Source organism: Bactrocera neohumeralis, chromosome 2 (genome assembly GCF_024586455.1).
Source record: "Bactrocera neohumeralis isolate Rockhampton chromosome 2, APGP_CSIRO_Bneo_wtdbg2-racon-allhic-juicebox.fasta_v2, whole genome shotgun sequence".
Taxonomy (NCBI): domain Eukaryota; kingdom Metazoa; phylum Arthropoda; class Insecta; order Diptera; family Tephritidae; genus Bactrocera; species Bactrocera neohumeralis.
The window spans coordinates 19,842,048-19,947,228 of NC_065919.1; the positions used below are offsets into that span (position 1 = coordinate 19,842,048).

General features: G+C 37.4%; 2 protein-coding genes and 1 long non-coding RNA gene across 3 annotated transcripts; 2 read left to right on the plus strand and 1 right to left on the minus strand.

The window, feature by feature from the left end:
• Window positions 1-16,621: 16,621 nt before the first annotated feature.
• Window positions 16,622-20,244, minus strand: LOC126751737 (thiamine transporter 1-like). Its single transcript, XM_050462244.1, has 5 exons — window positions 19,309-20,244; window positions 19,162-19,244; window positions 17,780-18,081; window positions 17,140-17,716; window positions 16,622-17,023 (listed from the first exon to the last, which is right to left on the minus strand). Exons 1-5 carry the CDS (start codon window positions 19,432-19,434, stop codon window positions 16,768-16,770), a joined length of 1,344 nt encoding a protein of 447 aa, XP_050318201.1. The 5' UTR covers window positions 19,435-20,244; the 3' UTR covers window positions 16,622-16,767.
• Window positions 20,245-21,199: 955 nt separating this feature from the next.
• Window positions 21,200-22,960, plus strand: LOC126751742 (protein HGH1 homolog). Its single transcript, XM_050462250.1, has 6 exons — window positions 21,200-21,505; window positions 21,570-21,757; window positions 21,826-22,045; window positions 22,106-22,389; window positions 22,459-22,676; window positions 22,745-22,960. Exons 1-6 carry the CDS (start codon window positions 21,394-21,396, stop codon window positions 22,851-22,853), a joined length of 1,131 nt encoding a protein of 376 aa, XP_050318207.1. The 5' UTR covers window positions 21,200-21,393; the 3' UTR covers window positions 22,854-22,960.
• Window positions 22,961-26,018: 3,058 nt separating this feature from the next.
• On the plus strand, window positions 26,019-73,994 carry LOC126751755 (uncharacterized). The gene is made up of 3 exons (XR_007665919.1): window positions 26,019-26,292; window positions 50,132-50,167; window positions 73,561-73,994. It is a non-coding gene; the product is annotated as an uncharacterized LOC126751755 (long non-coding RNA).
• Window positions 73,995-105,181: the final 31,187 nt, after the last annotated feature.

Consider the following 105,181-nt stretch of genomic DNA (forward strand, 5'->3'; position numbering starts at 1 on the left):
TTTATAGTTATCGTTCCTACCAGAATTGTTTATTTTCGAAAATATTTTCATATTTTTTTAAACGATTTTTAACGAAAAAAACAAGATAAATTGCCATTTTTTTTTAATGAAATTGAATGGGGACGATAGCTTACAATAATAATCCATTCGGTCTGGAAGACACTGAACAGCCGCTAGTCAGCGAAATCTTTTTTTTGACTACTTTGAGTTAAAAAAAAATATATATAAAACATCCATTTCCAAAAAAAAATATATTAAAAATTAAATGCTTTCTTGTTGTCCATCCCTAAAGAAGCTCACTGCCCCTCTACTCCAATGACTTCTTCGCATCCACAACTCCTTCGCCGGTACATGGGTAGAGAAGGAGTGGCCAGAGTTCGACTTGGCGACTCCATGATCCAAGCAAGTGATCCGGTTTGAAATCAAAGTGAGTGAGGATTTCTGAGAGTTTACACAAGTGTTCTTTTAGGAACCCAAACTCTTTGAGTCTGGTAGCAACTTTCGCAGCCATACACCTTCCGACGATGTCTACGGGTAATATGTACAAGACGACGTTAAGCGCCATGGTTGAGGTGGATCTTAGTGTACCACATATGCTGGTGAGTGCCGCCCGTTGAATTGAATAATACGACTGAAGCACAAGAGCGTCGTATCTGTCGAGCGATTTCAACTCGAGTTCAAATAGTTTCAGTCTGTCTACTTCTGAAGACGTTAAATAAAGATAAGAATTTTGAATGTACGGTGGAAAGTTTCGCATTCGTGTTAAGATTGGCTTTATTTGTAATGAAATTGGAAAGTAGCTACTTCAATGTTGGCAAATAAAGAGATAAAAAGACTGTCCTTAGGTTGGCAATCCCACGCCGGATAAAACACTGGCGAAGCTCTAGTTGACTGTCCGGAAAACCGGCTTCTAGCTTTGTTATCTTTTATGATAACTTTTTTGGTTCTTTGCTTTACCAGATGAATTTCAGATCCTGGGTCCAAGAGAAGTAGTCATCCTTTAGGGTGCCTGCGCTTGACGCGAATTTTAACAGACTCTGCGGCCTCAATATCGATACTTCCTCCAGTGTATCATACCATGGGGACTCCAGATGCTTACAGCGTAGTCTTGCCAATGCGCCACTGTCCGTGTGCCGCCACCAGACAGTGACCAGTTAGTATTCCGGTCATGTTCCTACAGTCTCTTATATCGAGTGCCAATAAATAGTTTAAATGGGAGTCGAATATTTATTTAGACTTCTGGTGCCCGTTTTTCTGAAGTCTCGAAGAGATATTGGAAAAATTAAAAACTGCCAAATTCAACCCAGATTCCCCTATTTTGTGCAATTTACATTACAGGGTTAAAACTGTTGCTCAATTTCTCAATATTAAACAGAATGATGTGATAGGGCTCCCGTAGAGTCGATAGACAACATGACGCATTTATTTAATTAAACTTTTCGTGTTTTTTTCTCAACAACAATGACGTCGAAGTTTTGTGATGACAGCGAGCTAATGTTTTTTACGACGAAATCGATGATGTAAGCCATTTCAGTGGATACATATATAGTGATATGTAACTATAGCTGTAGACTACCACCTGTGAGTCCGCTAATGTCAACTAACTTCGTACAAATAAGAAAGGAAGTAGGGAAATAAGACATCATCAAACCAAGTGTAGCCGAAAGTAATGGAGCCGCAGCCACACAACGCATCCAGCTTGAGAAGGCGCATATCGAATGACAGCTTCACTGAGCAGTAAACTCTTAGTTAAGCATTAAAGAACCAGTGCGGTCCGTTGAACGAAACAAAAAATGCCGCCCAGTATTCTAATAACATGAAGCGAAACTTCTAAAGCAAAAAAAAAAAACGCTGAAAGCATATCTGCAGATCTGCATCAGCAGCAGATGTTCGATATCCTCCGTCGGCAGATAAAATTACGCTTAGAGTAATGCTTTTGCAACTGAAGAGCGAAATTTTTTCTTATTTGAATTTGGATGAAAGTAAGCTTGCTTATTTTAGGAAATAAATAAGAGATAAGTACAAAAAATATATTCGATGCAACACCTGTAGAGGAAGTAAATTAGATATCTAAGCAGTTCGCAAGTGAACATCTAATGGAAAAAAGTGTGAAATATTGAAATACATCCGCTGTTTCGGCCAATGTAGGCTATTCTTTCCCACGGTGCAGCTTTCTTCGACGATACTTGTGAAGCTGTAGGCAGAAACAGAAGCTACTTATATAATCGATACACGAGTCGACACAAGAAGAAAATATCGAAGAAAAAAAACCGACGTCTTCTTCCTAAAGATAATACAGCAATTAAGGAGCTCAAGATGCCGGGGGTTGATGCCAGTACTTTGCGCTAGCTATACTCTCTTTACTTTTTGGAGCAACTCCTTTATGGTATGGAGACTAACCGCAATGCAGAGCAAGAACGTCCGGGAAGGTTGCAGACGCGTCTTCCGTTTACTGAAGCTTTTACGACGCATGTATCTCGACATTTAGTCTTTTTTGCTCTCACCGTTTTGTGTCAAAACTTTCACAAAAGCCCAATTTGCCCTTTTTGCTGATAAATTCCAGAGATCCTGTCTCTGGGTGCTATTTGTTGCTGTGATCCTTCTCGGATACATAGATCCAATGGCCTTGATCCTTTAGTCTGCAAATTGATGTGATTACTAGAATCAGAGCTCGGGAGTTTCCGAGTTCATGTCGCAAAACCGGCAGTTTGTACAAGAGGCTATACCCAAATATAAAATGACGCAAGTAGCCGCAATTTGTCTCGTGGGAAGTTGGTTATGCTTTTAAATCTGGTGAGATTGTAACCATCTTTTAACAACTTTGCAGACCCAAGCGATGCCAGAGGGGGTTGATTATGGTCAGTACTTTGCGTTAGATTTACATTCTTCTTTTTTCCGAAGAGTTGAATCCAAGGTGCATTATCCAATATCATAACCAATCATCTCTAACTTAAATCTGCCGCCAAGGGTTAAGATCATTAGGCCTGGCAGGGAGGTTCTTGGCCGTTTCCTACGCGTTGATGTTTAGTCCAGCCGTAATGGCAAATCTTGACGACATTATTGGTTAGTAGCACAAGAACTTCAATCGCGCCTAGGCTTTATAATAACGAGGAAAATACACCACCCTGGGGGGTGGTTGTCTCTTGTCGTACCTAGACGGATCTTAGTTTACCTTACAGTGGTCTCGTATTGATGCTACCACATTCCTCTTCTCCAGTACTTTTGTTATACTTTCGTGAGAAGGCGCATATCGTCTAGAATAGCGCACACCTCTCCATTGTCCAGCGAAGTTTGGATTTCCGCAGTTAGTTGGTGAGGGATGGATGGTGAGGGTGCGAATTTGTGCGCCTTCGACCTTACTTCGTAATATGTAATCTTTTTCATGATTTTTGGCAGAAAGAAATTTTAATTGTAATTAAGGAGTTTACCAGTGAATAGTTGTTCCTTCCTACTTCAGGTATAAATATTACCTCTGTAATTCGTTTTGGTTCAGAGATATACGCCATTGCGAGAATATCTTTCAGCAGCCAAACAAGGTGGCCCAGTAAGACTTGTCCTGCTTATTGCAGAAAAGCTGGAAAATGCCATGCACCCCAAATAACTTATGATTCGAGAATAAAGCCAGATCTCACTTGAATGAGTAAATAAATTTCTCGCAACTAACCAATTCGAGTGTTCTGGCTTATGTGCGCCCACATCTTGAATTTGATCGTTCCGAACTGTCTTCGGGTAATGCAGAAGCGGAAACTTAAGAACCATGAACTTTTGAAAACTGTGAGCCAGCTTTGATGGTAACGGTCTGTACTAACTTATTTGACTGAACTGGATGGTCAACGATTATTGATTTCGGCGCTTTAAAAGGTATATTTCGATTTTCCACTGAACTGACTGCAGTACTCAAAATTATTTCTTAACTTTATTTTAAGAGTTTCATTACTCATCTGCTGAAAAGTAGTTGAAATGTAAACTCTTTCAAGGTAAAACTTTGTGGCCAACAACGTACAACGTGGGAATACCACATACGCAATGAATGATTATTATCAGCGCCCGTAAACATTTTAGCAATTGAGATCACGTAAAAAATCGGCGACTAGCTAAATGCTAATATTTTCACTGTCGCCCGGGAGCAAACGGCACAGCCGAACGGCCGATCTTTTAGTTCGGAGAAAAACCGCAATTGGACGCCAAGCTTTGAATGCAATACGCTTATGGGTTTTTCCATACGCAACTAGCGTAACCGGCTAAGCCAAAACCATCCATATTCGGTTTGTAGAACAAATTGAACGGCGTGCGCGCATGCGCAATTAATATGCCGTTGGCGCAGCAGTTTTTATAGATTTTCTCATTTAATGAGTGTTGAATGCAAATTTCATGAAATATTAAATTGTTGTTGTTGTTGTGTTTTAAAGCGTTGATTTTGTATACTGTGTTTTTTATTTAATTTATTTTTTGTGACTTTTTTTATTTTTTTTTTTTTTTTTTTTTAATTTCAGTATTTTTTGTTATTACTCGTAAAACATTTGCGACTGCGCACCGACGCTGCATAACAATTAACACCGCCGAAATGATTTAGAACGTGCGGTAGTCACTGACTTTCAACCAAAATCGACGCTTAGTTCACTAGAGTACTGGGTTTTGGGAGGGGAGTCACCCCGGCTCACTTTTTTCCGAGAATTACTACGCATTTGCTCAATGAATTTGAATGATTACTGGTTGGGTGGAGCAAAAAGTTCTAACTTGTCGACTGGATCACTGGCTGACGTGACGTAGATCAGCGCAAATTACAATTTTTTACATTTTTTTTACATTGACTTCACATTTGGCAATAATAGAATTAGAATTTTTTATTGTATTTTATTATCTATTTTTCTAAGAGCATTGTACACGCGCGATACGCCGCCGGCCGGAAATATTGCCGGTGGAGGGCTTGAAGGCTGGCAAACGCCCTCGTTAAACCTTCGCCGATGGGTGTGGAAAATAACCGACTCCTCATTCCAGTGATTAAAAATAGTCGCTTGTAATTAGAGTTGTTGCGCAATTAGTTTAGAGGTTGAATCCCAACACATTAAACAGCCGGCGGGATGACATCATACAATGGACGTTGCGTCGCATTTGCGTTATCGTGGGAAGTTGGCTTATGCTGGCGCTCAACAGGTGGCATTTTATTAAAGAAAACACCAACCACATTTCGGCTTAACAATTTAAAATACGATACAAGGGTTCTTTTTATTGTGTATGACTCTGAGAGCACAAATTTTCACTAAGGGTTAAGATTAAGGCGCGGAGATGAGTGTATACGCAATAAAACCTAAAGTAAAGTTAAGGTAATATCTTAGCCGCAAATATTCATATAAAAATCATCGTAGGGAACTTGTGCTACCGATGCCGAATGTAGAATGCCCTAGCGTGAGAACATTTTATTATCAGCGATACTCAGCATCCAAACTAAGATAATATGTATATATATCTTCTCGAAAGTTTCTGTCTAATCGTTTTAAGCTGTGTATCTTGATGCAGAAACTTCAAGCGACAGCTCTTATACAAACATTGTTAATCATCTCTTCTGCTACCAAAGCGGAATGGAAAAAAATTCTACTGGTCTTCGAAACATCACGACATAATAACACAGCAAGAATAACCGACGAGTCGAAGTCATTACTGCTGTTTATCAATATTATATTAGTTTTATTATAAAACCGCTTTTATTCCAAGCCATAGTGGAATCCGACTCTTCTTTATTGGCGTGCCAGTCGTTCTTCCTTTTCGCTATTTGACGCCATTTAGAGATTCCAAGTGTAGCCAGGTCCTTCGCCACCTGATCTATCCAATGCAGTGGAGGACTTCCTCTGCTTCGCCCGGTGAGTACTGCGTGTGAGTAGTCTTACAGCTGGAGCGTTTTCATCCACTCGGACGATATGACTTAGGCAGCGTAGCTCGTAGCCGCTGTCTCTTAATTCGCTGAACTATGTCAATGTCGTCGTATATCTCGTACAGTTCATCGTTTCATCGAATGCGATGTGCAAAGAACCACAAATCCGCAGAACCTTTCTCTCAAAAACCCCTAACGTCGACTGATCCGATGTTGGCATCATCCAAGCCTATGCACCATATAGAAGGACGGGAATGATGACTGACTTGTTGAATTTGGTCTTTGTTCGTCGAGAGAGAACTTAACTTTTCCTACTGTCTACCCAGTCCGAAGCAGCACCTGTTGCGAAGAGTTATTTTACGTTGAATTTCGAGTCTGACGTTGTTGTTGGTGTTAATACTGGTTCCAAGATAGACGAAATTATCTACTACTTCGATGTTATGACTGTCAACAATGACGTGGGAGCCAAGTCGCGAGTGCGACAACTGTTTATTTGATGGCAGCAGGTATTTCGTTTTGGCCTTATTTCGGTCAGATTCGGTTATGTTATTCAGCGCAGTCTCGCCAATGCGGAACAAGTGCACAAAAGATGCTCCATTATTTCCCAGGTGCTTTGCTCTAGGCACTTCCTGCAGTCTTCTCGATCTGCAAGCGCCATCTCGCGGACGTGTATTGCCACCAGACGGTGGCCGGTTAGTATTCCCATCATTAGGAATTTTGTGTAGTTCTGATCTAGCATTTTGCACATGACTTTTGCAGTTTTGCCCCCTGGTAGCTCGTTCTATTAGGCTTTAATTTTCTTCACCATGTTTCTGTCGAGACCGTCGTATAGACAATGCATGGGTTTTCCAGTGTTGATCACGTTTTCGGATGTTAGCCGTAGAGCATTCTCGGCAATCTCGTCCACTATTTTATTGCCGTCAATGCCTTTGTGGCCTAGCACCCAGTAGAAGTGAAATTGCATACTTCTGGCAACACTTTCCACTGCCACCCAGCTTCCCAAGACACTTGTGGCCCATATGCGGTACGAGGTTACTGCCTGCTTGGCTGTCTACGTAGATGTTGACTCTGGATTTGCCTGTAGGTGCATTAGAGGCCAGCTCCGTGGCTTTCGCTATAGCAAGGACCTCAGTTGTAGATTGTTGGTGGCCTTACCTCTGGATTTGCCCATTTTCTAACTATCTGATTTCATATTTAGTGGAGATTCCCTCACCGAAGCTTTGCACATTAAATGTCGACCAAATGAACGCTTTCATACAGATAACAAAGTTGAGATTCTCAGTTAATACTTCCTTCGCCCTAATATCGGTGAACAGACTTTTCATCATCGATGACATTGCCTTTCTTTGGCAGTCGCAGTACTTCCAGAGCTCACCAGTGGCGAAAAATATTTTTGGTCTGAGCATTACTGCCAAACTGTATACTATAAAGACTTCGAGCGCGGTGAGACCTTCATTTGTTTTGAGATCTGATAGAATTTTTCTCTAGAACTTTTATTGTAGAGCAAAATATTATCCAAAGATTAAAGCCACTATATAAACTTATCTATTTAACCTAGTATTTTAATAGTTATGACATAATTTCTATTTTATGGATAAAAGTAAATTATCCGAATACGAGAGCACGAAGAGTTTCTCATTCCATAACATGAGAGGACGAACTATCTGCTCTTTTAAGACTTCTTCTTTCGACTGATTTCATAGTTCTACAATTCACAATTACAAATTATCATTTCTCGAACTTTTTCCTACTGGGAAACTACTTCTTCCGTACAATTTGCGGTAAAAGAATACCGCTATTCCTTTCAAACGCTTACTAACCGGATTATACTTATTTAGATATGAATTTAATGCGATGTCGACGACTCACTACCACGTTTCTTAAGTGAAATTAGTAACACACAAAAGAGATTTAAAAATAACGTGAGCGACGAGGTTACGGCAAGAATGTGCTGATGATGACATCACGTTACGCTCGGTCGCAGAACTCACAGCTGATGCAAAAGTCACGATCAATTTGTAATATCATAAAGTGGGCGGCTGGAGTATGTGTGCAAATGTCACCACTCTGTAAACTGACGTTTTATAACTGTACGGACGACCTACGAACGAGTTGAACTGGTAATGTTGTCTGAACGGAGCTTTTTTTTTACTTTCATTTTCTTTATGCGGTGAATGAGAGCCGCTTGTGCGTAAAATGTCATATTTTAGATCAAACTTTTGACTCCGTTCCAGCCACATTTACTAACTTTGAGTGTGGGTATTAATTAATTTTAGAAAACAAGTCGATGAGCAAGGAAGTTGAGGACTTTTAAGGCAAATCAAGAATTTATTTCTTAAAGAGGCGGCTTCTTTTTTGAAGTGCCGGATACTATTGATAGGATTCATAACTTTAAAATTGTTGGTCGAGAGTGTCACCTGGTGTTTTATTGTCAAGTTTTTATTGGAGTCTTATTTTTTACCTCATGTATCCACGTTGAGTCACACCTCAAAGTTCAGTGAACTTTTTTAACCAATATGTCATATATATAGTATATATATATTTACATTAAAACTACTGGTATTTCAGATCTTCGTGAAGGTTACTCGCAGGTTTGTCAGGTCTCAACCTCAGTTGAGGTCTCTGCATCATATCTCTAAGGGAAAGTAAGCCTAAGGTGTTTAAGCCTTCCCATTTTCGTTCGAGGGGCTTGTCTGTTTGGGTGTGACATTAATTATACATTTATTTTTATTTCATCTTCGATTTGTAACATTAAAACCGCGAGTCTTCTAAAATAATATATTATTATACTCACTTAACATGTTACTACAGAGTATAATAATTTTGTTCACTTAAAGATGGTTTGTAACGCCTGAAACTAATAGAGATAGATATCAAGATTAAGATGACGAGACGAATTAAAATCTTGATGATTTTCTGTCTGATCGTCCGTTCATAATCCATCTGTCCATTTCTCCGTGCAAGAGCTAACTTTAGTAAAAATTAAAATAACTCGCTGAAACTTGGCTCTGAATTAACTTGCTGAGATCCTGATACCGGATGCATATGAAACAATTAAATTGAAGTTCTTTTGGAAAAAAACTTTTTATGTGACAGCAAAATTTCCAAGTCTACTCTGATAGTAGTAAGTTCAAGATGACTAGGTTCCTTATCTCTAGCATCGAGCTATATTATGTTTAGGCTGGTTTGTATGCCTGGCCACAGCGGTATTGCAGGAAACAGTAAGGTTGATGAGCTTGCTACTAGGACAAGTACAACTTCAGTCTCAATATCTGCGGAATGAGAACGGACGAGAGCTCCATTGGCCTCTAGCGGTTCACTACTGGACTGTTGGGTCTCAGCTATTCCAACAATGATCGCTAGTCAGCTACCAGCAGTTGTAGGTCCTTCTGGCTCAGGGTAAATAGTTAGAGGTTTAGGGAACTCTTCGCTCGCAGCTAGGCCACCTTTCAATGGTTGTAAGAGTTTTAACTGGTCACTATCTTATCAGTTGCCAGCTGTATGCAAAAAATATAAAAAAGAATTGTCTCTACACTATCTCCTCGAATGTTCCGCCTTTACCAGTTCAAGACAAAAACATCTCGGATCTTTCTTTCGAGACATCCAGGTGATATAGCAAATAAAGACATAAACACTTAAGCTGATTTGTGTTAGGTGCAGAGCATTTTTACGGGTAGCTGAGATCCAATTACACGACTTACCGATCTAAATGAGGTTAGATCTTCGAAATAACAGCCCTTTAAGCGGGTGTTGTAAGAATTGGACAGGAACCCCGACATATCTAAAATATGTCTAGCGTGCAATGAGTCCCCGCATGACTCTGGTCACCTTTTTGCATGCCCTGCTAACCCTAATCATCTGTCCGATCCCGTCTAAACAGCCTACCGTTGGATAACGTCGACAACAACTTATGTAATCGGGGATTATGTACCCATTCCAACAACAACATCCAACTACAGGCGTTTTTTTTCGTTTGGCTTCTTAGAGGACGTAAGGGTCTAAATGAGATCCCTCGCCATGCTGAGGAATCAGTCAACTTACCGAACCTATTGTTCAGGTCAACTATCTACTATCTCCAATCAAATTGTTAGGATCGAACTACTTCGGTGAAACTGAAGTTAACCTTTTTCTGGTTACATACTATGTCCTAGGTCATAACAGCTTTGCGCCATCTGAACTTAGCCTTTACTTACATCAATTTTGAAGCATTCTACTTCGTGTGATTTACCTCAGAAACCATAAAAGAATGTATTTTATATTTAAAATATGTTAATTGCGCTTAATTGTTTTACGGTAAATATGCCGTTATTCTCATTATCCACTAAACTAAACAATTTGCAACAACGCAAATTAATGAATCACTTGTTGTTCTTAAAAATAATTATATTTATAAGCGTATGTATGTATGTATGTTCAGCATTTCACACCGATTTCGATCAGCTTATGTAATGCAGGAATGTACAACAACAAAACCGCAAAAATTTTAAATTTAATGCATTCAAACAAAATATTGTGCTTTTTCAGCCTTTTTAAGTTACTATTCTTGCGCCGGGAAGCACCCACCGAACAACTGCTGTCAATATTCCAGGCATTGTTGCTCTTTGTGACATTTGTTGTAGTTGTTTGCACACTTCTGCATTCAGCGCTATTGGAGCGCCCTGTTTTACTCCGTTTAAGGTGAAGGCTGCAGCGCTCGGTTTTTACAGATGCCCGGGCAGTAAGGTACGTATGAGTGTATGTATACCCTGAACACGGTATATTAAGTTTGCCTCAAAGTTTGTAACAGCCATAAGGAAACGTCGAAGACCCTTAAAAGTGTATTTCAGAATTAGCAGCGTGATGAGCTGAGTCGACTTAGTCATGTCCGCCTATTTGTATAGACGCATAGATAGATAGATAGATAAATTAATGAGGATTGCACCGCAACCTAGGGTCTATTGTGCCCTCTCCTGACTCACAGCGTCTCAGCTAGCCCCAGCAAATTGATGAATTCCAATATACTGCTAGATGCTATTGAGGCGATGTGATCCCTATTTAGAAACATGGATCCAAGGGCCTTGGTCCTGCGTCTACAGATTGCTGTGCAGTCCATTAGCAGGTGTTCTGGAGTTTCGGGTTCCAAATCGCAGAACCGGCAATTTGCACAAGAAGCTAGGCCCATGTTGAATAAGTGCTTCTTGAGTTTGCAATGGCCGGTGTAGAAGGCGATCAGTAGCCTGTCTTTATCTCTTGGGAGATTGATTATGATTTTAAACCTTTTGAGGTTATAACCATTCATCAGCAACTTTGCGTGCCGCAAGCCTGGAAGGTGTTGCCAATGTATCTCCCTACCCACTGCTTTATCACTGCGGAACTGTTCCTTTAAGGTGTGGGGACCCACCGCTATGAAAGGTTCCGGTCCTACCATGCTGGTGGATGCTGCAGAGCGGGCAAGCTCATTACCGGTATAGACGCATACTGAGGGGCTAGTAATTTTTGAGATATCGATCTGAAACTTTACACGTATCTTTCATTTTCTTTTCTCCAAGAAGCTGCTGCTCAGGAACCTGCCCAGTCGGAATCACTGATACGGAACAGAGTGGACTTCCCACGACAGTCGGGTCTAAGTAACCGGAGCGGAGCTGGATTTTTATCCAGCCAAGGACTGTCAACTGGGCACCATTCCTCGAAATTACTTCAATTACAAAAACTTATATATAGTTTTATATATATATAAATGAACAGGATGACGAGACGAGTTGAAATCCGGATGTCTGTCTGTCTGTTCGTCCGTCTGTCCGTCTATCTGTGCATTGAGTAAAAATCGATATATCTTATTGATACACGTGTTCCTTTAAGAGATCGTGCTTTTTTTGTAACAGTATACATAAAATGGATAAAATCGATCTAAAACTTGATTTAGCCGCCATAGCCCCGTCCATTGTCTTTCGGAAGTACATAAAGTGTTTTCGGCCAGTTTTACGATGACTGAAAATATTGGAAAAGGGCCTCGGTGATAATTCCATGTCGCGCGCAGGTGATTTTTATTGGAGTAAATAATTCCAAAGAGTTGAGAACGCAACGACGACGGACCACGTAGAAGACGGCCATCAACATCAGCTGATGATCGACATAGCAATAAAGTAAATAAATTGGTGCTTGAGAATGAACGATTAACAGTCAGAGATCTTTCTGGCATCGCTGAAATATCAGCAGGATCTGTGAAAGCCATTTTGGAAGACCATTTGGGCCTAAGACGAGTGACGGCTTCCAAAATTACTAAATTTTTTAAAAAACCAGCGTCGCGTTAACGTCTGTGAAACAATGTTTTCCGCCTACCAGGATGTCATGAAACGTATTATTACCGGCGATGAGTCTTGCTTCTATGCTTACGACCCGGAAATAGAAGATCAATCGGCCGAATACCTTAGCAAAGGTGCGCCGAAGCCGAAAAAAAAACACGTTAAAGCAGGTCAAAAATAAAGATTATGTTGACAGTTTTCTTCGATCATCAAGGTATGGTGCACTCCGAAATCCTTCCGACTGGCCAAACTGTCAACAAGGAATACTATTTGAGTGTTCTGGCTCATTTGCACGAAGCTGTTAGTAAAGAGAGACCGAAATTATGGCCCGACAACTCTTGGCTTTTGCACCACGATAATGCGCCGTCGCATACTGTATTGATTCTTCGTGAGTTTTTCGCCAAATTTTCAACAAATATCATGCCGCAACCACCGTATTCGTCAAATTTAGCTCCGTGTGACTCCAGACTTTTCAGCAAACTCAAACGACCGCTCCGGGAAAATTCTTTTGAGTCAATTGAGGACATTAAAAATGAATCGCTACGCGCATTGAAGGCTTTCCGGCAATTGATTTTAACAACTGTTTCGAGGATTGGAAGACACCTTGACATAGTATGTACATATGTGTATGGGGGATGGGGGTATAACTTTGAGGGGACGACATAGATTTTGAAAATAATCAAGAATTTTCAAATTATGAACAAAGTCTTACTATTTCTTGCTCATAGTGGACAAGATTTCTTAAAAATTATGCTGCAAGTGGCAAAGTATAAAATATTCGGTTACACCCGAACTTTCTCCTTCCTTACATGTGTCTTGATTTTACTTTTATCTCGTCGCGCTTTAATTAATTTATTGACTCGCCACAGTTGAATGAAAGCAACCACACACTGTTTGCCTCATTGATTTGTTGTCGAATTAATTTCGGATTGCTGCTCCCACTCTGAGATTACGCACATAGCTCTCCCAGCCTTCGGCAGCATCTTCTGCAGCGTCTGCTTGCACAATTGACTGCTTTGCACATTGTTGTTGTGTTCATTGGAATCAACACGATTAAGTATCGGCAATTAAATTTCATGGATTTTAAACACAATTACGCATTTGCTCAAAAAAGTACGCGCTTTTGACGAAAATAAGTAGAATTTCAAGAAAGTTCAACGCAACTTAAAGTCATTAGTTGGTGACTGTCACTTGGGCGTTGTTGTCTTCACGGTGTGCGCAACGTTGGCGCTGGTCCGCCGGCCGGCAAGTTGTTTGGCCTTTTTATTTGCACTAAAATCTTTTAAGTCTTCGGAAAGTTTTGCTCTTTATTGTTGGCAAAATATAACGGACCATAAATAACTTCAAGCAATAAAGCTGTCATTTGTCATATTTGACAATTGAATGGAAAATTATAGGTGATTCAATGATTTGGGCATTGAGGTGCGCCGAATGTTGCATTTGTATAAATAAGACATATATGTATGTATGTATGTATATACAAATTAATATACGTACATACAAACATAGTATATTTATGAGCTACTCCCTGGCAGGTCTCATATGGCGATTAGCGTAACCTCCTTAGGGCTCGACAAATAACCAAATAGTCACGCAGTTTTTGTTGCTTTTGAGTTAATAGTTGAGAGGTAGGGCTTTTTGGCCTCCTTGGCGCTTTTTATAGGCTTTAGTATTGCCTTACAATTTCCATCACTATAGAAAAAAGAGCAGAGGCAGATTAGCTTAGTTTAAGAGGTCGTGCCTAACAGAGATCTCTCTTGGACAGCTAAGAACGCCGATCCGTTTTGGTACTTAAAAGCTCCTATATATTGGACCTAAGACCATTGCAAATCGAGAAAATGTTTTAGGCCTCCCACAAATTTATTGAGTCGGCTAATGTTTTGGGTTTGCCGAAGGTAAGCCTTCCGAGATTTTTCAGCCTCTGTCGTGCAAAGGCTGGACAATGGAGGAGAAACTGCGTAGATCTTCTAAGCGTTTCGTGAAGTCTACTTTGTCCCGAACACAACTTTTGAGTGGCACAAATCATGCATGTAGCTCCTGAAGTCATCGAAAACTTGTCTCAGGCGAGTCGTCTATCTATCAGAGGTGAAAGACGATATCATCAAAAAGTTACGGAAACAGTGCTTGAAATTCGACGTTTGGCATCAAAGAGACATCAGAGTATCTCAACAACTCTTGTGAATCGATTTAACATATTTCAGTTAATTGCTTTGTTTAATTTTAAAACCGTTAAAACTCGCTTAATACACTGAGGAGATTACCGAGACTTCTAAGTTAACAATCGTTCCGAAGGACAAAGAAGTAAAAAGAGAAAAGTACGAGATTTGTTCAAAAAGTCATGAATATACATATATTTTGTTCCCTTGAAAGTAATCACCCCAGATATATCGCGCTTCTGCCAGCGTTTTTTCCAATCCTCAAAGCACTTAAAATATCATTTTTTTCTGATCTTCTTTAGCTCCTCCTTCAATGCAGTTTTTATCTCCTCAATCGTCGTTTCTTTCAGTTTTGGAAATATCAATGCGATGCTTTTTGGTGGAAGTCAGCAATTGTGACACAAAAATCGAAGACGAACCGAAACGAGTCCAAGCAAAACAGCCAACCTTGTCATCATTAGTATGGGATATGTATGAGTTTGGGTAGAATACAATCAGGAAAGGTTCAGACAGGTTATATTCTCCACAGAGACGAGCTAAAATGGTTGCAACAATCGGTCACTGCAGACGGTGCTATAATATACCAAAAATGGAAATTTGGTGGACGAAAAACGATCTATTCTATGACCCCGACAGCTAAGCGTTTACTTTTTGAGTGCCAAGCAATTGCAATGGGAAGAAGCAAAGTTATAGAAACGTCTATTAGTCCAAGCGCGTTGTTAGGTTGCTTTAATGCTCTTGGATTAAAGGAGACGATGAGAGTGATAGAATCGTACAGACTTACTGATCTTAACAATCTTCGAAATGACAGTCCTTGACCGAAATAAATTCCGGGAACGTAGAACCGGCCGTTGTGGGAATTAGACTTTGTCCTGAATACTATAGCATGCTAAACTCCTACTTATCTGGAATAGACCCTGACATATCAAATATATGCACAGTGTGCAATAAATCCCCGCATGACACTAGCCACCTCTTTGCATGCCCTGTTAACCCTACTCATCTGTCACCCTTCTTCCTTTGGCCCGACCACGTCGAAACGCCGTTTCCTGGGCCTCCCGTTAGATGACGTGGAGTACAACTTATCTAATCCTTGTCGTCTTAACGGGGATTAGGTGCCCGTTACACCAACAACAACAGCATAAAATCGTACAATAAAGCGAAACATAGCAGGCTTTGTATCGAAGACAGGAATATTGAAGCATAAGCCGGAAACAGAGCTTCCCCCAGAACGTCTTGAGAAAAAAACAATTTTTCCCCCACCGTTCTCTGATAAGATTTTTTTTTTGCGGCAATTTAAAGTGTAAACTGTTATTTTCTACTAAAAATTCCGCCATTTTGTTATTGGAAAACAATCTTAATGCAAAAAACATTGACTAAACGATAGGAGCGGTATTTTATATGTCAAAAATGTCTACAAAGTTTGAAATGAATCGGTCAAGTAGTTTTGAAATCGCAGTGAACTCGGACTTTGAAAAAGTTGGTTTGATAAAAAAAAAGAATCCTATATTGTCAAAAGGGTGCTCAATAATGTGCAAAAGGTCCGAATAAAACTACTCAATCCATATTTAAGAAATAAATTCGCAAAAAAAGTATTTTTTTTTACCTTGAAACACTAACCCCTCGCTTAATTTCCACGACAGTCGACTATATGATAAATAAAATTTGAATTGAGGGAAGTCATACTCATGACAGTCGGTTCTACGTAAGCGGGACACAAGGGTAAGTATTTTTATTTGGTCAAGAATTTCCACTTAGCAACATTCTACAACAACAACAAACATTAGCATATGGCGTTACAACCTACCGCTGCCTCTCTTTCTCCACTCTAATTCAATCAATGGATCGTTCTGTCTATAGAAAATCAATGAATTATTAAAAACAATTTAATTTATTTTGCACGCTTTGTTAATTAATTACATCATGCCCACAGATTCGTGCTGTTGTTGGGGGAAGATAAATTTTTTTCTAAATATGCATATGTATGAGTACTTATGTCGTTCACACACGAAGACTTTTGTTGCGGCAAGTCGTAAATTAACATAATAGACATTTGAGTACGAGAGCATGTTAGGGTTTTCAGTTTATGTTTTGAATTTCTAATTTTTTTGTTTTAAGTAGTCTTCTTTACTGGTGTAGACGTTTTTTCTTTTCGCTATTTAACGTCAATTCGAAATAGCATGTGCAGCCAGGTCCTTCTTCTTCTGATCTCTTTAATGGAGTGGAGGATTTCCTCTTCCTCTGATTCCATCCGGACAACATGACCTAGCCGGCGCATCCGCTGTCTCTTTAAGTCTAAAGCAGAAAAACGGTGCTTCGTTTTGCAAACAATATACATACATATATTTTAAATACTTAAAAAAATCGAAACAAAGTTTTAAAATGTTTAAACTATCACTTTAGATCTACGATTCACTAACTATATTAGTTAACATTTTTTTTAATAAATATCACAAAAAAATTATTCAGCTAAATTTGTGCGATTTTTTGTACGTCTATTGATAAAATACTCCACAGCCACAGAGATAAAGTAAATACCGCTAGCCACGATATAGTAAAATGCGTACACAGTATACTGGCCACGCGTGTCCAAAGATATGCCAGAGTTTGAAACAACAATTATTGTTAATAGCGTTTGAAATGCAAGCGCAATAAAAGTGTTTACACCGAACACCAAGCCAAAACTTTCCTCTTCGAGATAACGTGCCACTTCAGCGCTGTATATGAAAAAAAGTCAACAAATGAATAATCATGCATATTCTTACATTATTAAAAAGCATGTGTAATATATTCATTATATACATAAGTATGCTTATGGATATTAGTAACTTACCTCGCTACAGTTATGCTAAAGGCATAAAGCGCTCCATACAGTATATAGGCAGCGTAAGAGACGTAAATGTTCGACGTCCAGCAGCAAAGTAAAACTGCGCCACCCTCCATAGCGGCAAAAGTGGACAAAACCAATAAACTTTGTAGTGGCTTCAATCGTCCAGCATGTATGTAACCAGCTGCCAAAGCCATTAGCGCCGCTAATAATGTTAATATGGCATCCACTGCACCATTCCAAGCAATCTCTTTATTCGGCTCAATTTCAATCCATAATACTTGTATATATGTAAGGATTTGCAAATAACCACACAAACTGACCGCATACCAAATACTCCATTGTACCACCTTCAAATTGCTGTAGGCATTATAGAAATGTGACCAGAGCAACTTAAAAGGTGCCAACGGTATTATATTTTCTCTATTCTGACTGCTAATTGATTTAGCATCTTGCAATTCCGTAGATGATGAGTTAACACCTGCCGTTGGTTCTATACTATCAAAATAATTCTTCCGATGGAAATATAAACTTCTATCCACATTTGGTAAAACGAAGGCCCACAAGGTCCCAAAGATTTGTGCTATAAAAAGGCACACATTTAAGGTATAAGCTTCGTTTTATCGTGTTATAATTGCATACTCACTGCTTAATGTTATGTAATTTAACGATTTGTAATCCATAAGCTTCAAATTGACGAACAGCTGTGCCGAAAAGCCTGCCACTAGTTTACCCAGAAACATGGCCGCACGTGTATGAGCACTGACCTTAGGATAGTATTCCTTATCCACTTTAGCGTAGATGTATGTGTAATATGCCACTTCGGAGGCCATGTAAAGACCGTACAAAAATTCAATTATTTGCAAAGCAGTTAGTGAAGTGGTCCAGATCAACATAGCTGACACTATTGTACCGCAAGCACCCATCATAATAATCAAGGGTTTGTACCTAAGTATATGAAAAAGTAAAAAACAAAAAAAATTACAATATGTTTTTAATATTGCATGTATCATGTGTAAGTGACGTGAATGAAATGTAATTAACATACATATAATAAAAAGCAACTACATGTACATATGTACTAGTATATAGAAGTAGATGTATGCAGCTATGTAAGTACAATACAAAATATATGAATAAAAATTTGTAGCTATAAATCTATATACATATGTATATATGTATATAGTTTAGCAATTTATTGAGTAAATAGTCATAAAATTTAGTTTTTTTTTCCTAAAGAGATAAAGAGATTTGTCGTTTTGTTTTTATTCACCTCACAAGTTAAATTACTGCCAATGAAACATTTTATGAGTCTTGTTAGGCAGTAGATAACTTTGTTCGTTGCTATTTACATACAAGCACATACATACATACATATGCACATGGTCTCTAATCAAACATTAAATATTGAACAAATTGCATAAATTTTAAACGAAATTAAATTGCGAGAAAATTATTTTGTGTGCGTTTATCATCAAAATAATGAAAAATAAGGTTACTCCTTCCATATAAGAACTGAATTTTGATCGGTCAGTTTGTAAGGTGGATATATGCTATAGTGCTTCTCCTTTGAGGGAAAGCAGCTGCTTTGTTGGAAAGGCCGTGTGTAAAATTTCAGTTCAAAATCAAAAACTGAGGGATTAGTTAACATAACTCCCACAGACGGGCATGGCAAAATCGACTCAGCTCGTAATGCTGAGTGATGCATATATTTCATAGTCGCACACGGTTTTTTCTGAGTGTCACAAACTTCGTATATTAATAAGGTTCAAATTATAAAAAGAAAAAACGCGGCAAAATAGAATAAAAAAAACGAAATGTCATACAAAACCGAATGTATGCGGCGTTACATTGTTAACGTTGCATAATTTTTGTTATTTTACTATGAAGTATATACATAGCACTCTTATTAAAAACTCAATTACCAAATGATTAAACAGCAATTCATACCGACAAGTGCATTTCTTTCGAAATTTTAATTAAACACTTTTCAGTTTTCCCACATACATATGTACATTTTTAACTTACCTCAGAAAATCAGTGACTATAAACATTAGCACAAGTGTAGCCAGATAAGAATACGTCGCCACCGGGTACACTTTACGGCTGAGCTAGATATAGGATTGAGAAAAAAGATATATGAACGATAATTTACACGTTACGTTGTGTAAATACCTCATCCTGTGTTATATTTGGTCTGCTGCTCAGCAAATATTCCGTTACGTATGATTCTGAAGGACGAATTTCGTGTACGAAGCCGCAAATGCATAATAAGCATGATATTCTGAACCATTCTTTCATAATTACTTGTGGTGGATATGTGACAATCAGAAGATTGTCGGCATTCACTTCTTAAAATACGCGTAAAAATTGTGTGACGAGCGACAGCGTGCACCGGTTGATTCTTTGAGCCAAAGTGAATGCAGCCGTTTGACGACCATTTACGTCAAGAGTTGAATGTGAAATGTCACATTGCCCGTTTTGTAATTTATCAACTAAAGGCGACAATCATTTTAACCATACATTTGAAGAGATTCACATACATATATTAAGTACTTGTCACTTGATAACTTCTCAAGCTGGCTTGGTTATAGTTGGCCAACTGTCTGATACACTAAAATATAGTCCCCAGCCTCGTTCAGTTTTTGCAATAAATTTTGTAGGTGAAATTGTTTATAGAATGAATAAGGTAATATTTTAACTTAATCTATACGCTGTTAGATTATAGTGAACTTTTCTTCGATGAAATGAATTAGATAACCGGTGCGACGGTCGCGGTGTTTCTCCATTGTGCCTCTACAATGGCAACTAGCTTTAGGTAAAGTAAAGAGTCATATTCTCTTAATGCGTGGTTATAGTGGATATGGGCAGATAGAGATTCTCCGGTTCCGCAAAATATACTGCAGCAAAGTTATAATTTTTTAGGCATTTATATTTAAGGTTCATAAACTTAAGTACATTATTTTTCTCTTTAGTTGTTACACTTTAAACTTTTCTAAAATTAAAACTTTTTTCTATATTTAAAATATTTATATCTATTTAACATACGATTTTATATAACTATATGCAGTTATTTAACTATTTGTTCAATACAATTTATTCACACAATAACAAAACGTCTGCAACGTAAGAAATCCTTAGTGTTACCATATCTTCATATTTTACAAACGAACCAATGGAAATAAAGAAGCAATAATGCATCCAAATACCGGAAACAAATACCCAAATTATTACTTTTCCACTAAGGACTTCTTTCCAAGGATGTCATGTGGCGAGACTCCAGCATTTTCCTTCATTTTTCTCTTAAACTGGAAGTAACTGACAAATTCAGTGCGGAATTTTTCAGAAGGACTCAGATATTATTGAATTCCGTTCAACTAAAGTTTTTTATGTATTCTAAAAATTCCAACTAATTGTATTTAAACAGCTTCTCAAAACAAACGAGTTAAAAAAGGGAACTTTACCAAACGAAGAAGTCTTGGTTAAGTTAACCAGAACTAATTGACATATGGCTACTAACCATACCTTTAGGAAAACGTATTCATACGCAATATTGATGAATGGTTTATAGTATCTGTTGTTTATAGACCTTCCTTAAATTTTGTTTTCTTCAAGAACATTAATTTCTTCGGTCTCCTTGCGATGTTTTGTTGCAATAAAGAAAGAAAATTAAGCAAAAGCATATTTTAAAATCCTTCTTTAAAAAGATAGTAAAAACTCACGCGGATAAATACTGGAGAACAGTCATTCGTAAAATATCAAATTTCAAAAAACTAAATATATATCTGAACTCAGATATTTTTGAATATTTGTCTGAGTCTACGGATATTTTTACTGCTTAGAAAAAGCAACCCTGAGTTTTGTATTCAGCACATATTCAGCAAGATCACAGCTGAGAAAAGTAAACCGCAGTGCTGCTTCTTTATAAAAAAAGGAACGGCCAATTAGGTATTTCCCTATGTAAACGTTTTTCGAGGCCATATTCGATTTTTTTATAACAGCGTTCCAAAAGCAAAAAATAAAATTAAAAAAAAATAATAATAATAAGATAAGATTTAAAAGCAGACAATTAAGTTAAACAAATTATCCACTTAATAATTTACTTAATTTTGAAGAAGGGATTTGGGGAAGAACTCGAAACTTGCAACACTGTTTTGTTATTGTTTATGTTTTTAGATTAATTGCTGCACGTCGCACGTTGTTTTTTATATCTTGCATTAAGGTTTAATTAAAATCATTGTAAAAAATACATAAAATAAAATGGAGAATCAAGAAACAGTATCATATGCAGCCATGCTCAAAGACATAGTAAATTTTATGAATCCTATGGAGAGAGAGGACCTGATATCAATATCGCTTACACATGTGCTCTGTATGTTTACGGAACAGTAAAAATATTTTTATTACTTTTAAATTTAAACTCATTTTCTCTATAGCATTGAGTGGTTCTGTTGAAGGTAAAAAGGCAATCTTGCAACATGATGAAGTACTGGTGGCGGTCTTTAATCTCGTTGACCACAAATTTAATGAAATAGCCAAATATGCTGCATTAACGCTCATTAACCTAACTGCAGAAGAAGAAGACGCCATAAAGGTGTTTGAAATTGCAAAATCACTAAATCCGGTATGAAAGTAAAGAAATTTAATTATTTAAAAAATATATGCTAGTCTAATTTAAAACATTCTGAACAGGCTTTCCCTTTGATAGCAACTGCAATTAAGGAAGTAGTCGATGAGAATTCAAAGACAGCTGATCCCTGGACAATGGTGCTAAGCAATTTAACACGTAGTGAGAAACTAGTTGAAGACATCATTGTTGAATTGGAAAAGGACAGCACAACGGTACCTAAATTACTTGAAGCTTTTACAAAACTGGATTATAACAAACAAAATATGAAACTGCATTATTTGGGTAAGCGTGGACAAAATGTCAATACATAAATGCAAATTACGAAATAAATTATATTTATAGCTGCTATATTTTGTAATTTGACACAAACTGCTAGAGGTCGTGAAATTGCTTGTGAAGACAAATATAATTTCCTCGAGAAGATATTACCGTTTGCTTCGTATGAAGAAAATATTGTTCGTCGTGGTGGCACAATAGGTATTTTAAAAAATATTTGCTTCGATCCGGTCTACCATAATATTATTTTAAACGAAAAGGACGACATACTGCATGCGATATTATATCCACTGTGCGGACCTGAAGAGTTCACCGATGAAGAAAATGATAAACTACCTCTGGAACTACAAGTGGGTGAAATCCATATTGCTCATTTAATAAGAATAATAAATAAAAATATTTCTATTTTACACTTGTAGTATTTACCTGAAACGAAATCACGTGAGGAAGATCCTGATTTGCGCAAAATGCTTTTAGAGTCACTGCTACAGCTATGTGCAACGAAGCGTTATCGAGAAGTTTTGCGTTCTAAAGGCGTCTACGAAATATTGCGCGAATACCACAAATGGGAAGCGAAGTTCGGCAAAGATGCCGAGTGTCTATTGGCATGTGAAAACGTCGTTGATATTCTAATCAAGTAATTTTTGTACAGCATAATTTTGTAAAATTTGTAATAAAAATATCTCTTTTTTTTTACGTATGCAGGAAAGAGGAGGAAATCGGTTTAGATAACTATAAAGAAGTGCAAGTGCCCACTGATGTTGCGGAAAAATTTGTAAAAGAAGATAATGAATATATGGAGAATCTTTTATAATTTACATTAAATCAGAGTGAATATAAAATAATATTACATAACACTAAGGAATTTAAGCGTTATACATATAATTTTTCGTCGATAATAAAGAATAAGTACAAATAATAGGTTTTGGTGTTTACATGTCTCAAGTAAAGGCCTTGAACGAAAAGCAATTCTTGTATCGCTTTTATAAGCTTCGCCAGTGCATTTGTATGTTCGTAACTATTTTCAGTGGTATTAAAACACCAATAGATATATTTGAACTACTATGCAACCTGTACTACAAGGTTGGGTTAAGAAGTCGATCCTAACAGGGATCTCACCAGCGCTTTGAGCCTCACAAATTTGTTTTAATTAATTACAGTTTCGGCTATGTCTTCAGGTTTGCCGAAGGCAAGACAACGGAAATGTTTAGATTTAGTAGTGCCAAGGCTGGACAAAAGAGGACAAAGTCACCCTACTCTACTCCACCCAACTTTGAAAACTAGTGTCCGACAAGATTTAAAGCGTAACCGCCAGTATTAACTCCTACAATTGCGGCAAGATGAACTTTGCTCAGAACAAGTAGTTCAGTAGATCTCTTTCGTTTCTCGTAGTCGCACATAAATTGGTGATCGACCTGTGCGGGGTCCATTGGCTTAGTGCTAGATCGCAAGACGCCAATGGAATTCCAACCCAGCTAGATAATCGACTTCGCAGTTGCCAACGGTTCCGCTCTGACCAGACTAATGTAATGATGAAGAGCTATTTTTAGTGAGGACAGACACTCTTTGACTGGCATTGAGCGCACAGTTAGCGAGCTTCCCGAAAAAGGCAAGGAATTCGTGATAGTACGTCTAGCAGGCTCTTCTGTCGGAAAAACACTACAGCGGACCGGTAGCCTAAAGCTACGGATTTACGGAGAAAAAACCAATCAACTTCCAACCTTTTCTACTAACTTCGACCCATACGTGAAAATGCTCATAGCGCCTCTTCTCCAGCGATTTCTCTCCATCTACATAACCCTGGTCGTGAGCAGAGAAAAAGCCGCCACGAGTGGCCACTGTGCCAGAGTGATCCAAATATCCCGGGATGCAGTTGAAGAAGGAGAGAATATTAGCGCATCCTTGTTCGGACTCCTTTACGTACCCAGCTTCACTGAGCCAAAGTTCACACTTCGCAGCCACACACCTACAGGCAATGTCCACGAGTGCTGTATTTCAAATGGCACTAAGTGCTATTGTTGGTGTAGTCCTTTTCAAGCGCCTTCCACCAAACGAATATAGCGTGGCTTGAACAATCACTTCATCTCACATTTCCCCTATAGCTCCTCCAAAGCCATATTTTTAAGCAACCGATGCCTTCCTAGCTCCTCCATTAAAGCTTTCTATCACGAATAAGCTCAAAGTATTTCACCTAGTCAGCAAATTGAAGACGTGAACGCCCGAATCAGAAGAGAGGCACGTTTGGGATCTTACACCTTCTAGTAAATAAAACCATTTCAGTTTTACTTGAGTTGACGGCTAAACCGCTTCTATTCGCTCAGTTGGTTACCACATTGAAGTACCCTTCTGTTAGCTCTTACACGTTATATAGGAATTTTCATTTTACCATAAGAACAACGTCGTCAGCGTAGGCTATCACCCGACATATCATTTCTCGAGTTCGTTAACTACTAAGATCCAAATCAGTGAGGAAAGTACCTCACCTTTCGAGGTTACCTTATGGACCTTCCGGGATATCTTTGCAATGCCGGACTCCGCCGCGACCGTTCTGTCGCAAAGAAGAACTCAAGAACTCATATATAAGTATGAGATGCTTGAGGTCCGATACCACCTTAAACTTGTCGAGGGTTTTAACTACCACCTCCGGTCGCACATTGTTGAAAGCCCTCTCTATGTCGAGAAGGGTGTCTACAGCGAATTATTTATCCATAAGTGCTCTCTCCAGCCATGCACTACATCGGGTAAAGCAGTGTTGACCGACCTGCCTTCGATATAGGCATGTTGGGTCTTTAACAGCTTACTCTTCAGTATTCTGTTTCTAATATACAGATCCATGAATCTCTCTAACGTTGAAAAAGGAAACGAGGCTTGAAATCCGTAGCACTGACGAGAAAGCTCTTTCGGACTTCGGTATAAACCCAACCTTATCCAGTCTCTAGGTCCTCGGCATATGGCCTAACTTAACGCAGTTCCCGTGAATGGGGGCCAGCTGCTTGACACCTTAATTGTGCGCGAATACGCGTAAGGTGACATTCATCCAAAAGGTCAAAGAAAAATATACAGCCTTCTTGAAGCTCCCCCAGTTGCATCTCATCAACGAAATGGTTCAACGGAAAGTGAGCACCCAGAAGTGGTTACAACGACTCCTTGCTGATCGCGGTCCAACCAAAATCTGTTTTCTCAGATACCCCAGTGAAGTGCGATTTTCGCTAGAATGCGTCTAAGGCGTCAGGACTCGTGGCAGCCTTACACGCTTCCGCAGAGGGCTCTCCGACAGGCTCTCTTACAGCGCCCAATCGTCCTAGAGCCACTTCTACGAGTCCTTTTCTCGTGTATTATAAACTAAAAAGTAAAAAAATGAGTCGGTGTTACGAGTTTTCGAGAGAAAAGTTCTCCGAAAGATTTATGGACCTTGGCTCCAAAGAATGAAAAGGAAGGACGACTAGCGCGCTGTTTTAAGGTCAGCTATAACCGCGTAAGCAGTGTCGACGCTAATAAAGAAGAAGATGAGAACAGAAACCAACTTGATTCGGAAACTCAGTGAAAAAGTCGAAAATGTGTATAAGAATCAGAATTTAGGTTTTTATATTATATTATATTGGAACTCAACAGTATCAGTAAATTTTCTGTGGAACTATGCACCAGAGCTATTTGTTGATATTCTAATCATCTAAAAAAAAACTTAAAAATATTCTCTATCCAGCATACCCTGTGTCTATTAAGGTATGTGTCTCTGCTAAAGCTCTCCGGGTTAAAAGCTTCGCCCCAACCGGATGCACGGTGTTTGCGTATGAAAAACAACGGAAATTACAAAGGCGGTGGCAATGCGCAGGTATTGTTTACAACAATCAAACGCACACATATACGCACGCATAATGAAATATAATTGAAAAAGGGGAAAAAACAAATGAAAGGTAAATACTAAAAGGGTGTTACTTTTTTACTTTTCACTAAAAGAAATTAGTCCATTTGCGGTATTCGCAGCGAACGAAAGCTGAACCGTCGTTCTTGTGTGTCTCGCGGCCGGTGACGGGAGTGAGTGACAAGCCAAGAAAAGTTAAGCAGAAAATTTTTAAAGCACCTTATGTGTCATGTTATATGACAATTGAAGAAAATATGTGAAAAAATATAAAGAAATTCAATGGAAATTTAATTTGAGTGGAGAAAAGTTGAAGCAAAGCAACTAAAAATACAGTGGCAATGTGCGTAAATTGGCGTGAATAATTGTCTGCAGCAAAAAATTGTTGTGGTAGGTAGGTAGGTACGCTTAATATAAATAGCTGCTTAAACAGCGTCTGTTTTGTACCGTAAGTAAGTCGGCGGGTTGGCGAGGAGCATAGCTTTCACACGTGTGTGTCTGCGCTTTGACACATTGTGCTTGCTTTTATATACTTTTTTCCCTCTTTCTGTACATTTTTATACCTTGAACAGGGTATATTAAGTTTGTCACGAAGTTTATAACACCCAGAAAGAAGCGTCGGCGACCCTATAAAGTATATATATAAATGATCAGTATGTTGAGCTGAGTCGATTTAGCCATGTCCGTCTGTCTGCCTGTCCGTCTATATATATATACGAACTAGTCCCTCAGTTCTTAAGATATCGTTTTGAAATTTTGCAAACGTCATTTTCTCTTGAAGAAGCTGCTCATTTGTCGGAACTGCCGATATCGGACCACTATAACATATAGCTGCCATATAAACTGAACGATCGGAATCTAGTGCTGGTATGGAAAACTTTCGCATTCGACGTGGTATCTTCACGAAACTTGGTGTGAGTTATTGTTCATAGAAATAATGTAATATCGGAAGAAATTGTTCAGATTGGCTCACTATAGCATATAGCTGCCATACAAACTGAACGATGGGAATCAAGTTCTTGTATGGAAAATTTTCACATTTTACAATGTATCTTCACAAAAGTTGGCACAGGTTATTTTCTAAGATAATAATGTAATCTCAGAAAAAATTGTTCAGATCGGTTAACCAAAGCATGTAGCTGCCATATAAACTGAACGATCGGAATCTAGTGCTGGTATGGAAAACTTTCGCATTCGACGTGGTATCTTCACGAAACTTGGTGTGAGTTATTGTTCATAGAAATAATGTAATATCGGAAGAAATTGTTCAGATCGGCTCACTATAGCATATAGCTGCCATACAAACTGAACGATGGGAATCAAGTTCTTGTATGGAAAATTTTCACATTTTACAATGTATCTTCACGAAACTTGGCACAGGTTATTTTCTAAGATAATAATGTAATCTCCGAAAAAATTGTTCAGATCGGATTACTATAGCGTATAGCTTCCATACAAACTGAACACATATTTACTAAAAGAAATGCATCTGTGAAGGGTACATTAGCTTCGGTGCAGCCGAAGTTAACGTTTTTCTTGTTTTGCTTTACTTTCACTTTCTGTATTATATTATTTGTTGTTGTTGCACAGCATTGCTTCCACTTTGCGCTGCTGCTTTTAATGCTTCCACTGTGTGTATTTGCTATTGTGACATTTTTGGTGCCAAGCTACGCTGAGCCAAGCCATCTGTACGACCGCAAGACTACATTGCGCCAATGGTAAGCACAGCGGGAGCTTGGCTAATTTGTATAATTCTTAGTCGGAATGTTGCGCTGTCATCAGCTTCTTGTTAGCATGTAAATGTATACATACAAATATATATATAGTATATACGTGAGTATAGGTGTATATGTATAAATATATTTAAATATTAGAGCGGGTTGACTTACAGGAAGCCAAAAAAAAAAAACGGAAAAATCACCCTTGTGGGTTTAGGGCTGATTATGAACAAGTTTGTTTAAGAGACTAACCGGTTTCGAGCCAGCAATTTTTAAGGTGAAGTTTTTTAGGGATTATAAAAATTTGTTTCAGTTTTTCAAATATCCGTTTGAAATATAATATGCAGGTGTTCTTTGATATTCTATTGATCATTGGTAAGGATCGGTCAGATCGTACGACTATAACTGTGCCCAAAAAATAAGGTGACATTGTATTTATTTTGAAAATTCTTTATTTATTCTTCCAAATCAATTTCATCTCCTTCAAAGTAGTCCCCTCCCGATGAAATGCACTTATGCCAACGGATTTTCCAATCTTCGAAACACTGGTTGTAGTCACTTTCCGGGATGGCCTTCAGTTCCGTCTTCGCTGCGGCTTGAATCTCCTCTATCGTATAAAAACGGTGTCCCCGGAGCGGTCTTTTGAGCTTGGTGAACAGCCAGAAGTCGCACGGCGCCAGATCAGGTGAATACGGTGGTTGCGGAACGATATGGTTTGAGTTTTTGGCGAAATGATCACGAATTACGAGGGCAGTATGGGATGGTGCATTATCGTGGTGTAAAAACCAAGAATTGTCTTTCCACAATTCCGGCCTTTTTAGGCGGATAGTGTTACGCAAACGACGCATAACGTTCAAATAATATTCCTTGTTGACTGTTTGACCGGTTGGAAGGAATTCATAATGCACAACACCACGATAATCGAAGAAAACAGTCAACATGACCTTGATTTTTGAGCGACTTTGGCGCGATTTTTTGGTCTCGGCTCTCTCTTTTGGCACGATATTCGCTCGATTGATCGGTTGTTTCGGGGTCGCAAGCATAGATCCAAGTCTCATCGCCAGTTATAATGCGTTTCATGACACCCTGGTAGTCGGAAAGCATCGTTTCACACACTTCAACGCGACGCCTTTTTTCCAAAAAATTCAATGTTTTCGGTACCAGTCGAGATTTGACGCGCTTGAGGCCCAAAAGATCCTTCAAAATGGTATTGGCTGAGCCTTTCGATATGCCAACTTCATCAGCAAGGTCTCTAATTGTTAATCGACGGTTTTTCAACACCAAATCTTTGATTTGTTGAACGTGAGCTTCGCCGGTTGAGGTTGATGGTCGCCCTGGACGCTCTTCGTCTTCGACACGTTCACGGCCGGCTTGGAACTCACTATACCACTTGTAAACATTTTTTTTAGACATAGCCTCATCACCAAAGGATTTCTGCACCATCCTCAACGTAACTGAAGCAGAAAATTGATTCCGTAAACAAAATTTAATGCAAATTCTTTGCTCAACAAATTTCGACATCGCAAAAAACGAAAAACTCACTTTTAGCAGCTCACAAAACGACACGTATCTCAAACACTAATGAATATTTTGACATTAAATTTGACATAAATGTGACTGACAGTACTACCAACCTAAAAAAAAATAATTCTCCAAATCCTTCGACGCGCGCAGTTTAAATTCAAATGTCCCCATATTTTTTGAGCACAGTATCACTTTCCATTTGCTCTAATGATTAAAATTCTTCAACTGATTGCTATTTTATCAATGCACACAACCGAATTTAAAGCTTGGACAACAACCAGCAGAGTTTAACAGAGCCAAAAACCCACAGAATTGCATTCCAGTTTCAACGCAATCAGAATTCGATTCAGAATAATTGTAATAAAATACATTTTTATATTGTTTGGTGAATCTATTGGCGCATTAGTCGAACAAATACCCGTTAATTGATCCATTAACTCCTGTGCGAAAAGACTATTAGGCAAATTTGTTCAAAAGAACATTTGCTGCATACACGATTTTATATAATTAAGTAAGGAAGGGCTAAGTGTAACCGAGCATATTATACTCTTGCAAATTCTAAAAATCGACATCCGAGAAATTCCTTTAGAAAAAAATGGCAGTTGGGGGTAGTATAACCCGATTTTATATAATTTTACCAGTAAGACATACTATTAACATGCCACATACCAAAAAATTTTCCTTGTTTTTCATTAAGGCTCCTCACATATCATCAATCATATGGATTAAAGTCAGTCAGATGTTCGAAAATTCTGATATTAGTGATATAGGGGCTAGGTTAAGTTTTATCCCGATTTTATCCATTTTCGGCATAAAGACACTGTTATGAGTAAAATATGTATGTTCTCATCTCGCTCTTAATTTACATAACTCACTTATTGGCCGATATATGTGGTCTATAGTTACACCGTAGTTCAAAAATCTTTATATTAGGTATATGGGGGCTCTAGAAAGTATTGACCGGATTCAACCCATTTTTGACATACAGGCATACCATTGTCAGACAATGATTATCCCTTAATTTCAATTATATATCTCATACAATGACCGATATTTTCGATCAACAGTCAACCATAGGTACTCGGATCCACATTTTCGGAATTTGAGGGCTTGAGCAGGTTTTGTTTTGGTTGGATTTCAATCCGTCTCTTTATTTCGAGCATTTATATATATATACATATATATAATCCTATCTACCATTACGTGAATAAAACTATTTTACTTTGTAGGGACAACATGCAACATGCAAGAGCATAAAAATCAATCCGCTCTAATATATATATATATAGTATATTGTATATATAAGCTATAATAATAGCGGAGCTTTAGTAAGTACCAACATATTCATGACGAAACCTAATAGTGAGCTCTAAGTGTGCCTCAGGGAGGGATTTGATGCTTTGAAATCAAGTCAAATGGAAAAAGGTGCTGATTGCTCCACTGTAAATGGCGGTCAGTGCGTGTCTGAAGTTTATTGCGTTCGAAGTACGATCAGTGTACTGTTCGATTTAGACGACGTAATCAGGGAAAGTCCTGCGATTTCTAAGATGCAGCTCCGCTTCAACCGACTGATTGCAGGTGTGGTTTATGTGAAAAAATCTCAATAAAAACTGTTTGAAAATGAGTTCATTATGTTCCTTGGCTGGAAGCATGTGGGCCTCACTATGCAAATGTTCAACCGCAGACACCATGAGGCATTCTGTAATCGTTCGGAGTGCAGTATTTTGACACGTCTGAAGCTTCTACGTCTGCGTGTCACTACATTCAGGTGACCATATCGGTGCAGTTATGACCAGCCAGCCGATTGCGCTGTATATTAACAACAATGTGTTTTTGTCCTTTCCCCATGCGCTGCCAGCTAGCGCCTTGAAGATTTTGTTCCGGCTCTGTATCTTGACAGTTATCGCGGTCGTATGCAGAGTGAAGGAGCACAGACAGAATTTTAACGCTATCAACCATGATTTTTAGAATTAGTTTATACTCCTTCGTCCAGTTAATAAATATGGTCGTGGATTTATTGGGAAATAGTTTCAAGCTCCTTGTTGAGAATAAGCGATATAGGTGGAAGAGATAGATACTTTTGAATATATGGCATCGATTTCATCGCCGGTCGTCAATGTCGTAAAATCATATGCGTATGAGCTGTCGGAAATTCCCTAAATATATAATTTAAACAGGCACCACGCTATGGACCCCCTGTTTAATTTTTCTTCCCATTGAGTTTTATTTTCGAAATAGTATGGATGACATACGTCAGTGATACTAATCGATCTCGGTGAGTTAGTTGCTCAGTTTGGAGTTATTGTATAAGCAGAGCACGCAAAAATATATCTTTCTTTGAGAAAAGTTGTGTGAATGGTGGTGTGGAATCCGGCTGCGATTTTCTCTACAGTAAGCCGTTCGCACACTAGATTTAATAAGTTCCAAATATGTTTTTCAATTTTTCCTAGAACTTTTGAGGAAATGAGGAAAAATTTCTAAGGTCTTAATCGACTTGTGGATAGTTCCCTGGAATAGTTATTCCATTCCCTGAATAGAAAAAAGTTTCCGGTATACAAACCTGATAAATATACTGGTTCAGCGGCGACTACTAAACCTAATTGGCGTTATTTTTGAAAAACATCGTTAAAAATGTAAGATAGTGAAAAGAAAATAGTTAACATAATCTGAAATCAATTTTCGAAAACCATTTCCATATAGTTTTTGATGTTTCTGATAACTTGAAAAAAAAAAAAAATAAATTTCCTCAAGGTTGTTGTTGTTGTTGTAGCGGAAGAGTTCTACCGAGTAGACAGTCTTCGGCCGGATAATCTCCTAATTTCTATTCAAAAGGTAACTGACAAGTAGGTTATATCCCCGGTACATACATATTTGAATATTACTCATTATAGCACTTGTAATTAATATTATTTATTTATATTTGTTATATTCAGCAAGCAATTTGAATTATATTTTCTATCAACGTGACTCTTAGATTTCTGCAAACACAAATGTCACTCATACGCACCGGTAAACAGTTTCACCACAAACACTGAAAGTTCATCTATAATTTCAATGCGAGGTTGTAGGCAAGTGAGAATGAGTTTGTTTCAGAAGTTATTGAACGAGCTATGCGAACAAAAGCAATAATCAAGATATCGAGGACAGTGACAGTGCCAGCGAACCAAAGCCAACGATGCCTTGCACACATATGTATGTATGTTTGCACTCGTATAAGTGCGAATATTGCACAGGAATAGCTAACGAACGTCATGCTAACTCGGTAACTGTGTACATATGTGCACGCCGAGTACAATCAAAAACAATATGCGCCAAACAACAATGCAAACTCATAAAAAATAATAACAACAAAATGTGTTTCAGTGAATGAAAATGGAAATGGAAAAAATTTAATATGAGTACTTTTGAATGGGAACGTGTGCACCCATTATGACACAAACGTACATATATATACTTAAATGCATACATATATATGTTATATAGGATTGGTAACCTTAGCATGATTCGTGCCATAACAGTAATAATGGTCGAGTATTGTTGTAAAAATGTATTAAAGCACGCGCCCTCACAAATTAATGCACTTAGCGTGAGAACAAATTATTGTGTGCATATAAAATACACATATATATGTACATATATATTTATATAATAGCTTATATAGTAGCTGACAGTGGAAAGTGTAGACTTCAGGCTTATATTTGCAATGTGTTTCGAAAGAGCAGAAAGCGCTATGTGAGTTTGTAGTGAGGGTGAAAGGATCGCGAGTTATTATTCTAACTGCGTTAGCAACAAATCGAAGAAAAATATTCTCGAACTCAATCTTGTTAATATTTTATAGGTAATAAGTTTATTCAATATTTACTAAGCATCACTTTAAACAACTTTAGTTGAGGTTTTACTATAAAGCGCCTTATCACGAGCCTACTGAAGCTGAAAGTAGCTTTTTCCGAAAGTAATATTCCGTAGTAGAGATCACGTCATTACTGTTGACCAGAATTCATTCATTAAGAATACTATTTGGTAGCTTTGAGGCTACTACATGAAACAATTTGCCGTAAGAATCTGGAACTATTGACTGACAATTAGTAGTTTTTGACAGCGTAGACAATACAAAGTATACTTCAACCAGGTTGGCACTGGATTAGAGGCCAAGGCTTAAACAAAAAATGTCCAACCAATCTTAGTTCTCAAGTTTAATTCATTTCAAAGTTCTCTTCCCTTTTTACTTAAGAAAAACATAGAAACTTCAAATTGAATGGGGAATGTTTATTATCATTCTAAAGAACATTTTGTCGCATATATTTTTTGAAGATTATCACTTACAACTGTTGGCCACGTTTCAGATGGTTCAACCAGAATTTCGATTGGTAACTGCTGTACTGGTAACTGGCGAATGACACGCATGACGTTTTGCTCCAAGACCTGAATGGAACCGCAATTGTCTGCACAGACTTTAGATTTTATATATCCGCACAGGAAAAAGTTTAACGGTGTGATATCACACGATCTTTGCGGCCAATCAACTGGCCAGAAACGTGAAATTATCTTCTCACCGAAGTGTTTTCTCAATAATTCCATTGAAATATGAGAAGTGTGAGAAGTGATGCCGTCTTTATGAAAGCAAATGTCGCCGAGATCACGAGATTCAATTTCAAGCATTAAATAGTCGGTTATCATGGCGCTATAGCGGTCGTCATTAACGGTTACGTTCTCGACGGCATCATTTTTGAAGAAACATGGACCGATGCTTTCACCAACAAACCACACCAAACCATTGTTTTTTCTGGATGAAATGGCAGCTCTTGAATCTCTTCAGGTTGCTATTCGTCTCAAATAGAAGAAAAGGAATTATTTTTCCAAACGACTCATTCTTCTGAGTCTAAGACTCTGTATAGCTTAACAGAATTTGCTTGCTGTTTCTAATTCATCCTTGGACGTCTCGCTGTACGGCTTAATTTCGTACTATCGGTGGTTTTGCATCTATCTCTGAGGCAGCTGTCACCAGAAGCGTTTCTTACTTTGCGCTAAATTGTTAAGCGTTAAAAACTGGTCAAAACGACCTTTTTTTATTCCATTTTATGAGAATTATATTTAATTATTATTGTTGGTTTTTAGAAGACCTCCGTTAATGCTATGGCATGTGAATCTCTTTTATATGTGTGATCATTTCTAGTTATGTAGCCCCTGACCTTTGTCACCTTGTTAGATACTTTTCATTAAGTTAACATTCGAAAAAATACTAAGAATTTAAAGGTCAGAACTTATGTTGACTGAAATTTATTTCCCTTTCAAATTAAGATTGCATTGCTTTGAAATCTGCTTGGGCGAGAACTTTAGTCGAATCAACCTTAAATCACATAATTTCAGAACGACAAGTGACAAAATCACAGCGGTTCCATTCCAACTGTGTTTCATACACTGCGCTTCTACTAAAATATCCTATCTCTTTCATAAGTTTTAGCTTAAAATCTAGTTATCATTGTATTGTACTGGCGGCTTTGTGCTCAACCTTACAGCACTTAATAATTTTTTAATTAAAGTATGTAAATTTATTCATGATTATTCTGTTTTAAGCAATTCTAAAACCAAAACAATAAAATAAGTTCGCACAGTGTCTAAGTGCGCGAGAATTCGAAACATTTGATGACTTCAGAGTCACCCGCCGACAGTCACGTACTAAATAAACAGTATAGGCATGCAAATACGCATACACACGCTTTCCCACACTCATAAAAGTTCATAGCCGCTGCCACATTCGCATGTGCTGAGCGCAAAGTGTCTGAGCGTGCACGCAGCAGCGGCAGCGTATTTTGCGCATTTGCGTAATAATCATAATAATTGTATTGCCAGCTGTTGTCGCGGAAAGTTCACGGTCTCCACAGAGTGGGGCAAATGCTTATGCTGTCTACATTTGTATGATTTGTATGTATGTATGTGAATGCTCATGCTTATTTGCATGTTTGTGGGGGTGTTCGGCAAATAACTTATCCCATTCTTTAAAGCACATTTTCAACTGTGTTCCTTTGTTGTTGCTAAAGCAATGAAACTAGCAGAAGAAAAGTCATTAAACTGTTTTGTTTATTTTCTTTTCATTTTGGCCAACATTTTGCGCCACTAATAATCGTGCACTCAAATTCTTACATTTTTCTTCGTTATTTAGTTGAGTGCCTCGCTTATATTTTATGGGTCTTATTAATAAATGGCATAGCCATCAGCGACAGTTGTGACAAGGTTTAGCAGTATTTGCCATTATTATGTAGGCTTTTCCTGCCGCACTCGATATCCAAATCGATAACCACAAATGAGCCTAACACCTTTGCCATATAAAATGCGGCAGATACTTTACTAATATTCTTTGCACAAGAAATCGATTTGAGAGCATCCACCAGCTTCTTCAACTAAGTTTTATGGTACTTATTGCTGATGTAACTTTGATTTTGCGGTATTTGCACCATGATGATATAAAAGTGATGTGCATTAACATTAACATTAAGATGAGAGTAATATGTGAGTGCATGTTAACCAAATATTTCGCCAATAACTAGAGATATATCAACAATAAAATTATCTAGGAGTGAAAGTTAAAGTTGTCGGATGTTATTATTACATTAACATTAACATTAACATTAACATTAACATTAACATTAACATTAACATTAACATTAACAATAACATTAACATTAACATTAACATTAACATTAACATTAACATTAACATTAACATTAACATTAACATTAACATTAACATTAACATTAACATTAACATTAACATTAACATTAACATTAACATTAACATTAACATTAACATTAACATTAACATTAACATTAACATTAACATTAACATTAACATTAACATTAACATTAACATTAACATTAACATTAACATTAACATTAACATTAACATTAACATTAACATTAACATTAACATTAACATTTACATTAACATTAACATTAACATTAACATTAACATTAACATTAACATTAACATTAACATTAACATTAACATTAACATTAACATTAACATTAACATTAACATTAACATTAACATTAACATTAACATTAACATTAACATTAACATTAACATTAACATTAACGTGCGGCAATCTAATCTTTATGTAATTTTTTGTTGATATATACATACATATGTACATACATAGTATCTATTTATTGGCAAACTATATCGTTAACAAGCTAACACATATGACCCTCTTTCTAATGGCACTCATATGTTCATCATACGCCACCGCTCAACCTGCCATATGCGTATATTAGACAATAGTCGTGTGTGTGTATTCTTGCATATTGACATGCCTGCTTTGAGATCTCGTTAAGTTCACTTTAGCCCACTTCTCAACAACAATTGATGTTGACTAATTTGTTTGTGCATTAGCGCTGGCTTTTAGAGTGCGCTCTTGTTTGACACTTACGCTGTGATTGCTACTTTCGAAGGTGATAGATTGGATTATTTGCACATATAACGCTAAGACCTTTTGATGGTGATTTTGGAATACTATTTCGTTAGCAGCTTTACTTGCAGAAAAAAATGGTCTCTGGTGTGCTTAAATCTCAAAAATTTATTCCACTAAAACTCTTAAAATCGAAAATAAAATTTTGTTTAATAAAAAGTTAAACTTCTACATATGGAAAAAATATATATGCCAGCTTATTTTCTTTACTTACTAAATGCATGTTGCATGAATTCATTCAAAATTGATTTTAAATGCCATAAAATTCAACTGTATTTGCATATTTAAGTTTAATTCACAATTTTGTATTTGACGTACTCTTAAAAATTCCTGTTGACTAAGTTTAAGCCAGACGAAGTCAGCAAATGCAATGCAACAATGGCTGAGAACAGCACTCATGCATACATATTTATTCAGTTTTTGCAATTTTCTTGAAATTTCCACTCGTCGGCATGAAAACTTAAATTAAATATTCGAAACGTGTCGACTCTTTATAGACTAAACGAAGTTTCTTTGGCTTCAGCATGTTGATTGTGCACACAAAGTGGATAAATTGTAAATGCTTTTATGGAAATTGAGTTTGAAATGAAGTTAGCGTAACGGTATAATATACATTTTGAGGACTGCGGTAAACTTTGTAAATAAAATAGGTAACGGGGTACTTTAATGGCGAAGCTTTTCTTGTTGTCGGCCAATATCAAATCTTTATTGCACACAGCGAAGAGGAAGAATTTAAACATAATACAAGCGTTGATTATTAAGAAATTAAATATTTATTTTTATAGAGTATACGCTTCAGTTGTGGGCTCAGTGGACCCTTACTTAACTTGTATGACTTTCTATTATATAAATATATAGGGTGTTTATTGTTTTGAAGTATTAATTTTTTCAATCTTCTCATGAAATTTCCTTGGAAATACCATAAAAAAATTTCCTGAAAATTTGAGCCCTTAATATTAACATTAAGAACTGGAGCAAGGCATGTACAAATTTTCCATAGAAAATACACTACAATCGTGATTTTTTATCTTTAAATTCCTACATATCAGAGGCATTTTATGGCATCGCTTTGACTTTAGACGCATATTTCTCAGAATTGTTCACTCTACAAAAGTGCCCAGTGCAACAAAGTCGTAACTCACACCGGCGAGGTAGCTCGGGGCTCTAAACCTGATTTTCCATGAAATTCACATTTCTTTGTATTTATCTCGTAAATGACAAGAGCTACAGAAAAACTGTTCATGACAAATTTGTAGGAAATTTTATTTGCTACAATAAAGGTCCGAGGTCAAAATCGCTATCATTAATACTTCTCGAAATATTCAGCTTTTTAAATAAGGCTGTATGGATTTTTTTTTTTACATACCCTCTATGAAAAGATGCTAGTGCTTTAAGGGGCTATACCAGTCTGCGATTCTAGTGAATTTTTAAAAAAAAAAGTACTAGATTGAATGTTTCGACGTTCTATGGACGTAATAAAGTATATTTTTAGCTATATTAAATTTTTTTTTTACGAAAATATTGAAAAATAACGGAGTGTGCTGTCTGCGGAAGTGCCGAAAAAAAAGTGCCTCAACTGCTGGCATGATTCCGGTCGAATGAGTAGCTGAAACAAAAAAATTCAAAATTTTTTTTAACTTGAATAAAAATTGAATAAAATTCGTTTTTTTACGAAAAAAATGGTCGTTTTTTTAATGCCAAATTGACAATTTTGAACCAATCAAAACGATCGTAGTCCATTGTATAGCAAATGTATTCAACTATACCCAGTTTTAATTTGAAGCCGATCGGTCAATTTCTCGTTTTTGTGTGTTTTGTTTGATAAGAAAAAAAAAGATTTTTGTTTTATATTTAATCCTACGGGACCAACCAAACTTATATTTTTGCCTCCAATATTCTATATGTTCGATATTTATTTATATTAATAAAAAAGACTGTTATAAATTTATTTTATTGAATTATTTATATTAATTTTTACGAGATCCTCAATCGTCATCAATGCCCAGCAAACGAAAAAAAGACAGTAAGAAGTTCAGACTTGCTTGTCTATCAACCAAAAAACTCATCGCACCCTTACGTGCATATATATATGTATATATATAGCTACATATATATTTGTATATATACACATAAATGTATTTATATAAATCCATGTAATACATTACTCTAGTATAGCTAGTCGTCTGAATGCCTCATCAACACCCAATAGAATTAGGCTGCCAGAATAGATGTATTCAAATGCCTACATTAACGCAGCAATGCTCAATTCAATCAAGCAATCAATTCAATACGCATTGCCATGCTGACGCACATGAGTGCTTACAACCATATATATAGAGCATGTTTGTCGATTATCACATGCATTCGGGGCCGCAAATAACTTCTTGCGAAGGCACAGAAAATGTGAGTGCTTTCAACTCAAACGACTGTCACAATGAATCATTTCAAGCCAAATCAATATCCTTCGCCCACCTGTGGAATCCACAAGCAGCTAAGCCAAACATACATGTAATGTGTGCCTAATACATGTATATACATGTACATATAGATATATACATATGTGGCGGCTGAAATTCAACTGTATAAGCGTGTGTGTGCGGACACTTCCTGCCTCGAATATTAGGCAAAGCGACTTAGCGTCAACACTTGCGTATTAAGTACCACTACCCAGTGCATATGTGTGCTTGAGTATGTGTGTGTGTGTGGGTGTAAGTTTGAGTACATTCTCTTCATTATTTATGGACTGCACAAAGTGCTGCCTCTTGTCAGCTGCCACTTGCCCCGAGGGGACGCTATGATTGGTTTTGTGTGCCAATTCAATTTGCCATTAATTTCAAAACCTTTTTGTCCTTACTTCGCACGGCAACACATACACATATGTATGTATATACACGATTATATACACATGCATGAGAATGCTACAAATTTATATGCGCGCTGTGGTTTTATTGTTGTTGGCGCAAATATTTCGATGGCTTTTGATTTCCCAGCGGATTGCTGGTTGGATTTTTACGTGTAATTGCACAAATATACATATGTGTGTGTATGAATGATATACGTATGTGTGTGTAGTGAAGAAGTTCAATTGCGGTTTTCCGATATGCGGGAAATTAACTACCTGTGAGCTGCTCATTTGCTTACAAATCTACATAGTTTGGAAAATTTTGCATCTACATATTTACATTAGAGCGGCTCGATTTTTTTGCTATAAAGGTGAAGCTTAAAATCTGAATTATCATTTGTATGGAAGATATATGATCTGATCGATTCGTTCGGATATCTTAAAAATGAATGTTCTTTTGAATGATGATACACATTCCCCATTGATCTGAAGTTTCTGAGTTTTTTCTTTGATTTAAAATAGGGAACCTCGAAGTGGATCACCCTTTACATTATACAGGGTTTCAATGAGTATTCGCAGTTTCTCAATTTAGTGTTTTTTTTATATTTCAAGGGTTCTGCTTAAAACTTATCGAGAACAATTTTAATTTCAGATTGCGATGTAGATCAATTAGTCTACAGCTAAAAGACCGACCAAAAGATCATTCAAGCAGTTTCTCGTTCAAAAACAACAACACAGGCACAGAGAGGTACTGGAAGATAAACAAAAAGAGAGAGAGAGAGAGAAAGAGAGAGAGAGAGAGAGAGAGAGAGAGAGAGAGAGATAGGGATAAGGAGAGATAAACAAAGAGAGAGAGAGAGAGAGAGTGAGAGAGATAGGGATAAGGAGAGAGAATCTGCTTGTGATTGGGATTTTATGTTTTTTTTTTGTATCCTACTGTGACTCTTTAAGTTTCTTGCTTAAAACAGGCATGCGCTTCTTTTATACCTTGAACAGAGTATATTAAGTTTGCCACAAAGTTTGCAAGCTTTCATGGATGCTAAATATAGGAGAGATAGTAAGAAAGTCAACGGTTGCCTTATATAGCTGTAAGGAAAAGGAGGGGTCTCTGACCAAATGTGGTGTTTTGACTCCACGAAACCATAGTCAAGCCAATAATATTCCATGCTGTATACATCTGATTGAAGCTGCTCTAATAAACTACACTTGCCAAGAAGTTTACTGTGTCCAAAGAACGACTCTTATCAGCATCTCCTGTTCACTACGGACTACTCTAAAAATTGCGCTTAGTTTTAAACATAATCTTGAATATTGTCGGCTGTTATATGGCTGCGATTGTATTTTTAGTTTCAGGGAAGCTAAGTACATATATGAAGGCGTACGAACATAGACACCGTGATGTTCTCTCCTCCTTTAACTGCATTCCTGAAAACTTGGTTCACTGCATCGCAGAGGCTACTCATTGCAGTTTTTTTCAGATCAGATACCGACGAGTGTTATGTGGACGGCCAGAAGTCACTGGAGAAGAGTGAGCAGTGAGCTTTTATCATGGAAAAAGGAGATTTCTCTAAGGAACACTCCGTAAATCTTAGTTTTAGGCTGCCGGATCACTGAAAAGTTTTTCCGACAGTAGTGGCTGTTATAAAGTTCGCGGTAGACGCATTGCTACGAACTGTGGCCTGACTCAGGAAACTCGCAACTGTGTGCTTAAAGCAGGTTAAGGCGTGGTTGTCCCTGGCAGAAATAGCATCAGGATACTTCATCATAAAATTCGTTTGGATGCCTGGTCACAGCGGAATCGCAACTTCAAAGCCGATGAGCTAGGCAGGGAGGGCACACTTGCCCTGCTGACATCGGAATGGAACCGAATTGGATCTCCATTGGCATCTTGCGTTCCAGCACTAGATCAATGGACCTCGAGCCAGATTTTTTCCTTCTAGTTTAGAGTAGAACGGAAGAGAACGGTGGCGCCATCTACATGTCGACTGTTGCGTTAGAATCTGCTATCTTTATCGATTGTCCGGTGAGAATTTCATGACATTTCATGGATTGGAAGTGAAGTTATTGCGTTTTAAGTGTCAGTATGTTTGTGTTATCGGTGAGAAAATGAGCTTCGAACAAAGAGCCAACATTAAATTTTGTTTAAAAATTGGTAAAACTTTTACTGAAACGTTTCAATTGATGAAACAAGTTTATGGCGATGATTGCCTATCCCGTAGCAGGGTGCACGAGTGGTTTCAAAGTTTGGTCGTGAGGACATAAATGACGATTAACATGTGGGCCAATCAAAATCCGTGATCACCGGAAATTTCATCGAAACTGTGCGTGAATTCATAAAAAATCAGCCGAAATCATCATTGAAATTCATGGAAATGAAATTGAACATCTCCAAAACATCGATTTATCGCATTTTGACCGAACATTTGGGCTTACGAAAGGTGTGTGCACGGTTTGTTCCGCACAAATTGACTAAGGACCAAAAATTGCTCAGAATCCAATATTCGAAGGGCGATTATTTGACCAAAAATCACATTTTAACCATTAAACACTCCCCGTATTCACCTGATATGGCACCGTGCGACTTCTTCCTTTTCGGAAAAATACATTTGCCCATGAAAGGAAAGCGTTATGCAGACGTAGAGGCCTTTCAAAATGCTTGCACTGACATACTGGCGGACATACTGGCGGACATACCGGTCAACGAGCTAAAACACTTGTTCGAGATGCTTTTGGACCGGCATACTGGCGGCCATACCGGCCAAAGAGCTAAAACACTCGTTCGACATGCTTTTGGACCGTGGAAAAAGCTGTATTGAAGCAGAAGAAGACTATTTTGAATAAAATAAATCGATTTTGCACCAATTGTTCTGGTTTTTTATAAGTCCTGTTTACTTTGGAAAGCACCTTTTATAGCTGCCATACAAACTGACCGGTCAAAATCAAGTTCTTTAAGGAATTTTTGGTATTTGTAAATTGTATTACAGTTTCGGTGCAACCGAAGTTAACATCTTATTTTTATTTTAATATGTTTTTCAAAATACATACTACATAAGAAACACTACTCACCTGCTGAAGTTGTATTGTTTTTATAGAGGGTAATCCATCGAGTTTATTTTTTAATCAATGCCTGGATTGATTTATTTTTACAAAAGTTAAGAATAACTTTATAGTTTCCAACAAAAACAAGTATTTCAGCTCCTAGTTTAAAAAATGATATTCAAGCATTTAAACCCACTGAGAAGCCAAAAGCATTATTCAGACAGTTTACAAAGCTTGCTTCAGAGTTAACATACCAAGCCTCAATAAATAAAAGGGAGATAGTTTCCGCTGCAAACCAAATACAAATCTGCACATTAGACGTAACAATCTTGCGCTTTCAATAAACAGTAGAGAAAGGCAAAAATCGTGCTCATTTTATACCCTATACAGAGACACAGGCATGCAGCTCTTAAGTGACCGCGTGGCCTAAATGGTGAAAACGAAGCAAAAGCGAAATCAAAACAATTACCTACAACCGAAAGTAGCCCATTATTTGCTTTTAAATGAAGCCAGATAGCAGAGCACATAGCAAAATTAAAAATGAAAACGAAGAAAAAAAGAGAAAGAAAAACAGAAAATGGAACTTAATAAGTAAAAATTTGTTTAGCTTGCGACTTGCAGCGATTTAATTAACTTTTCTGTTTGTATAAAACACCTGTGGACACGCAAGCAATTTGTGGGCCGCTAGGAGAGAACAACAAGCTTTGCGTATTTGTAGTGAGAAGCTCATTTCAGCTGCTTGAACGCTTAAGAGCGTGGTACCTGAGAAAAAGGTATTCCCACGTTGTCCGTTGCGGCGCTGCATATATAATAAACTTGACTGACCTTGTTTATGAACAAAGAAGAAAATTTGCTTTATTTTATGCCTTTTCCCATTTCTTTTTCGTTTTCGTTTTTTTCTTCGCCCCTGTTTGTAGGCTGCTTTATACAATTTGTATTCATTTTTAATTTACCTGGTGTTTACTCGCTAAATTGAATATCACTTCAGCTCACTGCGCCCCCAATGGACGCCAGCATACTGTGTAAACTGTTGACTGAACAGTTTTCTTGAAAAAAGGTGAAACTTTATGGAAGCAGAAAAATGGTTTCTTTTTGGAATTTGCATTTTGCATTTTGCGTGTTTGGTTTGTTTGACTAGCCGACGCTTTTTTTGCTTTGCGCTGTTAAATTGCTTTGATTGAATTTTATTTTGGCTTTTTATTATTGAAAATGCATATTCTTGGTTGTCCCAAACTTTTTTATAGACACTCTGCATATGGCACACTTTCACACACAGCCGCCACTGCGTATGAGTAACATTATTTGCAATATGAATTGAAAATTTAGTTGTTTCACTATGTACATAAATGCATCAGCGGCTACAAAGTTAAAGCATTTATTGTTGGCTCCAATTATGCAAATTTTCTTGCAACGCCAACACATGCATGGCCTGCTGCGTACTGCGAAGTATTTCTTTTTTTTAATTTATGCGCATAGTATTAGCGATTTTCTAGTGTTCGCCGTTCAGCTGCAGCCTGCAGGGCATATTAGCATTTCTTTTATGCCTGACAGCTTTAAGGAAAATATTTTATGCAAGTGTTGTTGGCTTCTGTAGGGATGCGGCGTAAATAGTAACAGACGCCTGACCCTAGAGACACACAGTCTGTTAGTCTGTTGTGTAGGCTGTAACTATCTCAATTGAAGTGACAGCGTTATGCTCATGTGTCCCATTTGCATAGGTATTAGGGCAGTTGTTATACAGTAGCACATTATTTCGATAGTTTTTTTTCTATTTTAACTATTTCTTATATCATTATTGCGTATTTAATTTGAATTCTAATATAATTATTAATTTAAATTTAAATTTTTATTATTAATTTAAATTTTTTTATAATTTTTAATTATTAATTTAAATTTTTTTATAATTTTTAATTTTTATTTTGATTTTTAATTATTAATTTTAATTTTAATTTAAAATTTTTTTTAATTTAGTTTTAATTTCAAAATTTTTTAAATTTAGTTTTATTTTTTTTAATTTAAATTTAATTTTTTTTAATTAAAATTTTTTTATTTTAATTTAATTTTTAATTTCAGTTTTGTTAATTATAGCTTTAATTTAATTTCATATTTAAATTTAAATTTTACTTTTAATTGTAATTTTAACTACAGTTTTAATTTTTTTCAATTACAACTTATTTGTATTTTTATTTTTCATTTTTATATTAATTTTTGTTTAAATTTCATTGTTCTTTTAATTTTAGTTTTAATTGTTATTAAAATTTTAATTACAGTTTTAATTTTCATTTCAATCTTAATATTTTTAGTATAATTTTTTTTTTGAATTTTTGTTTTATTCAGTTTTAATTTTAATTTTCAATTAAAAATTTTACTTAATTTTATTTTAATTTTAATTCATATTTCAATTTTAAATATAATTTTCCTTTAAATTTTTATTTTATTTTAGTTATAATTTTTAATTTTTAAGTTTAATTATTAATTTCAATTTTAATTTGAACTTTTATTGCAATATTAATTTTAATTTTTTTAATTTTAAATTTAATTATAATAATATTTTTATTTATTTAAAATTAACATAAATATTAATTTTAATTTTCATTTTCAATTGTATTTTAATTGTAATTTTATTTCATTTTTGTTTAACTTTAACTTTAACTTATATTATACATACATATATGCATAATAGACACCGTTATTGTCGTAAAAAATTTCTTCTGTGCCTTGTCCATGTTTAATTAATTGCCAACTTCTTTTCCACTTTAAAACCATAGACATGCAAATTACTTAGAATTTAATGAATATTTAAGTAAAATGAAAATGCGTTTCATAGCAGTGAGTGCTCTTAGAGGCGCCCCAAAGCGAAAATATTCAAAATAAAAGCATGCCAATGCATCGAAAGTGTATGTCTGGCAACTTGCCAAAAAATTGTGGAGCAATATTCATTGAAGGAATACAAATTTCTAGTGAAAATGGAAGGCAGGAATATGGCTGCTAGCTTTGTGGATGAGTAGCCTCAATCTCTTGAAAGAATGTATTTGAAACTTTCACTTTAAAGTAATTTTTCCGTAAAAAATTTCAAAAAGTATGAAGATATCGTAGCACAAGTTTCTTGAAGAGAAAAATTGCTCAAACAAATTTTGTCGGTAGAAGGCATTGGCACCGGTATTTTTCCAAAAATCGTATTTTGCATAAATATTACTAAAATGGTAAAAATGCATTTGTATATCAGTATTTATGTACATAAATTTAAACAATTTCATATATTAGCTGTAAATGAATGTTTGTAAAATATTAAAAAAAAAAAAAATTTATAAGTGTTTACAAGGCAATAAAACATGTAAATTAGCGCGTACAAATCGACACTTATATGTATATTAGGGTGTCAGTCTCTTCTCAAGTTGAGTTTTCCTTTACAAACGCCTTATGAACTTTAAATTTTTGCCGTAAAAAAAATAAAAAAACTTTTCTGTTTGAAATTTTTTAACAAATGTAAAGTGCCTCTATAAACAAAAAGAGCTCTATTCTAAACTGTAAGACTTGTAATAGTTTTACAAACAAAAAAAAAGGCGATGACAATATCTCACCAGAACCTGAGGAAATTAGTATTCACCAGTTAGAATGAGGTATTTATGGATTTTATGTAATGAAAATGAAGAGAGGATAAGGTGTTGGTAAGGACATCTTCATGAATACCGCTGAAAATAATCAATCCTTCGAGCTCAAGTTACCAAAGAAAGGCTTACCGCTTTGAAAAAATTACACTTATTGGTGTAATGGATATTGTCAAGAGAAGTGGAGAATAAGACTAGATGAATGTCTTATCAAAAAAATATATATTTTCAACGATTTTTCGATTTGAAAGCCTAGAGCTATCCCTTTTTTTATAATGATCTTTCAAGAAGTTTTTGAAGACTTCAAGAAGTCTGTGATCAGAAATTAATCGATGACTGGATACTAACTGACATTTTCATACCAGTTTTACTTCACTAAACAAATTTTTGTAAAATGGTTAAAAAGAAGGGTGAAGAGGCTATCATAGCCTCACTTTCAATGCCATATTGATATATATTATGATTGTATTGTAAGCCCAACGAAGAATTTAGACTGAAAAAAGAACTTTTTTACATCATACGTTCCCACGACAGTCGGGTCTATTTAACCGGAACTAACCCGAATCTTCTATCTGGTCAAGGACTATTAATTCAGCATAATTCTGCAGCTACAAAAACAACAACAACAGCTTTTTTAGCTTGGATCTTTGTTTTTGGAGCCAAAACATGAAACTTCAGCGGGCGTTTGCAAGAAAACTCCACTTCAAAATAACGCACACCCTAATGAATATATAATATGGATACTTAAAATATGCAAACAAAAATATTTATTTTATTCCTGTACTATCACATAGAAATATATATTTTTTCGCTCTGTTTACATCCACTTGGCTACGTTTAGTTTATACTTATTTGTATAGGTTAGTAAACAATTGTTCAAAATTGTTGAAGCATTTTCATAAAAACCTGATTTTCTATCAAGTACTTATTTGTTTATTAATAAATTGGCTTATAATAAATAAATAAGCGCTTAGCTAATAGACAAGCACACATAATGATGGTGAATTGTAGCAGGGCTTGCTTTTTCCCCCCCAATGCATCGTATGTCAGTGCGTATACGCAACTACTCGAGAGAAGAAGGTTTTAGTATGTAAAAGCAAACGCTTACTAAGCATTTCTATTGAAGAATAATGTTTGTTTAATTATTATTTGGTTTAATCGATACACTTGAGAAAATTAGACTAATTATAAACATACATATTTACTATATATATATATATGTGCTGCCGGATTTCTATGGGAATCTTTAATATTTTCAATGCCAGCAGGAGCATAAAATTAGTTGGTTGGTCTGAGAAAAGTTGTAGTACATACATAAATGACTCTTAAAGATTATATTATCTGTTTTGGAGAAACTGTTCTGGATGAAACTGAAATTTTGCACACGTCCTTCTCTCCTTAAGTAGCTATATACATATTTGTCGAAGCGTGCCAATGGAGCGGAGCTGCTAAATATACTGACCGATCAAATATTATATACATAGTTATACAGTTTCGATGCAGCCCAAGTTAACGTGTTTTCTGTTGCCGATTTCACACTGTTTTCCAAAAATTCTTGAGATATGATTTTAGCATAAAAACTAAGTCTGAGTTTTTACGGGGGTATTCTGGTACAGAAATTTAAAAAAATGGAATTTTTTTTATATTTTCAAAGTTTAATTATTCAAGAAGGATTTTTCAAAACTCAAACTATTTTCGGAGATATAGACATTTTTCTGACCCGGCATCCAAACTGGTTCGGCCGGAACTAATCGAACAAAAGACTTTACGCGAAACTTTAAACGCGTTTTTCTCAAAACTGACTTTTTCGGAACGATACCCACGATTTCTGAGGTTCTACTGGACCGATTTACTTGAAATTTTTATAGAGTCTTCTTTATAGGCTTGTCTATGGTTGGAACTAGCCCCATCCCCAAATTTTTATTTTTTATTATTTTTAAAAAATTCGAAATAATCAGAAAAAGTGATCCAAAAAAACTTTTTTTCAGGCAGTCGCCATTTTGTGCAAAAATTTTTTTCCCACTTTTCCGTAGTTCCGAACATTGCGACATTATTCTAGATTAACAATATTTTTTTTTTTTTTGGTTTCAGATAACTAGGAGGGTTGAAATCGTGGGTATGGTCAAGTGGAAATTTTTAGAGACCCCCCACTTCGTCAGCTCATAATTTTTGAAATTTTTTACTTTTTTTAATTTTTTTTCGGTACTCTTCTAAAATTAACAAATAACTAATAAAAAAATGGATAGTGAAAATATTAATTGCCTTTTTGTACGACACTTTAAAAATTACCTGAAATTCATGCTTCTGGACCAGAATACCCACTTAAATCGAAAAATAGTCGAACAAAAATTGTATTTTTTAATGTCCTCCTAATACGTACGAAATTTCGCCAAGCAGACTTGGTATGAGATTGCCTCCACCATTTTGTAAGCTGACGTGAATCCGCAATTATAAAAGGTGTCGCTTGGGGCGGTTGAGCGGCTTCACTTCTTTCACAAGCTGTATTTTTTACGCTTTCAATCTAAGATTTCGGCGTAAAATGCGACATAGTTCCATATGTCTGTCCGGTCTTCGTGTATACTCTCAGATACGGTTACTGTATTTTCTTCTCTGCTTGCTAGACGTGGTCTATTCGACCAAATATTGTCCAATAATGAATGCTGGGTCTCAAGTTGGGTGATGGTGTTGCGAATAGTACGCTAGGTAGGGCGATTATGTTGACCATAAGTTGAGCGAAACGCGCGAATGCATTCTTTACAGAAGGTGAATATTCGTAATAAAGTTGAACGATTTGTAAACGTTGTTTAGGCGTGAGTCTTTCCATAATAAAATGCCAAACAATACTGAACACAAATAAAAACCAAAGAAGTAAGGAAGAGCTAAGTTCGGGTGTCACCGAACATTTTATACTCTCGCATCATAAAGTGATAATCGAGATTTCATTATCCGTCATTTACATATTTTTCAAATACCGTATTTGTGTAAAGTTTTATTCCGCCATCATCATTTAACCGATTTCACCCATATTTCGTACATGTCATCAGGGTGTTAAGAAAATATTATATACCGAATTCCATTGAAATCGGTTCAGTAGTTCCTGAGATATGGTTTTTGGTCCATAAGTGGGCAAGGCCACGCCCATTTTCAATTTAAAAATAAACCCTGGGTGCAGCTTTGTGTTTCTGACGTTTTTTGTTAGTCGGTTAACGCACTTTTAGTGATTTTCAACATAACCTTTGTATGGGAGGTGGGCGTGGTTATTATCCGATATATTCCATTTTTGAACTGTATAAGGAAATGCCTGAAGAAAACGACTCTATAGAGTTTGGTTCACATAAGTAGTTTCCGAGATATATACAAAAACTTAGTAGATTTTTTGTGCCAAATTTCACTTTAATATCTTTATTTATGGCTTAGTTATGACACTTTGGTTTTCCCCATTTTGTGGGCGTGGCAATCTTCGAACTTAACCTTCTTATGGAGCCAAGAAATACGTGTACCAAGTTTCATCATGATATCTCAATTTTTACTCAAGTTACAGCTTGCACGGACGGACGGACGGACGGACAGACAGACATGCGGATTTCAACTCTACTCGTCACCCTGATCACTTTGATATATAACCCTATATCTTACTTTTTAGTTTTAGGACTTACAAACAACCGTTATGTGAACAAAACTATAATACCTCCTTAGCAACTTTGTTGCGAGAGAATAAAAAGGCTATTGAAAAAATATTTTTATTGGATCGCCTTTTATATTGTTCAGGAAAGGTTCCCGTAAAGGTAGGTGCAGAGATTTAAATTCACTAAACCCTTTGCTTTGTGGTTAAGAAAAATTTTCGCCTTAGCGTAGTATTCTAAACAGATTTTTTTTCACAGAAGATTTGTCCCCTGAATGAAACTCCGTAAGTTGCTGCCCCTGCCACTAATATCCACATTTTAAAATACAGTTACCATGCAGCTAATAAAATAAATAACTTTTCAGAATATTTTTATTTTTGATTGACAAAATTTTTTCTTTGTATGTATTTTCAGCAAACAAAAGGATTCCAACAATGCATACTATTTAAGGTAGGTTTCTCTCTTGAACTCACGTTGAAAAATAGTTCGCTAATTATTTTCATTATTTTTATTATTTTTGTTAAGCAGTTGCGTTTTGAATTTTCAAGTTATTTAGTCATAGGCATTCTAAAATGCGCAAAGCAAACAAAATGAAATTCCTCCAACTCTTGCACCGCGAAGAGAACAAAAAGTTTTCGCGGCGTATTCAATAAGTTGGCTGGCATTCTGCCAACACAAGGCAATGTCATAATTTTATGTGGCAAAAGCACACTTTTTACCTCTCTACAGCCTGTTGATAACTGCATTCAATTGCATTCACTTATATGTAGGCGTATATAATTACGTATATATAAATAAATTATATACAACGGCCTACAGCAATTTTTGCTCGATTATTATGGTGTACAAAGTGGGCAATAAAAAGTCAAAACTATCGCGGACTCACGACTGACTGCACAGTAATAAACTTAATCGAAGCTTTTTATGTACTGTTATAGATAGTTGTATATTGTTATTTGAAAATTACACATTGCAATGAATTTTATTGCAGCTCTTTATGCTGACATTCATACTATATGCAGTTTTCTGTTTTTGTGTAGTTCTTTTGTTATGTAAGTGTGGTTTTATACTTCCATTTAGTAGCGGTAAATGCTTGCATTTATGTTAATATTTCGCTCAGCAGACTGATAAGATGGAGGATGGAGTCATGTGTAGAAGTTCACGCAAGTGAGGAAAGTTCTCTGATCGCCATTCACTTGGGAATGGCCAGAAACGATTTTTCTACACATGGCTCAAGCAGCTCACTACTTCCGGTCTTTGACCAAGTATCCTCTGGGTAGCCTAAGAACATGCGGTCGAAGGCGAGCTAAAGTGAGAAGGCGAAACATTCCCTACAAGGGTTGTGCGCTGGGTTTGGGACCCGCCACGTAAAAAAAACACCCCCAGTGAAGAGCTATAACCAGCCTCGGATGAGAGACCCCCCTTTTGATGACGACCATGGCAAACGAAATAAGGGCTACGAATCGAGGGCATGCACCTGGAATGTCCGGTCCCTTAATTGGGAAGGTGCCGTTGCCCAGCTGGTTGATGTCCTCGTAAAAACAAAGGCTGACATCACCGCCGTCCAAGAAATGCGATGGACGGGACAAGGACAGAGACGAGTAGGTCCTTGTGACATTTACTGCAGTGGCCATATAAAGGAGCGCAAGTTTGGTGTAGGATTCGTGGTGGGAGAGAGACTCCGTCGCCGAGTACTATCATTCACTCCGGTGAATGAACGTCTAGCCACAATCCGCATCAAAGCGAGGTTCTTCAACATATCGCTGATCTGCGCCCACGCCCTGACGGAAGAGAAGGACGATGTGACCAAAGATGCCTTTTAGGAGTGCTTGGAGCGCACTTATGAAGGCTGCCCCCGCCACGATGTCAAAATCGTGCTTGGCGACTTTAACGCCAGGGTGGGCAAAGAAGGTGTCTTTGGCACTACGGTCGGTAAATTCGGCCTCCACGAGAAACATCCCCAAATGGGTTGAGGCTGATCGACTTCGCCGGGGCCCGAAATATGGTTATCTGTAGTACTAGATTCCAGCATAAAAAGATTCATCAAGCTACCTGGCTGTCTCACGATCAAAAAACTACCAACCAGATCAATCATGTTGTGATAGACGGAAGACACGTCTCCAGTGTTTTAGATGTGCGTGCGCTCCGAGGTCCTAACATCGACTCGGACCACTATCTTGTTGCAGCCAAGATTCGCACCCGCACCCGCAAACACAAGGAAGGTTCGACGTCGAAAAGCTGCAATCACAACAGACTGCCGAACGTTTTTCTACTCGGCTTGCACTCCTGCTCTCTGAGAGCACTCATCAACAACTCCGTATAAGGGAACTGTGGGACGGCATTTCAAACTCCTTACGTACAGCTGCATCCGAAACCCTTGGTTTTCGGAAAGTGCAAAAGAACAACTGGTACGACGAGGAGTGCCGCGCCGCAGCGGAGAGAAAACAGGCTGCCTACCTCGCAACGTTACGATCGACCACTACGCGTGCGGGATGGGATAGATACCGAGAATTGAAGAGGGAAGCGAGACGCATCTGCAGACAGAAAAAGAAAGAGGCCGAAATGCGTGAGTATGAAGAGCTTGATAAGCTGGCCGACAGGGGTAATGCTCGAAAATTCTACGAAAAAATGCGGCGGCTTACAGAAGGTTTCAAGACCGGAGCATACTGTTGTAGAACCCCCAAAGGTGATCTAGTGACCGATGCCCAGAGCATACTTAAATTATGGAGGGAACACTTCTCCAGCCTGCTGAATGGCACAGAATGCACAACGCCAGGAGAAGGAGAACCCGATTCCCCAATCGATGACGATGGAGCAGACGTTCCATTACCCGACCATGAAGAAGTTCGAATAGCAATTGTTCGCCTGAAGAACAACAAAGCGGCAGGGGCCGACGGATTGCCGGCCGAGCTATTCAAACACGGCGGCGAAGAACTGATAAGGTGCAAACATCAGCTTCTTTGTAAAATATGGTCGGACGAAAGCATGCCCAACGATTGGAATTTAAGTGGGCTATGCCCAATCCATAAAAAAGGAGACCCCACAATCTGCGCCAACTACCGTGGGATTAGCCTCCTCAACATCGCATATAAGGTTCTATCGAGCGTATTGTGTGAAAGATTAAAGCCCACCGTCAACAAACTGATTGGACCTTATCAGTGTGGCTTCAGACCTGGAAAATCAACAACCGACCAGATATTCACCATGCGCCAAATCTTGGAAAAGACCCGTGAAAGGAGAATCGACACACACCACCTCTTCGTCGATTTCAAAGCTGCTTTCGACAGCACGAAAAGGAGCTGCCTTTATGCCGCGATGCCTGAATTTGGTATCCCCGCAAAACTAATACGGCTGTGTAAACTGACGTTGAGTAACACCAAAAGCTCCGTCAGGATCGGGAAGGACCTCTCCGAGCCGTTCGATACCAAACGAAGTTTCAGACAAGGCGATTCCCTATCGTGCGACTTTTTCAACCTGCTTTTGGAGAAAATAGTTCGAGCCGCAGAACTAAATAGAGAAGGTACCATCTTCTATAAGAGTGTACAGCTACTGGCGTATGCCGATGATATTGATATCATCGGCCTCAACACCCGCGCCGTTACTTCTGCTTTCTCCAGGCTGGACAAGGAAGCACAGAAAATGGGTCTGGCAGTGAACGAGGGAAAGACGAAATATCTCCTGTCATCAAACAAACAGTCGTCGCACTCGCGACTTGGCTCTCACGTCATTGTTGACAGTCATAATTTTGAAGTTGTAGATAATTCCGTCTATTTAGGAACCAGCGTAAACACCACCAACAATGTCAGCCTAGAAATCCAACGCAGGATAACTCTTGCCAACAGGTGCTACTTCGGACTGAGTAGGCAATTGAGAAGCAAAGTTCTCTCTCGACAAACAAAACCAAACTCTATAAGTCGCTCATAATTCCCGTCCTGCTGTATGGTGCAGAGTCTTGGACGATGTCAATAACGGATGAGTCGACGTTGCGAGTTTTCGAGAGAAAAGTTCTGCGAAAGATTTATGGTCCTTTGCGCGTTAGCCACGGCGAATATCACATTCGATGGATCAATGAGCTGTACGAGATATACGACGACATCGACATAGTTCAGCGAATTAAAAGACAGCGGCTACGCTGGCTAGGTCATGTTGTCCGGATGGACGAAAACACTCCAGCTCTGAAAGTATTCGACGCAGTACCCGCCGGGGGAAGCAGAGGAAGAGGAAGACCTCCACTCCGTTGGAAGGACCAAGTGGAGAAGGACCTGGCTTCGCTTGGAATATCCAATTGGCGCCACGTAGCGAAAAGAAGAAACGACTGGCGCGCTGTTGTTAACTCGGCTATAATCGCTTAAGCGGTTTCTACGCCTATTAAGAAGAAGACTGATAAGATTTTATTGTAGTTGAAATTGGCTTCCGAAGGGTTTATAAATTTTATGCCTTATCGAGGCAATCTTTGCAACGAGCGACCTATGTCGGTGGATAACTTTTTAAATTTAGAATTTTAATGCGCTGCTATAGCGATGAAGATGAGAGACACAAATCTTTACCAATACCAATTGATCAAAATTTTCCTCTCTGAGGTAGGTAACAACCCAGGAAACAACATATACATACACACGTCTACCAGAATGATCTCATATAATTTCATTGTACTTATATTCTGGGTTTCAAGCCACAAAGAATTTCGGGAAACGAAATACCTGATGAAATTGGAAAAAGTGTCATCTTTAGAGATATCGACAGTAGCTAAAAGTGATACATAATGAAATTTTCAAAAGGCCTGACAGACGGATCAGGTTGAGATGAAAGGCCTTACAAACATGCAGGATCGCCAAGATCATTTGCAAGAGCTCCGAAGAGAAACGATCATGCTTTTTACTTATAAAGACTCGAAAAAACCGCAAGACGATTTTTGCGGAATGTGTAAAGAAGTAGGAAGAGATAGAGAGACGTAGGAACACCTCCTCCACTTCTAGGCTTTAAAAATATTGCTCTGAAATTGTGCACACCTCCTTTACTCCACAAGCAGCTGCTCATTTGTCGGAACCACTGATATCGGACCACTTTAGCATATATCCGTCATACACACTGAACGATTGGAGTCAAGAGTTTGTACGGACAACTTTTTCAGCTGACTAAATTTGGTGAAATTGTGAGCTTCAAACAATTGCTGCAGTTTTATAACAAGGCACTCGATGTCTTCAAAGTGAAAATATCTTTCGAAAAGCACTACTTAACTACCATATTTGAAATCATTACAAGTTTTATTACTGTTCGTTTGGTTCCTGTAGCGATTTATTTTCATTATCTGTGTATTTTCATTGCTATTTCGTTCATCGCTTGCTGTTATTGTACATTTGTGCGTGCTGCAGAATGGCAAGAACAGGCCATTTCCATCTCCAACTGATTATCTCTTTGCAATGATAACTAGCTGCGGGCAACTACTTGCTTATTGTAGTCACGTTACAGAGATTGCAGATAGGCCGCTGGCGTTTTTTATATCTATTGCTCTCTCTCTGAGCAGACTGGTACAGTTAGTTTTCTTTATAGGTATATATATACGAACATACAGTTATTTCCTTGAACTTGTAAACATTTCCTGCTCTAATTTTTACCCCGACACTCTTTTTACTGACGTTGGTGTCATTACATATGAACACGCCTGCCAATCCGCAGCTGTCAAATGTCATGCTGCCTCAACACTGTCAGTGCCGTAAAACAAGATAAATGAACTACACGGCCGAGCTGAGGTTCAAGCGGCGAAGAATACATCATTTATAGATGTGGCGTGGTGTTCGCAGCTGCTGAAGTGCTTACATTTGGCGCAATATATCATGTTTGCACCATTTGATTTCAGAATATTGACTCGCTTCTCTCACACAACTGAGAGCGCCTATTAGCTGACCTTGCCGCCAGCTACTTGCACTATGTGTTATTGCTATTGCTTTCATATGGGCCGTTTCAATCCGTGATTATACTGAGATTTCGTCTGCATTCCATACTTTGCCGCTGTATCGTTCTTCCTTCCATTTCGCGCCTCCAGAAAATATTCATCCATACTCGTTTGTCTGTAGGTTTGTTTGTGTGTATTTCCCCAGCGTCCAATTCAATAAAATTTAGTACGTGTTGTAAGGGTTAATCGATGTTTAGTTGTTGGCGAGCAGCATTTTTATATGTTGGCCGCAGGCGTTGCGATAAAAATGTATTTCGTGTATTGCTTTTCTGTCCGGCGGGACAAACGGATATTCAATGTTTGTGAGAGATATTTTTTTGTCAATACAGAACAGATAAATACAACAATATGCCATCGCTTGCAATGGAGTATTATGAATAAGGCAAAAAAAAAAAAAACAAGTAAGGAAGGGCTAAGTTCGGGTGTCACCGAACATTTTATACTCTCGCATGATAAAGTGATAATCGAGATTTCATTATCCGTCATTTACATATTTTTTAAATACCGTATTTGTGTAAAGTTTTATTCCGCTATCATCATTGGTTCCTAATGTATATATTATACAGAGAAGGCATCAGATGGAATTCAAAATAGCTTTATATTGGAAGAAGGCGTGGTTGTGAACCGATTTCACCCATATTTCGTACATGTCATCAGGGTGTTAAGAAAATATTATATACCGAATTTCATTGAAATCGGTCTAGTAGTTCCTGAGATATGGTTCTTGGTCCATAAGTGGGCGGCGCCACGCCCATTTTCAATTTTTAAAAAAAGCCTGGGTGCAGCTTCCTTCTGCAATTTCTTCCGTAAAATTTAGTGTTTCTGACGTTTTTTGTTAGTCGGTTAACGCACTTTTAGTGATTTTGAACATAACCTTTGTATGGGAGGTGGGCGTGGTTATTATCCGATTTCTTCCATTTTTGAAATGTATATGGAAATGCCTGAAGAAAACGACTCTATAGAGTTTGGTTGACATAGCTATAGTAGTTTCCGAGATATGTACAAAATGCACTTTTCCAAAAAAATTACGTCCAAATATGCCCCTCCCTAATGTGATCCTTTGTGCCAAATTTCACTTTAATATCTTTATTTATGGCTTAGTTATGACACTTTATAAGTTTTCGGTTTCCGCCATTTTGTGGGCGTGGCAGTGGGCCGATTTTGCCCATCTTCGAACTTAATCTTCTTATGGAGCCAAGAAATACGTGTACCAAGTTTCATCATGATATCTCAATTTTTATTCAAGTTACAGCTTGCACGGACGGACGGACGGACAGACGGACGGACAGACATCCGGATTTCAACTCTACTCGTCACTCTGATCACTTTGGTATATATAACCCTATATCTGACTCTTTTAGTTTTAAGACTTACGAACAACCGTTATGTGAACAAGACTATAATACTCTCCTTAGCAACTTTGTTGCGAGAGTATAAAAAAAATCAGAAAACATCAAAAGAATTGAATTCGTACGTGATCAGTTTGAGAAGTCTGTGTGTTATTTAAATTTTCTGTACTGAATATTGATTGGCAACTCTGCGCATGCAATGCATTATCAAGCCACTATGGATACTTCAACACGGTAAGACTAAGAACGATATTGGAAAAGATGGTCATAATAACATGGTTACTATAACAATATACATTGAGAGGGCTGTACAACTTGTTAGAAATTATGTATGGACACCGGCGCAACTACAGCAGATTATTGATAGGGATGTAGGACAACAATGAATAGAGACGCTAGTTGGTCCAGAATAGAGTCATCATTATCAAGTAACTGGGTCAATCAAGCCAAGGATTATCAGATGGTTTTACGCCACGATCGTGCGACCAATTATCACTTATGGAGCGGTGGCTTGGGCTTAGAAAGCATCGCAGACTCTCGAGCTACGGCTTAGGGACAGTACAATTATGTGGTACACCAATGGCTCGAAAACGTCGAAGAGAATTGGCGCAGGGGTGGAAACACCACGCCCAAAATTCTTCATACCCATGAGTAGTTTTCCGAGCATATTCTAAGCAGAGGTCTGTGCTATAAATCGATATGTAGAGTTAACGAAACTTTCGCAATGAACGTATAGCTATACCAAGCGATAGCCAATCGGCACTCAAAGCAATTTCTGCATACGAGATCAAATCGCTATTGCTGCAGGAGTGTATAGAACGACTGAATAGACTATGAGAATGTAACCAATTGCCAGATTACAAAGGTATAGCCGGTAATGAACTGGCTGATGAGCTTGCCCGCTCCGCGGCATCCACCAACATGGTAGGACCGGAATCACCCACAATGTCACAAAGGCAGTAGATTGACCAGCATTAAAAACAACTGGCTTGCGGTTGAGCATTGATATTCCTAACAACAGCCTTAGCATATGTACCTATTGGAAATTTTAACAGCACTAGTAGCGGCTGCAGGTAAAGCAACGGGTGTGAGATAATCCACACTCACATTATCAGCAAAAAGAGAAACAGCAACGTTGGACGGAGAAATATTGGTACCAACAACAGTGGCAGTAGTGAGAATAGAGCTGGCAGCAGATGCAGTGGCGAAGGAAGCATTCGAAATTGATGCAGAGAATTTGCCGTTGTCAGTAATATGCTTTGATCATTGCAGATCGCTGACTTCAATTCGTGAAGACTTAGGAACAAAGAACTTCGATCATTATATAATTGTTGGATTTTTATACCCTGAACAGGGTACATTAAGCTTGTCACGAAGTTTGTAACACCCAGCAGGAAGCATCGGAGACCCTATAAAGTATATATGTAAATGATCAGTATGATGAGCTGAGTCGATTTAGCCATGTCCGTCTGTCTGTCTGTCTGTCTGTCTGTCCGTCTGTCTGTATATATACGAACTAGTCCCTCAGTTTTTAAATATCGTTTTGAAATTTTGCGAACGTCATTTTCTCTTCAAGAAGCTGCTCATTTGTCGGAACGGCCGATATCGGACCACTATAACATATAGCTGCCATATAAACTGAACGATGGGAATCAAGTTTTTGCATGGGAATCTTCCTCACTTCCTGACGATATATCTTCACGAAATTTGGTATGAGTTATTGTTCATAGAAATAAACGTACAAGGTGGGGTACTTTCTCAACTGCTCTCTTCACTATCGTTTGTGTCATAGTGATCTTGGTGGTTAACGACCAACTTAAAGAAATCGAGAAAGATGGTCATAGGGGAATAGCCTATGCTGCAGATGTTGATCTTATGGTTAAAGGAAAATTCTTAAATACCAACTTGATGTCAATTAAAAATAAAATATTTTTAATTACTAGAAGATATAAGATCCGAAATGTGCTTATTCTTCCTTTCGGAGGTTCTTATCTTCAACCTTTCGATAAGGTGAACTAGCTAGGACTTATCCTTAAGAGAAAGCTTTCATGGAGGCCAAATTTATTAATATAGAAGAGCAATAGGTAAGAGGTGAGGACTCTCACCAAAGTTAGTGTTTGGCCAATATTATTCTATGGTGTTTGCTTCCGCAGGAGAATGCTGGTGTGGAGTTTTCTGTTAGGAGCTACCAGACCTCTTTCGTATTTCTCACATTAGACGTACTGCTGTAAAATGCAGCTTCTTTCAAAGAGGTGAGCACGCACTCCGACAGCAGAGTGATAATACTAGCGCTGAGCTCGCTAATTGCGTGCGATTTGGATCTACATTGGCGTCTTGAGCCTGAGCTGTGAAACCAATGGACCTCGTATGCGTTTATCAGGTGTTGATCAAAAAAGACAATTCCTGTACGAATTATATGACTGATCATTATAACCCATTATTTTTCGAAAAAATTATCGTCAGAGACATTCAAAAAATGTATTTCACTCAAAGAGGTAAACGTTTATACTTAAAAAAACGTATATTCCTGAAAATTTACTAATTTCTCTTATGTGAAGTACACATCCGGTTTACCAGAAAAAACTCCGACCTTTTTATTATTATTCCTACTTTTTCTCAAGTTGGTAGCGCATACCATTTGGGTATATACGAAGGTTTATATAAACATCGTATTTACTCGCACTTAGTTGTTCCTCAACTCACGTGAGTTCATTTTTGTCACTATTGAAAACCACGAAATATGCTTGCCATTTCGCAAGTGAAAAATTGCATGCGATTCATATTCAGATTTTACAACAACGTATGCACATATATAAACTTTTTTGCACTTATTGCCCATATATACATGATATATACTATAGTATTCTTCAGAGTGAGAAAGAAAAACAGTTTTTGTCAGCCAGTGAAGCAATAAAGAGAGGAAATTTGTGTAGACGCTGCTCCTGGAATAATGCCATGATAACAAAACCTACTTTTTCTTATTTATTATTACTTAGTTATTATAGACAAAGGTAGTCTAAAGCTAAATGTGTATGGAGTAACACTAAACTGCTGCACTAAGATTATTTTCAGGCTTGTAATTTTTCAGTGCTTCGAATCTGTGAAACGTGGCGCAAATATCTCACCTTTTTCTGGAGTGCGCTACACACAGGTTTAGCATATTTGAAAAGGACCGGAATCTTTTCTATTTAGGTTAAGAAGCAGACTAGACTAGAGTGCGACACCGTTATCTTCTCGGTAATATGCACTGCTTGTAATTAGTGCTTTGCAAAGGTTTATCAAGGTTTCAAGTTCAAAAGATATTTGGACTTTCATTTCTCACTTTAAATATTTCTGGTTTCTTAACGATCAGCCACCGTATTCGCCAGTTTTGGTGGCTTACGTTTATGCGTGAAGTTTATATGTACCGGGTCAAATTTGATCTGAAGTATATCATTTCGAATCGCATATGCCTATGTGTATCCATTGGAGTAACTTCTCAAATGGCTTCAATCGGTTACTATTAGAATTCTATTCAATAAGGAAAATTCGAGTGAATGCTGTTGCAAAAATTATTACAGGACACACCCGGATTTCTACTTATTATGATAGTTGTTTTTTCGATTTACTACACTTTAAAGTTTGTGAACTAGCACCTATCTTTTTAGATATCAGTCAAAACACATTAATTAATCGCATCCTAGCCTACTTGGAATTACAGCTTTTTAAATAGTTTAAGTAAAGATAGAATCAGCTGATAAAATAATTCATACGTATGTAGCCTTACACCAGCCGTGTAAGATGAAAACCTAAGCTTTTTATTAAGTATTATAAATGTGCTGACCTTGTCTTTGCAGTTTCCAATGTATATGTTATAAATGTCCTCTATTCGCAACTGCGCCCTCCATTAATCCATGGCGTTTGAATGAGGACGAAGTTTGGCTGTTCTGCTGCCATGCATCTAAATAGAGTTATAGTTTTGGAGATTAATTTGAAGTAGACGCATTAACTATTGTCTTATCTGTGTCTTCCTGAAAGTCAGTTAAAAGCTCACTCTCTGTGAATGATTTGGAAAGTTTCGAAGACTCCATTAGATCTTTCTTGACTTCATACTTCACTTCAAGTAGGCTTCTTACATCCGCGTTTGACTTGTAGGTCATGACCTTCACCTTTGCGAATCTATGGTTAACCTCCTCACCGCTTTTCGTTAGTGATGGTATGGATTTTTTCCCCATTTACAATAGTTTTTACTACGGAATCTTCGAAGGCTTTGGCGAATATCCATCTACCAGATGACATACAGAAAATGGGTCTGGCAGTGAACGAGAGCAAGACGAAATATCTCCTGTCATCAAACAAACATTCGTCGCACTCGCGACTTGGCTCTCACGTCATTGTTGACAGTCATAACTTTGAAGTTGTAGATAATTTCGTATATTTAGGAACCAGCGTAAACACCACCAACAATGTCAGCCTAGAAATCCAATAACTCTTGCCAACAGGTGCTATTTTGGACTGAGTAGGCAAATGAGAAGCAAAGTCCTCTCTCGACGAACAAAAGCCAAACTCTATAAGTCACTCATTATACCCGTCCTACTATATGGTGCAGAGGCTTGGACGATGACAACAACCGATGAGTCGACGTTGCGAGTTTTCGAGAGAAAACTTCTGCGAAAGATTTATGGTCCTTTGCGCGTTGGCCACGGAGAATATCGCATTCGATGGAACGGTGAGCTGTATGAGATATACGACGACATTGACATAGTTCGGAGAATTAAAAGACAGCGGCTACGCTGGCTATACCCGTCCTACTATATGTCCAGATGGATGAAAACAACCATGCTCTGAAAGTATTTCGACAGAAAAGTTCTGCGAAGAGGAAGACCTCCACTCCGTTGGAAAGATCAAGTGGAGAAGGACTTGGCTTCGTTTGGAATATCCAATTGGCGCCACTTAGCGAAAAGAAGAAACGACTGGCGCGTTGTTGTTAACTCGGCTATAATCGCGTAAGCGGTGTCTGCGCCAATTAAGAAGAAGAAGATGACAGTTTCGGTTTACGGGCTATGATGAACTACACTATCTGGTCCGACGATGATGGTGTAGCTGAGATTCAAACCTTGCTCTTGCTCGAGATAGGAAATCTTTCGTGCCTATCGCCACTAGCTTGATTTCGGGGTAAACCACTCCAACCTTGAATATTGCGGCCTTGTATATCTGGAATGATCGATAGTCATCACAAACTGTCATATTGATTTGGCCCTGGCATCATGGGGCATATGTACATGACTATGATAACTTGAATTGCTTAATAATATTTGCAGCACCACTTAATCAGCGTAGCTTGCAACCACTTCCATTGCTTTCTGAGGCTCCTTCCTTCGGGATTTCTCTCATTCAGCACACCAATGATAATGCGGTTTCGGGCCACATCAGCAAATGATTTTGAGAGCGTGACGCTCTTAGTCTGTCAGCTGACGACGTAGTCTCTTTAGCTGATATTTCCCGCTTGGTTGCTAATGCTGGCGGAGCAAACTTGGCAAGACTGCTCTGGCACAGTAAATGGATTCTTGGAGCTCCTTCGTTAGCTCTTCCTTGGTTGGCGGTTGCACTTGCATTTTTCTCAGCAAAGGAGCAGCACGTGGCTTCTCCGAATACTTTGGCTTCGCTGCTTGCATTACTAGCAGCAGCACTTTTGACAATTTTCACCTCATGTACTCAGTAGCCACATTTTAGCTACTTGGTTTGGTACCGGCTGTCGTTTGTGCTGTTGCTTTCTTGGAGTCCGTCTTGGCTTCAACTTCCTTGATAGTGCTGGTCTCTGCCAGATCAATCTTCGCTCCTGCCTTTGCCCTGGCCATTCTTGAGTTCGTTGCCAACGCTGCTCTCAGCTGAGAACAACTAGTTCCCCCTGCTTTTTTTTAGGAGATCCGAACTCTTTAAATTCGTATTTTTGTTGTTGTTTTGGTTTATATTTTGGACCCAGGAGTGTCGGAGAAAGTATGTCCGCTTGCGCATAGCCCTCGCAACGCTAGTACGGCTATCTTATTACAGAGAGCGTCGAGTATCCGTAAGCTCCACACGAGTCTGAGCTATTTAAGGGCATCGAGTCAGGTAGCTCCTCTGCACGATTCGAATGACACCCTGATCCAGCCTCCCTATCTAGATGCTGAGCCATTGATTGAGGAGGAACGAACACCCAGCTAGGAAGTCTGACCGTAGCTAGATACCTCGCTTCTACAACAGGGGCAAACTGTTGCCAGCTCGTCCCTGCATACGTCGTGCTACTGTGGTATCTATTACAAGTCGGCACCCAAGGAGAGGGTTTAACGGCGATTTTTGCCGAAAGATAAAACACCATCATTCCTTCGCCGATAAATTAAAAATCAGATGGCCCAGAATTTGAAAGCCTCTTGTTAGCATTTTCCCCCTTAAGAGAAGAGACATTGTACCGAGTTTTACAGCTGCAGACTTATCAATCCGTCCTCGACGCTATAAAATATAATGTTTTATTTTTTCAATAAATAAATGCCAGGCGTTGCAGTCAAGCCATATTTATTCCACAAGAACAAACTCTTAAATACAAGTATTTATGTACATATATGTATGCACTTCCTTCGCTCATTCAAGGAAATATCGTATGAAGTTTGTTGCTCCGAATCCTTTCGCTTCCGTTGTGGCAAGTAAATTTATATACTCTTTGCTGCTTTGCTGTTTTGCTTGTTAAGCTCTTACGCTTGAATATTTCGCAACAACATAACATAATTCTTCTCTCCATCGCTGTCAACAAAATGTTTCAAAGGCACAACTAAGCAAACACTGACGGCGAGCGGCAGCAATTTCTCACTTTCAACATTTCTTCGGTTTAATTTCTTGAGCTTCGGTTGCAAATACTCGGTTTGCCTGTTGGCAATGAAGAAAAAAGAAAATAAAAGCTACACATTTTGCAGCTAAACGGATGACTGTGTGGATTGCCTTTTAACTCGTTAACTTGTTGTAGAATGTTAGGAAATTTCTTGTGAAATATTAATTATTTTTCGACATATGACTAATAAGTTTAAGTGTGGAGCGAGCAGGGGAAACTGGGTTAAGATGTTGAAATTTCTTTTTTTTTTATAAGATTTGCAAAGAGCTATTCGAATTTTTGATGAAAAATCGGCATTTTAGTATTTCCCGATATCCTAATTAGGTAAGCATCCACATTTACTCCACTTTTACACCACTGTGTCTCGTTTGGACAACGGTCATTTATTTACCTCCGTAAAATTATTGCTTTGATGTGCATTTCTAGTGTTCACAATTAATTTGGACGCAAATTAAGCGCTCCATTAAAGTTAAGGGTTAAGGGTCCTTTTTGCTGCTTGAGAGTTTAGTAAGAGAAAACAAATTTGCTGCGCTTGAAAAAATTTCAGGCTTGTTCTTAGATGGAACTATTTATATATTAAATTAAATCGTTTGGAAAAAGAAGTGATGTTTGAGGAAACCTAATTTTAGTGGAATTATAGCTACTTGGTTATAATGAATGTAACTGCTTTTAGAAATATGTGAATATTTTCGGTATCCTTAACAAGAAACAAGCACAGAAGATATTGGACCGGCTTTAGCGCTGGAACAGCTTAGAACACTCTGATGGTATCTGAAGATGTCTTTGGAATCTCATAAATTGTAGTCCTACCAATATCCGAAATCGAAGGTAGCTTAGACGGAAAATGTTCTACTCTAAGTGACTAGAAGAGTAGCCCATAAGTTTGAAGACCCCTCCGAAAGGCAAATTCAAAACCTCTTTGAGTGTATCATACCGTGGGGACCCCACCTGCTTACAGCGTTGTCTTGCCAATGCGGAATAAGTGCACAAGAGATGCTCCATTGTTTCTCTGGTGACCTGTTCTAGACATTTCCTTCAATTTTCTCTTTCTGACAGCCCCATTCTGTTTGCGTGTATCGCCGCCAAACAGTGACCAGTTAGTAGTCCTATCATGTTCCTACAGTCGCTTCTATCGAGTACCAATAGGAGTTTTTTGTACTTCCGATTTACCGTTTTGCACCTGACTTTAGCAGCGGTACACCATTCTTGGAAATTTGGTCCACTATTACCCTCGATTTGTTTGTGATCTGGTACCCAGTTGCTTTCCTCTGGCAACAATTTCTACTGCAGCCCTGCTTCCCAAGACACTTCTGATATTCGATACGAGGTTACTGCCTTGATTGCTGCTTGGCTGTCTACGTAGATGTTGACTCTGGAATTACCTGCAGGTACATTAGAGAGCAGTTCTGTGGCTTTCGCAATAGCAAAGACCTCAGCTTAAAATATACTGCAGTGGTCCGGCAACTTAAAAGCCTGCCTTATTCTTAACTCTGGACAGTATATTCCAACCAACGCCATCGTCCATTTTCGAGTCATCCATATAGACGTTTAAAGTGTTGCACGAAGCTAACATATCTTTACGTCAGCCATCTTTTTCTATGTTTAATTTGAACTTTTTTCCCAGTTGAAGAGTAGGGTCATATAGTCGGTATTTGTTCAGCCGCCAACCCACCACCCTTCTATATGTAATTTCCTATTCCAGTAATTTTAAATTTTGCTGCGCAGTTTTCTTTCTATAGGTGGGTTTAGTACCAGTTCAAGAGCCGCCGTTGGGGTTGTTTTTAAAGCACCTGTAATGCACAGCGCAGCGAGCCTTAGAACCCTATCCATTGGCTTCCGGTAGGTGGATTTCCGTACGTCTGTCCACCATACTAGCTTTCCTCACTCTTTCTTCCGCATTGTGCTTCCCCAACTCTTTTCTGTCAAAGGCTTATTATAAATAGAAGTAGAGAAAGTGGTACTTTAATGATTGGCAACCCATCGGATGCTCTAATCAAAATTTTCCCCCAATTCCATTAAAATTTTGTTTCATTTCTTTTTTATGATGCTATTTATGGATCTTTAATTCTTTCAAAAAGAGACTTAGTAACAGTAAAAATTTGATGATACTTCCACATCATGGACTGCTTCTACTGAAGCTAATAGTTTCTTAGTAACAGAATATTAGCTTAAAAAATTTACATGAGCATGAGTTATTTTTTCGGATCTTTTTCGAACTGAAAAACTAAATCACCTTCACAAAGTATCATAAATTGTATAAGCACTAACCTATATATCTTTACCGTCTCCAACTCACCACCCTCACAGTTCCTATTCACATGTAATTTTAAATGCGTCTTTTCTTTATCCTAATGGAGCTGTCCCAGAGCTTCATCCTTAGCAATGTATCAATGTCATAATGGTTAGGTAGATTAGGTCGTAAAGTTGATCCTAATCGATGGAACTCGTTTGGACAAATGTCTGTCTTTTGTGTTACCCATAAACTCTTAGAAGTGAATCGTCTGTTCCTCTCAGATCAACGAAGCGTTTTGAGCTTATCACAAATTTGTGGTTAACGTCAATCCCAGCCACTTCACTAAGTTCGCCGAAGGTATGCCTACCGAGATATTTCAATCTCAGTGAGGTAAAAGCGTGACGAAAGCGCATAAAGTGTCAACATGATTCCATCTCTTATAACATTGGACAGGGTCCAATCAGTAGACTTTCAATTACGGTGAGACTGACTTTGCCAAGAGCAATAGTTCGGAGTATCTCTTACTCTGGCCTAAAAGTTGTGGTCGTACAAGCAGTGGCTGTTGATCAGCGCTTGCCGAGCTAACTGGCGGCTCCTAGGTTCAACGCTAGAACTCAAGAGGGCATCAGAAGACCTGCTTCCATTTGGAGGAAATTGAGCAAGAGAATTCGGCTTTCTAGTTTTCGCTGAAAGCTCAAAGTCCATACAGCCGCTCAGCTATCGGAGCTAATAAACCACTCTCTAAAGGATACTGCGCTTCGCTGCTCTATATCTACCGCTACTTTGATGGCAGCCACCTTCACTGGTGGGTCTGGTAAAACCCGATGCAATAAGAGGCAATGGGATTTAATTTTACAGGGCTTTCAAGCGGCTGACTCGTGTGAAACTCTAGTACCTTAGTTTTAAAATAATTTAACAACTTTCGGTTTTAGTCAGCATGAACTACTTCGAAACTCAGTATCACTTAGCGGCCGGCCACATTCACCTGAATCTATTTACGCGCAATCCGAAGCCTTCGAATATACTGAATCCTCATTACGAGTAAGTAAAGAACATTGTAATTTCCGGCAGAGAAAATTAACTTGAGCAACTTCACCTGTAACAAAGACATTTCCGCCAACGTTTACATTCAACAAACCGCAAAAATTTCGGAAGTAAACGAATGAGGAGGTGACACAGCACCCTTGGAAATTTAAGACATAGCACGGACACTTTACCATGAACTCACGTGCAATAGCGGCATTCCGGCATACCGTTACAATGACCAAAAGTACAGTCATTAATAAAGACGAGCCGGCATCATAGTGATTATCTGCAGCGAGCAATTGTATATATATGTATGTACTAGGTCCATATACATACGTAGGTATGTATATGTTAATGAGTCGAGAGAAGACCGAGTTTTAATAGTTTACTAAGTTGCAGTGCGAAAATTTTGCAAAACCGGTGATACCGCATAGACCGGCGGTTTGACATTGAAAAATTGCTATTTGCAAATGAACCAACTCTACTAACAAGTAACTGGCAATGAGCAAACGAGCTACGAGGAATTTAGTGTAATTCATAATAAGTTGGACTATGATGGAGGTGTGTTGCTGGCTACGTCTGTCTGATTACACTGATTAACAGCGAAATGCAACACTGAGAGATAAACTGCAGTGTTTTGATAAGAGTTCGGAAGATGAAGATTTTTGTGGTGGCATTTAGAATATATTTAACATGGAAGAAACTCTAACGGCTGGCTGATGAACTCGTTGTTCGTGATGAGGCGAAAATTCACATAGAGCTTACGAAAATTTGGCTTAGAATTTTCGGTTGAGATGAACTTTCTCGCTGAGTCTATCATTGGGGCAAATACAGGCCGTAACGTCAAAGAGATAAAGTAAAATTAGAAATGGAAGGCATGAAACTATTAATTCTGTCAGCTACTCTGATAATTTGAATCTGAAGAAACGGTCTTCGTAATTCTTCTCGATTCAACAATTGGAGAATATACCATCTGAGCGATCCGATTTCTCGTAAATTGAAATCAAAAGTTATTCAACTTGTCATCCAAGTCGTGGAACAATTGAGAGCGTTAAGAAGGAAACGTCTCAGTTCTTCCCTTTTTCCAGACAATTGCATTCGGAAGTAACACATCTCAGTCGTGCGATTTATTTTGAATATATTCTCCATCTACAGCCGAAGCTCTTTGCATGTTTGAAGAATTTCCATTAAGTATTCGCTTTCCATGTTCAACAGTGTAAATATTTCCATTTATTTATTGTCTGCTACGAGCAACTAAGCAGATAAAGTTGTTGTAATTTCTTTGCGACAGAAGAATTTTAATGAAATTGTTAACTCACTGTGACAGGTTTGGAATGAGGTGAAAGAGCGATAGTTAAAAAACGGTTACGGCTACGGAATACGTGATTCTGTTTATTTGAATTTGTGGTTAAATGAACTTGTCTTTCGATGGAAGAGATTTCGGTAAGAGAGAGAGAGAGAGAGAAATGTAAAACGCTTTTAAAGTAATGATTAATTACAAATTGAGTATTATGTTAAAATAGAGAGTAAAAATATGTGCATAGTTGCTTCAATTTTATAAAACGTATAAAGAAGGAATTTATCGTCACCTAAAACGCAAAACAACGTATCATCACAAAAAAATTTTAAATCGCTGTCAGATATAATAACCAAAATAGAAGCAATTTGAAATCGAAAATCAAATTTTGTTCAAATTTGGGTGTATGATAACCAATATATAACCCATGTATAACCAATACGTAACCCATATATAACCATTTTATAACCAAAACTCAAATTTAGTTTCAATTTGATTTATTTCTATTCCATCGCCTTTCCTTCGCCTGCAAACTTATGAAAAGTAATGTTACGTTATTTTGCATTTTAGTTGACGATATATACTTTTAGGCCAACTTCTTTTGATTTTATCCAATCTCATAAAAGCGGTTAACTCATCACGTGTGGCTGTTAAGGCATGGGTATTTGTTTTGAAGGTCAACGTGACCATACTTTCTTACCAATGGCTAGTTAACATCAAAATGAAATTTACTCTCTCAGGACAGTCAGTGGCGTAGCTAGGGGAGGCGAAGGGGGCCGTCGCCCCGGGCGCAACGTCTTGGGGGCGGCAAAATGGTATTTAAAAACTCCAATTCGGGCAAAAATTCCTGCAAATTGTGTCAAAAGTGTACAAGATATAGGGCGAAAATGGGTTTTTTCTATGGCTTTTAATAAGATGTCTTGTAAATTCACTATCAATTTCCTCAAAAACTGTATTGTGAGATTTTTGGAACTTCAGAATATGCGTGGCTTCTAGTTCCTAAATTTGATATACTTAATATCGAAGGTATTTTGTAAAAATTCACTTTTGTTTGAACCACCTCCTGAAACTTGTAGGTAGGTAGATAAAGGGGGGCGGCATAACATCCTTGGCCCCGGGCGCCCGAAGTTGTAGCTACGCCACTGAGGACAGTACTTTAATTATAATACATATATTAAGCTTTACAGTTCCATAAAGTTTTTTAAAATATTATTATTATTCCTTAGAATTAAACCCTTTGGTGAGGAAAATGTCTACGAAGTGTTAATGGTATTTCTTGCTTTGTTTTATTCCTCAATTAAGTGAACTGTACAAACTGAGTATGCTCAAAAGGTCCATCACCTAAATCTATAATTATTCTATCTATCATCCCCCTGTGGTCTTTAAAGTTAGCACACGACTTTTTATTTTCAACAAGTTCTTCATAAATATCAGATCTCCACATCATAACGACTTCCATGGTTCGGATGAATTTACTAGGCTATCGAAGGCCAGAGTACTCGAATACATTGAAGGCGAGAATCGTGCTTTTATAGTGTTCTCTTATTGATGTAGGGAACGTCAAATTTCTTCAGCCGTTTGGCACCCGGATACTTATAAGATTACATTTGAGATTATGAATCATATCAGAAGTTTAATGAAGAATAGAGTTCATAAACCCTAGTGCTGCCGAGCGAGAGTACAATAAAACGATTATCGTACCGGGCTAGGTTTGGTTAGGTTGAGTGGTCGGTTCTTATAAGGATCTCACTTGAACCGTTTGTAACGCCGCTCCGTGGGGAGTGTGTATGTTATGGAAGTGCATACTCTATTATAATTGGAAAGCATTTTATTATAATTGAAATATATGAAATTAGGTTTATTACGTTGTCTTCAGATTATTGTGTGGATAGTAGATCGAAAATGATTTGTCGCCACTCTGATTTGTCGGCTCTATATCATCACCCCTCTTCAATGGCAATGAAAAACAAAACATCTTGAACTTCCAATTTATTCACCAACGAATGGTACTAAATCTTGGTGTAGTTTTCTTGCAGTGTTCTTACGACCCAGCGGTATCTTCTTCATCTATCCTATCATGGCAAAACAATCGATAGTTTTCGGGTATCCCAGTTTTTGAATTAGAAAAAGTCAGGTGCTTCAAAGCCCAAATTCATATACTACACAGGCTGACTCCAATTTCTCCGACATAAGGTTTCATGACACTCGGATAAAAGGCTGTTGTTGTTCAGTGTACAAACGTTTCTCCCAAAAATTTCCAAGATACAAATGAAGTATAATATGGATACTAGATAATACTAGTACTTTTACATAAGCTTTCTCGAAAACTATAGGATGTAGTATCATAATTTTTCAATAACGTTAATGACGCCTTAAGTTGACTGAAGCTTCGGCTCTCTGAAGTACGAAATGTCAGCAAAAATGGGAAAAAATCTATGAATCGCTGTTTCTTACTAGTATTAAGAATCAATGGGTCTTTAGAAGAATTACTTCGATGCACAGCTCGAGGTAACCATTATACAATACAAGGTACATAAATATATTGCGACTTGACCTATTTTAATCAGAAAGGGTGGAGTTTTGAGGGACTTTTCATAAAGAGTTTCTTAGGCTAATATGGTTTTGAAGTCTAGAAAAAAAGAAAGAGAGTAATACAGCCCAGGAATGAGTTTAGATTCACACACCATAAAAGAAAATAATGCATGTGAACAAAACTTTCACCTAGCGCTTACACTGTTGTCCTTCTTGTGCTATAATTATTTTTTCAGCTGTTGTAGTTCCCATCTTTCCATGTCACGTGACCCAAATCATGCTCACTCTTTTACCTGTCAATGTGACAGTTTTTCAGTACTTGGGTGCCTAGTTACGGGGCAATTCGTTTTGTTGTCTGCTGACCTTTTGCTGCTGTCATGTCAAATGCTTGGCCGCAAAAGGTGTCAAGTGACAAAATATGCTATTCGTGTAGTTTAACGGGTGGCTTGCTCTACCTTTGTTAAATTCTAAGTTGTGATAAATAGTTATCTTGATGAAATAAAGGTTGATTTTATTTTTAAAGGGTTGCTTGTAATAATTTTTGTTTGTTGATTTTATTTAAAACAAGAAAAAACGTTAACTTTGCCCACACCGAAGCTCCAAAACTCTTCATAGACGCATTGTTATGGCACAAAAGGGTGAAGCAAGATCTTTATTTTGATTTTGGTCGGTCAGTTTATATAGAAGTCCTATGCGAATCTAGCGACGTAATGAGTAATAATCTATCTTAAATTTCATGAAGATATTTCATATGTTTTCCACGTAAGCACTTGGTTCCGATCTTATTGTTTATATGATAGATATAAGGTGCCAACAAATAAGCAGATCAGTGCCTTAAAACCTGAAGGGACTAGCTCGCGCAGACGGACTGATGGTCATGACGAATATAACTCTTCTTAACACGCTGAACGATTACCAAATATCTATTTAGTTTTTAGGGTCTCCGACGTTTCTTTTTGAGTATTCCAAACATCGTGGAAAACCTAATATATTCCATTCAGGGTATAAAATCGCATGAGTTAACCAAAAATCTTAAGAAAAAAAAATGCAATATTCGCCGTTGCCACTACATAAAGGACCACAAATCTTTCTCGTAACGTCGACTCATCAGATGTTGTCATCGTCCATGCTCCTGCTTCATTAAGCTGTGCGGGCATAATGAATGAACTTGGTCTTTGTTCGTCAAGAGAGGACTTCACTTCTCAATAACCTAGTCAAAGTAAGAAGTGTTGGCAAAAGTTTTTCTGCGTTGGATTTTCAGACTGGCATTGCTATTAGTGTTAATGCTGGTTTCAAGATAGACGATATTATCTACACCTTCGAAGGTATGACGTGGGAGCCAAGCGCGAGTGCGGCGACTGTTTCATTGATGAAAGGAGATAGTTTATCTTGTCCTTGTTCATTACCAGACCCATTTGCTTCCCTTCTTTATCTACTCTGGAGGCCAATGATATCAATATCATCAGCTTACGCCAGCAGCTGCACACTCTTTACTACTCAGCTCTGCAGCTCAAATTATTTTCTCCTGCAGTAGATTGAAGAAGTCGAACGATAGGGAGTCGTTTTGTCTGAAACCTCGTTTGGTTTTCAACGGTTCGGATAGGACCTTTCCGATTCTGGCGGAGCTTTTGATATTGATCAACGTCAACTTACACAGCCGTATTACTTTTGCAGGTATACCAAATTCAGAATTCGTGGGATAAAGGCAGCTTCTTTTCGTGCTGTCAAAAATAGCTGTGAAATTGACGAAGAGGTGGGTGTGCCGATTCTCTTTTCACGGGTCTTTTCCAATATTTGACGCATGTTGAATATCTGGTCATTTGTTGATTTTCCAGTCCTAAAGCCACACTGAAAAGGTCCAATCAGTTTGCTGACGGTGAGCATTAGTTTTTCAGACAATACGCTCGATAGAAACTTGTATGTGATATTGAGCAGCTTTTCCCACGGTAGTTGGCGCAGAGGGTAGATTTAAAATGTTATTATGCATTAAAATGTTATTTTCTGACAAGTATTGTTATATAATGGCAACTAAACCAATATCAATTAATTTGAGAATAGTCTGTCACCGATAGCGACTTTTTTTGTGAGGAAAATGTAAAATTATCGAAACAAATTTCAGAAAATCTTTTCAGTCGATATTCATCATAGACCTTATTGCCATTTGCGTCTAATATTGAGGGGTTACATAAGTTTACGGGTTTCAAGAAATCAAATTTTTTATTGTTCTTTAAATTCGACAACACCTCTAGAATATTGTTATAAATTTTCAAGTTGATCCGAGTAATAGTTTCGGAGATGCAGTCTTAAGAACATGTGCGCTCGAAGCTGGACTAAGTGTGCCGTCTTTAAACGCATTTTTCTCGGATTGTGTTTTTGAAGTCGATCGATATTTATGAAATTTACACATGTCTTTGATGTACAATTCTTAAAGACTTGAACGAAGGATTCTGTTTTCGACTACAACAATTTGAAAACAAAAATGTCGTGAAATTTTCACTGAAATTCTCATTATTTCGTAAAACTGTTTGTAAAAAATCTAATTTTCAGTTGTTTTGCCTTCGTTCAAGTTCTAAGTAAAGATTTTAACTAAACCACGTGTTTTTTCATTTTAGATGATCCGGGCGCATCTTTTTTCTGAGTGGTCACCGGAAATGGCGTCGCAATGACCAAGTTTAATATATGTATTTTTTTCCAAAAATTTCGGGATTTTTTTGCTAATAGTGTATGTTTTTAACAATAAAAAATTCACGTAAAATATTTTATTTTTTATATGAGAAAAAAATTGTTGAAAAAATGCTGGTTTTTACCCAAGGAAACCTATGTAACGAAGATAAAAAAGTTGATTTTATATTATGGTACGATATGTATATACAATAATAAAAAACGCTTTACAAAATAGGTGAACAGCAGCCCCAATGTAGACCTCCATCACACCTAAAAACAATAATGTTGTGTACATTAATTAATGCGGCCAAATGACAAAAAACAACGAGCAAACAAAATTAATTCTTTAACGACATATTTAAAGATAAATTATTATTTTATGATGCAGCATGCAAGCGGATTATTTTGCAGCATTAACAATTGTATTGGCACAAAATCAAACAGATTGTGTGTGCATTCATTGGAAATATTTATTTCATAACGAGTTTAAGTGTACTTTATTGAAAACTCTCTTAAATTGCCATAAAATGGTTGCGAAAAGCTCAAATGTAAATAAATATGCGATAGATTGGCCTGACAGTGGAATAACAAATATCAGAGTTTACTCAGGGACAATGAATTTGTCGCTTTTGTGATTTCGTACTTGATTGCGTATACGCAGTGGCAGCTAATAATGAAGTGATATATCGTGTAAATATTTTAAATTTTGAACGTCGGCGGCACAAATGTTTTTTTATTCTCTCGCAACAAAGTTGCTAAGGAGAGTATAATAGTTTTGTTTACATAACGGTTGTTTGTAAGTCCTAAAATTAAAAGAGTCAGATATAGGGTTATATATGTATACCAAAGTGATCAGGGTGACGAGTAGAGTTGAAATCCGGATGTCTGTCTGTCCATCCGTCCGTCTGTCCGTCCATCCGTCTGTCCGTCCGTCAAGCTGTAACTTGAGTAAAAATTGAGATATCATGATGAAACTTGGTACACGTATTTCTTGGCTCCATGAGAAGGTTAAGTTCGAAGACGGGCAAAATCGGCCCACTGCCACGCCCACAAAATGGCGAAAACCGAAAACCTATAAAGTGTCATAACTAAACCATAAATAAAGATATTAAGGTGAAATTTGGGACAAAGGATCACATTAAGGAGGGGCATATTTGGACGTAATTTTTTTGGAGAAGTGGGCGTGGCCCCGCCCCTACTAAGTTTTTTGTACGTATCTCGGAAACTACTATAGCTATGTCAACCAAACTCTACATAGTCGTTTTCTTCAGGTATTTCCATATACAGTTCAAAAATGGAAGAAATCGGATATTAACCACGCCCACCTCCCATACAAAGGTTATGTTGAAAATCACTAAAAGTGCGTTAACGGACTAACAAAAAACGTCAGAAACACTAAATTTTACGGAAGAAATTGCAGAAGGAAGCTTCACCCAGGCTTTTTTAATTGAAAATGGGCGTGGCGTCGCCCACTTATGGACCAAAAACCATATCTCAGGAACTACTGGACCGATTTCAATGAAATTCGGTACATAATATTTCTTAACACCCTGATAACATGTACGAAATATGGGTGAAATCGGTTCACAACCACGCCTTCTTCCAATATAAAGCTATTTTGAATTCCATCTGATGCCTTCTTTGTATAATATATACATCAGGAACCAATGATGATAGCGGAATCAAACTTTACAAAAATACGGTATTTGAAAAATATGAAAATGACGGATAATGAAATCTCGATTATCACTTTATGATGCGAGAGTACAAAATGTTCGGTGACACCCGAATTTAGCCCATCCTTACTTGTTTTTGTTTTAATTTAAGGGAAGTATTGATTCGATCCAACGCATTTTTGACACAAAAATGGAATACTATAAATAAAATATTTTACCCAAATTTTAGCAATATATCTCACAAATTGACCGATACTTCTGGTAAAACGTCTGTCATACGCACTAGCGTAAACATTATTGGCATTTGGCTTCTGGAACAGTTATGGTACGATTTTGACAATTTTAAGACTCGTCATTGCATCCCTCAAAGATAATATTTTTTCGAAAAGTTTTTTCCGAATATACATATGTATTGGTATTTGAATTGTGTACTGGAAATCGAAAGAATCATAAGGAATTATAACTGAGTTATATGAGAAAGAGGGTGATTTCGCTCATTTACAGACTATCAGGATATAGTTGGAGTATGGTCTGAAATATTAGTTTTCACTTAAATGTGGAATATTCCACGGCCATCGTTGAAATTTGACATCAGCTCCTATAAAGCTCTTTTGAATCATCTTGGATGTTATATTCATCAACCGAAAACGTATGAAGTACCATAATTAAGCAGTAAATTTAAATAGAAAACTTTAATTTAGCACCTGGAGGTTTGAAAAAGTGGGCGTGGTCCCGCCTTCTAATAAGTTTAATGCACATTTCTCTTAAACTACTTTAAGAACTCCGACCGACAGTGCGAAAATGAATAAAATCGCATAATAAGTCCGCTCCCCATATAACGGTACTAGTTAAAAACTACTTAATGCACGATAAATCAATAACTAAATACGCCAGTGACATTAAATCTTACCCCCAATATAGTATGACTGTACTTTAATGAAGTCCTGGTTCAAATTGAACAATGAGCGCGGCACCGCCAACCTTTAGTTGAAAACACATATCTCGAGACCTGCCCGACTGATTTCAATCAATCTCGGATATTCATATGTTACAGTGTGCACATGAGTGAAACAAACTGCAACCACTCCTACTTTCCATATAAAACAATTTTAAATTCCATTTGAAACTTTCACTATGCAAAAATCAAGATTTTAGTCTCACCGAAGCCTCCAATACAAATACAAACTAGCACTTGGTTCCGATCGTTCAGTTTGTATGGATAGCTACCATGCTATATAGTGACACGATCTGAAAAATTTCTTCGACGATTGCATCATTACTTCAGAGATGAGCCGATGTCAAATTGCGAGTATACATATATACTTGTATGCTATAGTAGTCCGGTTCTGAGAACTGACTAACTTTTTTCGTTAAAAAAGAACGTATGCATACTTTCATATCGATATTTCAAAAACTGTGGGCCTAGTTCAGATATTTACAAGCGAACAGACGGACATATAAATAACTAAACGTGGCTTAATCGATTTGATCATCTCAACATTATTTATATACATATATACATATTTTGTAGGGTCTTCGAAGTCTCTTTCCGTGTATTACAAACCTTGTGGCAAACTTTATACGCCCAGGGTTCACAAAAACAACCATTTCACCACACAAAACACACTTAAAGGACTTTGATTGAATTGGCACACACGCGCTGTTTTTGCAACACTTCTCTGCAGGCCGTGACTGATTCGTAGCACAAAGTGTAAAATGTAATTTAAGAACATTTGAAATATGACGAAAGGCAAGAACGCATTTGAATTGCAAAAAAAGGTGATTTTTAGGAGGGTAAAAGCAATAATATTTTTGCGCTCACACTCACTTCACTGTACCGTTAGTTAAGTACTTAGGCACACAAGCGTTGACTCGAATAACTAATTTCTGCAGGACAAGTTGTAGAACACCAACAACAAAACCATAAATCCTATGAAACATCGAAAACAATTTAAACGTGTGTGTGTGTGTGTGCGTGCGCATGAAAAATAAAGGGTGATAAAATAGTCAAAGTGTGCGAACCGCGCTGACTTTGTGCGTAAACATCGAACTTTTTGTTAGAGAAATGTCTGCACGGCAATTCATATCGCTGCAATGAGAAATTACCGTCATTGATCAAAGGGTGAGTTTGAGTTGGTTGCATATGTAAATGAAGGGATTTACACCTCAAACCATTTAATGTGCGTTTCATTGTCATGTCAGTTATATATATATATATATATATATATATACATATATATATGTATGTGTGTATTGCATTTATAGTATTCCAAACACGAGATTTATAAGCTGTTATATAAACAGCATTTTTTAGCTTCAACACACACAATTGAGCTCAGATGCGTTTGATGAATGAGCGCAAAGCTGAAAAGATATAATATAAACATACTACGCTATCATATTTATATATGCAGGCATGAGAATCTTTTTCTGTAGTTGTTGTTGCTTGTTGCTGCTTTCCGCAGTGATTGCTTGTTTTTACACTTCGACGCCGAGTTCTTTCAGCTAGTGCCAGGAGTTGTTGTTGGACTTATTCGGTATGATATATTTTGTCTTTTTTTATTTTAAGCTCTTTATCATAAGTAAAATATTGAATTTATTTCAGTGAGAAAGTTGTCGAGCTCTGCAAAATCTATTTATGCTTTTTACGAAGCTATTTGGTTGAATGAAGAAATAACTAAGTTCGACTCAACTGAAGGAAATTTGAAGTTAATAAAACTTCGAAAATGTTTTCAGGTCTTAAAATATATGGTTTAATACTATCTAATTTGACCGGACTGAAAAAATATTTAATACAAATCTTTATCATGTTATCAAATCAATCAATTTCGGCTGGATTTTTGAGCGTCATTCACTAGATTGTTGAACAGTTTCGACTTCATATATGCATTGTGTCAAACAGGTACCCAGAAATTGTAATTTGCATTCCTCGCATAAATTATATTTCAAAAAATTGTATTTTGCTAAGTTGGTAAGACTATCTTCATCTTGCCAAATATGATGAGAGCATGTGTCTTCTTTGTTTGCAACAGCTGCAAATCGGTATGCAGTAGTGCGATTTTTCATGGATAAAAATATCAAACAAAGAATTTGTATTTCGTCAAATTTTCGTGTGCGGAATCCAGATTGTTGGTAAATTTTCGTGATTCAGTTTTATCAAAACCTCAAGCCTACGAGTGATACAAATCCTTCGAGAGATCGTTGAAGACATGCCTCGTTCTGGAAGACCTTCAACCTCTTGAACTGATGGAAAAATGACGAAAAATTACGGGTATGGTGCTAGAAAATCGTCAGGCAACTGTTAGAGAAATGCATGAGAGCTTGACATCACACCGCAAGTCAGCTAAAATGATTTTGGTGGATATTTTGGGTATGGAACGAAATTTTTTTCAAAAAGAGTACCGTAAACGGGTCTTTCTGGGCATGCTTGATGGTGCAAATTCCGATCCCTTATTAGTGAGCATTATAGTTGCCAATGAAACATTCGCTTATGAGTTTGACATGTCAACAATCATCGGAATGGAGGAAATAAATAGAGCCGAAACCAAAAAAACCAAGCCAAAGCCGCTCAAAATATCAAGGTGCTGCTCATTGTTTTGTTGTTTTTTTCCGATATTTGTGATTTGGTGCATCATGAATAGGCTTCAATAAGGAGTTCTATTTGGCCGTAATGGGGAGGTTGCGTATGAACATCCGTTCGATGATAATGCACTATCTCATCGAGCTACGAATTTAAAGCCAAAAATGCAATGAATACAATCGATTAACCACCGTATTCACCAGAATTGTATCCGTAAGATTTGTTCTTGTTGCTCAAACTGAAATTGCTGCTCCGTTAAACCCGTTTTCAGTCGATCGATGAGATAAAACAGAATTCGCTGAAGGGACTGAAGGCCATCCCAAAAAGTGCTTATGTAAAGTGTTTCGACGATTAGAAAAATCGTTGGCATAAATGTATTACATCTGATGGGGATTACTTTGAAGGCGACAAAATAAATATTAGTACATAATTATGCTGTGCTACGTTGCCAATTTTCTTCTACGTGTTCGGATGTTTTGGTATGAGTCTAGGATTGACACGCTTCATACCCTAAAAATTTACCAAAATGCATTGAGTCGATCTACCAAAGATGTTATTATACTCTTATATCTCTCTGATGGCAGAACGACGATTTGCAGGCACTGCTTCTTTAATTCTCTCCATGTTTTCATTATTAAAGAAGGTGGATGGACGATTCACATGAGCCAAATATTCGATGAATTCGCGACCTTCACTGTATGCTTTGGTCCAATCAAATGTTTGTACTTGTGATAAATTAGACTGTCCAAAGCATTGAGTCTTTTATAAATACAAAATTTAGAGCAAATTCAAAAGTAAAATTTTTTCTCTAATGGGTTGAAAGCTTAAGTATTAGCCAAGCAACAATTTCAAAAATCAATATCTAATCCAATAACAACATTATGATTCGCATAAAATACACAAAATTGTCTATATATATTACTGCATCAGATCTCTGGAAAATATTAAAGAAAATTTGGTGCAAAGCTCAGTACAAAATTTCTATAAAGTTCGTAGGTTCCTTTGACTATTCAAGTATTTGACGAAGTGATCAGTACATCAGATTCGCAGCATCCCATTATGCGGCAAATCACTATGCATGCGTCCATTTGTGTTCAAATCGGTGGCAAGCTCTTGCGGTCGGTTTGTGAGCAAGTGACGGGCATGGCAAGCAGTGAAGCGTGGCAGCTGGCTGCTGGCATATTATGCGTATGGAGGCCTCCAGTGAATGCTTACCTACTACGTACACACATATGTCATATACGTACATATACATACACATATTTGCGTATTTAAATGCATGGGTTTCAGAGAAGCATACACTCTGCTGATTTTGCGTTGCCCCTGGAGCGTATCTCTGCGTGTGACGCATATTGATGTTGCCCATGCGCTGGCACACGTGAAACGTAACCGCAACTGTTGTGGCAATACACCTGAGTGGATGCAATGGCATTGCATGTTGTTGTGGTTTCACTAATAACGCTCTTACCTGCTCAAACTAACCAAGCCTTTTGTTCGCAACATGCGTAAAATTGACTGATTGTTTGTGTAGCTGTTACGGGTAGCGGGAAGAGTATACGAAATTATTTTCGCTGCTATTTCAAGAAGTTTAAACTCGAAAAAATTATAAAAATATAGTGAAAAATATAGCTGCGATTTTTGGATGAAATATTGTTGAATTTATAATTTTTGAACTATATTATTATAGAAGAAAAATATTTATTGGAGAATAGAAATAGTTTTATCAGAAAAGTTTTATTTTAATGGACATTGGCTACAGTGCTGAGCCACGTTGCCAATTTTCTCTTACACGATCAGATGTTTTGGTACAAGTCTAGGATTGGCACGCTTTGTACCCTAAAACTTAACGAATATTTGTTTAGTCGATACGCAAAGATGCTTTTTTGTGTTTATTATAAAATTTAGTACAGTTTATTATCATAAAAATATTCTTATTACTCATATATATCGGGGCTATCTGTTCCTCATAGTAGTATATGGAATTATCAATTTAACTCAAAATTTATTATCATAAAAATATTTTTCCACATTCAATTCTAGGCCTTTGTTCATAATTTTAAAATTCTCAATTTATTCCTCAAAATTTATGTCGTTCAACTCAAAGTAATTTCCTTTGTATCCAATAGTCAATTTCTGTGATAGTCTTCAATGTGCGTAGCGATTCATCGACGGCGCAAAAACCAATAGTTGTCGGCTCATCATTTTGGCCTCTTTTTACGAACAGCATCGCGCAAACAACGCATAAAACTCAAGTGGTATTCCTTTTTGATAATCGACGCAAACTGTCAACATAACCTTGTCTATTGACCTGCTTTCAGGAGTTTTTTCTCCTTTGGCCCACTTTTGCCACTATATTCGACCGATTGACCCTTAGTTTCTGGTCGCAATCACTGGTGCAAGACTCGTAGCCAGTAATATTAAGTTTCATGACTTCCAGGTAGTCGGAAAGCATGGTTTCACAGACGTTAACACGATTTTGGAACCAATCGTGTTTTCACTTTTCTTAGACTCTATCATCTTCCAATCTGTTTTTTACTGATCCTTCCGATATTCCAACGATGCTAGCAATATCTCTGACTGTTAATCGTTGATTCTCAAGCAACAATTCTTTTATTTTATTGACGTGTTGATCTACGGTTGATTTTGATGGACGTCCTGGACGTGGTTCGTCGTCAATGCGCTCCCAACTTTCTTTGATTAACTTTTATCAATCAAAAACATTTGCTTGCGAAAAAAATGTATCTTCTATTCCAACATTCTGGACGTTTCAGCACCATAAATTTAATTTCGCATACAAAATATAATACAACTTCTTTCAATAATTTTACTAATCGTAAATCGCCCAACGCACTTTTTGTACTTCAGATAGACAAGCGTATACTAAACATTAATGAATATATTGATGTGACATTTGGGACAGATGTCACTGACAACCTAGAAAAAAATATTTTCACGAATGGGGTTTCATCTGAAAATTAATTTAAAAAGTCTTACTATTTTTTGCCCAATGCTTAATTAGCTTGACTTTATTATAAATATTTTGGACAAGCTAAATGTATTGTCGAATGTAAGTGAGTCTACGTTCTATAGTATAATTTAATTTTTCTTTCACCTTTTCGTCGAAGAATGAATATTGAATTCATTGGCAACATTTTTATGCTCTTGCAACAAGTAGGTCCACAGTCTAATAGTTTTGTTCACCTAACGGTTGTATGTATCAGCTAAAACTAATCGAGATAGATATAGGGTTATATATACTATGTATTAGTAATCACGATGATGAAACGTAATAAAACTTGGTAAAAAAGTACCATAAATAAGCACTAAATTAAGATAAAGAACTGTAATGTAAAAATAGATGAATGTACATTGAAACCATTTAAGTTAAAATAATCCAAATCGTTCACTGTCAAATTGATCAACTAAGTTTTTACACCCGATATGGTATGAGAGGGCTTTATGGGAGCTGATGTACACAATTAAGATTCAGAGATAATCCTTTCCTGATATAGTATGATAGTTTCTCTATGTATTAAAAACGGATTGAATCGGGTTAATACTTCCCTGAGCCCCCATATACCTATAATAAAGATTTTCGAACTTCCATGTGACTTTATACCTCATATACCGGCCAATATGTGAGTAATCTCAACGAGAGCGTGTTTTACTGTTAACACTGTATCTTTGTGCCTAAACTCAATAAAATTGGGTAAGACTTAACCTAGTCTTCATATAACAAACATCAGTATTTTCGAACATCCGGCTGACTTACTCCATATGATTGGTGACGGTATGTGAGGTGCCATAATGAAACATTGGGAACATTTAAGGGGTTTTCAAAGTGGTCGTGAGGACATAATTGACGATCAACATGTGGGCCAATCAAAATCCATGATCACCAGAAATTCCATCGCAACTGTGCGTGAATTCATCAAAAATCAGCCGAAATCATCATTGAAATTCATGGAAATGGAATTGAACATCTCCAAATCATCGATTTATCGCATTTGACCGAACATTTGGACTTCCGCAAAAATTGACTGACGACCAAAAATTGCTCAGAATCCAACATTCGAAGGATATCATTGTGACCGATTATTTGACCAAAAATCACATTTTAACCATTAACCACTTCCCGTATTCACCTGATATGACACCGTGCGACTTCTTCCTTTTCGGAAAAATGCATTTGCCCATGAAAGGAAAGCGTTATGCAGACGAAGAGGCCATTCATAAGCATTGCACCGGCCTACTGGCGGCCATACCGGCCAACGAGCTAAAACACTCGTTCGACATGCTTTTGGACCGTGCAAAAAGCTGTATTAAAGCAGAAGGAGACTATTTTGAATAAGATAAATTGATTTTGCCGAAAAAACCATTTGTTCCATTTTTTTAAAGTCCTGTTTACTTTCGAACGAACCTTGTATAACATATAATTGCATATATATTTTACTTTCAGTTTATTCATTTTATTTCAAATTCCTTACCAACTTTGCAACATAAAATATTTGTTTATAATTTTCTTTTTGGTAACAATTCCGGTAAATCCACAAGGCTTTGAACGCTGATATGACAAAATATCGAACAACAAAAACCTTATTAAGAAACACATACATAAATGCAATCTAATTCGCTCACATTTTACTTAAACCCCCAATAGCTTCTTATTTGTTTTTCTATTGCCTGATTTCGATGACAGAGACGATAAAACTACGAACCTGAAATAGCAGCGGCACCTGCAGTCAAAAGTGAAACACGCCCACATACATAAATATATATCATACAAATATATATGTATTTGTTTTAGCCTATATAAATGTTTATTGATTGCTTACTTATCTACTTATATAAGTATTAATGCCTACAGGGAAAAAGGGTCACATGTATTTTATACGCTTTAAGCTCCGTTTTTATGGCTAAATTGGATTAAGCAGGCTCGATGACCAGACAAATTGGGTTATAAATCGTGTTGGCTGCCTAAGGGTTGTATGGGCTCACTTCGATAAGGGTTACGTATATGCCATGCGACAGGTTTTTGATGGCACATATATATATTAGTCACTTTGATTATATGATGCACATTTTATGACATTGATTGCTTGTGTTCTTGTGTATTTTTGCTTATTAGTAATTTGCAAGAGGGTTTCTTGGTAAAGCATTTGTATTTAATGCTAGATGTGTACAAAAGTATTTGTTTTGCATTAAACTTGTGTAATTAATGTTTTCAATAGAAAATAGCTTCTAAACTGAATATTTAATGAAATGGAATTAGGCGCACGTGGCTTATGAGTAACGTATTTTTGATCACAGCTGGAGTCATGGCGTATGAGTGACATTTTTTGGTATGAAGATATTCGTTCAAAGTCAAGATGGAGTTTGATTGAGGTAAGGCTTGTCAAATGCGATATCAGAAAATTTAATTAATTTCAAGCCTAGTTGCATTCGATCAATAAAGATGGAGTCAAAATATTATTGATAATCTCTCTTCGCCTTCAAAAATGGAAGTAATTCTAGAAAAAATTTTTTAAATTTTTAACTAAATATTTGCACATTGTACAACAAAAGTAAAAAAAAACGTTTTCTCCTTAATGTAAACAACCTCTGACACAAGAAACAGATTTTTAAACAAAAAATATACCTTGAATTATAGAAGAGCTTGGCTATCAGGTGTATCCCAAGGGACCTCTTACAGTATTTTCTCCTAAAAATTGTGCACAATAGCCTAAAGAATGGCTAAATTGTTTTTATAATGTTTTTTCAACCCCATTAATTCTTAGTTAAAAGTATAGAAAATACTTACTTCTTGTCTCTTATGCTCTTTTGTCAAGAGATGATAATATTACAGCTCACGGAGATCAGAAGTGCAATTTTTTAATTTCAAAAATCATATAAATTTTCTAAATATTCGAGCAGCGTAGCTGAAATATTGAAATTCGTTTCCTCCCCTCTGGAGTTCGAATTAAAACCGTTCGATTTGATAGCTAGAACTACCCAAACAGTGCATCAAGGCTTCAAAGCTGTGATTTTCTAAATTAAAGCGAATGTAGAAGACACGTTAGAAGGCAGTTCAAATCTTTAATCAGCTGTGAGTTATTTTCATCCCTCACTTCGCTCTATTTTCATACTAAAACTTTCGACCAAATTTTGCTCTCAACTTCAACGCGTGTCGCTTAACGTTTGCATTTACCGGCATCCTTTCTATAATCTTGATGTTGTCAAACTCAAGAAGATAGACACTTTAGCTTGTCAACAGGAAGCACACATCCGTTTTGATAACGCGCTTTATAACGCTAACGTATCTATTCATTGCTGAAACCAAGAAGCACTCGAAGTGAAGTACAACAAGGCAGCCACGCCAGGCAAGCACAAAAACAAAAGCAAATCAAAAGGAAAATGCTCGAAAGGAAGTTGTGGTGACTCTTCAATTATACTCCTATGCATTTAGCGCACTCTTACGCTGAGAGAATAGTCATCATCAGCCAGAGAAGCGAGTTGCGTCGGAATGAAATGCACATCTTTATGTGGTGAGGCAGTTAAGTCACTGGGATTTCCACGTAATACCGTATTTTAAATGCTTCCGTTTCCTGTCGTTTTATGGCGCTTTTCACCAGCACTGTCAACGCTTTAAGCTGCTGTTAATCCATTTTATTACGTTTGTGGATCGTAAATTACGGCAGCTGCTGGTTGTATATGCTTGTTGCGGAAGTCAGTCGCAGCGAAATTTTGGAATAATGAAGAAGAAAAGTAATGTGAAATGAAATAATCAAATTAAGGATGAGTTCACATTTGATATTCGACTGCACATGAAAGCATAAGTATGATTGTGACTTCATTAACGTTGACATCAATTTATAAGCGAGTATGTTGTTGGTTTACAAGTGGAAAAAAGCTGGTGGATTTCATTAAAATTTATTTAAAATAAAAAAAAAAATTACCTAAAACTTACTGCTTACTGTCTAAATATGTGGTGTCTATTTACCTATGGATTTTCAAAAATTCATTAAAAAAAAGCATCTTGCGTGAAAATTTATAGGTTGGGAAATGCGTTAGAAGATTGAAAGGTCAATAAATACTTAGGCAAGATATCTAGAATTGCTGACTGTATTTTTTATATATCTCAGCTCATCATCTCATGAAGCTGAAGTAAATTGGTTGCGGGTTTTACTGAACCCAATAATTGGCTTGCAAGCAGTTTTTTTTTCACTTTCCTACAAGAAAATGAAGCTAAAGTCACCTACTGTGAACCTTAAATTTTTTAGGTCCCAAATAGAATTTCAGCTGGGATAGTATTTTTTCGAGCTGGCGGCAAAAAAGTTCTAGTATTTTGAAGAGAAGTGGCCATATAAACAACTTGAATATTTTTGTTAGCCATAAAATTCTAAAAGTGCAACGCCTGATCCCCCTAGATTGACTAAACGCTTCGAGCTTACTGAAAAATTTATTAAGGCGCTTAATATCAATCGCAGCAACTTCGCTAGGTTTGCCAATGTGTGGCTACCGAGATATTTCAATCAATAGATTACAAGATGATACCACCTCGCCTTCTTTCAAACTCCATTGACAAAAGACGTTCCACAAAATATATAGTGGGTGGTTAATGGTGATGAAAAGTGGGTCACTGACGACGTAAATATCTACTATGAGTTGCACCCTTACGACTCAACTTTTAATTCGGACCTGTATACTTGTAGTCAACTAATGAACTGTTTGAAGGATGTAATCACCAAGAAGTGGGCAGCTTTTCAATAAGAGAGGATTTATGTTCCTGCAGCACAACGCCAGGTCAAACACTTCTAAATTGACAATCCATAAGCTCCGGGAGCTTGGCTAGAAAGTTAAAATGCATACACCTTATAGTCCGAACCAGGCACCAAGAGATTACTAGCTGTTGCTATCTACGCTGAATACTTTTGTTAGGAAAAATTCAGCTTAAGAGAAGCTTATGAAAATTCACTCTCCCAAATTTTCTTATTAGAAACGAGGGTTTCCATTGTTGATGTTGTAACGGCTACCTAATCCCCGTTAGGATGGAAGGGATTAGATAAGTTGTCATCGGCGTCATCCAACTGTAGGCCAAACGTGCTGTTTCGATGGGGTCGGACCATAGGGAGAAGGGTGTCGGATGTGTAAGGTTAGTAGGGCATACAAAGAGGTGGCTAGTGTCATGCGGGGACTCTATGCACGCTGGACATATATATATTTGATAAGTCAGGGTCTATTCCTGATAAGAGGAAGTTTAAGCTACTAGAGTATATAGAACGAAGCTGCGCAAGAGCCACTCTCGATGCTCGCGACAACTTGAGCTCTTCATCAGCAATGGATGGTGGTTTGACTTCAAGTGCGCCATTCACTGAAAGGAAGTCGATGAAGGTGTTAATGGCTCCACTGTGAATGGCGGTCAGTGAATGCCTGAAGTTTTTTGCGTCTGAAGTCTGGTTGGCGTATTGTTTTATGTCGTCGACGTAGTTGAGGAAGGACCTCTTAATACTCCTAGGAGGCGGCTACGCTCTAAGTAGATGATTAGAGGGATGATTTCTGCGGAAGCATTCAGTTCATTATGTTCTTTAACTGGGGGCATACGGGACTCACTGTGCAGGTGTTTGATGAGAGACATCAAGAGACATCCTGTCGTAGTCCGAAGTGCAGTATTCTGACAGGTTTGTGGCTTTGTAATCAGCTTTTGACTATATGCAGGCGAATATATTAGTGCGGTTAGTTACCGGCCGGCCGGCCTTGTCTTTTCAACGTGCTGCCAACAACGTTTCGACTTGTTTTGTTACCTCTGTACTGGCAATAATCGCAGTCGGGTTAGGCGGAAAACAGGCTGTCGAAAGTTGTCGATTCCATTGCTCTACGTCATTATCGTGCAATCAACAGCGTACGACGTGATAGAAATTCCCTCCGTTAATTGCGGGAGTTTCCAGATATAGAAGTTAAACAGCAACGGGAAGGGGACACCAGACCGCGGAATCCCCTGTTTAATTATTCTCAGTTTGGAGTATTTTTCTCGAAATAGTATGGATGATTGACGACTCAGGTAGTACGTATTCCACCTCTTGAGTCCTGAAGGGAACGCTACGAGGGTCTTCCGCTTGCAGGGCGGTTTTTAGTTGAGGCCATGAACTATGTATCTGGGCGCTTATGATGCTGAGTGTTGTGGTGGTGATGTATTTTTTCGAATTATGCTGGCGGTTACCTAGTTCAAGTAGTGCATGAAGGTCAGGGAGTAGCAAATCCCTCAAGGCTTTATCTGAAAGTGGGCTTATGAATCAAGTTCAAATTGCCAATAAATGTTCGCATAAAATGGTGCATATGTGACCTTTTTTCTATAATACTACTATTTAATGCAAAATGATGGTTTTTCTTTTACTACACTATACATACTATATATATCTATAATCTATCTCCTATTTACCCCACTAACATTTTTCTTTTTTCTTATTTTTACTACTATGATCACCCGACTGCTTGAGCATCCCTTCAAATTTTACGTTACACAAGCATCCACTCATATTAATTGCATAATTTAGTTCAATGCAAGGCATTTAGCCGCTGTTCTCTTTACAATACACGCTTCTAATCTTATCATCCTGGCGCTCGGTGCTTGTTGACTTCCATCTCTTCATACTTTTATCAGGCCCATTAATCGCTAAAAGATACAAAGCCGCGTAAGTGTCTTTATGCTTTTGTTGCAACTTTAGTGAAGAGCCGCTTCTTTATGTGCCATTTATTGGACAAAAGTCGATTATGAAAGGTGCATAGAATACTAAACAAAGCAATGAGAAAACAGTTCTTGTAGTTCATTATTTGATGCTTTAGTTCTTTGTGGTTCTTACTTTATTATTGGGATAATGAAAGGAATTTCTATCAGTAAGTATTTTAGAGTTTGTGGATGAATACCTTTTTTTGTATCTCGCAAAACTGATTATGTTGTATAAGCTCAGCGGGAAGCCTGGACTCGCTGCTATCATTACAGGCCAATAGAAAAGTCCCCGGGCTAGCATAGTAAACCACGGTTTGAAACGTTTTTTTTATTAAACATAGTCATTTTCAAGGGTGATTCACTTAGCCACTATAGTCTGTCTGTCACCTTCAAGAAGCTCCAATTTTTCGATACCGATTTTTGTAGTACCATACAAACTGATTTTTCATTTGCTTCAAAAACGATCTTCACCAAGTTTGGAAATGCCTTAGATATATTTTTGACAATGTATCTTCACCAAGAATAGATTATTTTTAAAGGCAACAATGTAATCACCGAAATTTGCGATCACCATTCATTTGACGAAAATTTCTTCCAGCGAGCAATCTTTTGAGATTTTAAAACAGAAAATAGTCAGCTATAGCGACCCTCCAAATTTTTTATACCGTTTTTGTAGTACGGTTTTTCATTTCCTTAAAAAGAGGCTTAATTTTCAGCGATCACCATTTCATTTGACGAAAATTTCTTCTCAGCGAGCAATTTTTTGAGATCTGAAAACAAAAAATAAACGCTGGGGGCTAGATCTGAAGATTACGCTTAATGCGGAAGCAATTCCAAGCCCAATTGATGGTCCTTCAACCGGCGAATAACTCTATATAATTGTCTCAGTTGATGGTCATTCCTTTTTCAAGGTAGTCAATAAAAACTAGTCGATTCGAATTCCAGAATACGGACGGGGAATTTTCAGTTGACTTTTCTTTAACCCAGCCTGCCTACGCCTATTGCTTCTTTACCTCATTTCATTCCAAAAATAAATATATCCTCACAGTTGTCTGTAAATGAGCGAGATAAATTAAATTCAATTATGTTCGGAACTTTTACTTTAGTCCCATCATCTAGTTTATGTATTGTATGATCAGATTTTTCCTTCGTATTCAATCAGTTCGGCATATCCAACGGCTTTTGTTGCACCTTACAGCTATTAAAAAATACCTAGCAGTTGGGAAGATTATTATTCTCTCACTTGTGTTGTTGTTGAAGCGGTATAAAACAATCCTGAAGTATTTTCAAGGAATGGGTCTGAGTTGACAGTCCTTGGCCGGATAACAATCCGTTTCCGTTCCGGTTACTTAAATCTAGACTGTCGCGGAAACGGATTTTTTATTATATTTTATATTTTATTCTTTGGAATCCTTTTCGCTTTCAGGGGAAACTCCCTCCTTTAGTTATTTTCTTGAGACCAAATATACTCTTATATTTACTAACAAACGGCGTTTTTCCAATCTCTTTTGTGCGTCCATCGCCTCCGGTGTTTATTTCAAAACGTCTAAATGTAGCATACCAATCCTTAACATGGACAAAGAAGGTAGCTTTGGCCTAATGGTCGGAAAATTCAGCCTCCATGAGGAAACATCCCCAAATGGGTTGAGGCTGGTCGACATATGGTTATGTGTGGTACTAGATTGCAGCATTGAAAAGTTCACCAAGCTACGGATCGAAAAGCCAAAAAGCAGATCGATCATTTTGTGATAGCCAGAAAACACGTCACCAGTGGTTTAAATGAGCGTTCGTTCAGGCCCTAATATCGACTCGGACCACTATCTTGTTGCAGCCAAGATATACACCCGCCTCTGTGCCGCAAAAAACGTACGTCAATAAACACAAGGAAGATTCAACATTGAGAATCTGCAATCAGAACAGACCGCCGAACGACTTTTTTGCTCGTTTTTGCACTACTGCTCTCTGAAATCACTCATCAGCCGCAAACAAAACCATTGGTTTTCGGGAACAGAGGTTCTGGAAACTATTTAATTGCTATAAAACGACTTTACTACTTATTTTCAAAGAAGAAATAATATCTTTTTTTTAGATATATTTACATAAACTTTCCCATAAACTTCGAAAGCTTCGGCATTTTCATAAATCAATAAATTTGGTCAGCAACTGGTGAACTATTATATATTTTAGGTCATTTAATATTTTTCAAGTGATCTCTTAACAATGAAACTAATCATAATCACTGTCAATGAAAACTTTTAATATAGTAAGCGCTTTCACACTAAAAGTTCTTAAAAGCTTGCAATTATCTGCCTTTATTTTATAGGTATTATGGCTATCCTGACTTTCACTTTGCGTAATTAAGAGCAAAAGCCAAAGTGTTGAGTTAAAGTGGCTTAGAGCTAAATGCCGTTGAATATTTAATGGCGCATCAAACAGCCACAGGAATTTAAAATTCGCGTTGAAAGCTTTTCAAAATTTTATTGAAAAAAATAAGTGCAGAAAAAAGTAAGATGAAAAAAGTGAAAAGCAAATAAATAACCAACAATTTTTCTACTAATTGAATTTTATTATCTTCTCTCACACCTCTTAACTTTCTCAAAGCTCATCAGCAGGTAATGGAATTAAAAATACTGACTTTTTTCTTCGTTGCACTAAAGTAGTGGCGTCTAAAAGAAGGAGCGAAAGCAAAGTAGGAAAAACGAGTACAGCAAAGACTGACTAATTGAACGGCTAACTAAATATAATACAATAATTATTGTCACGTGATGCAATTAACCTAAATTTGTAGCGACAGCTACAACAAAATTACCTTCAGTAATTCATTTTCCCACTTCGCTGTTGAGCATTTAAGTAAAGTATTAGTACTTAGCTGACGAAAATTCGGTTATACTAAGGTGAGAAGAAGAGCAGGGAAAAAGCAAAACAGCACTGAGAGTGCATTCAATAACGCAGTGAGGAAGGACCACAAATCTGTTATATATATACATATATATTAAGTATATATTTACACATTTGTATTGTTCATGTCGCAGTCATTACCGAAAGTCTTGAAAGTATTTTAAGTACACAAATACAAATGATTACGAAAGCATAGCATAATGTTCGCTTGCGACGAATAAAGCATGATAAACAGCGTTGCACATAAATATATGAAGAAGTAGAAAGAAAGAGAAACAAAGTGAGGTAAAATTGAAGGGCTGCATATCTTTGGAAATTAAAGTGACATGAAAAATTACAAAGCGTAATTAAAGAGGATGACTTAAACATGAGAAGAAAAATGCATAATTCGAAGAAATGAAGGGATAACGAATATACATATATGTATTTAGCTAAGGCGGTATGAAAAATATGGGTATACTATACTTCTGAGTTGTGATCGGATACGATGCTTCCTAAATATAAAAGTACTCCAACGAGATTTAAGGCGAGAAAAACTGAGACGATTTTTTTTCGGAAAATTTGAGAATACGAAATAGTTTTCCAGAATTTCTTTAAATATAATGAATAAAGACATTAACTCTATTTTTGTGAATGCAATCTCTTTCTGGACTTTAATGACAAAACAAATTATCACAAGTAAAATTTTAAGAAACCGAGCTTCAATTAATCAAAATGGCAATCACGTTCCTTGCATCGACTAAGAAGTCTCAAAGGCTCGTGTCAAAGTCAAACATGAAGATATTATATGACCACTTGTTGATAAAACCCTATTAACTAAGCATGAACATTTGTTTTTGTACCAACTTTGAAATTTTAAAGGGTGCAAATAAGGTTCCTTCGATTTTTAACTGGGAAAAAGAGAAATCTACTGCCCAAGTATTAAACCTTCATATTTTCAGTTTAACTTCTTCGTCTCCCTTGTCTCTTGAAAAATGTTAGGTATTTACTGGTACATCCTGGACAGGCTAAGTTAAGTTTGAAACAATGTACGACGAACCAATGAAATAAAGTGTTCGTATGGAAACCTTCTTCATTTGACGAGATATGTTCAAGAAATTTGGCGCGAGTTATTGCCTATGATACAATCGCTGAAGAAATTCCTTAGATCGGATCGCTATACCATTTAGCTATGATACGAACTTACCGATCAACGTTCTTGTAAGGGATCTTTTTTATTTGTAGAGAGTATTAAAAGGTGATCCATTTCGAGGTTCCATACAATTTGAAAGAAAAAACACAAAAATCATTCCAAAGAATATTCCTTCGCTTTTTTTTCGGGCGATTATCATTTTCAAATGTAGGCCGCGGCTATGTCTCAATGCTCTATTCGTTGAGTCCAATTTCCAATGACTCGTTCGAGAAGTTCGGCTGGTAACTAGCGAATGACATACATGATGTTTTGCTCCAAGGCCTGAATCGAAGCAGGATTGCCCGCATAGACTTTAATCTTTACATATCCGCACAGAAAAAAGTCCAACGGTGTGAAATCATACGATCTTGGTGGATAAATAGACGGACCCACGTCAAATTATCTGCTCATCGAAGAGTTCTCTCAATAAATCCATTTATTGACGCCATGTGTTGGAAGTGGCACCTTTTTGCAGAAACCAAATGTCGACGATATAACGAGCTTCAATTTCAATCATCTAATAGTCGATTATCATGGCGCGATAGCGGTCGTCATTGACGGTTACGTTCTCACCGGCATCATTTTTGAAGAAACATGCACCGATTATTCCATCAAAAAACCACACCAAACCGTTATTGCTTCTGCATGAAATGACAGCTCTTGAATCTTTTCAGGCTGCTCTTTGTCCTAAATGCGGCAATTTTACTTCTTTATAAACTCATTGGCCCAGAAATGGACCTGATTGCAATGAAAAAAAATTTGGCTCGAAAACGTCGGATCTTCTTGGAACTTTTCAAGAGCCCTTAGAGCGAAGAAATTTCGTTTGTGAAGGTTGAGCGGATTCAGTTCCTGCACAAGCTGTATTTTATACGCTTTCAATTTAACATCTCGATGTAAAATACGCCGAGTCGTTCCATACGTCAGCTCGAGTTGCTACGAACGGCACTGAATCGACTCTCCACAGTCTTTATGGATCAATAGAGTATCCTTAGAGTATCCTTCCTCTGCATTGATGCTCTGGTTGAACTGGTTGAATCGACTGCGCTTATTAACTTCACTGAGCTGACTGATGGACCGAGACTTCAATTGATTGACTATGTTGAACTGAACTGCACCGAACTGCTATTGTGGCGAGGTTGATCCTTTTATACTGCTTGTGTGATCTTTTTAGCAAAAAGTAAAGATCCTAAAGATTTTTTTATTGGAAGCGCCTTATTTCTTCATTGTATATCATGGGCTTCTAAAACCTGGCGAGACGTTTAATACTAATCGCTACAGACAACATATGATCAATTCGAGCCATGCATTGATCGAAAAATGACCAGAATGGGTCAGAAAACACGACAAAGTTATTTTTTTAGACGACAATGCACACAAAACAAAATCGGTTCAAGATACAATCAAAGTACTTGGCTGAGAGCTGCAACCCCACCCGCCGTATTCACCTCAATGAATACATTTTTTTTTTACTTTTCCGTTCAAAATTTGAATTTCAATTTCACAAAAAAAGTCAATATCAGTGTCAGTTATCAGTATGTTAAGCAGTTAAAGTGTTCTTCTATATTAAACGTCATGCCCAGTCAGCAACTAATCCTAAATGTAGGCAACATATTAAAGTGCGTTTTAGCGAAGTTGCAAACCGACGAGTAAAACGTTGAACTTATGAAATATAAGTAATCCTCTGGAATTTCGTCTATTCAATTAAGAAATTTCATCATCCCAAATATAACTAGTCTAATTTAAGAATTATAAATCGCGTGGAAAAGATATTTGAAAAAAATAGAAAAAACTAAACCATATTATTTTCCACCTGATCAGAGACATTTTTCTTCCACTAGCTGTCTTTATACTTGTTGCAACTCATTTTGAAAAGCCATCTTAATTTGTGAAAATTAGAAATAAGCCATCAGTAAAAAGCAATATTGTCACAAGACTTAGGCAGTAGGCACATATGTATTTACATATGGATCCTATTAGTGCAGACACAGTAAGCAGCGCCATTTTACTCGCATATCATTCCAATTACTTTTGAGCGCTTATTTCCAATTTTATTACGAACGTGGCAAAGATATACCAAACGACAGTAAAGCCATTTCAGCTCAGCATCCTTGCGTCGTATCTTTGTCTCCTTTAATGGCGGCAGTTCAAATGCTGTGTTTGGACTGATGGCGTAGTCGCAGATGAAGCGGAAGTGTATGGTTTAAGGCGGTAGCTATTGGTGTTAGTAATTCCGTTGCTTAAATGTTTCCGTTTCCGGCGGAGATTCAGCTTTCGCTGGCGTTGTTGCTGCCTCTGCAGTTGTTAGTGTTTATACTTAAAGCCGTCGTAAGACAATTTTATGACAGTTTAACGATATTTGCTATCAGTCACTAACTAAATATATGTACATTTGGGTAATAAATTTTCTTGGGCTACTTTATTGAGCTCTTTGGAATTTAAATTTTAAGCTTTTACGAATAAGGAACACACGAGAATGTTTTATTTATGCCGAAGTGGCTACCGTGTTTCGCAAGATCTATGCAAGGTTAGGTGGTCAAGTAGTTTGACCTTGTTGAACTATCAGCTAGCTTGGAGTTGTAGTATTCAGCTCAAGAGTTTGTATCAAGCTTTTCGACATCTATTTAACTAATTGCATCATGGCGACGATAAGTCATATCTCTTCTTTTATCATCATTCTCTAAGAAACTTGTAATAATAAGAAGTGATTACAATGGTTTGACAAGGCTTCTTAATAATGTGGTTAATGAATATGGAAATTATTTTCTCAAGAAATCCTTCTAAAATGTTTCACTTTCCGTCTGATTCGCATCGTAGACAATATAAGACCACGGCCGTCTTAAAAGAGATATTGTTTACAAAAATTTTACAAAAATTGTTCAACGACATTTTCGGAAAACGGAATTTCTTTCCAAAGGTTCTAAATGTTTTGGCTGAATAAAATTTGGTCATCACCATAATTCTTAGTCATACACGAAATCCTTCGTATTTGGAAACGTTTGCTTTGTTGGAATTTTACAAAAATAGCTCAACGACGAACATTTCTGGAAACCGTAATATTGAATTTATTCTTTATTTATTCTTACTGGCTGAATCAGATTTGGTCATCACCATAAATCTTAGATAACTCTGTATTGTAAAAAGTAATCCTTGGGGTGATAATGTGATAGTGTTTAACGTGGGATCCTACTGGCGACAGCTTAACTCCACGGTGCTCAAAAGTACAACGGATCAATACAATGCGTCGATCAGCGCCCTGAAAATTGGGTAACATTTTCAGTACCGATCGGCAGTGTAGCATGGACAACTAACCACCTTGGTAAGGCTCGAGGCCCATCTAAAACCTCTGCCGTACTTTGAGTCCGGCACCTGGTTGCAATGCAACTCCACATTCGACTGACAAAGTCAGTTCTTCCCGCGATTTGGGTTTTAACCACAGCCACCACGAATCTCCACAAAGGGCCAAACCCAATGAGCAGACTGGAGCGAACTCCAGGGGCTACTGCTCCCCGTGGTACCAGGTTAATGGTATTGACTTTGTAGCCGAAGCTACGACCAGTTGAGCTTCCATACAGCCCTGGACTGGTGGCCAGGATCTTAGTCGCCTCTTATGACAGGCATGCCTTACCGCGGGTATATTCGGTTTCCCTTGACTTCAGCGACTTTGTACAGAAGTGATCATCATATGACTCAGTACAATAAGATCTGTTAGCAAGAGCCAAACAGAGCAGTCATACGAAAATTACATCGAAGGGGGGCAGCACGAATTACTCTTCGACAAGATGGTGAAGGGATTATAGAAATAAAATTTTTACCAGTTTATCTCATAGGAAAAATTTTATTGTACAATAAAATTATTTTATTATTTATTTATAACTCAATGATAAGAAAAACAGCCGACCAAACATTGGAAACAAACTTTCATCAGGATCAAAAAAACCATTTGACTCCAATTATTACAATATCAGTGGTTCCAACAGACTGGCATTTTCATCGTTATGGGAAGAAATATGAAGAAAATTCGATGAGGTATGAGATAAAATAGCCCATCAAATAATATTAGTCCTTCACTGATCTTCTGAGCATTCATATGGTGGATCAGAACATCCAAAGACGAAAAAAGGCAAATAAGAGTAAGATAGGAAGTCACTGAAGCCAAAAGACTTTAAAAAGCCTTCTCCTATGAACTTCGAAGACAGCAACTGCAAAGGTAATCAGGGAACACAATAAGATTTATGGGAACAGAAAAAATTGCTTAAGGGGTTACATGGGTTCCCATGAATAAAAAACAGCAATGAAATATTTTATTAGAAATTTGTTTTTACAAACATACACTACTATTAACAAAGAAATTCTGAAAATTTTGGAAAAAAATATTTTAAACTCGACCATTGCGATGCCATTTCGGGTGACCCCTCCGAAAAAATATGCGCCCACATTAGCAAGATAACTCCTTAGAGGATCATCTAAAATGAAAAAAATGCTTAACTTAACTTAGAACTTGGACGAAGGAAAAAACTGAAAATTGGAGTTTTGGCACACATTTTTACAAAAGAATAAACATTTTAGTGAAAATTTCCCGACATTTTTTCTTCAAACAGCTCAAATCGAAAAAAATCCTTTGGCAAAGGCTTTAAGAATTGTTTCTCAAAGACCTGTGTAAAATTTCATGAAGATCGGTTGAGTAGTTTTCGAGAAATCTTGCCAACCGACTTCAAAAACACAGTTTCGAGAAAAACGCATTTAAAGACGGCGCACTTAGCTTAGCTAGCCTCGAGCGCACAAGTTCTCAAGGCTGTATCTCCGAAACTATTACTCGGATGAATTTGAAAATAAAGGACAATATTCTATACACTACAAGTGTTGCACAAGACAGTAAAAAATCGATTTTTTGAAACCCGTAATCCCATGTAAAGCCTTAAGATTATATTTTATTAGCTAAGGGACTCATTCGAAAGCAGTGTTGTTTCAAACATAGATTCTTGATATACTTGTAGACCTGTGTATTTTGGGATTTGGCAGATACGCAGAACGTTTTGACAAACGAATTTTCTACAGTAACTTAAAATACTTATCTCGTTCAAAAATTAGAGTTAAACACGAAAGTTTGCGTGTGACTATTTTCTACAACTTTCGAGGTGGGTTAACACAGCAACAAAGCATCGATGAATTTAATTCAATTTTTGGCGATGAAGCTCCATCACGGACTAATGTTATTAGATGGTATGTTGAATTCAATCGATGTCATATATCACTGCCAGAAGAGTTTCGTGAAGGTTGTTCAAAATCAGTTGCTGTTCCGGAAATTATTGATGGTCAGATTGAGACAACTTAGCATTAATGGGAAAGCACACCATTTTTTACATTCACTTTTGACATAAAAATTATGATAGGTTCAGTTTGTTATCAGTTTTTTTGCCGTCTAGAGTAAGAGTCGAGGTTAAGAAAATTGCGAGAGCTTTTCGCATACACGTTGATCGTACTTTCTGGAGACCCTCAATGAAAGTGGCAGAAGTGCTTCAACAATTGGTTTAAACGCAAGAAAAAATGTATAGGTCTTAAGAAAGAATATTTTGAAAGACAACAAAGCGATTTTTGATCGTTTAGTATTTGTTGATTTTTGACGTTGTCAAGTAGAGGCATTTATTAGATATATCTGTTTCATCTGAGAAAATAGCATAAATTTGTCTTCATGGCCGGTAGTAGAGAAGCATAGAACCTAATTCAATACAAAAACTGAATGTAATAAAACTTGCGAACCAATATAGCCAAAATTTTGATAATTTCATTAACTTTTCTGTGAACATAATGGGAATACTCACTGGTCACTTTCTGGTGGGTGGGACTGACAGATCGAGCAGACTGCGGGAAATGTCTAGAGCAGGGCACCAGGGAAATAATGGAGCATCTCTTGGGCACTATTGGCAAGACTACGCTGTAAGCATCTGGGGTCCCCACGGTATGATACACTGGAGGAGGTATCGATAGTGAGGCCGCAGAGTCTGTTAAAATTCGCGTCAAGCGCAGGCATAATAAAGCATGACTACTCCTCATGGACCCAGCAACTGAACTCCATCTGGTACCGCAAAGGGTCAAACTGATCTATGCGTGGCTTACTGGCGTACCAGGTTAGCCTAACCTAAGCTTTTCTGTAACTTATTTGAAACAAAATGTCAATATGTGTATAAAACACTCTATATCAATACTCAGGCCTAAGCATTAATTTTTCATGAAAATTCTCGCAACTCTATCCACTAACTTTCAAAAAAACTTTATTTCCATAGTTGCCAACACACACATTCAACTTATATATATGTGTATTTTATATGCTAATTTCTCGTTTATTTACTTCAACGCGCAATTAACTTTGTTGCGGTTGATGTCTGTGGTCTTCTGAGGTTTGAGATCCTGGTCAACATATAATGCCACTATTTTTTAGCCATTACCTTTGTTCCTCAAGTAACTTTCAGCATGTGTGTCAATATTTGTATGAGCACAATGTATGTACATATATAAAAAATCTCCACTACATGAATATACTTTTTAATATGCCATGTTGTTATTGTCATCTCGGCAACGAGGTCAATCTGCAAAGTTTTCTCACAAAGGGAATAAATGTTGAACTTTACTATTGTTTGCACAAGTCCATGTGACCCCTATATCATATCACTCAGTTTGTATTGCATTTGCACAAACACACAAATGCTATCACACATTTTTGTATACAGAGACATGCATTGATGTGTGTTGACATTTTTCTGCTCCTTGCCTTTGCGGCTAACTGTGGCGTTTAAAGCTTGATAAACCAACTCTGCGCTTCCATACGGAAGAGGGTTTGTTTGTTGCTGTTTTTCATGAAATGGGTTGTGATGTCAAATAAAAAAAAACGAGTTTTGCTGAAATAAAGCGTGCGTCCAAATACTGTGAGTAAAGGAAGCCTTTGTGTCTTGACCTTCGGCTAACATGAATTGCCTTGTGTTTAAATGAAAATGTTAAGCGACTCGTTTAGACAATTTGCGGTTGGTGAACTTTGTTGTTATTCGCTTTTTTTTTAACAATTTGTTTATTTTGTTTTGTTTAGTGTTTGTTGTTCCCAAACTTCCATTTTTTCTCAGAGTGCTTTAAAAGTACTATAAAGTCGTATAGAGTGAGGCTGATTGTGATTGCTTTTCACAAATTCAAAATATATTAACAGAATATATTTTCTTCTAAATACATAAATTCATGCTTTTAACTCTTACTGAATATCTCGAGCACTATACCAAACACAATAGAGGGCATAATAGATCTAAGGTCGCAGTGCAATCCTCATCTGTTTATCTTATACCAAACATAACTTTCTCTGTTGTCAATTTAAAATCCTCACTGGGAACCCTGTTAAACATCTAACATTCCAACAACATTAATTAAAATATATTTACTCATTACTCTATTGCTTCCTCTGAAACATGTGTGTAGTTTTTGAACTATTTGGACTTCAATTTATCGCCTTCTGCAAGTACCTAAAAGCATTCATCAATGGAAATTTCTCACACGATATAAAAGAATCTTTAGTCCCAATTCACAAAAGAAAACTGAATATTTCTTTCAGTCCACCTTACTGAGACTTGTTAGCGTAGATTCCCAAGCACACGAACTTCCAAGAAAATCACATCAAATAGCAAGACGTCGCTATTTTTATAGCCAATTAAATATGTCCTCTATGGTTTCAAAACTCTAGGCATATAGAATCCGTTGAGTTGATGTCCTTTCTAAAACTATAGGGAGTCCCTAATAAATAGGTTAAGTTAGTTTAGGTTATAGCATTGACAGACGGCAGCGTTAAACCAGATTAATTGCATTTTTCGGGGATTAATTCAGGAATTACTGATCTAAAACGTTGCTGAATCCAAAAATAACTCTCAAAATTTTAGGGAGTTTGTGAGATTTTCGTTGGCAACATTGTTAAAAATGGCCAATTTTCATCTATTGTGAATGAAATACAAGCAACCCTGACAGTTGTTTATCAAATTCTCAATATAATATCAATAAAACTTCTATGTTATGATGTAGTTTTAAAAATAATGTGTTGATATGCTTTTGTAATAAAAAATGGTTTGGTAAAAATTGGTCGGCTAACAACCGTGATGTTTATCTTCTATCAATTTTCATTGAAAATATTATAAAAAGGACAATGAGCTGTTTATGAGAGTTTCAAACTCGCATAGCTGCCGTCTGTCACCTACAAATTTGGATCTGATTAAGTGCGCAGTTAATCCAGATTAACGCTGCCGTCTGTCAAGGCTATTAGGCTAGTCTGGTAGGCTAATGAACCATGCACAGATCAGTGTTGATCCTTGCGATACCAGAAGGAGTTTAGTTAGTAGCCCCATTAGGATGCCTGCGCTTGACGCAAATTTCTACAGACTCTGTGGCCTCATTATCGATATCTCTTCCAGTGTATCATACCGTGGTGACCAAAGATGCTTATAGCGTAGTCTTACCACTGCAAGTGCACAAGAGATGATCCATTTGTTTCCCTGACGCCCTGATCTAGACATTTCCTGCAGTCTTCCCGTTCTGTAAGCCCCATCCTGCGGGCGTGTGTCGCCACAGACAGCGACCAGTTAGTATTCCGATCATGTTTCTACAATCTCTTCTATCGAGTGCCAATAAGAATTTTGTGCTTCTTATATTTAATATAAAATATAATATTAAGCAAAGAAATGAGATTGCCCAGTTTTGGCAAAGACAAAAACAAAGAAGCTATAGCACTAGTCAAGAATGTAAATGGATGTGTTCAAACTACTTTTTTTTCAAAATTTACAATATTATCCGGTGATCTCAGTAGAGATACTTTTTTCAATACCCATTTTTTGACAGAAAACGCGTGAGTCATGTCATGTTATTTTTGTTCAGTATTGTTTGGCAATGTATTATGAAAAGACTCACGCCTAAACAACATTTACAAATCGTTCGACTTTAATACGATAATTCACGTTCTGTAAAGAATGTGTCTCGTGCATTTCGCTCAACGTATGGTCAACATAATCGGCCTAGTGAGCGTACCATTTGCAACACCATAACCCATCCTGAGGATCAGCATTCACTATTGGATAATATTCCACCGAATAAACTACGTCCAGCACGCAGTGAAGAAAATATAGAAACCGTAGCTGAGAGTGTGCACGAAGACCGTGGATAGTCGATTCGGCGCCGATCGCATCAACTCGGAATAACGTATGGAACGACTTGACGCATTTTATGTCGAGGTCTTAAATTGTGAGGATACAAAATACAGTTTGTTCAAGATCTGAAACCGCTTGACCTTCCCAAACGACATCGCTTTGCTCAATGGGCTCTTGAAAAGCTCAAGAAGATCCGACGTTTTGGAGCCAAATTTTGTTCCCGATGAGGCTCAATTTGGCTCAATAGGCATGTAAACAAGCAAAATTGACGCATTTGAGAGAAAGAGCACCCAGAAAAAACAACGGTTTCGTGTGGTTTGTGAACTGCAAATCATCGGCTCACATTTCTACAAAACTCATGCAGATCGTATCCGTCAGTGGCTACCCTTATTTCGCCATGATAATAGACTATTTGATAGAAGCTCGTGACATCGAGATTTGGTTTCAGCTAGAAGATTTATTGAGAGAAAACTTCGGTGAACAGATAATTTCACGTTTTAGGCCGATCGATTGTCCACCAAGATCGTGAGATATCATACCTTAGACTCTTTCCTGTGGGGATATGTAAAGTCTAAGGTCTATGCGGACAATCCAGTTTCGGTTCAGGCCTTAGAGCAAAACATCAAGCATGTCATTCGTAAGTTGCCAGTCGAAATTATTATAGCCTCGTGTTTTGTAGCAAATTCTAAGCGTTTTTTGGCAATCGCTGGATTTATTTCGATGAATTACTATCGGCAAGCAACAATTTTAGTTTTCTTCGATACCCATTAGGGAATATGAGGCTAATGAAGTATTTTTCATTATATTTACTCATAATATAAAATAGCTTCGGCACATAGTGAACGAAGTTCAGATTCTACACCGAGGAAGTGTAGAGGTTACCTCTTTTTTCTGTGCCGACTACAAACTGCGACAGGACGACCTTATTCAAATGCATTCCCGACACAATTCTTCCAAATTGAGATGCTTGAAGAAATAGGAAAATCTAATTGGGGAGATTGAGAAGATAAAAAGTAAAGAGAGATAATATAAAACCTGGATCAAGTAGTTCGAGCAGGTCTAGAGTAATTTCTTAGAAGTTTGAGGTTAAGTGAATTGAAGCTTGCACTAAGTGCACCGTATAAAGTGTAATATATAAGAGAGTAATAACAATTAGTTAACAGTCCACAACTAGTAATAAATGGAAGCAATTGAGAACTAACGACTTAAAAAAACATTGTAAGAACTCCACATTGGCTACTAGAAGTGAATCAGTTTCAAACCTCTACATTAACCTACAGTATTTACCGCACTGAATGCCGGACATTCCGCCCACATAACTACACACATTGTTGTTGTGAACAATGGACGTTTCGTTATTGTTTTGGAAATCAATAAAAGTCCAATATGGAGCACTCCTTGTAAGCGAAAACTTTGTCAATATCAACACGCAATCAAAACGTGCGCCAATGTTAGTGTGATAGAATGTCATTGTGTGGCTATATGTGTGTATGTATGTGACCAAAGTATGGCACTATTGTTTGACTTGCTGCTTTTGTGTTACATTTCGTAACTTTCGCCATTCGTTTTCACTTCTTTTTTGCTTTCACGTAATTTCCATAAGCCACATTGTTGTTATTCTATACTTCATGTTTCTTTGTTTTTTCTTCTCTCAAATCGTTGCCTTTGTTTAAGCGCTTGTTATTAGATCCCTTGTTATTGCCAAGTTTATCGTTATTGCTGCTCCATTCTCGCTGCTGCGCTTTGCGAAGTAATTTCGCTTTCTCTTTTGTTGTCCAGTTCGTTGTCCTGTTGAATCATTTAGCAACTTAAACCATTTGAATTGTAGGTCAATGTGAGTGAAATTAGCTTACTTAGCCATTTATTATTCTTTGTTGGCTTTAAAATTAATTTTGAAAGTCGGTAAATATAAAATAAATATTTTTGGTAAAGAAAAGCTAGTAACTTGGTAACTTTGCAAACAATTGACTTAACATTTAAGCTTTTTTATAAATTAAAATTAAATTTGTGTCTGAAATTGATTAGGTTAGGTTACACTGGCTAGCTTTACGTTATGCAAAGTCCAACATGTTCCTTGTAGTGCCAGATAGAGGTTTGTTATTAATACGAGCTGAAGTTTACGTCATGCAGGACATCAAAACTTTTTGCGAAGTTTAGTAGACACTTGACCTCTAATTCTGATACCTTATCCAGTCTCTTGAAACTCGAAGTTCTTAGATTTCTAAGCTGAGTTCTAGTTAAGCCCGGACATAATGAGAGGGGGTGTTTCCGCCTCTCTCTCATGCTTAATTCACTGCTTACTCATCAGCTATTTCTCCCAGTTTATATGCAGCCTCTTTCCGGCAGCAGCTACATTTACTGTTTAAAAGATTTATATAGTAGATGATTTGTCCGGAAGTAACAGCACTGAGTCGTTTAAAAAAAAATTATTGAACCAATCGTTACAATTCTTTAAAAACTCTCAAAATAGGCTCCTTCTGCGTCGATGCAGCGTTTCCTGCCATTTTAAAGGGATTTGGGAAGGGGATTCTCCGGAATAAACCGAGGTTCCCCCTTGGGGGTCCCCTTTTTCGGGGCCCCGGAAAAGGGAAAAAAAAAACAAGTCCGGGGGGCCATATTGGGAAAGTGTGGAAACCCAGGCGTTGTCGTGGTGAACCCTTTCCCAATTTAGCTGTGATTTCCCGTCGGGGGCCCATTGACCCTTCGTTTAGCCCTTGGACTTCCCCTAAAACTTGGCTTTCACGGTTTTGGGCCCCGAAAAAACAAATTCATGGTGGTCGATGCCTTTGATATCAAAAAAGACAATGAACATCGTTTTCACTTTGGATTTGCCCATTGATTAGCGACTGGTAAGAAGAGGCCTGATGACATCGAAACACACCACTTCTTGTTAAAGCAGCATCTGGGTAAGCCTGCTTCAAACGTCTCTTTTGCATATTTACTGAGTTTCACGCAAAATTTAATCGCGTACCGAATGTAGCCATCTAAACGTGAATAAAAGGCTTAGAGGGTTGGGACGACACTACCAGATCTTTACTAAATGTAGTGTGGGGAGGGGGCGGGGGTATACTGTTTGACATGTCGCTATCAAACCGTTCCACCAAAACCCACCCGTTTCTCCCATTGAAAATACCAGGTATAGAGAAAACCCCCAGTATTCTACTAAATAACTACGGGGGGATACAAAAAACTGCCAGATAGCCCCGGGGGTATTGCAGGCTTTATCGAAGCTAAAGATTAATTCCAGTGTAGACAATAAGTGCAGAAAGGCTTAAAGTTCATTGGCAGATTAACTCCATTTTACCATAATTTAGATTCCGGTCAAAAAGGCCAATCTGGGGGCCTCTTTTGAGGAATCCCGGGACGTATTTAATACC

Coding starts and splice junctions, on each gene's coding strand:
- LOC126751742 (XM_050462250.1), top strand. CDS start 21,394: ATGGAGAATCAAGAAACAGTATCATATGCAGCCATGCTCAAAGACATA. Junction 21,506..21,569: donor ATCGCTTACACATGTGCTCT/GTATGTTTACGG, acceptor TTTTCTCTATAG/CATTGAGTGGTTCTGTTGAA. Junction 21,758..21,825: donor TTGCAAAATCACTAAATCCG/GTATGAAAGTAA, acceptor CATTCTGAACAG/GCTTTCCCTTTGATAGCAAC.
- LOC126751737 (XM_050462244.1), bottom strand. CDS start 19,434: ATGAAAGAATGGTTCAGAATATCATGCTTATTATGCATTTGCGGCTTC. Junction 18,082..19,161: donor ATAGTCACTGATTTTCTGAG/GTAAGTTAAAAA, acceptor TCATATACTTAG/GTACAAACCCTTGATTATTA. Junction 17,717..17,779: donor AAATTACATAACATTAAGCA/GTGAGTATGCAA, acceptor GCCTTTTTATAG/CACAAATCTTTGGGACCTTG.